This window comes from Dermacentor albipictus, chromosome 7 (genome assembly GCF_038994185.2).
Source record: "Dermacentor albipictus isolate Rhodes 1998 colony chromosome 7, USDA_Dalb.pri_finalv2, whole genome shotgun sequence".
In the NCBI taxonomy this organism is placed as follows: Eukaryota; Metazoa; Arthropoda; class Arachnida; order Ixodida; family Ixodidae; genus Dermacentor; species Dermacentor albipictus.
Window position 1 is genome coordinate 50,573,656 of NC_091827.1, and position 144,179 is coordinate 50,717,834.

The window sequence follows — 144,179 nt, forward strand, 5'->3', positions numbered from 1 at the left end:
CGCGATCTCGGGTTGAGCAGCCCAACATCATAGCCGCTAAACAACACCGACGGGTAACGTTATAAAATCAAGAAGTTCATGAACATCATGCGCTTTTTTTGCTTTATTTGAAATGGCTGCGTTCTTTAGACATAAATATCGGACGGCATTGTATGTAGAAATCTTGTGTTACAATTTATTTAATAATTACGCATAAGCGTCTTCCACTCGATGGCACTATGCCAACATTGTGAAACACGGGCAACGCGGGAGGCAAGTTGTCGAGAAGTTGGCTCCTGCTTTCACCTTGTTCTCGATTTGCCAACATGTTGAGGCTTGTAAGCCGATTTGCTTATTGCCGATGATCGTACTTATCAGGCGTGAAACCGGTGGTAGGTTGGGGACCAGTGCTACCGATGACCAATTCTCAAAACTGGCGGTAGTGGGTAAATAAGGATTCCCCTTAAAGGTTAATCAAAGCTTTGTGTACTATCTGAGCGAGTGGAGTCGATACTGTTGCGAAACAACCTTTTCGTTTTCTTCCGGGGTCACTCCGTCCTCCAGTCGCCCGAAAACATCAGCACGAAAATACTGTATTAACGCGACCGCGTTAAGCTCCCCATGTCGAAGAATTTCCGGTGTCGGCGTCCGGCGCCGGCGTCCACGTAAGTGAAAATTCCGATATATGTTTGGGTACACGCATATGCCATGCCTTGCCATATCACATGCGGTATATGCGGGTTATATCGCCACACTATTCTACCCCTAAAGTCGTCCCGCCGCGGTAGCTTAGCGGCTATGGTGTTGCCCTGCTAAGCACGAGGTCACGGAATCGAATCTCGCGACCTCGATGGGTTGGTGTGCGCAGAGACAGGTAGCTGCACAGCGGCATTCTGCCTACTCTCCTTCGATATGTCGTCCCCTGGCCGCCTGGACCTTGCAGTTTGGTCTGCAACAGTATAAAATGCCGCCGTCACCGAGGCCTTGCGAACATTACGCGCTGATTCCGCATGTAATGTCGTGGGTCTCACGGAAGCAAAGTCATCGTTACAACATTTACGGCATGGCCTGCCTCGACAGCAGTTTACAACGCAATCTCTAGCAGTAATTAAAGTTTGATTGAGCAAGGAATTTATTGCCGAATTTCAATGGATCGCATCCCACGTAGTAATTCAAAGAAACGAAAAGGCTGACGCTTTTCGACGACTAGCACTGACATGTGTCCCAAGAATAAGAGCGCTAAAGGGTTTTCAGAGCCTTAAGGATGCCATGCACATTCACTTTAGCGCGATCCACTAGCCTTCGCTCCAAGCATGTGTGACCCATGCACTTAATTCAGAAGAAACAACGCTGTTGTACTGAATCACAACCGACTCCACGGGCACGTCGGCTTGGTTATTCAAGACTGCGCGATTGCGCTTCCGTGCTTTCTGCTTCCTGTGGTGATATCGGCGACATTCATTCACTCATTTCATTTTGATATGCCAGTAGTCCGACACAGAAAGGAAAGCGATAGTCGACAGCCAGCAAATTAATTGTCTTTGGCAAAGAACATTTGCAGATGTCTTTTCAACCGGAGGGCCCGCGGCATTAAGGAAGGGAGACCAGCGACTGCTTAATGCCTTCATGCTAGACACGAGGCTCTCCGACATCAGGTGAAACACATAGTGACAATCACAGGAGGCTCACAGGGAAACAACTTCCCACTAGGTGTACAAAGCTAAATCCGCCTGCTGCAACACCACCACCACATATCTGTTCAACAAATATAAGCGCAAATGGGGAACGCCGTCGGAAGTTTCTCCACGTCAATGCAGCGGAGGGTCTATGGTGTACGAATGGAGCAGCTCACTGCATCGTGTCCGCCTACCCGTCCCCCTCCTCTTTAATAATCTTTTTGACTTGTTGCCTGGCTGGGAGAGCCGAGTCCGCTATCCGTGCCATCTTTCTTCACGGCGAGTTTACGTGCTGGCGCGCTCTCTTCCATACTCGTTCAAGCTTTCTTGTTTCTACATACTAAAAGAAGAAGAACCACCAGGAAGAAGAAATTAATGAGTTCGTCGCGTGGCATACACTGGAACGGAGCACACAAATCTTTAGGGGGGAAGGGGAGAGTTCAGGGCATACGGATACGCCACAGTGGATCCGCGTTTGGATCGAATATTAACACGCTATATTTTTCATGCCACCTTCGTCATTTCCTCGCCTTTATGACATTGTCATCATACCTTGGATATATCGCAGTCATCCGTTATTTTCTTATTATTCTGCCCTGAACCCATCCACCTGTGCAGAGTACCCAACCGCACTCTTAAACTGCTTAAGCTATACGCCTTTCACCTCTTGTTTTGCCTCCCTCCTCCTTCCTCCTTGGTGATGTGAACGCCATTTTCCCCCCGTTTTCACTCAGTCACTGCCACTGCGTTGTCACATTCTGACCATCACGCCGTCATCTTCAAGTCATCACCATTGCATCGTCGTCGCATAGTCGCCGTCAGGTTGGCGTAGTCGTTTCAGGGGCGTCATATTGTCGTATCGATTTAACTCTCTTCATGCCTTCGTAGTGACACCACCGTCGTTGTCACAGTTTCACACAGGAGACGACGATGGCATGATTACGACGATGTGACAACGACTGCGCAGTATGGCTCAACAACCGTGAAAGTTGACGCCGTGATGTTGCCACGGCTGCTTGTGTAGGAGCCATCACTAACAGTTGGCTCTCAAACGTAATTAATGATTGTCGTAAAATAAAGCAAGGGTACATCAAGCTTACCTTGCGTGTATTCCTCTGTAATATGCAATACATTCATTGCTATGTTTGTTTTTTTCAGAAGTCCGCAAATGTGGCTTCTCGCGTCGCATATTACCGCCTTCACGTCGCAAGTAATCTACTATAAGGCTGCGGAAGTGAAAGCTGAAGGTCTTGTTCAGCAAAGCCGCCTGCATGGCATCTCCGAAGATACCATGTGACCACGGAGTCGGTAAGAACGCGCGGGCGGCGTCAGATGTTCAATCCTTATAAGGAGTGCTAACAGAGGCTTGCTACTTTTGAAGAGCGTGAGATATCGATTATACAGCTTCACTTTGATGTATCAGTTGTTCTCACTGGCATACATCTGCGAAATATTTCTGTATAATCATTTCTGCGTTGGGGGCTTCGCAGTGTTTTAGTTTACCAACTACCGTAGCGCGAACAGGTGCGAATGAAAGAACGGCGGTACAAAATGTTCTTCAGTATATGCGCAGGGTTCCAACATTACATACCGAATAGGGCAAGAAATAGGGAAAGGAAAGGAATATTTGGAAATATTGTGTAGGCAAAACAAGCGCGCAATATGTACTTTAAATGGAGCCAAATCTCTATACTCACTGCCAATCTATCATATCTTAAACAGCCTCGTGACATGATCTGCCAGTTGTTCTAATTTGGCGTACATATCTCACTTGAATTATAAGGAACAGTAATGGAAAAGTTCAAAGCAAATAATTTTCAGTGTTCCTTCATGTCCTTTAAAACAACACCTCCACAGACAAGGTAAATAATCGTGAAACTATATGTCTTGACGCAAACCATCTATCAGTATGGTTAGCATAGGTGGTTGCTTGCTAAAACCGCATGTAGCGAAATCACAATTGCTTAGGTATGTCTTGGCTCCACAATAATCATATTGACACGCATACTATAAGTCTATACAATGAACGCATTTCACCTGCAAATGAATGTTAGAAGTTATCGATCAGCGCAAGACGGGACTTTTGGTACCGGAAGGTTTTCAAATTTTTTCGAGAGACCCACTTGTTGTCTGTGTTGTCGCCGAGTGTCGACCAATAAAATTCCTTGGGCGCCGGAAATATTGGTGCACATTCGAGAATTTTCGCACCGACGATTACGCTGGAAGGTACATTAAGCAATGTATAAATAGCAGGTGCGTGTGATGTCCAGATATGCGGTTCATCACCATCGCTAACACATAGTTTCAATAATAATAACTGGGGCCCTATAACGAAAACTATTCCAATGTTTTTTTTTTATTCCAATCTCCTGACGGCAGTGGCGTAGCCACCGACGCAAGCATAGGGTGGTGACCCACCGTGTTGTCTGAACAGACAACTCAAACTCTCTCCTCATTCATAGGACGTCGCTTTTGCTTGCTTGAAAAACGAATAACATTGCCTACATTAAGCGGCTTGTCTGATCTAATTGGCTTAAGAGGTGAGGAGCCCACTCAAGCGGGGAGGCATTCGATGGGACTGAGCCCCTGCACTGAAAATCGATAACCGGATGAAGAGGTTGGTGCCGGCGTCTACGGTTGGTCCGCTTTCACTTACTTAGCATGCGGTGGCTGGTAGAAAATCGCTGCGGCACGTACCCGGAGCTTAAGAATGGCGCTAAAACGGATCCTCAGTAAAGAAGAGCTGACCTAACGAGGTCGTAAACGTGCCGAAAGTGCCCCAAAGCGTTACACGTCCACGCAAAAACATTTATCATACACAAATAAGCCCATGCTCTCTGGCGGGAGCGAGCTGCCAGTGCCTGAGCGCTCGGCGGCCGCCATCTTTTATTCCTTTCGGAACGGAGCAGCCTGCGGCTATTCAGAAGAAAATTCACTTATGTTGGGCATAGTAATGCACCTTTAACGCGTACACGTCATTTTGACGTGGTGAGTTCGGCGGTTTTGTGACGTCGCGCGGTAGGCAGGTGAAGTGGGTGCGGCCCGAAAACTTTGTACCATTAACCGAGTGCTAATCGCAGAAAGGCGTCGAATCAGAAATAAAAATTTTTGTTTTGTTCGGACAAGTTATGCATAATCAGTGTGTACATGTGATATCAGATCGGGAGCTATCACAGTTTCTGCGACGTCGCGTAACAGACAGGTGAAATTCGGGTGGTCCTAAAAAGCTTTTGTCTTATCGCGGTGGGCTGATTGCATAATTGCAATAGAAAAGTCTGGGAATACTGTTACGTTATAACGCCTCTGGTGTCATGTCGCAGGCGTCCAGACTGGCGCAGTCCTGTGCAAAACGTACTAGAGATGAGGCAATATCGATTCGACGGGAGAAAAAAGCATTGTTGATAATGGGTAACGTATGCGTCGCCGTCTACATTGTCTCTTGAATACGTACATGGCCATAGTGGAAGGACAAAATCTTCTGCTCTGACAGGTTGGGGCGGCGAAATATCAGCGGCATCAGAGAGATAGCTGCCCGCAATATGTATACGCGGTTGACTGCATAAAATGACAGCAGATGCAGCAGAAAAGAAATTCCAGCCTAAGATGATCGGATGGAGCACACGATGGAAGCCCAATACGCTGGATATGATGGGGCAATCCGTGGATGAGGACACGAGCGGTACACTGTCCTGCAGGACAAACCGGACTGTCATTGGCGGTACATAAGACCGGGCAAACATACGCAGTTTGTACTTTGTGGAGACGGAAGCATAGGTCGCGAATAATAACTGAGAGGGCCGCACTAGTATTTGTAAGCGCTTCGAGGGAAACACCTTCCACACAAACAGGCAGTAAATTTGCCATGCGAGCAAGGAGAATTCTGACAGGATATGAACAAGCAGATTGTGCTCCAAAACTGCAGCTTGTGGTTTTCCGAATGGTCGGCGAAAGGACTGAAGGAAGGACGCAGGGGCGATGAAGTACGGCGCACCGGTGACGGAGAGCGACGACGGAGTGAGCCAGAAGACCGAGACATGCCTTGGGACAGTGGAGGTGAGGATGAGCCACGTGACGATGGTCTCCGGGGTTCAGGAACGTAGGCTTGAGGTCTGGGAACGTAGTCTCTCTCATAGATGGAGTAACCACGGCGGTCATCTTGCCGGAGCCGGTGCCAGAAACAAGATATATAACCACGAATGCCACAGTAGAAACATACTGCGCAAGCAGGACTGCCCAGTATATGATGACCAGAGTGGAGCTCCAGGGGGGCACCGGTAGAGCACGAGGACGTGGCAATCAAAGCATGATCCACCACTTGTAAGACGATGCCTGCTACGAAGAGTGAGCACTTTATTTACAACACAACCGCACGAACCAGTCAGTCAGTCACAACCATAAAAAAGGAGGATCATAATTATTAGCTGGGTACATACAGATGAAAACAATAATGAACGAAAATGCTTGCGCTCACAATATATATATTCCAATATGTCAACGTGCTGACGTGTTCCCCCATTGGATGGACATGCCGATAGAGAGTACGACAAAATCTCTTACTCTAAGCGCGTTTCGTGGACCGGCTAGGCTGCAGACACTGAAAATGCCGCGCAGGCACACAGGACTTGAAAGGCCAAACAATATTCATAGTGAGCACCATGTAGTGCCAGTTCACGTGTGTCGTTTGCCTTACATCTGGTCTACTGCAACGTTCAACAGCAGAAGCAGAAGAAAAATGGGAATTTATACTCCACTACCAGATATTTACAGTATTTCTAATGCACAAAACATACACGACCCTTCGAGTGCACAGTACGTCGCAAACATATCACACTTCACCTGTTTTTTTACCACAATCTCAGGCAAAATGAATCAGCACAGAAAAAAAAAACATGCAGATCCCACGTACTGCGGGAATTGATGCAAACGAAGAGTTCTATGCTGGTTGCTTTGACTGACGATAATTACCGCTGATACTGATAGCGAAAGGTCAATTTCTTCAGTGTTTCGTCGGATACCAGATTGGTGAGTTGATGTTAAACTTCATCTTGTGTGCACCACTGCTCTTTGTGTGCGTAGTGCAATGACCCCACAGGGAGAGGTATTTGCTTGAGGCGTTGTTGTGTGCCATATTTCATAACTTCTCACAGGGTTTAGCATCGTCATTGCCTCGCATGACAAATGGCATCGTGGCAGAAGTACTAAACTAGCACTTGATCAGGGGACTGTACTTGACAGAACGATGATCGGATTATGAAGAACGCTGTATTGGGGCACTCCGGATTATCTTGGCACTCATAATCATCATCATCATTAATCGCGATCTCCAATTACCCCTGTCCTGTGCCAACCGATTCCATATAGGTCCCGCAAAGTTCCTAATTTCATCACTCCATCTAGTCTACTGCCCGTCCTCTACTGCGATTCCCTTCTCTTGGTACCCATTCTCTTACCCTAATGGTCCAACAGGTATCTAGTCTGCGCATTACATGACCTGCCCAGCGCCATTTTTTTTCTCCTAATTTCTATTAGAATATCGTCTATGCCCGCTTGCTCTCTGATCCAAACTGCTCTCTTTCTGTCTCTTAAAGTTATGCCTAGTATTCTTCGTTCCATCACTCTTTGTGCGGTCCTTAACTTGTTCTCGAGCTTCTTTGTCAGCCGCCAAGTATCTGCGCTCTATGTCAGCGCCGGTAAAATGCACTGATTGTATACTTTCCTTTTTAATGATAACGGTAAGCTCACATTCAGGAGCTCAAGATGTGTGCCGTACGCGCTGTAACCCATTTTTATTCTTCTGTGAATGCTAGCCATCCACAGCGCCATAGACCTGCAGAGAATTTGCCGATCCGAGCGGGAGTGACCAGGTTTCGCAAAGGTCACTCAGTAGAGTCCATCGAACTGAAACTTGCGCTCAACAGGAGTTGGACAGGTTACAAGTCTGCCTTCCGTTGGAGAAATTTGACACTTGCTCGGATATGGCGCCCTACTCTCGACACGTAAAGGTTCAGATAGGGCTTAAAGCGACGCCGGAAGCAAGGACGAGGAATGCCTGTTCGCGCCCACCACTTTTAACCACCGTGGGTCCACCACGAACAGGGAGCGAGCGCAATTTCAAGATTAGACCGTTGGAGCCCGACAAGCACTCACATGAGCAAAATAGCTCATCTGGCTGAAACGGTAATAAATGTATTTTGTGTATTACTGTGTTACTTCACCCACTTTTCATTGCCTATCTATCTATATAGCTATCTATATGTATACTTCTCTATATCTAGCCTAACCGTGGATCTCCGTAACGCGGGGCCGCGCATTGTGAGTACACGCTCCGCGGAGTGCGGCACATGCTAATGTGTTCCCCCATTGCATGGAAGTGCCCATAGAGCCTACCACAATATATCTTACTCTCAGTACTAATAGCTCTGAGAATGCCACGCAGGCGCTCAGGATATGAAAGGCAAAACTATATTCATCGTGACCACCACGTATTCCCAGCTGTCGTGTGTTGTATATAGACCAGATATTTGCAGTATTTACCACATACAACACTTGCATGACCCTTCAAGTTCACCGAACGTCGCAAATAAATCAAACTTCAGTAGCATTGTTTGCTGGGCCAGTTGGTGCATGGTGAACGAATAAGGGGTTCCAGCAAGTACGGACGCGAGCACAAGTAAGAAGAAACGGACAGGACCACAGGACAGGACAAGTCGTAAGTCCAGCGTTATCCTGTCCGGTCCTTCTTACTTGTGCTCGCGTCCGTGCTTGCTGGAACCCCTCATACGTTCAAATCACACTTCACCTATTTTTACAAAAATATCAAGCAAAAGGGCTCAAATTACAGAATAATAGCGAGAATGTAAAGCGTTGGAGACATTACATTAAATGTAGAGTATTAGTTTTGTGAAACGATGACACATGCTGCCTTATTACTTTCTGTTGCTAAACTGCTGGCTGCAGTCGAGTTTATGCAAATTTCTCGCTTCACTTCTCATTCACCGTCATTCATATATTTTGTTATTTTTTGTCAAAGGCATGAAGTGATGATCGCATAGGACAGGCCTGTGATTCTTTCTAGCCAGGAACTTGGTGGCAGCATGTCTTCGAGGCATACCTACTACAATCTTCTCCATTCAGCGTTTAAAATGCGCAGACTGTTCACCAAGCCATGGAGCGCAGTATTATATATTAAAGAAATTAAACATTCGAACCAAGCGAAACGAAGCAAGTAAATGAACACTGGGCTCCATGCGCTCTTATACAGAGTAGTTCAAAAGGAAGGTTAGGGATGAAGCAGTCTCTCAAGTTTGGTATCTGAGGCCTTGCTGATGCAACTCTTATGGGCTGGGCGACGTCCGCAGCAGTAATGCGCTGCTAAGGCGCCTAAGAGCAAGTACTGGGCCCCCATTTCCATGCGGCGCTGGGCACCGGCCGGTTTCTAAAAATGTAGTGGTATAAACTGAGTCAGCTCGACCTGAAGTAATCTTGTTTGAACGTTACCTGCACCCTCGGTGTACCCCAGCTACCGTCGACAGGCACCCTTTCGACTACCGAAGTAATGTTTCTTGTGCTAAACCACCTGAGCAGAGTTTCAGATCAACCTACAAGTTTACAACGACGGGTTGGCGTGCGCACAAACAGATAGCTGAGCAGCGATATTCTGCATACACTCCTTAGCTGTGGCGTGGTCTGGCAGCCTGGATGGCGCAGTTTCGTCTGCAACAGTGTAAAATGTCGCAATTACCGCGGCCTTACGAAAACTGCCCGTCTATTCTGCACATAACATCATGGTGCTCATGGTCACAAATTCAGCATTGCATCATTTACTCCATGGCCTCGAGAGAAGTTTAGAAGGCAATCTCTGGCACTGATTCATGTTCTAATGAGCAAGGGATTCAACGTCACATTTCAATGGATCCCATACCACGTAGGAATTGAAGGAAACGAAAAAGCTGACGTACTTGCATGCCTAGAACCGACATGTGCCCCAAAAGTACGAATGCCAAAGATTCTTCAGAACCTTAAAGATCCAACCCGCATTCACTTTAGGGCGATGCACCAGACTCAGTACCAAGCCTGTGTGACCAGTGGACTTACTCGCGAACAAGCAACGCCGTTGTACTGCGTCAAAGCCGACTCCACGTACATTTCGTGTGTGTTGCTCAAAACTGGACGATGCGCTGTGTGGGGATCCGCTCTGTGCTTTCTGCGGTGATATCGGCGGCATCCAACATTTCATTTGGATACGCCAGCAGTTCCACACAAATAGAAAAGTGACGGTCGACAACCTGCAGGAGAATGGTCTTTCGCACTGGGCTTTTGAAGACGTCGTTATCCCCGAAGGGCCCGCAGCAAACAGGAAGAGAGAGCAACGATTGTTGTTTGCCTTCATGCGAGACACGGGATTCTTCTACAAAAACGCAAATCGTGAACACCAGTGGAACTTACTCCACGCCAATGCAACAGGAGACACCGCGCATGGACGCAGCAGCTAGCTCCATATTGTGCGCTTCCCCCTCCTCTTTATTAATCTTTTTGACTTGTTGGCTGCCGAGGAGAGCCGAGTCCGGTATCCGTGCCAGCTTTCTTTACGGCGAGTTTACGTGCTAGCCAGTTCTCATCAATACTTGCTCAGCCTTTCTTATTTCTACAGACCAAGAGAACAGGAACAGCCTGAAAAAGGATCTAACGAAATTGTCACGTGCCGTACACTGGAACTGCGCCCACAAATTTTAGGGACGGGGAGTGGTAAGGACATATAGATATCCCGCACTTGATGACTGCTTGGCTCTAATCGTTGGCGTTGGCGTTGGCGACAGGCGATCGTTGTCATGCCATCGTCATCATTTCATCATTGTTTTTAGTATTCCTGTATTTTATCTTTCCTGCCCTTACACCATCCCCCTGTGCAGAGCACCCAACCAGACACATAATCTGGTTAACCCATAAGGATTTCACCTCTTGTTTTCTCTCCCTTCTTCTTGCTTCTTTGTCAAGCAATTATCATTGTTCCATCGTTACCAATCGGTCGCTACCGCTGCGTTGTCATATTGTCACCATCATGCCGCCATCTTCCAGCCGTAATCATTGCGCCGCCATTGCAGAGTCGCTATATTATGGGCGTAGTCGTTACATGGCCATCATATTGTCGTAGCTGTTCAATTCTCGTCATGCCTTAGGCGTCACATCATTGCTGTCATTCCGCAAGTGGGGATGACGATGGCATGACGATGACGTAGTGACAAGGACTGCGCAGTGTTGCTCAACGATTGTGAAACTTGACGCCGCCATGCTGCCGCGACTGCTTATGTGGGAGCCACCACTAAAGTTGGCTTTCAAATGTAATTAATAATTGTTGTAAAATAAAACCACGGTACATAAAGCTTACCTTAAGTATACCTCACTGCAATATCCAATAAATTGTTTGCTATGTTTTTTTTTTTTTTGCCAGCAATCCGCAATTGTGGCTTCTCCCGTCGCATATCACCGCCTTCACGTTGGAAGACCTCTACTGTAAGGCTGCAGCAGCGAAAGATGGTGGCGTTGTTCAGCGAAGCCGCCTGCACAGAATCCCCAAAGAGACCATGTGACCACGGAGTCGGTGAAAAGGTGCAGGCGGCGTCATATGTTCAATCCTCATAAGAAATGCTATCAGAGGCTTAGTACTTGTATAGAGCGCGAAATGGCGCTTATACAGCTTCGCTTTGATGTATTAGTTGTTCTCCTTAGCATGAATCTGCGAAATATTTTGGCTAATGATTACTGCGTTTGGGGGTTCCGCAGTGTCCCAGTTTACCGACAACCGTAGTGCCAACACGTTGAATGAGAGAACGTCCATGAAACACGCTCTTTAGCATATTGATAGCACTTGGCAAAATTTTATACATGCAGAATTAAATGCTGCGGAATGGCACCTTATCTCGACTTCCAATGGAGCCAAATCTCTGCGCTCAATGCCTACCTAGCATATCTTAAAAGCCACAGGACTTGCTCTGACTATTGTCCTAATTATCCATAGACGTCTAATTTGCTTTATAAAGCACACTAATGTAGAAAATTATAGGAAATAATCTTTAATGTGCCTTAATGTCCTTTAAAACAAGAGCACCTCAGATAAGGTAAATACGCGTTAAACTCTATGTCTTCTCGCAAACAGCCCAACATTATGGTCAGCCTAGGTGGTCGTTCGCTAAAACCACATGTAACGAAAATTGAATGCGAAGGGACCCTATACATGCTTGTCTTTGCTCCGTACTAATAATATTGACACGCATACTATATGTTTATAAGGTGAAAGCATTTCATCGGGGAGCAAATGTTAGAGGTTATCGCTCTGCCGAAGACGGGCCCGGTGGTACCGGAAGTTTCTCGAATGTTACTGATGGTCCCATCTGTCGTCTCTGTTGTCGCCGACTCTCGACTGATCATATTCTCTGAGCGACGAGCATACTGGCTTACATTCTAGAACTTACGCGAGCTCCGATGATTACGCTGGAAGGTACCTTTAGCAATATATAAATAGCAGGTGCGTGTGACTCGCAGATCAGATTTCGTCGATCGTCGATTCCGTTTCTGGTATCAGTCTAGTTCAGTTTCGCGTGGTTTTGAGGGCACAGGCACGCAAAAACTTAGTTTCATGATTCACAGATTTGCTACACGGTTCTTCACCGTCACAAACGCGTGGTTTCAATAACAACGCCTGTTTTTACTAAATGCAACGTACGCTGACATGCCGTAACACGTGGTTGTAAAGCATTGGATAAAAGAATATATCGTGCTTTGTACTGTACTTTAAGAGAAAAGCACTCCTTAGGAATCATGAAAGACGAGACGGGGCATTTAAGCCATGCGTTGTATACAGCGCAGGGCATCAAAGCAGTACCGCAGACAGCGCGTCATGCACAATGCATGCAAATCGCGCCGTCTATGAAGGGGAAACATCTCTTAGAATCTTCTTCTGTAGCTGTTTGATGCACTTACAGCAACTTAGAGCTCTTATGTTTTCCTTTTGACTCGATTGGGAGGTTAGAGATCAAGGCGAAAAGATAATGTCTGTGTTTCGTTTTAACAGTATTCCGGCATAGAACATTGACAGATATTATTTGCGGTGCATGCAGTACATGCGGCTTAAATTGCCACACCATCCTGTGCTGCAATGGTGTCGCGCTGCTGAGCACTAGGACACGCTATGAAAGCCCAGTCACGGCGGCCGCATTTCGATTTGTGTGAAATGCAATAACCCCTATCTAATAACCCCCTAACGTGCATAACCCCCTAACGTGCATTGAGGGCACGTTAGGGGGTTATTGGAGTCACCCATCTGGAGTCACCCATTACGTTGTGCGTTATAATCAAATCGCGGTTTTGGCATGCAAAACTCCACAGTTCATTCTCATCACTCAAGCTGCTCCTACCTTGTCTTACATCGTTGGCTTAGGTATTTCTCAGAATTCTGAGTGATCGCTCACAAACACATTTTATGAAATAAAACAACGCCAGCGTGCTTTTGATGTCAAGTTTTCTCAGACTGAAATAACTGCGTGAAAAAGTCTGAAACAATATCAGAAGCCTGATAATGGTGTAACTTTTCTAGCGGGACTGTGCATACAAGCGGCCGCATTTCTACCAGAAAGCTCGCCTTCGTGCATAGTGTTCGCCGCCAGCATTTCCTGTAAACGTTATGGTTGCATAAGCCGCAGTTGACGGTAAACGTAAGCAGCAGTCAGGGATCTACGAATGCTATGCCGCTCTACTGTTAAAGGCGAAGCTTAAGCGTTCTCCATCTTTTTTCCTCAAAAGAAGACCAATAGACGCTTGTATTTACTACGACCTCTTTCCAATCGTAAATGTTCCATGAGGCACTGAGCATCGTGTCGATGTGAAAGGTTAGGCGATCGTAAAAGAAACGTCCAACCAAAAGGGACAGAGTAAAGTTGCGTCGCAATGCGACGCAGCAGATAGTACTCAAAAACGCAGTAGAGGGCTAAAAGGGTTGAATGGCTGCCGGCCGATTGCGTTCTCGTAAGCAACGGAAGGGCAGATCAAACAGGTTCACTTGGTGGTGAGCCGTCACGCTCGCGAACAAGTGAAGCATCCGCAGGCGCCATTCGAAGGCTACATGCAGCATGCCATCTTTACGAACTTGCTCGTCGTAATGCATTACATTACATGCCAAGTCGAGGAACTTTCAGCGGGTTACAGCGTAAATACATATGCAACGACAGCTGCTCGAACAGTTGATGGAAAGCGTTATCTTCTTTCGTTATCTCATACATACGGGCATCGACAACGTCGTGGTTTTTCTTCCGGGAATTTATTTGGTACTTCAAGAAAAATCTGTGCAGGAAAGCGTGCAGAACTGAACGCCAAAGCAAATTTTCGTAAAAGACAAAAAACATTTATGCAGGTCACACACATTGTGCTAATCGATGTTTTAAAAAAGCACTTAGCAGGTAGCTTGCTATCCAGTACCGTTTGAGGTCCTTCGAAGAGTTAACAAACGGGCCAACGTGTTTCTGTAAGGCAAGCAGATGTGCTTCACGCGAGCCTTTTCAGTGACGAGAGAAGGAAGACAACGACCGTATGCTGCAAGGAGTTCACGGCATTTCATTCGTTTTTCTCCGGCAACAGCTGCCACAACCTATTCCGTTATGATATTAGCAGGTCACAAAGGTGTTTCCGTCTAACACCGCATTTCAAGAGATTAGTTACCACGAGGCGATAATTGGAGAAAGTGACACGCTCCATCTCATGCCACGAAGGAAAGACAGTGACAAATCCGAGCCTGCTACGATAATAGTGCCAGTACACGCGTTCGAGCTGGTTCTACGTCACGTGGCTCACGCGTTAGTCATTTTAGAGAACTAGTTTGCGTTCAAGCACAGCTAGTGCAAATGATGAAAGTCCTGTGTTTCTTTTTTTTTTTTCTGAGAGAATGCAAGAGTAAATTTTCTCTAAGTGAGGTGGCACAAGTTTGAAGGGATAGAACTCGCAAACACTTCGCCTCCTTTCAAGACACCTGTCATGCACGACTAAATCGACTGTGTGTCAGTCCATACATTGCGTGTCTGTGTCAGAACTACGATGTTGATGGTGCTTCCTTTACTTATCAATGTTTAGTGACGTTTTATATCTGCCAAAAGCAAAAAAAGAAAACCTAAATCGAATAAGTAGAAATTAAACCCTAATCTCATCAATTATAAAGTGTTCATAAATCAAAATGATCCATGAACACTTTAGCAGCATCCCCAGCAGCTTTGTCGTATCACACTACACAGTGCCGAAGAAAATTCGGTATTGTTTAAACAAAATGTAAAATTTAACTCAATAGAAAGAGGTGGACACACGAAGTATGAAGCTCAAAACCAGGAACAGGGCCTGCGGCAGGAAATGGAAGATTTAGACCCAATCGCTACAGCTAATCCTGGTTTTGGGACGCAAGAACTGCAGGTCCTTAACGAAACTACAAAGCTTTGAGGAAAAAAAATTATGCATATCCGACACAGTGTGGCAATCGACGTAAGCGAAGCTTTCCGTGCCGTATGCTTTGCAATAATTAGCGGTGGTGTTGACGGCTAAAACTTTATTTTTTTCAGAGTTTAGGCTAACACGACAGTGGTGAAATGATGTTAAACGTTACCTTCAGGGCTTCACTGCTGTTTGTCTGCGTAGTACAAAGAACACAGCGGGAGAGGTGTTCACTTGAGGCGTTGTTGTGAGCCATATTTTGTAACGTCTGAAAGGGTTGAGCGTTGTCACTGCCTGACATGGCACATCGCGCTGTGGCGGAAGTATTAAACATGAATTGGATTATGGGGCTGGCACTTGCCATAGCCACAATCGGATTATGGGGGATGCCGTAGTGGCAGGCTCCAGATTAATTTTGACAGCGTGATGTTCTTTGACGTGTTCCAAAATCTAAGTGCACGTGCGTTTTCTATCTCACCCCCGTGTAAATGCAGCTGCCGCGGTTGGGATCAAATCCACGACCTCTAGCAATGGCATAGCATCAAATCTACTGTGCGGGCACTGAACGGTTGATTTGATAGTCGACCGCTTCTGTAGTGTCTCCTGGACCTTCCAGTGTGCTTTCATTATTGCGGCTCTGCTTTTGCAGGACCTGCGTGAGTGGCGCGTTTGGCATATTTGCATGTCGTTTATTTTATAGAAACACCAGTAACCCACTCTCCCATACCTTGAACTTAGGCTTATACAGTTTCCCCGTAACTGCGGTCGTATAGTAGTAGGGTTTCCTAGCCGTCTCACGTCATCCACCCCCCCCCCCCCCCTTCCTTGTATGGGAACTGCCACTTCTCCTCCCTACTCTCTACAGTTAGTTTAGTAGAACTTGTTGTTGGGCGAGTTGGTAGATATTAGCGAACATTGTTTAACTGCGCGAACAAACACAGTTCGTTTGTTTGTTCGCGCAGTTAAACAATGTTCGCTAATCCCTACAGTTATATCTGCGTCTACTCTGGCCTCGCAGGTTAGTATAAAGGGAAGCGCAGCGATTTCTGGAGTGCTTCTGAGGGAAGTCACGGATAATTACTGCTTTCAAGCGGCTAATATGGTTACGGCCATGGTGCTCTAGAGGGCATTGTGCACATTCAACGCGGTGGGGGGAAAACAAGTTTCTCCCATCGGCTTTTCTCTCGGACCCGTGCATGTCATCTATATGCACGCACTTAACCACACACCGACGCAACGCGCGAGACAGCGCAAGCAGCAGCAAGCAGCGGCAGCAAGCAGCAACAGCAAGAAGCAGCAGCAAGCAGCTGCAAGCAGAAGCAGCAAGCAGCAATAGTAAGCAGCAGCAGCAAGCAGCAGCAACAAGCAGTAGCAGCAAGCAGCAGGAACAAGCAGCAGCAGCAAGCACCAGGAGCAAGCAGCAGCAGCAAGCATCAGGAGCAAGCAACAGCAGCAAGGAGCCGCAGCAAGCAACAGGAGCAAGCACCAGCAGCAGCAAGCACCAGGAGCAAGCAGCAGCAGCAAGCAGCAGCACGACGCACCAGCATCAAGCAGCAGCTGCAGCAATCAGGAGCAGCAAGCAGTGGCAGCAAGCTTGCAAATTTTCGAGGCACGGGACATGTCGCTTCCACGGATGCTGGTGATTTATGTGCGGCGAACAAAGACAAATCTACTTTCTTCAGGGCACTAGATTCGTCGAGTGCCGGAGAGCTAGCGCTACACTCTACAGATCTATTTTTTAGCATTGACAACGGCCCAGAACAGCATAGAGCGCGACCTTTTCCCGATCTTCATTAGCACCATCGGATTTCAGTCAGCTGGTCGCCATTTCTGTGCTGTGACACCCTGGGACACATACAGGGAAGAGTTGGATAAATCCCCTTGTCAGCTGTTCGCAGATATGTCCCACAGCAAAAGTGTGACTACTTCAGTGATGAAATTGCCTGGTCATTTTCGTACTCCTGACATGAAACTAAAGAACCTTTGCGCGGTGTGTAGAAGAGCGGAGTGGAAACTAATTAGAAAAGAGGGAGGACCCTCTGCGAAAACTGCATATAATAGTAAAAACGCTCTCATCTCCCTGACATTCCCTGCGTGGGAGACACTCACTGCACGCTGGCGTGCGTCCTGCAGGACGTTTATTAAAATTTGTCCAATCCAATTCAAGATGCTCTCATCAGTCTTCTCACAAAAAGGTTAAAACGAGTTCACTTCCTGCATTTTGTGAGAGCTTATCGGCATTTACTTCCATGAGAACGATACGGGGAGTAAATAATTTCCTATCCGGAACGATTCGCCCACACAGACAATTCGAAACGCTTGCTTTAAAGCAAGCAAAAGATGTGCGAATCCATGCAGAAGAGTTTGCAGGTTTAAACGCCTATGGCAGATCAGCAGGAGCAGCGAAACGTATGTCATTTCAATCATTCCATACCATGGATACGCCATTCACCTTTTTTGAGTTGGATCTGGCGCTTAGCAAATTAAGAAGACGCTGTGCAGTGGGTACCGATTTGATCAGCAAACAGATGCTGACAAATTTGTCATACGAGCGAAGACGAGCTCTTTTGGACTTATTTATTTGAGTCTAGAGCACAAGAGATCCCAGAAGCGGGAAAGGCAGCACGGGTGATGCCAGCGCTCAAGTCGGGAAAGGAGCCTGGGAATCTTGCCGCATATCGGCAAGTATCGTTCACATCATGCGTATAACAGTTGATGGAAAGACTAATAGGTACAAGGTTAACTTGATATATTGAGCAAAGAAGTAGTCTGCCAACGTGTATGATCGGGTTTCGTTCGCGGTCCAGTGCCTAGGACAGTGTCTTGGAATTACTAAGCCACATCGAGCGCCGTCGTGTCTAGGGCCTTTCGACACCGACTTAATGCATTTGTCACCGGACGTACACTGGAACTGCGCCCACAAATCTTAAGGAAGGGAAGGGGAGGGGGAGGGGCTAGGACTTATAGATATCCCGCACTGGATTTTACTAGGCTCCGATACTAACACGCGATCATTGTCGTGCCATCGGCATCATTCCGACATTGTTTTTTAGTAGTCCATTATTTTCTTATCTTTTCTGCCCTTATCCCATCCCCCTGTGTAGAGTACCCAAACGCACACATAATCTCGTTAACCTATAAGCCTTTCACCTATTGCTTCCCCTCCATTCTCCTTCCTTCTTTGTCAAGTCATCATCATTCTTCCGCCGCCTTCGCTCGGTCACTGCCACCGCGCTGTCATACCCTCACCATCATGCCACCATCTTCAAGTCGTCATCATTGCGCCGTCGTCACAGAGTCACCGTCATGTTGGCGTTGTTGTTTCATGGCCGTCATATTGTCGTAGTGATTTGATTCTCTTCACGCCTTCGTCGTCCCACCAACGTCGTCATTCTATCATCGTTATTGGGTTTTCGTCGTCGCAGTTTTGCACAAGTGAGGACGTTGATGGCATGACGATGACAGTGTGGCAACGACTGCGCAGTAGTGCTCAACGATTGCGAAAGTTGACGCCGTGATGCTTCCACGCCTGCTAGTGTGAGAGCCATCACGAACAGTTGGCTTTAAAACGTAATTAAAAATTGTAAAATAAAACCAGTGCACGTAAAGCTTACCTCGCGTATACATCACTGTAATACGTACTACTTTCTTTGCTATGTTTTGTTGCTAGTAATCCGCAATCGTAGCTTCTCCTGTCGCATATCACCGCCTTCGGGTTGGAAGTCATATATTTTAATGCTGCAGCAGTGAAACCTGGTGGCGTTGTTCTGCAAAGCCGCCTGCATGGGACGCCCCCAGGATATGTGACCACGGAGTTGGTAAGAACGGTCGGACGGCGTCAGATGTTCAATCCACATAAGAATTGCTATCAGAGGCTTAGTACTTGTAAATCGCGCGAAACGCTGCTTATACAGCTTCACTTTGATGTATCAGTCGATCTTATTGGCATACATCTGTGAGATGTTCTTCGTCTAATGATTCCTGCGTTCGGGGGCACTGCAGTGTCCTAGTTTAAAAACTACCGTAGCACAAACACCTGTGAACAAGAGAACGTCCGTAAAAAATCTCTCCGGCATATTGACAGAGCTCAAACATAACATAGCAGTGAGCGAAAGGGTACGCTTGTTCCGAAACCTCGTTTACTTCTTCCAATGGAGCCAAATGTACATACTCAATGCCAAGCTAGCATATCCTAAAAAGCCCCAGGACTTGCTCTACCTATTGTTGCAATTGCGCTTAGATGATTAATTTTCTTTATCCAGAACAGTAATGTGAAAAATTGCGGCAAATAATCTTCAATGTTCCTTCATGTCCTTTAAAACAAGATCTCCAGAGACCAGGTAAATGCACAACGATGCGCCTTATGGCACCAGAAGTTTCTCAAATTTTCTCGATGGTCCCGTCTGTTGTCTCTGTTGATGCCCAGTCTCACCTGATCATATTCTTCGTGCAACGGTAATACTGATGTACATTCTAGAATTTGCAATAGCACCAACGATTCCGCTTGAAGGTACATTGAGCAATATATAAACAGCAGGTGGGTGTGATTCGCAGATCAGATTTCGTCGATCGTTAATGTGGTCACCGGCATCATCCTCGTTGAAGTGTCAGTTGCTTTTGTGGGCACAAACACTCCTCATAAAAGGGATAGTTTCGTGATTCACTGATTTGCTACTCGGTACATCACCATCAATAACACTTGTTTTCAATAATAACACCTAGTTTCACAAAGTGCAACGTACGCTGACACGACGTAACATGTAGTTGTTAAATTTTGCCGCGGTTCGCCTGAATATTTCTTGCGGAAATTGCCGTCTGGTTCTATGTCATGAGCAGGCGGAAAAGATATATCGGGTAAAAGAATACTTCGTGCACTCTTCTTGATCTATTTTACAAGAAAAGCACTCCTTAAGAATCGTGAAAGAAGTGGCGGGACATTTAAGCCATGCATTGACTTAAAGCGCAACCATGTTGAATATGGCGCGGAGCATCAAAGCAGCACCGCGGACAGCGCGTCATGAACAATGCATGCGAAAGAACGCCATGTGTGAAGGAAAAACATCTCTACAAAATGCTCTTTTAAAGCTATTTGGTGCGCTTCCAACTACGTAGAACTGTTGCATTTTCGTTTTGACTCCATTTAGGTTAGAGATCAAGGTGAACAGAAAATGTTGTTTTTTCCTTTAACAGTTTTCTGTCGTAGAGCATTCAGATATTTTTTTAAGAGAAAAACTACCGTCGTGCTACTACGTGTGAAATATAGCACGTGCGTAACTCATGCACTTTAGGATATTGGCAAGGAGGTTCATAAATTACATACCACTGACGGGTCCCCACTAAATTTGGTAATCCAGCGGTACGGTTGCCCGGATACACGCACAAGTGTGCAGGCACGGCCAAATATATGCAGATTGCCAACCTACGACATACTGAAAACCTACCGCACATGCGCTGCCTAGTGTACCAATTTCACCTGCATGTTTAATTTCCAATATAAACAACCAGCATGTAAAAATGTACAGAAAATATATTTCCAATTTCCTTCATAACCGTAAAAAAAAACAAGTCCCCAAGCAAGGCAAATATGCCTGAAACTATTTGTTTAGACGCAAATCGTCCCTCAGTACGGTCACAACACTGGGCGCTTTGTGCCCTAATTTGTGGCGCGTTCATGGTCCAGCATATATCTCCAAAAAATAAAATGAAATATTAGACAACAGAAAAGCCCTACCTTCCTGTAACTTCAAGAAATTAAACACTTGTTCACAGTAAGTTATGTTGAGAACTCACGCACGCCTTTCTTTTTCTCGCCGCCACAACAAGAATTGCGAAGACGTGCGATCCTGCCCCACCTGCGGCAAGTTGCTTTTTCATCCACTTTCATTGCCATTAATTTATCATTTCTTTAATGCAATTAATAAGCACAAGTATGTACCTACTAATTTCTGCATGTTGTCGTTGGTGTCTTGGTTTGTTGGCTTCTCATGATAGGATTTCGGCATTTAAAGTAATTTAACACGGACGCATATTAGCTTTGAATCGATTTATATGCTAGACATGAAGATGAACAAAAAACGCCTGTTTCTTCTTTCTTTTTTAATGGTTCCTGTCTTAGAACATTCAGTGCAAGTTTCTTCAAACTGCCTTTAAAGTTATAGCTATATTTTCGCTGTGTAGTATTCTTGAGGTTAGCAATTTCCTGTCAATGTAAAGTACGTTATGAAGCATTGTTTATTAAAAGCAGAAATGAAGCATTAGGTGGAAACAAGTGCTTTGTTCACAAGAGCGGGAGCCCAAAGTAAGCGCGAATGATCGCTGTGTAGACTCTTAAGTATGGACACCTAAACGACGCAGCCTGTTCTACTAGAGAAGTTGACATGTTTTTCCTCTGTGCTATGCCCACGGGGGTGAGAACTTATCGTACTGTTGCTCCAATTCTGCACTTACTTTAGTGTTGTCGACGTGTTGTAATATTCGAAGCGTATCCAAAAGGTATTCGCTTTTGCGAGTAGTCAATATTCAATTCTAATAACGAATTAACGATTCGAAGGCCGAATCAAAAAGGACAATTCTCGAATCGTCGTGCGAAAGATTCGAATATACGCATTGAATATAACCGTGCCATGCACTTTGGAGGTCATGCGCATGCTTCGTGGTGCTGGCTCTAGATGGCGCCGAGTGTTCTTAGGGAAGCGCGACAGAGAAGTCCGGCTGGAGCCCACACCTCGATAGCTAGCTCGTTATGACGGTGGCAGTACGCTGCTTTGCTAAATTGAATGAATGGTGATGTATTACAGTTGACGATCATCATGACATGGGTTCGCCCTCAATTTCAAATCGAGCTTTCTTTTCGAACCATCCTGGACTTTCAGGACCGTGGCTGCCACCTACTGCTCCTGCTCGTGCTTTATCGCCGAATACCTGAAGCTCGGCGGCAGGACTTCGGTGCCATCTTGAAGTGGCGGCTCGCACTACTTCGGCCGAAGGAGTAGAAGGTACGGGGGGGGGGGGCGGAATCAGGCTGCACATACGGTTCTTTGGCCTTTGTTGGAGAGGGACGAAGGAGCAACGACGCGCTGAGCCGCCATGAGACGGTAGGCAAGTTAGCGGAGAAGACGGCCTCACGTTCCGCATGCCTTGCACTGCCTCGCAACATTGTGGACGGCTTCATCTGCGTCTCCAAGGCCAGGTTCAGCACTCGCAACAAGCGGCGCAGAAAGCCAGCTTGCCTCTTTCAATCACTATAACAGCGGTGTCGTACAAGCTGCTTTGCATTGCAGAGCTTCTCGCTCGGTGCATCCTTGATCCAAATAAGAAAGTACGTTTTGAAAATGCCTCGTAAGCTTCGCTGTGTGTATATTCTAAACAGGAGACGTTGGATCTGCTGCCATTTTGCTATTGGAAACAAGCATTCGATAGAGACGCAAGCTTCTTCTCGTGAGTGATTGCCAAAATTTGATGCCTTCAGATTACTGCCTAATGAAACACACCGACATCAACATAACAGTCAGATATCTAAAGGAGCAAGTTCATTGTCTAAAAGGGACAGTGGTGGCTGGCTTATGAAGGCACTTCTGCTTTGTTTTTTATGCACAGTGCCTCCATTAATTCCTTCGCTGTCACATCTTTGTCACGGCAGACTACTGTTCTTTGATAATAACTGCGCTTGGCGCGTGTAGGTCTTACAGAGCGCGGCCAGATGCGAGTGGTTGTCCGATTTCGTGCCTGTCTTTCGTCTTCTTTCTGTGCGCCTTAGTAAAAACGAATTCCTGCCAACTGGCCCATATTACCATTCACCTGAGCATAAGTTGCTTTCGACAAGGGAGCAGCTTATTTTTACACGTTACTTAACAGGCCCCTCTGAAACATCTTTCAGTTTCAATTTTGCTTTCAATTTGTTTTCGTAAGTCTCATATATACGTTTCAACGAAGACGTAAATACAGAAGGAGGAGTCATAGTCAAAAGTCTGGACACCATACCTCCTGTTAATACGTACATCAAAAAATGATGTTCGATGAACAGCATCACGTTATTCAGAACCGCTAAAATCATAAAATGTAGAACGACGCTCAGTGAATACAATAACTCATGACAAACATTATTAATTATGAAAAATGCATAATCTATTTTTTTAAGGTAAACGCTCAATAAACAAGACGTTATGAAAAAATATAGTTACTAATTATTAACTATCTATTCAACAAATGTAAGCGCAAATGGTGATCGCTGTTGGAACTTCCTCCATGCCAATGCAGCAAGGGACATCGAGCATGTATGGTGCACCCAGTTGCATCGTGTCAGCCTCCCCGCCCCTTCACTCCCGCCTATTAAACGTTTTGCCTAGTTGGCTGGCTGGGTGAGCCTGCTTCGGTACCTATGCGAGCTTTCTTTATGATGAGCTTAAGCGCTGGCCGGTGCTCTCCGATACTCGTTCTACCTTCCTTGTCCCCACAGACCGAAAGGACAGGAACAGCCGGGAAGAAGTACTTCGTGAGTTTCTCACGCGCCAAAGTCTGGAACTGCGCACACAAATATTACGGGAGGAAGGGGAGGCTTCAAGACATCGTCATATTTCCGCTATTTAACTCTGTCGCTGCTACTCCATTGTCTTGTCCTAACCATCATGCCACCATCTTCCAGTCGCGATCATTGTGCCATAGTCTCATAGTCGCCATCATTTTGTCGTAGTCGTTCAATAGCCGCCCTTTTGTCGTAGTGATGCAATCGTCGTCATACCTACGTCGTCTCCCCGTCATCGTCATTTCGTCGGGGTCCATGGGTTGTCGTTGCCGCAGTTTCGCACAACTTGGCTCCCCGACGACATCACAATGGCAGAGTAACGCAGAAGTGCTCAACGACGGTGAAAGTTGACGCTGTGACGCTGCCCCGGCAGATTATGCGGGAGCCGTCGCTAAGAGTTGTGTTTGAAACGTAATTGTTAATTGTCGTAAAATAAAATCGAGGCCATAATACTTATCTAGCGTATGCTTCGCTGCTATATACAATGACTTCTTTGCTAGTTTCTTTTCCCCCAGAAACACGTAATTGTGGCTTCTCCCATAACATTTTATCGCGTTCAAGTCAGAGTTAATCTAGGACACTGTAAGGCTGCGGAAGTGAAAGCCGCTGGCGTTGTTCAGCAAAGCCACCTGCGTGGGCTCCTCGAAGCGACCGTATGAGCACTCAGCCGCTAATAAGGGGGTGGGCGGCATCAGATGTTGAATCATCATAGGAAGTGCTGACAGAGGCCTATTACTAGAGAAGAGCGCGAGAAGTCACTTATACAGCTTTGCTTTCCTGCATCAGCTGTTATCATTGGCATACATCTGCGAAGGATGTTTGTCTAATTTCTGCGTTCGGGTGTTCCACAGTATTTAGGTACACCAACTACCGTCGCGCTAACACGTGTCAAAAAGGGCACGTGCGCAACTCATGCAGTTTAGCATACTGACAAGCAGGTTCAAATGTCACACAGAACAGACGGAGAGGGATGCTCATTTCTAAACATTTGGTACCCACTTAAATAGGTGTTGCAGCGGAAACGTTGCCGCGTAGAAGTACACGCACTGATTGCTCGTCATTTGAGCCAACTTGGCTGTGAATGCCAACATGGGATATAATGGAAAACCCCGAGACTTGCTCTGACTAGTAGGCCAATTTCGCCTTCGTATCTAATTTGCAATATAAACAACACTAATGTAAAGATGTGCCGAAAGTAATCTTCAAGCTTTATTCATATCCTCTACATAAAACGCATCCGCAGGGAAAGCAAACAAGCGTGATACTATATGTTTCGACGCTAATGATAGGTGGTTGGTTGCTAAAACAGTACGCAACGAAAACGCCATGCATATAGCGCCTATATATGTACGTCTTGGCTCCATACTAATAATACTACGCGTACTACTTTATTTTTATCCGGTCAGCCTTTTTCATCGGCAAAGAAATGTTAGAGGTTGTCGCTTCAGAGCAAGATGCGCCTTTTTGTAACAGATGTGTCTCGAATTTTATCGATCGTCCCATCTGTTTTGTCTGTAGTCGCCGAGTCTCGAGTCTTTGCGCGACAGGAATACTGGTGTACATTCTGTAACTTACGCGAGCGCCAACAATTGCGCTAGAAGGTACATGGAGCCATTCACAAATAGCAGGTGCGTGTGATTCGCAACTCAGATTTCGACGGTCGTCGACTTTGGTCGCCGCCGTCGTTGTCGTTCAAGAGTCACATTGTTTTCTTTGCACAGGCACTCGTAATGAAAAGTTGGTTTCGTGATTCACAAATTTGCTACTCGTTCTTTCCCATCACTAACACGTGGTTTCAGTCATAATACTTGGTTTCACTAAGTGCAATGTACGCTGTCATGTCGTAACACGTATTTGCTAAATTTTGTCACAGTTCGCCTACATATTGCTTGCGGGTTTTGCCGTCGTCTTTGCCATGAGCGCGCTGAAGATATCGAGTAAAAGAACACATCATGCACTCTTTGTATTATACTTCAAATGAAAGCAAGTCACCTCTTAAGATTGGTGAAAGAAGAGAGGGCGCATTTCAACTATGAGCTGACTCCAAAGGCAACCAACCATGTTGAATATGGCGTGGGGCATCAAAGCAGCGCCGTAGACAGCGCGTCATGCGTGATGCATAGAAAAATGCCCTGTAGAAAAAGAAAGAACCTCTAAAAATGCTGTTTTATAGCTTTTTACACACCTACAATAACTTATAGCTGCTATATTTTAGTTTTCACTCGATTTATGGACTAGAGATCAGGGTGAATAGAAAGTGTCTCCTTTTTCTTTTAACAGTTTCTCTCATATAAGGCATCCACAGAATTTTCTTAGCGGTAGAGAAATATTTCTGTAAATTTTCTATAAATTTGTAACTATCTTTTTATATTGTGCCGTTCGCAGTGCTTCACTTCTGCCAGAATGAACATATCCATTCTTGAAACTTGACCACAAATGACGGCGTACTAAGCAGCCAAGGGATGGGGACATGCAGATATAATAACTTTAAGAAATATATGAGCTCCGACAAATTGAATTTACAAGTACAAAATGTCATTAGGTAGCCGTCACTATGCTGTATCGTTTGTTGTTGTTGGGATACCCAGTAACTCGGGTTGTCAAAGAGGTTCATTGAAAAAGTGGCGCAAAGCCAGTGTCAAATAAACAAAGGAACAGTGCATATTTTTTGACGAGACTACCTTCGGGGTCGGTCGACCTTTCAATGCAAAGCATTCCACGTGAATTGAAGCCAATTTTCTGTGATGACTATATGGTAGGTATTTGGCTGTTTTTGCGGGCTGATCCCGATGACTGTGTAGTGTACATCTGCGCAGTCTCGAAGGCATTGCAGGCTACGTAGCGCTTCGCATTACTCTGTCTGCATTATGCATTCTCACTATCTAGATGTCAACTGTAATTGACTCTACTTATGTTTCCTTCAGAAAAACCACACACGAAAAACCATACACACAAGAAAAGAGACAGCACGGCCGCTTACTTCAACTGTTACACTTCAACTGTTTCAAGTAAGCGCTTGCGTTCTCTCCTTCTTGTGTGCCTGGGGTTTTGGCCCAAAACTCTTTTATTATGTCGGATAACCTACTAGCCCAGCAGTTCACTCTTATAATTTATGGTACCTGCTGGGCAACAAATTCCGTCAACTTCGGTATACTGCCAACCATTGGTCAAACACCTGAGCTGTTCCTCGAAGAAGAAATCTTGCGATTCTCCATAATAAAATATAATACCTAATAAAGTTAAACGCGCTCTTTAAATCAAGAAATATACCATCAGTTGAAATCAGCTAATCTAAGTTACATACAATGATGTATTTTGCCTGCAGGAGCTCTTCTTCTACTCTTTTTCCTTTTTGCAAGCCACACTGCTGGTGGGCAATTACTCCCTGCTTCAGACAAAAATTGATAATCTCGAGTTAACGACGGGCTCTAGGACGTGCTCTAGGAGAATAGGGAAATATATGTTAGTTATCAAGGTCGTTAAAGTCTTTCTTTTTATGAGTTAGTAATAATGATTCGCGCGGTTTTCGTAGCGTCTGTAAAAACGCCCGTTGTCAGTATGCAGTAGAATACGCTTGCTAGAGACACGATAATGAATGCAGCTACAAATTTTATGTAATCACACTGATGTTGTGCAAACCATTCAAGTGATTAGATTTCAGATATGTAATTCTCTTGCCGACTTCAATAAAAGCCGTTTCGTCGAAGCAAATCACAGGTGCCACGCTTTTTGTAAGGTGGACCTAAAAAAATATTACACTTGGTATGGAAAGTGGAGTTGTCAAAAAAAAAAAAGTCACAAGCCGGCGCGGCACAGCCAGCTCTGTCACAGCGCAAACTGCAGGAGGGGCGGCTCCATGGCAGCTCCGTTTTAGGAAGCACGCACTAGGTAGTTTTCGCGGCGAAGTCTTATTTGCGTCCTTTGAAGTGTCCTACCTTCCTACCTGAACTGTCCTTCCTACCTTTGAACTGTCCTACCTGTCCTTTGAACAATTTGAACTGTCCTGCCGGCGTCGATGGCGAGCTGCGGCTTGGGCTGCTCTCTTCGCAGCGGTCTGCTGACCCCTCCGTTGTCTGGTTGTAGCCGTGCGCCAACTCTACGATTTGCTTCCTCGCCTACGCGGCACACGTATCACATCCCTTTACCCTTGGCCTGATACGGTGCTGTTGGTGGTGATTGATTTGCATCTTCTTTGACATGGGGTGGTGACGCGTCGGGAGACCCACTGCAATATAACGCAAATGCAATGCAAAGTGCGCATGTATGGACTCTACGCAGCCCGCATCTCACATCGGGTGACAAGTGGCACGAGTTGATGTTGATGATGCTGTTGCTGCTGGTGATGATGATTTATTGGCATCCCCTTTGAAACGGGGTGATGAAAGGCAGTCATCAAGCCAACATCATCTGGTCGGGTATCGTGTAAATGTTTATCATTCTACGCTTTTGTCTGCGTCTTCTCTACCTTATTTTTCTTCCTCAAGGCAATTCATTCATTTCTTCGCCAGTCCCCCGTAGCTGGTAGGAGCCTGGCGATAGCTGCGGAGGACACCGGTGGCAGTGGTTGTGGCGGACAACATCCCCAGCCAAAACTGTTTATGGAATGGACCCATAACAGCTTATGCTGTAAAAACAGAGCAGAAAGTTCTGAATAAATAAGTTGACCATAGATACATCTCTGTACAATTTCCCGTTCGAGATGAGTTGAGTCAGTGGAGCATATCGGTTAGTTGGTTAAGGCTTCTTAACGTTGTCCAGATTTTTTATTATTTATTTTCTGCATTTTCCAAGTTCGCTGGAAAATATTGCATTTTTGCTTAAAGCATGTCTGAGAGTAAATGATTACGAACTTTTTACATTAAAAAGAATCTTGATGACACTGTTCCTGAAAACTGGGAAGTATCTTTTTTTCCTGGAACCTCTTACATAGCTCTGCCGTTACCCATGGCTTTCTCGCTTTTCTTGGTTGGGTTTGACAAATTTAATTACAGAAAATGCATCGTAGTGTGCCGCCCGAACCTTTGAGTAAAAAATGATGTGAATATGTCAGGGTCCTCGTTTCCGAGCACATCTCCAAAGCTTGTGTTCGCTATTGGTCGCAAAAGAAAGCGAAATGTCGGCATCAATAATACTCTGCGAGATCGAAATATATGCTTCTACGCTTTACATTTCAGTAAGGTTTTCGGGGAAAAAACAAAAGAAACGTACGTCGGCCACTAACGTCGCATGAAACAGAACCTCCCACAAGATCTTCTCTGTAGTAATTTATCGCACATAAGTCTAAAAGGCTGTTCGAAAATTCTGAAAATCTCGTTGGTAGCGCTTTAATGATTTCTCAACGATCTGACAATATGCCTGAAGAGCACCAAGCAACTCTGCAGTGCTTTCAGTGCGGAGGTGCAAGTTAATAATAACCTATTCTTGCTCTCTTCCATATACATACATATATATATATATATATATATATATATATATATATATATATATATATATATATATATATATATATATATATATATATATATATATATATATATATATATATGTATATATATACATATATGCAAGAGAGCAAGAATAGTTTATTATTAACTTGCACCTCCGCACTGAAAGCACTGCAGAGTTGCTTGGTGCTCTTCAGGCATATTGTCAGATCGTTGAGAAATCATTAAAGCGCTACCAACAAGATTTTCAGAATTTTCGAACAGCCTTTTAGACTTATGTGCGATAAATTACTGCAGAGAAGATCTTGTGGGAGGTTCTGTTTCATGCGACGTTAGTATATATATATATATATATATATATATATATATATATATATATATATATATATATATATATATATATATATATATATATATATATAACATTTATTTACACATACTGCTGTCTCCATACAAGACATAGCATGGCATTCAGTAATAAGCTTGTGGATGGATGAAGACCTTCACAGAATGTTATATGACCAAGAAACGAGACAAGCCAAACAAAATGTGCACAACATACAAACAATATTTGCTTTCAATATACCTCCCTATATTTACTCCAATATACTTCGAATACCTTCCGTATTTATTATCCGACGTGAGCCTGCGCCCCAAGTTGCGACTACATCTTCTTGACAGGAGCGTGCATACATGCGGGGTGACCACTTCTAAATTTTACGAAATAATAAAACTCTCCTGTGGCAGATAATTCTTGTCCATGAGCTGGAATATTCGAATAGGTGAACACTACTGGGACCAGAAATTAAATTTTTAATTTAAATATAATTTTAATTAATGAACAGAAATACACTCGTTCACTTCTTATTTATTACATTACGGCACATTGCAATTTATTAATTGTAGCCGGTGAGTCTTCAAGACTTATCCGCTAGAAATAAAACTGCCAGGAGGGCGCCAGTTTCGAGATATTATTGCCGAAATCGTGCGACAAAAGATATGGGCGTTCCAGTTGCTTTTCTGCTTCGATGCATAAGAAAGCGTTTTGTTAACGAAAAGTAAGTGTAACAACAGTGGAATCTTACGGTGACGCTGAGGGCGTATATCTCCAAACTGGTGTTATTCTTAAAATCCGTTCCAAATGGATACGCCTTGAAAGCTTCTTGTCTGGGATTCTTAAGCTGCAATCTGTGCCGGAATGTTATTATTCAAAAAGGTATTTAGTGAATTATTGTTAAAGAGTTCAATATGTGTTTCGATTACTCTTGCAAGTAATGCCCGCCTCTCTAAATAAACCAGCTCAAGGTCTCGAATAATGTCATCTGCAACAGGCAATTTTTTTTTCTTAGTACGTTAACATGGTCCTGCCGTAGATAATTATAAAGCAGGAAACATAGGCACTCATTCATTGCGATAATGTTTGCTTGAACAAAAGCATTACACAATCTCTTTTCCATCTGCGCGCTATGGAAACCTACTTTCAGAAACAATCTGAGAGTACGCAAATTTTGTTGCGCCTCTCCAAGAGCATGTGTTTTGCTAAACGGCTCGGATGGTCTAAATTTGTGTTCTGTTTCTTCTTCTCATCTATGTAACTGTTCGTTATTCCGGCGAGAAAAATTATTAATTCTGTTCCAACTGCAATCGCTGCGTATTTCACACCTTCCTATTGACTCCTGCATGGTCCAAATGGCTCTGCAATATTGTCTAATAAATAAATTTACATAAAATAAACAGTATGGCTACCACTTATTAGGCAATGTATTGTTGTTCCGATTCCATTATATGTTTTCCTCAACCGCAAGACTTCAAGCGCTAAGAAGAAAACAGTTTTCTCATTTCTCCGTCAGGTTTATTAGTTATGGAATACCCACTACAGAGTGCTCTCGAGTCTCGCTTAGGCTGCCCATTTGATATCGTAAACCCCCTTGCTCAATGCACTGAATGGATCTGTAAGGTACAGTAAATAAATAAAGAACACATCCGTTCATTTGGACGCGCCCATCCGAGCGACTACTTCGGCGAACATACTCCGAGGTCTTCTGCGACCCGTCAGCCGGAGTTACCCGGAATTCCCTTAGATGCATTCCCTGAAACAATCGGTGCGTTTTACAGGTATGCAAAGTGTTCTCGCATTGCGAGCGTTCCGAGCCAGGCGCACTACCTCTCGAGCGCTTCGCCGCCCGTTGACTATCTGGGTCCCGATCATTTGGCCACTCGGCGAAGGACCGCTAATGACAGTGCGCGAACTCCGCCTAGCTTTACTCAGGGCTCGATCGCGCACAGTCGTGGGGTAGGGTTCCAATTAGCGATGCTGGACTGACGGCACATATTCGGTTCGATAGGACCGTGTTCACGAATGGTTGCATGCGGAGGCCCTCTTATCTTACGTCCGCGGAATGATTGTTTGGTTGGTTGGGTGGTTGTTTGATTGAATAAATAAATAAATAAATAAATACATAAATATTTGATTGATTGATTGAGTGATTGATTGATTGATTGATTGATTGATTGATTGATTGATTGATTGATTGATTGATTGATTGATTGAGTGAGTGAGTGAGTGAGTGAGTGAGTGAGTGAGTGAGTGAGTGAGTGAGTGAGTGAGTGAGTGAGTGAGTGAGTGAGTGAGTGAGTGAGTGAGTGAGTGAGTGAGTGAGTGAGTGAGTGAGTGAGTGAGTGAGTGAGTGAGTGAGTGAGTGAGTGAGTGAGTGAGTGAGTGAGTGAGTGAGTGAGTGAGTGAGTGAGTGAGTGAGTGAGTGAGTGAGTGAGATTAACGGTTTCTACGTCGTATACTGCCACGCATGCATCATTGTGCCTTCTGCCTGTGACTGTTCTAAACGAAGATTTTTTTGCCTCTTCCTTCGATTTCCCTGCTACTACTACTACTAGTACTACTACCACAACTATATACTAACCATTACCACTACTGTTGTTACTGTGGCTGTTGTTGTTGTTGTTGTTGTTGTTTTTTGGCACTCCGCATCAGGGGGTGGTAGAGACCGTGCTCATACATGGCAGGAGCGCGACGCAGGGGACAAATTACATTGGCAAGGCGTTGCCCCAACAATGCTTCCTCGAGCTCCCTGGGCGTCTTACAATACCCTCTGGAGGGTTGTGAATATGAATGAAGCTCCTGCCGAAACATCACGCCCAAAACTCACGCCCAAAAGCCCAGAAGGGAGGCCAATACTATGGTTGAGAGTATATATAGAGAGGGCAGGCAGACGATTGGTCGACGAGTTTGTCCAGGAGACAACTGACGCAGTGCGTACAGACGCAACGCCACATTGAAGCGCCGCAGCGCCAAGACAGCACTATGCAAGCGGCCGCCCAGCAAAAGAAAAAAAAAACAATTCTTTACCCGCCACCCTATCTTTGTGGCGATGTCCTTGCGTGAGGTCATGGCTTCGATCCCGACGGCGCCTGCTGCGTTTATTTGGGCGTGAAATACATTTAGTGTATTTAGATTTAGGCACCCCTTAAAGAAACACAGGTGATCAAAGTTAACCCAGAGCCGGGTGCTGCTGCGGGCCTCATGATCAGATTATGGTTTCAGCATATAAGACCTCATTATTTATTTAAATTTAAGATTTTTGCAGCGATCTGATGCGCCATGGGAGGCACTGAGAGTGCTAACCGCATCAATGGCCCACTACAACGCCTCAAGGGAACACGTCTCCACTATGTGTTCTTCGTATTACATATAAAAAAACAACAAGGAAGCATGTAAGTTAACGTTTACCATCATACCACGACTGCCGTATGACGTCAACATCCCCACGATTTCTCTAAGGAACGCAAACACAACAGAAAACTTGGCTTAAATTCATTCCCGCAACGCGTGGCATCCGCGTGATTTTTTTTTTCTCACCAGATTATTGTTGTTACAGATATTAGCAATTTTTAGCTTTTTGGCGAATTTATGTCCGTCCATCCGTCAGTCCGTCCTCTCAATGCTGCTCTTCCTAGTGACCAAAGTTGTCGAGTATAGGTTGAACTTGCGCTGGCTGGTGTCCTGTCGAGCCTACAACATGTGCCGCTCGGTATGTACAGTCGACGAAAAAAGTTTACGGACCAAGAGATCTGACACAAAGCTGCAGAATCTCCTCAGTCTCAAAACACAGCCTGGTATTTCCATATTTAGCCTTTTGTGGCATATGCGAACAACATTGTGATGCACAATTTTACTGGCTGCTTTTAAAGGCTGCTCGTATATTTTGAATTTACTGAGATGCCGTGGTCTGTAAGCATTTTTCGGTCGACTGTACATGCCCTAATAGACCATTCGTTGCTGCGTTAGGCCTAGTACACAACGTCAATCACACGGTATGATGCCTCAACTTACAACAGGCAACATCCTTTGGATCAACAGACAACTAACACTGTCATAATTAAGTTACATAAACACAATGAATAATATACCTAAAAATAATGAATTTCTCATCAGCATGTTACACGCGTGCAAGGCAAGTGGAATGTAATACAAAAGGATGGACAGTTGGGCGAGTTGTTATGGTAACATATTCTTGGTTTGTACCGCCAAGTGACACAGACGCAGACTAGAAGCACTCGTACTGCCTTCTTCTAGTCTGCGGCTGTGTCACATCGCGCTACAAAGCAAGAATACAACTGAAATGCTAATCGCAACATAGGTACTGATATCCGAAAGATGCCTTCTGCCTGATTCGTATAACGTATAGGTATAGGCACGCTTACTCCTTTAACTTATGGGGTTTTACGTGTCAAAACCAATTTCTGATTATGAGGCACGCCGTTGTGGAGGACTCCGGAAATTTCGACCACCTGGGGTTCGTTAACGTGCACCTAATTCTAAGCACCACGGTTGTTTTCGCATTTCGCCACCATCGAAATGCGGCCGCCGTGGCCGGGATTCGATCCCGCAACCTCGTGCTCAGCAGCCCAACACCATAGCCATTGAGCAGCGCTTACTCCTTTCGAAAATGTTTAAATGCTGTAGCTTATAGCGAAGGTGTCTTGTAGAACCGGATTTCGAACGCACGTCGAAAGCTCTTGAGCAATCTAGAATGCACGCGACAACGAGCGATTACTCTGGCATGCACCGCCATAAGGTATACCGAACGTACATAATCTACAAGTTCAGATTTCGATGACCGACGACTGTACTCGTCGCTGTAAGGGTTTTTTGAGTGGTACTTTTTTCAGACAGGAGCGAGGGAGGCACAATTTCCCTCTCTAGTATGTTAGGCTCTTAATTCGCACTTTTGGCAGTGTTGAGGGACAACCTCTTTCCTAGTTCACACAGTGGGTACGAGAGGCGCTGTAGTGGACGGCTTCAAGTTATTTTTGACCACGTCTGGTTCCTCAACGTTTACCCAAAGTTCACTCAGTACATGAACTTTTTTTTACTGTTACTGTTCTACCCGAGTACAGCCACTACAACGTCACATCGATCCCGAAACAGTGTGAACGGCAGCAGAAGAGATAACAGTCATTGACCTAGCGAGACAAGGAGTACCGTAGATAGATAACTCGGCGAACATGGATAGTTTTCCAAAGCACAAGGTCAGTTTAACAGCTTCATCAGCTATGCTATTTTGACTGATTTGGATACAGATGAAATCTTCATCGTCTGTAGCAGGCGCAACCGTTGGCAAGAACTTAATTTGCGTGCTCTGTAAGCGTCATTATCGTTTAGCCGCTCCAGAGTGATTCGCCGTTATGCGCTACGCAAGGTGATGCACTATGACAGTAACGTAATGATGTTTCTCTCTCTCTCTCTCTCTCTCTCTCACACACACACACACGCACACACACACACACACGCACACGCACACACGCACACACGCACACACACGCACGCACACACACTATTAGCAGTACGGGGGGAAGTTTAAAGGGCCTTGCGTGGCCTAACTTAATCAGATGATGTCGACTACGAAGACTCTTCAGTCTCTGCCTTTCTACTTGGAGATGTTAGAATCAGTCGACCAATTCGGGAACATCGCTGATGTGCCAAAATAGTGCCTAAAGAATGCCAATATAAGAAACCCGGTTATGCGGACATCTTATTTCACTTTATTTCCTTCGAGGATAAAAAGAGCAATGCGTCGACTTTCGCTTATCGGCGGCGTAAGGCGGGCCACCAAGCGAGTGAAATTCACTGTGGCGTATAGAGTGCGCTATGGTTTCTGCATGCATCAGCCAAACTGCATTATCCTATGCGCTGAAGCTGTCCAAACTGTTTGGCCGTGATGTGTGGCTGAAATATGAATTATGCTCCGTGTTGAAGTGTGGACTCAACACCTCCCCCCTCTCGCTATCCTTTATCAATATAACAAGTGGGGGGGACAGGACATATTTATGCTGAACAAACGCTAGTGCAATCACTTTTGTCCGCTGCATTTGCTTTTTTTTTGTTCCTTCATTCAATCTGCTATTATTACCGTACCACAGATGACAGCATATTGCCTTGCACTACCACGATCATGAAGGATGAAGAAAATAATTTCGGAACAGTGAAATATAATATGCTGCACAAAATGAGCGGCAGTGCACACCTAATGGATAGTGCGACGGAACTACATGTAATGTTGTCCCATGGAAAGGCTATTGCTATTTTACTTGACACGTGACTTTTTTCTTCCAGAAAGGAAAGCAGGTTTTTTTAACACTGGTTTCTGTATGCAAGAAGAGAGCGAATGTTTACGAGATGTACTTTTTCAGCATCTCAGTCTCCACATTAATACAAACCGACAGACAGAAAGAAAGACGGAAGGACTGGTGGAAAGACGGACGAAAAAACGAGCGAACGAACAACCGAAAGGTCGGACGGACAGACGGACGGACGGACCGACAGACAGACAGACAGACAGACAGACAGACAGACAGACAGACAGACAGTCAGACAGACAGACACAGGGATAGACGTATGGGCGAAAGGACGCACATACATACATACATACATACATACATACATACATACATACATACATACATACATACATACATACATACATACATACATACATACATACATACATACATACATACATACATACATACATACATACATACATACATACATACATACATACATACATACATACATACATACATACATACATACATACATACATACATACATACATACATACATACATACATACATACATACATACATACATACATACATACGGACAAGCACAGATGGACGGGCGGACAGACAAGCACTGATGGACGCTCGGCTGCATGAACAGACTGACACAGAGACAGACAGGTGGACGGACGGACGAACAGACAGACAAAGTACGTGCATGTGTACTAACTTGATAATGAGATAACAATGATATTGACGCTGGAGACAGTCACCGTTGGCGCTATTGCCCGTGTGTGCATACTATCATGGTCAGAACCTGCAAGCGCGGCCCACGTGTGAACGGTTGCGAGACGCCCAGTGCGTTTCGCTGCAAACCCAGTTCACGCACTTACACGACGCTTCGCCATGCTCCCTCACGGCTTGCAGAATCAAGCGTCCTTCCTTTCTTTAGATCACTATCATCATTTAAACGCTCCGCTCAATAGACCCCGCCGGAGCCACGGCTTTGACCGGGCTGTGTACACGGAAAACATATCCCCTGGGCGCAAGGGGGGCGAGAGGGAGGGGGGGGTGAGAGCTGCGCGCCTGTTGGCTCTCGCCACTGGCCACTTCCGCTAGCATAGCGGCACCCACGGCCACGGCCTCTGTCGTTGCCTCCGAGATTTCAGTTTGTTTACGCTCGACGCTGGACTGTCGCCGCCGTGAACGCGATGCAGCAATGGGCGCTGACGCCCATTTGGTGACAGGAGCACTGACTACTTGCATTGTGGTGTATCCGAGGCACGTGAAGCAACTTGAAATGCTTCAGGAAACGCCTGTGCAACGTTTCGCAATGGTTGCGTGCAGGCCTTTGACAATACAAAGCCTCCCTGCCGAAAGCCGCGTCGCTCCGTTTTCAACGACGCTGAAAAAGCATTGATGGGGAACGTGGACAAGCGCCCCATTGAAAAGGAAGAAGACGGCGGCGGAGTATCACGCAGTCATGCGTTGAGGCCCCAACAATAACGAAGACCCGGTAAGTTTTTGTTGCAGTTCAAAATCCATGTTTCCTAGAACGCTAGTACGATCAGATAAGACTTAACGCCGCATACGTTACGCGGAGCGCCCACTCGTCCAATATAATTCGACGTCGCACAGAGTGAATGAGTGTACGCCACGCGGAATGAGAAGCGCGCACATATTTGCAGATGTTCCTCCATAAGCCTTCAAAGCATGCTTCAAACCATAAGCACTGCCGGGCGTGCGGCTTAACTCTGAGCCCCCATTCTTCGTGGGATACGATTTTCTTACACCCATTATGCGTGAAGGAAAAGCGTGTGGCCAACGCGTAATTGTCTCGTCTATTTTTGGAATAAAGCGTAGATGAAGAAGGAAACTCTACTAAAACACCGAGCTTGTTACGATTCTTTAATTATGAAGAAAAACAACCGGAATTGCTGATGGCTTCAACGCACGGCATATGGTGATGCGGCGAAGCAAATATTGTATTGCAGTGAAGCGAGCGAGAATTTGCGCGCCTACGCAGTATAAGCAACGCGTATATAACTGTAAACCTCACTAGGCCACGCTTCTGGCATTTCTTATTATCTCAGGTGCTCACCTGAGGTCTTCGCGCTGAAGCATAAAGTGTGCTGCAGTGAAGCGAAGAGAGCATTGCTAAAAGACTAGAAACCCACTGGACCACAATTCTAGTGTTTACTATTATCTCAGGTGCACACCTAAGGCTATGCGTCTGCCGGTATCATTCTTTTCGCTTCCTACACAATGTCGCCTCAGTACATCTAGGTATGATGGAGAATCTTTTTAAAGCACATTCACCATCATGAGTTGCGTTTCTTTTATACGTCTTTTTACACTCTAAATCGTGGAGTAGGCTTGATGGCACAATAACAACATGCAAGTCGACTGTTGCTCAGGAGGACAACGCTCTGCAACGTTATACGTTTCGATGAACGCATTTTACTTTACCGCACTTCTGCAGGCACAAATTACGAACTCAAGCTTCCTTCAGCATGTCTTGAGAATTAAGAGCAAATGAAGAAGTGCTTCCCTGTCACTACACTGTTTCTTCTAGGCTAGTTGAGTGATCTCCGAGTTATAAGACCAAGTGTAGAAATATGCTACTATCCGTTGGATAACCTCTCCGATTGCTTGGTTTTTCTGAGGTGTCTCGTTGGTGTGTCAAATGTGGATCAAGTATTTGCGCTTGCACTCACAACAGCAAGGCAATATAGAATCCTCTACACTTCTTTTCTGAATATATGCCTTGTTTGAATAAGCACTGGTTTCAAAAAAATTGTGTCTATACAGTGCCAACAAAATCAAAACGTGTTCTTATATTTAAATGATGAGGAATGATTTCTGAAGACTAAGCTCCTGGTACTGCTTTCATTTCTTAGACGCGTTTTTTGCATCATTTGTGATCTGGTAGGTATTGTTATTATTTTTTAAGGGCGGAGGCAGGGATGATTATACGCATTTCATGATGAATGTGCTTTAAAAAGCTTCTCCACAATTGTTGTGTGCTTTGCGGCAAAATTATATAGCAAGGGAACAGAAAAAATAATACCGGGAGACGAACAGCCTGAGGTGCGCACCTTATATAACAATAAAGAATACAACCGAGGCCCAGCTAGGTTTCCAGTTTTTATAACAAATTGCTTACACTTAGTACGAGCGCAAATTCTCTCTTGGAATTTGGAACTACTCTATCATTCAACACGGAGGCCTCATATGAGCACTGAGATAATAAAGGCCAGAAGCGTGGCTAACGGAGGTTTACAGTTTTTATAATAACGCGTTGCTTAAACTGCGTAGGCGCGAAAATTTCTCGCTCGCTTCACTGCAATACACTGAATGCTTTGCCGCAATGCAAGAATGCCGTGCGTTGAAGCAATGAGAAATTAACATTTTTTTTTTTCATAACTGAAGAATCATAGAAAGCTCGGTGTTCTAGTAGAGTTTTGCGCCTGGTCTACGCTTTATCCCAATAAGAGACGAGAGAATTACGTGTTGGAAACGCGTTTTTCATTCACCCATAGCCGGAGTAAGAAAATCATATCTCAGGAAAAATGGGCGGTTAGAGTTAAGCTGCAAGCGTGGCAACAGGAAAGTGCTTATGGTTTGCAGCACGCTTTGAAGGCTTATGGAGGCACATCTGCAAAGTATATGCGCGCTTCTCATTCCACGTGGCATACACTCAGTCACTCTGGGTGGCGTCGAATTATTTTGGACAAGTGCGCACTCCGCGTAACGTATGCGGCGTTAAGTCTTACCTGATCATACTAGCGTTCTCGGAAATATGCACTCCAAACGGTAGCAAAAACTTACCGTTGTCGACGTTATTCTTGTGGCCTCAACACACGGGAATGATGATGACAAAGCCTCAAATAATGGCACAAGCTCACTACGGGGGATCAGCCACGAATAGGGTGGTGATATGATTGAAAAATAAAATAAATTAGTTCATCAATAAGTATCACAAAAAGGAAAGTAAATGAATTATCTAAAAGGAGAAATAAACTATTAATAAATGAGATAAAGTAGTGTTTAATGCGATAGTCAGCCTCGCATTGATAGGAATAGTAACAAGAACTTATTAATGAAACACATAAAGTAAAGGATATACTTAAACATGAGCAAGCTAAATTTTGAATAACAGTATTAATAGGTTTGTACCTTAGAATTTGTGTTTTTACATTTCGAATTTTCTCAAATGAAGTGGAAGTAAATCAAGTATGAAAACTGCGAACTATTAATGCGGCGGTCTTCTTGTGTCACATAGGAAATTCAATATGGCTAGGCAAACGTTCCTATGGCTGTATCCTAGTGCCGTTGCCCCAACGGAGAGTCTTAGATTTGGAAGCGGTATGTTTTACACATCGTTTTCGATGAGTAGAAAACCGCTGACACGATAACAAAAAAAAAACTATCGATGGATTCCGACTCATTGCAGAGGTAGCATACAGGGGATACCGCAACACCCCATCTGTGCAAGTAAAAATTAAGTGTGGTAATACGGCAATTGGCAGCCTGGTAAATTATATTTCGAATTGGCGGTTAGGACACCACTGTCGGTTCCAAGAATAATTTAGATGCATGAAATCTGTAGATTTGGCTAATGACAGACCTTTTTTTGTCTTCGGTCAAAGAAAGCTGCCTATATCTGGCTGCAGTGATGTGCGCAGTGGCCGGCAGCACCGATATCCCCGGACTTGTTAAAGAAGCTCACGCTAAGTAATCTGCTGTTTCGTGGCTCCACCATCATGCCGTCGCCGTCTTCTTCCTTGTAGATGTGGCATGTATCCACGTTCCGCATGAATGCTTTTTCAGCGTCGTTCAAAACGGAGCGACGCGTTCTTCGGCAGCGAGGCGTAGCGTTGTCAAAGGCCTGCACACAACCCTTTCGCAACGTCGCAGAAGGCGTTTCTTGAGGCATTTCAAGTTGCTTCACGTGCCTCGGATACACTAGAATGCAACTGATGCGTGCTTTTATCACCAAATGCTGCATGTCACCCACTGATGCATCGCGGTGAACGCGATGCATCAGTGGATGACATGCTGCATTTAACATACCATGCAAATGACATGCAAATCTCGGCAGCCCAGCGTCGGAGCCTACACGAACTTAAATCTCGGAGGCGACGTCGCAGTCTGCAGCCTTGGGTGCCGCCATAATAACGGAAATGGCCTGTGGCGAGAGCCAATAGCCGCGAATCTCTGATCCCCCCCCCCCCCGCCGGCTCTCAGGGGATATGTTTTCCTTAGACGCAACCGGGCTCGCGCTTCTGGGGGTGAGCGTTGCGTGCTCATACCTTCCTTCATACCTTCCTGCTGAGCGGCTGTGTGCAGATCACATGTCGGGATGTATGCGTTAAACATGAAGCCAAACTTGTCGAATCCTTTCATTCGGCGCCGACAAATGACGACGGCCTTGTTTCCATGACATACCGTGCACCATCGATATTCATACGTCTGCACTGGCGCCACACCTCATCACACCACGGGGCTTCTCATCGGTGCAGCGCCATACCTTGCAACTGAGCGCTTTCGATGCGTCGCCTTCGGGTGGAACTGTAAATTTTATTTCCGTTTTAAGTGGCGCAATTGAATACCTTAAACGCGTGAGAGGACCTAATTGGAAGGCTCTGTGATGATTTTACAGCGTAGAGTTCTTTAGCTTGCATATAAATCCACGAGTCTCTTATAATTCCGCCCGTAGAATGAGTCTTTTAGAATTCGAATATACTGCGAATCAAACGCAATATAGACTGGGCGCACTCGAGGTATCCACCACCTGCTTGAAATAAGCGCTCCTGCGACAGCCTCTATTGTCTTGATGTTCGGTTAATGTGTGGTGTTGAGGTGAGACTACGACTTATTATGACTTGAATATACCACACGCATAGTCAAGTCGTGATAAAGTGGACTCAGTGGGGTTCTTGTTTCGTAATGACGCCTTAGAATGTAACCTTGTATTGAGCAAGGTAAATCTTGCCAGTAGTTCAAATACCTGAAACGCATTCGATAAGAAGCTATGAAGAACACATCGTGACAGTTTATTGCTAAGTGCGCGTATACTTACATAATGAACTGCCTTTATACATATAATACGTAAAAAATCTAGCCTGCGTTGTTTAACATATATTTCTCAAATAATAGCCATTTCTTCCACTAGGTTGTTTGCTTGGATAAATAGCTATAGCACTATGCAGAGTCATGTCAATCAGTCAAACTCAATCATCTTTTACTTCAATATCAAATACTTACCGCACAGGTTGCCAACAAAGGACCCTTAAACAGTCCTGACCACGTGTCCTACCCGATTAATATTACGCAGAAACAGAAACATAATGAGGGAAGAGTCAACTATTGCATACTAATTAACAAATGTAACTGCACAGAAGTCCGCTGGGCATTCATATACAGGAAAAACTGCCATCAAAAGAAGTCATCTCAACGATAATCTTGAGAAGTCACGTTTATTGTCCGCGGATTTGCTCAAAGAGAGGATTGCCAGAATTTTCCTAGATTTTATTCCGACTGCCGAGAACAAAGCAACATAATTACAAAATGCGCTTCAACGCAGTAAGCAATGTTACTGTCTTTTGTTACGCTTACTTTACTCAATCCGCTTTTATCACCACCGCTGGTTGCGTAATGATATTTCCTAACGACGTAAAATACTGTTGGTATTTTATCATCCGAAAGAACAGAGAATGAGAAACGGTGTTGTCAGGCGAAATTTCACCTGGCAAAGGATTCATGCCGCTTGAATCCACGAAATGTGCTTGGTTTCTCGCCTCACCCATTTTCCCGGATTGGTTCAGGTGCCGCTGTGTACACCTGCCCACGTGTCCAGGGCGCAACAAATAATCGAATCACCTCGCGCTCGGGACTCCATAACACCAGCAGCTCGTAACGCAATTAGCCGCGCCACAGGGGCCGCCAAAAAATGCTGATGCATCGAGTAACCCACGAGCCGCGGCAGCTTCGTACGCGCCTTGACTGTGATGAGTAATGACGCCTCGAGCATTGCAGGCGCGCCATTTGGCTTTGCTTCTTTTTCCCATTTGTTGAACGCTTATGTAGTCAACAGTTCGCTGCACTTCCACAGGACCGTTATCCTTTGCCGCGGACCGCGGTAACTGGAGTGAAAGAACGGAAGGACAACAGTGATAACGCTTAGCCTGTTCTTGCCGCGTGCTTGCCCCTGTAGTGTTCGCTTGTCAGGGCTTTACCGTCAGCTGCAAGCACTGGCGTAGATAGAACCCGCATCACAGCCGGGACTGCGCCGACAGCTGGTATCGAGATTTCGGTGCGCCCGCTCTAATTGGGTGTGCGAGAGTGAAATATTCCGGGACAGAGTTTGTCGAGGTTTTCGCTCGTAAGCGATTTTTTTTTGCCACTGGCCAGCCGCCTGCCGCTAATATTATGTCAAGCGTCACTACTAGTGGGAATTTTCCCTTACGAACAGTTCTAAGCGTTGGAGGTTCTTGTGAATGCGGGCCCAGTTAGTTTCTTGTTTTTGTTTTAGGCGACAATACTTTCATATGTTTAACTAGTTAACTTATTACCCCCTTATTTAGTCGTTGCACATTTCTGACCCTTAAGTTCAAGTAGAGTGCCATTCCCTGTTTGCAAATTGTCATTTCCGTAAGCATGCATCTACCGATTTGTCTTCTATAGTTAAGGTTCATAACTGTATCGCTAAACCAGAGACGTGAAGAAAAATGCTACATCAGGTTTTATTTTTTTGCTCACCTAACGCACACACAGTGAAACTTGATGAGCCCGCATCGTACATCAAACAATTTTCATCGCGCCCATTAACTCATTGTGATTACAATTTGCTGTTCTGTTACGCGCTCTCCAAAAAGGTTTGTGCGCACGTAATATCCATGCACAGCGACCAGGTAAAATTCTTTAAAGGGGTCCTCAAGACCCTTTTCAAACTAATTGTAGAATGGCCTCACTATTAGTGTACGTCATCTAACGAATCTGAATTCATCCCAAAAATTTTCAAATTCTTCAAGTATAAGTAGAAATTTCGCACCGATACCCGGCTCTCTCTCTGTCTTTTCATCTCCGCAATCGCACTGGAACCGGGGTATTTGGAGAAGTGTGGGAGAGGCCTTTGCCCTGCAGTGGGCGTAACCAGGCTGATAATAATGAAGATGATGATGATGGTGATGGTGATGATGATGAATCGCACTGGAAACTACACAGCCAAGAATCCTTCCTTGATTTTTTTTCCACCAATACTACAAATGCATCTTGCGTATCTCGGCTGGCGACCGGTTGATTCTTCTGTCATCTTAAAATTCGAGTGCTTCTGGAAGGTGTACATTACCTACGGGTCTCACTGGCTGAATGCCTTCGCATTTCATTAGGACGTGCTTTGTAGTCTCTAGATTTTCGCTACAGCAGGGAGATGCTTCATTTTCTTACGGACATTTGCTCCGGCATGTTTTTGTCCTCGCGCAATCAGCCCGAGAACCAAACAGCAAGGCACTCCACTTAGTGTAATGCACACATTTTGTCTTCTAACTTTTTCATATTCTTGTAACTCTCTATGGTCTTTTCTTGCTTCCTTTCTTTACATCCTATTACCCTGTGCTTGGCTGCCAACTTTCTGGACCTCTTCCTCCACGTTGTTTTCACGCTTTTCAGGTACAGATACTTGTGCACGTTAGCCGCCCATTAATTTTCATCCGTGTTTGATAGTCGTTCTTCGAAACTAATTTTGCTCCGCGCTTCTCTGACTTCAAAGAAGCCCAACCCATGTCACCCTGCGCTGCATCATTGTGGTTTTACCGTGGTCTCGCAAGCCAACCAGTCTACCGATCTCTGGTTAACTTCCAACAGCGACAAGATGTCCGATTTTAAGCCCACATTCGCGTTTACGAAAGTTAGAGCTTGCACCGTTGCTCCTGCCCAAATTACGCACCACCATATAGATACCTGTCAATAGGGCTCATCGCTTACACCCCATGGTGGCCGCGGTGGACCATGCTACGCAGCATGGCGCTGCCATTTCTGATTCCACGCGAAGCAGCCGTAGCTACGGGCCGTGCAAAGTTTAAAAGATTTTGCTGTCTTTTTGACATCGCAGACACACACACACACACATCTATATATATATATATATATATATATATATATATATATATATATATATATATATATATATATATATATATATATATATATATATATATATATATATATATATATATATATCGTTTTGAATGTATTTACTTCTCAATAAGCATAACGTGGAACGCAGACTCACGATCAAAAAATCAGTCAGTAGCGTTGGTGGACAAGTTGCTTGCGATGGCGCTCCATGACGGACATTGCGGATGCGAGAGCGAGAGTCTGTTTGCTGTTTCTGAAAGGAGATTGCAGATGCCCTGCTGGATGCAGTTAAGTTATTATTTTGCCCATATGGTCACGGGCACCGCGTTAACAGATCGTACAAGTTTTTGCGGTATGCTTAGAAGGGTGTTTCAGGGATCCGTCAACACCTCGCCTCCTCGCGATGGATTCTACATTCGAACGCACGATTGCTTCAACCTTCAACGTTTCAATTGCATGTGCAAAACTGGCAGTTGTGTCAGTTCATGAGGGTTCAGTTGTTTGAAATGGCACCAAAGAACAAACACCAACAAAGACTGGCACTCGGTGTCATTCCGACACCGAGTGCCAGTTTTGTTCGTAGGTTGATTCCGCGTTCGTGTTTTTCGCTCACGCTGCTTCAAAGAAATCAATTCCACATTTTGCTTATTGCATGGCCTTCATCTTTTTTTTTCTTCTTTTTCAAGCGCATATTTGCTATCGCAGCCTCGACCGTGTGCCAGGTCCATCAGTCGCAGAGGCATTTCGAGCTTGGACAAGATGGTTGCAAGCTGTTCCTTGAAGCTAAACATTTCGACAGAATTGCCTGTCTGGTTGGGAAATTGATTAGAACTTGAGACTGACTCCAACCAAATAACTGAATTTTATTAGCCCGACGTTTCGGAGCCCATTCGGCTCCTTCTTCAGGGGGTTGTTCTTCGGGGGGTGGCGGTGTGCCGCTTTTAAAGCGTCTTTTTTGAAGAAAGGAGGGGGGGGAACACGGGAGGTGGGGGGGAACACCGGAGGTGGGGAGACACTCCACAGACGGAAAGGTGGGGGGGAACAAAAGGAAAGGGGGGTTTGTGTTGTTGACCGCTTCCAAGGTGCTGCGATGACCGGTGCTGGGTGGAGTGCTCACGAGGGTGCCCTTGATGGGCCGCGGGGGGGGGGGGGGGGGGAGGTTACAGGGTCGCGCCGACGTTCTGTGTTGGTGAAACGAGCGGGAGTCTATCTGGCTGTGCGTCCTTTTCTTCTTTTCGTCATGTCGCCAAGGCCATGGACATAGACCGAGGGTAGGTTGCCCTTCACACGGTTTATGTTATTCTCCGTATTCTGAATGTGCCATGACTCCAGTAGTAGTCTCTTTCGCCAGTTCGTTTCTGTTTGAAGGATTTCAGTTTCCTTGAAAGCAATTTTGTGGTCGGCGACTTCAGAGTGTTCAGCGACGGCGCTGCGAATACGGTTGAATGTCCTGACGTCGTTCTCGTGTTGTCTGATCCTTTCTTTTAGATTTTTGGTTTCCCCGATGTACGACGCCGGACAGTCAGCACAACTGATTTTCTAGACGACGCCTTGAGCTTTTTCTTTTGGTGGACGATCTTTTGGTTTAGGGAGGAGGATATTGAAAGTGTTTGTTGGTTTGTGCGCCACTTTGAGGCCTTCTTTTTTTAATATTCGGCTGAGCGCTTCGCTGGTAGCTCTGATGTACGGGATGGACACTCGCTTCTGGGGTTGGGGAGAAGTAAACGGCTGAAGGTCCCGCATTTTGCTTCTTCTTTTTTGTTGTCTGGTTGTCTTTCGAATGAAGTCATCTGTGTAGCCATTCCTCTTAAGTTCGTTGAGAACCGTTCTCTTTTCTTTCTTTAGATCCGATTCCGATGAGGAATGAGTTTCGGCTCGTTTGAATAAAGAAATTACAACAGACGCCTTGTGGTTTGCCGGATGGTCGGATTGGAAATGAAGATAGCGGCCTGTGTGGGTTGGTTTTCGGTAGACTGAAAATTTTAGAATGCCGTCTTTTCGTGTAACTTGTACATCTAAGAATGGGAGTGATCCGTTCTGTTCGCGCTCATATGTGAACTGTATATCCCGGTCTATGGAGTTTAAGTGTTTCTGCAAGTTTTCGACTTGGCTCGTCTTCACGATGCAAAAACAATCATCCACGTACCTGAGGAAGACTTTTGGTTTCGGGAAAAAAGTATTTAAAGCTCTCTCCTCGATGCTCTCCATAGTCAAGTTAGCCATGGCAACGGAAATTGAGGCCCCCATAGGAGTTCCTTTAACCTGTTTGTAGTAGCTGCCTCGGAAGGTGAAATAGGTATTGGACAGGCACAGTTCGAGAAGGCGGCAGATCTCGTCTACACTCAAAGGGGTTCTCTCACTGAGCGTATCGTCACGTTCCAGTGCATCTCTAGTTGCGGAAACAGCCAACTTAATGGGTACTCTTGTGAACAGAGAGATTACATCAAAAGAGACCAGACATTCATCATCTTCGATACGGATTTTTGATGTGAGTTTGATGAAATTCTCGGAGTCGCGCACGTGCGATGCTGTCCTTCCGGTGAGTGGTGATATGATCTGATGCAAGTAAGTGGATAGTGATCGTAGTAGGGAACACGAAAAGTCTACGATTGGTCGTAAGGGGATTCCGGGTTTATGGAGTTTTGGCAAGCCGTAGAAAGCTGGAGCGGATCCGTTCCTACAGATTAATTTTAGGCAGAGATTTCGAGAATTTGGGTGGCTGCGGAATATTTCAATCAGCGTCTTGTTCAGCAACGACTGAGTTCTCGTAGTGGGGTCCTTCTTTAGTCTCTCGTAATCTTGGCTGTCAAGTAGGGCGGATGCCTTATCCTCGTAGTCCTTTATGTTCAAAACAACGGTTGAGTTCCCCTTGTCCGCCGGTAGGATCACAATGTTGGTATCTTTTTTCAGCGTTCTCACTGCTTTTATTTCGTCGGAAGTTAAGTTGCGTTCTCTTCTGCGGTTGTTATTGGACCTTATTATGCCGATTGCTTTCAGTCTGACCTGTTCCCGCACTTTGGGGTCTAGTTGCTGGATGCCGCTCTCAAGGGCGGCGATCATCTTGGGGAGGGGTGGGTTATCTGTCGTAACATTGAATTTTTGACCTTTTGCCAGGATTGAAGTTTCTTCGCTTGTGAGCTTTCTCGATGATAAATTGGTTACTGTGTGCTTGTTTAACACTCCTGTTTTCTCGTTTTCGTTGATTAGGGAAGAGAATTTCTTCTTCTGCGTTTGACTGTGTTTCATTTCCTCTGAGGACGCTACGGCCTTTGCAAACGATTCAATTGATGAAAAGAGATGGGGTACCTTGTGTTCAAGTTGTCTTCTGGCGAAGAACGCGTCGACTTCTTTCTTCCGGATCAACATGTGGCACTCATGTATCCGTGCTGTCACCAATCTTTGCTGGGCCTTGTCGATGATGTCCCGGCCTTCTGGTGTGTTGATTGGTTGGCGTAGCTGGAGACTTCGTGGCACGACGTTCTTGTCTGCATTTCCGGGTGAAGTCTAGGTGTGTCTTGAAGGTAGATATTCCTTTCACTGCTTTTATATAGTTCTTTGCAAGTTGCACTGCCTCTAGCCCGAAGTCTGCACGTAAAGACTTGAAGCTAAACATTTCGACAGAATTGCCTCTCTGGTTGGGAAATTGATTAGAACTTGAGACTGACTCCAACCAAATAACTGAATTTTATTAGCCCGACGTTTCGGAGCCCATTCGGCTCCTTCTTCAGGGGGTTGTTCTTCGGGGGGTGGCGGTGTGCCGCTTTTAAAGCGTCTTTTTTGAAGAAAGGAGGGGGGGGGGGAACACGGGAGGTGTTCTTACATCCTGAAAGTTTACACGGCTGCACCACACGGCAATAACGTACACTTCCGCCACCATCAGCAGCAGCCTACCTTTAAGTTTATGGCAGGACTAAGGCCACACCCTGCGATCTCCAATTACCCCTGTCTTCCGCCAGCTGATTCCTATTTGCACCTGCAAATTTCCTAATTTCATCCCCCCACTGAGTTTGCTGCCGTCCTCGACTGCATTTCCTTTACCTTGTCAAACATTCTGTAACTTCACTGGACCACCAGTTATCCACCCTACGAAATACACGCCCTCTCAGTAGCATGTTTTTGATTTTTTGTTTTAATGTAAACTATAAAATCGTGTGTCCCCGTTTGCTCTCTGAATCACACTGCTTTCTTCCTGTCGCTTAAACATAAGCCGTAACATTTTCTATTCCCTTTTTTGTCTGTGCGGTCCTTAACTTGTGCATCTTATATCCATGTAACTCTACCGGGGGGAGGAGGGAGCCTGGTCTTTTAGACCGCACTGTATCTTTAGTAAACCGACAGAACCAAATGCGGTAGACAAGTTGTGCAGTTTGTTACAGAGACTGTCGCGACCGGTCTGCAAGGCGGTACTGACGGCTTGCAATGGCAAACTTATTTTTCTTGCCAAGCACTAGAAAACCTGATGACAGCACATCAAATCTTTAAATCAGCCGATGCGTGGAAGTATGTCACATTTAATTGTCGCATGACGGCTTACAGGCAGTGACGTGGTTTCGTGTAGCTGCGAAGTACTTAAAACCTATACTTACGACAGGTGTAGTCCCTAAAATGAAGCCTACGGATGCTTCATCCTGATACCGAAATTTACAAACAAGACAAAGAAAGAGAATTTAAATTGTGATGGATGAAGAGGATTTCAGCGCTTCCGCAATTTGAAGTACGACCCAAGCTGAGGCTGTCGGCACTGGTCTTTTCATTAATTCGCAGCACTTCCATCTTGCCAGCTTCTTTTTGTTTTTTCGTTGTTGTTGTTGCCCTGAGTGTTGGGATTCTTGTTTTTCTTGGTGTAATAAATGAGAATGAGGCTGTTCGACAGCCGGCTATCTTAAGTCGCAAATTTGTTACAATAATACATTAACATAAAAATAGAAAAGCAAAAAAAGATATCGACAAACACTATATACACATGAGCACGTAAAAATTAACCCATTGAACCTCAGTGGGTACGAGCGCCGAAAGCTCAGTTCGGTAGGACACACACTCGTCGAAGGAGTGAGTCCAGACAAGTCATTTCATGCGAACATATGCAAAAATAGAGCCTCGACATTGTGAAGTGAAAGCAGAAGCGCAATGTATAAAAGGCAAAAAACGTAATGTCACTTGATTTATTGAGTGATGATGATGACGACCACGATGACGACGACGATGATGATGATGATGATGATGATGATGACGTCGACGACGACGATGATGGCGATGACGACGATGACAACTGTGACAGGTGTATTGTAATGTGGTCCGACTCTTGTGTGACGAGCTAACAGTGCACGCTAAAAAACTCTAGACATTCAAAACGTCTTACGAAGCCCTAACCTATGACTGGTCTCTCAAAGCTTCGGCATCAAACTTTGTGTGTTAAAGTGATTCATGCTATTCTAAGTCGTCCAAGGAGCATCAACCAATATTGCTATGAATAATGGATGCTCAAGTAACACCAACGAATCTGTCAAGATCAGAAACCCCTAATTCACAAAGCCAGCAATGGCTGCTGCGTCGTTCACACCTCGGCCTCATGATTGCTGAAAGTATCTCTATAAGTCCGCAAATGGATGTCTGGGAGCAATGTCCCGGATCTGTCAGAGTCTCGAACATGGCATAAAGGCAAAAAGCGTCTGCGTCGTTTTAGCGAGGTAGTTTTGAAATCCTCGCCGCATGGTGCTACATCGTTAACGAAAATTACCGCCCCTCTTCTCGTTCGATCTACTCAAAGCAAAGTTTTCGTAACCCCCGCCTTTTTTCTTCCTTTTTTGCTTTTTTTTTCAGTCACCCAAGTGCCTTTGCTCAGAAACGCAAAACGCAGCGTTGTTTATCGACTCGATACCACATTGTGGATTCTGCGCACGTGTTGTACAGCCACCCATCAGGATAATGAACGTGGCAGGAAGGAAGCCATCTCGTTAATGGCCACCGCATTTATGGTCCTTAACGAGATGTAAGGGTCTGACAGCTTTATTTCTATATAGTTGTCTTTTAAAATTGCCTTTTCCCCCGGGACAACTGTCGGTGGATGCTCGATGATAAACGAGTTGTTTGGAAACGTGTTGCACAACAGTGTTTGAAGTTACCCCTTTCACTCAGTAAATGAGGGCCAAAAGGGAAAAAAATACGTAAAGGGTCTTTGCACGCTCAAATTTCCACATCTGTGCATCTAACACTAAGCGTTGTTTATGGTTTAGCTTTTACACATTTCAGCTGCCACACATATCCTTTCTTCAGAATGAATCCTTCAGTAAATTGCCGTGCCAATCGCCATATAAGGTGCCTAGAGTCGGGCAGTAAAGTTTACGGAGCACGTAATACAAGACAAATGCGGATTTTTGCTCTTTTAACGAATGTCTTTTTTGCTTTAGTATATCACTCGTTATATCGTCAAGCTTACTACGATCTAAAATGTAATTCCACGTCACGTGTCTAGGTTTCACGAGAACTAGGGCTTTGCCAAAAGTCCCGGGTCCCGTAAACTGTCGTGGCCGACTCTTCACTTCTTCACCATACCCCTGCGCATGGTGGCTAACTAGAGGAATGTACTCCAGGCCGACCTGTGTACATTTCGCACCATTAAACTGTTTTGTTTCCCTCTATAGAAGTTAACTAAAAAACAATTATACATGCAAAGCTAGAAAAATAATATTATGGCAGAATTGATCTCGCAATTGCTTTGGCGGTCATCACGATTGAATGACGACGGCGTAATTACGCAAGACTGAAACGTATGGTAACAACGAAGGCAGTATGACGGCGACAGCATGAAGACGAAAAGAGTCTGATGACGAATCTCAAATGATGACGATGGAATGACCATGTTGATGACATCACAATTAATAAATGGCGAATATATGACTATAATGGCGGCCCCTACGCAATGGCGGCCCCTACGATGACGACGAATGCATTACAGCTACTTTCTGGGGATGACACAATGGCGACAATGACAGAACAACGATGGCATAATTAAGATTGACTGAAGACATCATGATTACTCTATGGTAACGGAGACGGAATGACGTCGATGGAACGAAGTATGACGACAACATGACAACAATAAGATGACGTTTCTGAAGTGATGAAGATGGGAAAACGACCGCGTCACAACGGCATCATGAAAATAATGGCATGATGACGACTGTGTCATGACGATGTCCTGAAGACGATTGTATGACGACGCAGTGAGGATGATGACAACGGTATGAGGACAATGGGATGATAAGAAGTGTGTGACGACAATGGGGTGGCGTCTACCGTATCACGAAGTCTTTGTTAATGGTGGCGTGACAATGACGGCACGATAAGAGCCGGGTGACGAAGCAGGAGTGACTGCGATGGAGTGACTCTGATAACATACATTTCAGGCAACGGCACAACATCGAATACATAGCCACTGTACGGTTGAAATGGTGTGACCACGATGGCATGGCGATGGTCGGATACCAAGTTGGAATGACAACGATGCAACGACCACGACCACTTACCTAGTGGGCTAAGCTTTTAGCAAACTTGGACCACTTTGTCGGCCTATAAGACGTAACAACATGAGGAGGCAGATGCCACAGCTGGAATTACTACGACGAAGCGACCATTACGGCATCATGACGATGAGGACATGACTAGTCGCCTAAGCTTGTTGACAACTTGTGACAATGAACGCTTAAGATACTATAACTTATATTTTATTTATTTTATTTTATAAAACGTTAGGAGAATAGAAATGAAAGTGGAGGAAAAGATAACTTGTCGTGGGCGCGACCCCGACACTCATCTTTTACATTACGCGTGTGCTGCTTTGCCGGTGCGCTACCGCCGACGGCTGTCTTCCACGATATTTTCATGGGTACATTTGTCTATGAGTACTATATAGCTAGCTCTTGGAGTGTTAGTCAGTTCCACTGGCGGCCATGATGGCATGTGTGAAACATCATTATTTTGACCACAGGGGTCACATTTTCCGCAGCTTTTTTTAAGGAACACGAAACTAAAGGCGTTGCACTCTTAGAGGAAACACCCCATGAGAAGTATTGGCCCGCCATATAGATTCCCTCCGACTTTACACGGTTCGATCAGGGCCGACTACCCTTCCCAGGACTTTCACCCATACTTGGTGCAGTCTGGCATGTCGACCTACCGAGCCACATTCCAGGGCCGGGTTGCAAGCTAGAGCTATACGTCCTGTCCCAATTTACGTTGGGTCATCGTCGGACCGAAGTCCTCCCACTGAGCGTGACGCCCCAACCCTGCTACTGCCACCTCGTTGGTCGTGTTGTGGGCAACCCACGTACTCGAGTTGGCGGGGGCGAAAGCTCCTCGAATGCCCCCTATGAAAGGTACCACTGCTGGCCCTGTAGCGTCCTCGAGCTTGGTGATTCCCTTGTACACCAGACCTCTGGCTGGAAATCCATCTCTCCCCTCATATATATATATATATATATAACAGGAAGGGTTGATAACAGGAAGGGTTGACAGCCGGCCCTTTTTCCTGAAGATCTACCGCATCAATGAGAGAAGGCCTGATCCCTGACAACAGGAAACTCCCGGTAGTCACCTTACGTTACTCCTTCCAAACCCTAAGGCTTGGTTTCGCTTCCTCGCCCTCTTTGCCACTTTAAAGTGTTACCCATGGCACCCACGTGGAGGGGGTGCGGGCGAGGTTCGACAGAGGCAGCGCTTCCTTGATCTTGACCACCGGCTTAGATTACACGAGAGCGCCACCTCTCGCAGCGAACCCGTTGACTTAACACAGTCTTAAAGTTTTTTTAAAACTTCTGAAGAAATCTTCGGGGTTTGACATTGAAAGTAGAGCTGATAAGCGTGGCCTGTGTGCGATGTTGAGTAAACGCTGTTAGTTCGTGAAGCCGCGAAAAAAAAGAAAGTTGCCCCACGTGATGCTTGTTAGCGCAAAAAATTGTTATCCTGCGTGAAACATTACGCCTTCAGTAACACCTGAGCGCGTTGCGACCGCTAGTTGTCATCAAAGTTGGCATGTGGGGGTCAGTGGAGGTTGGTCGGTCAACGAAAACATTGTTTGGCTTGCTGAAAGAACACTTTTACATGACAACGCCCTGATAGTTGTTCGGTGTCACATGCAACCTGTTAATCTCTTGGTACTAAGTTTCCTTGTACCCCATGTCACTTGTGTATTTGCGTATTAGTTGAAAGCAGCAATGAGAACCGACAGGTAGTAACACACTGTGGTATAAAAGTAGGATGAAAAGGAGTTAGGTACGTGCCTCAGAGAAGCTGGCCAACGTTTCGATAGAAGGGGCTAGCCACCGTTCGATAATGATTTGTTCATTCGTATTGGTTGGCCTCCACCACATGAATGAGGTTGCCATCGTGCACCTAACAAATACGTGCTTGCTCGCGACAGGCGAGACGACAGGTCCAGCAAGGTAGCCGCCTAATGTGTCTAATAAAGCAATGTGAAAAGGAAGCCTTTAACAGCTTTCAAGGGGTTGTATTGACTTAAAGCACAATCCCCGCGTAAAAGTGTTCATTGCGAACGAAATGGTAAATACAAAAGCTACTTGTTACGTATCTATATGTCAGAGTATCCGGTCAGCCCAATTGGCTAAAAGTAAATTGGATGTTCCTTTTCACATTGTCCACGAGCGAAATGGTTTTGCCATTTCTAGCGAAAACGGTAAGTTCACCCTTTCTGCAAATAAAGAGGAATATTTGCCCAATAAAGTGAACTTATCTTTCCTTTGCGGTGTCCCATCGAACCCCCTTACCACATAAGTTCTATGACTACAGTGTTCTGCAGAGCAAGAGGTCGTCGGTTCGATTGCAAGCTGCGACACGATGCATTCTGATTTGATTGTAATGAAGAGACTTATTGTACCTTAAAAAGAGACCGAAAGTTGAAAGCAAATAAATTGAAGTTGTCTAAATTACTATTCTAGTTGTTTCGGCTTGTCGGTTCGGCATCGTGACAAATGTGGCAGGATTTGTCGTGTTGTCTAAATTAATCCGGTGCCTCTCACTGCAGAGCCTGCTATAGCCATATTGTATAAGTTCGTGAAGTAAATCAAGTGCTCTCATTTTTAATATCATTTTAAGCAAGCTAAACACTTCCGAGAATCTTACTAGGCCTGAAGAAATTCAAAAGGAAGTCACAGATGGACATAGGAAACACCTGGCGTGGTATTTATGGTAACAGCCCCTTTACGAGCTGTCGCGCAATATCACCTTTATGACTGGTCTGCTGCCGAACTTGTTTATCTTCCACTTCACGAGGCGGTGCTGCCGCAATTGGAACGTAAATGAAACCCGGATGCATACGGGACCTGAATCCGTAGTAGCCTGTGCGACAAAGCCGGCGAGGATCTAACTTCCCAGCCATGGCATTAGAGCTGAGTCTAGATCTTACTTGGAACCCCGCGACGCCTCGGGCTATTTTAGGCGAAATTAAGGCGTGCGCTGTTGGAACAATCTGCCTGCAATCTGCCTGCGAGCTGTTTACGCCCTACGCGTAAAAAGCTCCAGCTGTCGTTAGTAAATGATTTACTGCAGGTTAATATCGAATGATTTACAGCCTAAAGCCCAGAACACACATAGGCTTGCCGACGCGCGCAAGCTCGCACCTGTGTGCCTTGCGTTTCCTTCACCTGGCGAGAAGGGGTGGTTTCATCTACAAAAGACCCGGGCCAGGGCGCAACCACTTGGCTCCCTCATAGGTGTTTTGACAGGCATCGTTTCGCACTTTGTCATTGACAATATTTCTAGATGTTGCATACATTTTTATAAGCGCAATTGTTTTATTTATAGAATTGTCAGGTCAGCGCAGAAAGCAAGAAAAAGAAAGCACATCGTCGCTTGAAATTTATTTGCCTCACTGAGTGTTGATTGCGCCACGCCGTAGATGCGTAGCCAGATGCGTGAAAGTGCGAGGCAGCAAGAGCACCACCCGATATCTGTCTGAAGTAGACATCCGAGCTCGTGCCATGCTGGGACTCGTACCGTAAGTCCCGTACCATGTGCGCATGCGTAGACGCAGCGGATCGAGCTTGCGCACGACTACATGCGCAGGTGTGGCTTGGTCTTAATGCAACCCAGCGTATGTAATGAATGGAATTTAAATAATGTTACTAAATGACTGAAAAATGTACGGTACATTTACCCCAGCTTGAGCAAATACAAGTCAATACGGCTGCGTATGTTTAATGCATGGTTTATTGCCAATAAATATAGTGATGACTTTTTTGTGTGTAATGTGGTGCTGTGACACTATGCATCACAGCTATGTGCGATAGTCTATTAAACACTGTAAAGCGTGCAGCACCCTGCTACTAAAAGAGATTTCTTTTGCGAAGCAGCGATATTTGTGATCACAAGGCTGGTACTAACGAGATAACGTTAAGGGCCCCGTCTGGCGCAAAACAAATCTCGTGTCAGCGATTGACGTCCGGAGCCGGTGCCGACCGTCTCGTGAGCGAAAAATCATTTCGAACCCCGCATACCGAACCACCCAGGCCCTCCGCGCGACGCCCAGGCGTTACTGAACTAATTCAATTTCTCAAAGCAAAATGCCTCAGGAAAATCATGAAGTACGACTTACATGCAACGTGCAGACAGGATGGCGTCGTATTGTATTTCGAACATACGAGACAAACATAACTCTCTTACACGGAAACTCTAACACAAACCCCTTTTCCAGCGTTACTACCATTCGTATAGTGGTGCGCCCCGCTCGGTTCCTTGCAACAACACCATCCAGATGGCGCTCGCCTCTGCGCATCCATGGCAACCATGCGCGGAGGCTAAGGTGCAGAAGAAAAAAAGATGCTGCAGTTGGCGGGAAGCGTAACAAGCAGTCCTCACATTTTTCGGGGGATAATAGGAAGACTTTTCGCCGCAATGAATTCAATATTATCATACTTAATAAAGGGAAATGAGACATCCACCCAAAAGTAGCTAATTGCTACAAAGGAAACGCGTATGGGTTTTCTCGATAGAAAAGCCTCGCCGTTGAAGAAAAATTCGTCGCGGTCCAGGACACGAACCCGGGACCATTGCCTTTCCGAGGCAGCCGCTTCCCCATCTCAGCTAACCAGGCGGCTAGCAGATGGCAGGGCGAAGCCGAATTGATGAACTCGAAGCAAACGCAAGAATTTGACGTAATAGTTCGTCGGAACCCGCAAGATGGACAGAAGTAATTAATAAAGGGAAATGAGAAATCCACCCAACCGTGACTAATTGCTACAAAGGATTTGTAGCAGTTACGTCAAATATTATAATACTGATTGGCGATACCTATTATTCGAAGTATCACCTCAAGTTCAGGGCAAGCTCAGTTTTGTTATGACGGCGCGGCGCTTGTAGTTTCTAGAAGTTATAGGAGTTGCGAGAAAAAAAAAAGTTGTTGCTCTATCCATGGCCTTTCCATCACCTTCTCCATTCGGAGGGGATGGGCTTACTGGCGCTCTTCTCTTCTACAACGACATCCCTAAGACAGACATGTTGAGCTTGGCAAATATACGGCACCGTACTAAAAAAAAAGTTCCAAAAGACTGCTTGTAAGTGCATGCGAACTGCGCAACCGTGGCGCATTGTCATGCAAATCTTTTCCTTCCTTTCGGATACGTCAAGGTGACCGGCCACAGAAGAAAAAAAATCTCTTAAAATCAGAAGCCGGGATTGAAATGTCTTTTTCCTGAATAAGGATGACTTGTTTAATTTTCCCGACCATTAAAAAGTGCAACAAAATGGTTCAATTTATTTTTCGGTAGGCAATTTTTTGTCACAGAATGAGTTAAAGGAGATGGTAGCGCCAGCAATAATAAGTGACTAAGTAATTGCTAAATTGAATAAAGGTTTGGTATTTATGTAGCACAGTGTGGGACCTATGCGATCAATTAAGATACATGTAATGTGATAAATGTTAAGCAAGTAATGTGTGAAACAACTAAGCAAAGCGAAAAAATAGCCCATTCGGACCAAATTTATTGGCAAAATGAGTTGCAAATTCAAAAAAAAAATACATCAGTTTTGTTTGTCTTAGTTTTTTGTGCATATCTCTAGGGGAGGAGCCAGTGCGCAAAATTTCATTTCATAGTATACTTTTATAAGAAGTTATCCTAGCTTGCGTAACATGAGGTGCAGCGAAATCTAGGCGTCTGAAAAACGTAAACAAATGTTTCAAACCATGAGAAACCCGTAAAAAACACATATATGTCTAAAATGCATCAGGTTCATAGCGGGGCCCCCATGAGATACACTAGAGCCTCGTTTTGTTCGTGTGGCTACCCGCCGACTTCATGAAAACGAAAAATAGTATTTTGTATAATATTTATGTAAAACAAATAGTGCTAATTTTCGGAACCAATTCAATGTGGCTAAGGTTTCACAATACGTGGGCAAGGGTTGGAAAATTCATTGTGACTCCCAAACTAATGACGAAGGGAAAATAATTTCAGTTGTAACATGTTTCTCAATGCTTGGACATCGTGCAAAAATCAATATCACGCAAGAACATTCACTTTTGAATGGGGCCTCCCTCCCTCCTTAAGAAGATAACACTTTTACCTCTGCGTTACTGGCGAGGGTAATACACTGGGTGGAACGATAAACAGATGAAAGAAGGCATCGGTGCTTTGTTCCCGAGACTCCTTCTTTTTCGGCCGTCCACGAGGTAACGCCCAAGTGACGATAACCCAAGAATAAATATAGATAAGCCAACTAAAGTGGAAGTGGGCAGGGCGCGTTGAATATTTTTGTGTCTCGATACCATTAGCTTAATCCATCAGAGGGTGCCACCAAAGCTTGCGGAGATCCCTAACCTTTGCCTAACTGCGCGTTCTATGCGGCAGCCATATTATTAGTCTCCCTTTCCCCGCCGTGGTCAGTTGGCGCTATGGCGAACGGTTGCTGAGCAACCGCTACGGCAACGCCATTGCAACAGAGTCCTAAGTTACGTCGCACAATGCCTCAGGGTGGCCTGCATCGACCAAATTAATAAGTCTCCAATTGCTGTTCTCAGTAAACGGACGCGTAAACATAAAACCGAACCATTGTGAGATTTGAAATAAAAAAAACTGAAAGAAACAAATTACAGCTATGCTTGTTTACCGCGCGTACAATCCCGATCCAGAACAGACCATACAACGTAAAGTTCCAAGCACGTATTACACTTTCCATTCAGTGGAGCCATGTTAGAAGAAAGAAGGACTGTCGTATACATATTCCGCACAATGACAATTATTCAATGACCGGCGCCCTTCAACATGCTTGGCAGCCCAGACCCAGTAGGTTGCCCTAGACTTGGCCTAGACATTTGTGTAAGTGAGCCTTTAGTGGCTCTCCTAGATAAAGACACCTGGTCTTTAATTAACCAGTGATAGTCGTTATTTGCCCCTTGGCACTTCCCATAGTCATCTAGGGTGCTTTCTGCCACGTGTGTTTCATCTTGTTCATCGGCTTGTGAAGGCACGCTGCGCCCACATGCGACCTCTTGCTGCCATGTGGTTCATGGTAATAAACCTCATTTGCTAGCTACCACTCGCCCTGTCCACTACGTCGTCTCACGTCCCGTCTGAACTCGCGGTTATTTTGCTCTTTAAACATGCCAGAACAACTGGCCCACAGTTCGCCCCTCTTGACATTCCACATCCGCGTGACCCCGTCAAACTCTCCGGTCAGGATGGTGTGTATGTAGAAGAATAGCTCAGGTTGTACGAACGTGTCATCAAAGGGACGCGGCCATAATGCAGGACAATGCCATTTTCTGCGTGTACGGAACTCCGCGTGTTTGATTCCAAACACTTGAAGAGAAACTTACTAGCTGGGAGCTGTTACGTAAAGTGGTACCAAATCGTACGTCTCCTATATTCAACACGTCCTCGCCCTTTCTCGCAAAATCGGCACGTCCGTGGCACAGTCTAACAATGTAGAACATATCCTCAAAGGCATTGCGTATGACGCATTTAATCTCCTGCTTTTTAACAAAGTTGCTACTGTCGACGCCACCATGAAGGAATGCCGCCGCTTCGAGCTAGTAAAACCGCCGGGCAGCCCACCAATTCTCCTGCCTGCCGAATAGTGCCGCGATATCCTTCTGCACTGACCAAGATAGCCCGCCAACCTCACAGGACAACGACAGTCGTGTTGTGCCCGGCGAACTCGGGCCTGTGTTTCCCGTCTCGTCCCAGCTGACACCCAAGGACAACTCTGCCACAACCGTATCCTTAATCCAGTCCCTGGTTCGCCAGGAAGTCGCTACCCGGGGCTTCCCCACCGCCTGCTCTGTTAATCGCCCTGACGCAAGTATGACATCCCCTGTGACCATGACCATCCGCAGCCTGCCCTTTGCTTCCCGCTATCGGCGTCCATTTGATCGGCGCGCACCGGACGACAGGGCGACCTCTTTCTGCTGCGGCCCAATTGGTCCCGTTTCCCGCCACTGCCGCTATAGTTGGATGCCTCTGCTGCGAAATACCTTTTGGTATCCCTTCACTTCGCCCCCGAAGCACTTCACCCCGCCGCTCCCTCGGCGCTTCCCGTGCCTCTGGAGCTGACCGCCGCTACGTTCGCTCGCTCTCACCACAACGTCGCCAGCTACGTGAGCGCCCCAACTTCGCCGCACTGCTTCGCCACGTACTCTGGACCCAATCTATCGGAAGACTAGACGATGCGGAACCTCGAAGTGGCGCTTAACTGGGCGATTTGTCCGAAGCCGCAGTTTCGCCCGCAAGGCGCAGCACCAATTGCCATAGCAAAACAGTAGATAGCTACAAGAAGTGAGGATGGTAGTTTTGTCAGCTGTTTAAACTTTTAAGGATTCGCTTACTAACTAAACAAATACGGTGTCACACGCGCACAGGTAAACATGGGCATATCTCGCCCCAAGACAGCGGAAACTTGCTGTCGAAACGCTGGAGCCAGGAATCGGGGAAACAGCAGCGAGCGAATCGACTTTCGGGCATATCTCGCTTCAACGCGAACGAAACGTCGAAAGCACAGCACATACGAACCTGCCTGCACTACGCGCACCCTGCAAGCATCGCAGTTCACTTGGAAGATGAGGCCCGCGCGGACGCGCCGTAGGAAGCAGCCCGGAGAACAGCGCTCGCTCCCCCCTCCCTCTCCCTCGCATCACCCCTGTGCCTCACGTGCGACAGCAGAGAGCGTGCTATCATAAAGCCCCTTAAACTTCGTAAAGTACTGACACTCTCCTCCTCCGTCTTCACTCCTCCTCGTTTCTGCTCTCTTTCACGCTCCCTCCTCCATCATGGCGCCGCCTACACTGCTCGAGCGTAGCAACGGCGCCAACATGCGCTCCTCGCCACTCCGTAGACGCTTCTCGAGCAAAAATGGCGCTGATGCACGGCGCGGGGGCCCACGTGATGCCATTAGGCCAATAGCGACGCGGCGTCGGCCTCGGCCAGAGTGCGCGAGGAGGAGGCGACATTCTTCAAAGCGTGGCAGTATTTTACGAAGTTTAAGGGGCTTTATGCTACCAGCCCGCCTTCCTCGTTCACGTGAGCGAGATTGAGCCGCGTTCGCCGGCACGCATGCGCACGCTTTCACACGCGCATGCAGCATACGGCGCGCGGCGACAGTTTTATCGCCCTTGGACTTTATATGGAACATCACGGCGACGGCGACGCCAATGGCAGAAATTCGCCTGGAGAATTGATATAATGGCTATAACAGTAAAATTACTGGCAACAGGTGGGATACGAACACACGTCTTCGCATTACTCGTGCGACGCTCTTACCAAATGAGCTACCATGGCGCCGTTCTCACTGTGCAATTTACGGGCTATTTACGTTTATATACTGAGAACTAACCCTGGGAATGTTATTAGCCAGCGCCACCAGTCACATATGTATATAGGTTGTGCCATGTAGCTGAACAGAGCCAAGGTAATGGGCCGTTGCTTCGAGATTGACTGTTTTTGCATTCCGCATAATTGCACTATTCGTCTTAAATAAGTAATCAACCTCTCGTATACTATATTTAGAATAAAAGTGTCAGTCACGAAGTTGTGGAGCATAATGAAAAGCTGTCCACTCGCTTTTTTTGCGTGTTGCAATTCTCGAGAATTATCCCGAATTATTTAGTCAAGCACACAAGACCTGGTTTGACCAACCTTTGGTGTTGAGTACTACAGTATCTACTATCTAGTATTTACTATAGTATCTATAGATGAACATGCAACATAGATAAGCACAGATGTATTCGGAACATCCCAGCGACGGGGACAGTTCGTCAGGAGTGCCCATATGACTGCTATCGCAATATAATGACTAGCCAAGAACACTGGAACACAGTATGATCGTGTCCTTCGCCAGGCAATAACTTCAAAGCTAACTGCCGCACGCATTTCAATGGGGTCGTAATGAGTAAGCGCTCGTGTCATTAAATTTAGGTGCCCGTCAAACAACTCGAGGTTGTCAAAATTTTCCCAAGTCCCTTATTGTGACGTGTCTCATCAGATCATGGCTTGGCACCCCTGAGCATAACCTTTCGCCCACATTTATTTATTTATTTATTTATTTATTTATTCATTCATTCATTCATTCATTCATTCATTCATTCATTCATTCATTCATTCATTTATTTATTTATTTATTTACTTCGAGGTATGTGCAGTAATTTATGCAGGGGAGGATCAAAAACATGTGGGCAGAATACAATGCTTAAGAAAGACACAGTATCGAAAACGGGAATGCAAGGTTAAATGTCTACAACAAAACACAGGCAGCGTGAAGTGTCAGAACGACAGTTTACTCGAGACATAAGTAAGTTTCATTTTAAAAATACCAGTGATTTGTTTGTTTCTGAGAGTGATTTGTTTTTCTCTCTTCCGTTTCAGCCTTCTCTTCTAGCTTTCCACTTCGCTCACACTGTCGCGCATGCCGGCACTTTCGGCAGGCTTCCGAGAGCCGACAGCTGCATTTGTCACGAAAGGAAAAAACAAAAAAAAGCGAGGACATTTGGAAGGGAGCGTATATATATATCCCTGCATCCGGCGCTCCTATAAGGGTGAAGAGGCCCGTCGTTTTCCCGATCTTGATGCGCTTTACTCGCGAAAAACGTCTCGACAAAAAAAAATATTAGAACGACATAAGAAGGAGATGAAGAGGATGGTGGCGGCGCCGTCTAAACAATCCTGTCTTGTGGATGCCGCACAGCGAGCATATACCTCTGAGATGACTGTAATCAGCGGTATACGACCAATGCGCTGCAACAATATCAAGATACTGAAATGAGAGAGAGAGAGAGAGAGAGATGGCGATCCCGCGTTGTGCTAGTCGTTGCTTTGCTGCTTCACTGGAAACTCTGCGATGAGCACGCAAAGCGCTTGTGTATAGCTTCCCTGCGTGGTTGAGGGTAATGCACCTGCCTCGACCTATTGTGCGAGTTCCTTCCGTGCACATTTTTTTAGTTCCCTGTGTCTTTATTTCACTCGACTGCAACGAGTCTCTGCCATTGGGTCACGCACCGCTTTCCCCTTGAAAGACGCCTATAGTGTGTCTGTGGTGAACGGCCGTTTCGAAAGCGAAATGCGTTGCACGTAAATACTGCCCCGAAGGAAAGAAACTGCTTGCGCCTGGAACGTAACCCCCCCCCCCCCCCCATCTACCCTCCAACCAGGAAATCCACCCAGAATAAGAGTTACGCTTTGTGCCCTGTCGAATCCTATCGTAAAGCATTCAATTTTCATTTTTTTTTCTGCTCCGCCGCGTACGCCACAACGGCTTACAAAGCTCTTTGGCGGAGTGATGGGACCGCCTTCTAAACAGATTCTTTCTTTCCTTTCTTGGCCTGAGTCGGCGAGATCTTTCATTTTCTAGTCGTGAATGAAAATGCGAGTACAAAAATAGATTGTCCTTTGTCGGAACTATGCGTCATTTTCTCTGTCGATTTCAGACAGAATCCCTCATCTCAGCTCCACCACCTGCGCCCCACCCCCTCTAAAGTGGCATCAAAAAGAAGCAATGCATTTTTAGACAGGTGACGCATCATTTGAAACAATTTTGTTTGTTATCGTGGAAATATTTTCAATAATAAATAAAAAAGCGAAGCTCAGTGTTCTATTTTCGGATCGTGTGAAGCAGCCCTGGGGCTGGTTGTCCTTCTGACGCCACGGATTTCAAAGTAAGTTTCTCATGTTTAGGCAATAAGTAATACTTCTTAAAACTTCCCAGATTCAGTCCTTGCCTCTTTTAGAATGTAATGAAGTCAATGATTATGATAAAGAAATGTAACTGGGCTGATAAGACGCGGCAAAGCTTGTGACGTCACAAAGGGCTGGTGCGGCAACCTTCAGGTGACATCACTGCCACTCTTTCGTTTTTTTTATCTCTCTCTCTCTCTTTTCGAGCTTACCACTTCTCCTCTCATGGTAAAGGTAACCTTTATGTTATTGTGGAAAGGTAATTTAGTATTACAGCTCAGATTATTTTCCTCTTTAGTGTCCCTTTCAGGAGTAAAAGGAAAAGGAATCACGAAAGGGTGTGTTACGCGGTCGTCCCATCTCGTCTTTTTCACTTCCCGACAGCTCTTTTCAACTCTACTTGAATCATTCCAAGGTAGTTTATCTGGAAACAAGCGATTTCGACTAGGTCTCTGAGCTGCTATCACAAATTAAGGAAAAAGGCGCCTGGTCTTTGAGATGGCCTCCGGGCGTGTCTCCAGGGACCGGCGCCGACGCACTCAACACTGCTTATATTATTTTACACTTCCTTTTTGACGCTCGTGAGAAGCAATTACTCCGGCCCCAGCACCACTTCTTTCTTTTTTCTGCACACTCGCTCGCAGTCATTTTGAAATGAACAACCACGCCCAGCGGGCGTCGTCGTTCAAAACGAGTCGGCCTTGGCTCGGCTTGGCTCGGCTTGGCTGGAGGACGGTTGCGCGGACTAATAGAAGAGAGGACAAGGATTCCAAAAGAGCCGACAGATATTAATTTCGTGGCGCTGACATTCCATATCGAGCGCTGAGAAGGGCCGGATCGTCTTTAACGCGTCTCACGAATAAGCGTGCAGTACAGCTGAGTGTTAGAAGCGGCGGCAGCAGCGGTGGCTAATCAGGGCAGCAGTTCGCCCACTCCGTCTGAGCAGGCGGCAGAGTGCTTCATAATTAGCTGCATTGGTTTCGCTTCTTTTGATTGATTCTTGATCGGTTCACCTTGACGAAAAAATGTTTCGGTACGTTATAAATGTTTTTCCCTTCTTTCATTTTTACTATTCGAACGACCGCTCAATATAGCTCGTTGGTGGGCTAATCGGTTGATACCTTCAGGAGGCCTCGGAACTAAGGTGAAACAGACTTGAAGTACAGAACACAAGACACTATTCAAGCGCTACAACTCGCCCGTGATTTCAAGTCTTCTTGTGTCCGTTTTGTTTATGCTACAAGAGCTGCCGTTTGGTATGGACTGTCGATTTACTGTTTCTTGATCGGTTGAAGTTGTTCAAGGTGGAGTCAGCAAAGTTCTTTACGGGCTATGTCGGCACGATGTTCTATTCATTGGTTCGTAGTCAGTGTGGTTTGGCTAAGTTTCAGTTTTTATTTGTTGACACATTTGAGGTTCCCATGTAGCAGCTGTTGCGTACGGCACAAAAAAAAATTGCTACGAGAACGTACGCGCACTAGAAGTGTGGGATTGCGCACTACCGATAACGAATAGTATAATTGCTATTTAATCAAAGCGCTAAGAAAAGTACCATATTTCCCGCATCAAGTATATGAGATCGTGCATAATCTAACCACCGAGATAAAGCACACCACTGGCAGCGTTACACGACACAATTTACTTGCTGAGAAGTAAAAACTTAATCTTCAAAAGAAGTTTAAAATTTGAATACGCTGTTTCTAAACTTGACCAAAGTGTTGTTTAATTTAATAGTCATTAGCGCAGTTCACAAATGTTATGAAAAAAATATACCACGTACTTTTCGTGTCCTAGCTCGATGACTTCGTATAACGCTTAATGTAATTCACATCAACTGATATTATTTGACATTATTCAAACTCGTCTGCTACGGTTTTATTTTTTCCCTTCTGGAACTGGTGTTTCGTTACCAGGAGCCAAGTACACGACACGATGCTTTTCGTTCCTGAGTGCTATTTGCCGTGGCCTCGTAACATTCGGCAATAATATGTCCAGCATAAGGACTGACTGCAATTGTGTCTTACGAGCCAAAAGCTAGGATTTCTGAATGAATACAAGCCCATGTTTCTAAGACAGTTGAAGCTGCTCCCATGCTAACGGGCTACACCTTTCTTTTGTACAGTTCTAGCACGGCATGATCGTCAAACTAACTTCCAAGTACATACTATCGGAATAATACAAAATCTATTGATGCGATTCCGCGGCTCATTACATTTACGGAGGTGCTATAAAAAGACAAGGCGCGCGAATGTTATCGATCACCGTGAATCGGGGCCCATATTCATAAAAAAAAAAGCTGTTGCGCTATGTTTATTGACAAAAACGAATGTCAGACAATCGTGAAGCTGGAAATATTACTAGGGAAGACGTCTGGCCAATAACGAAAGTCCCTTGAAAACAAAGTAGTTTGTGAATCCGCATATTAAGTTCCAGATTGCAGTGCTCTACATGAGTGTTCACACTTCGTATAGCACGCAATAATAATATCACTTCGCGAACGAGTGTTAGCAAACATTTAGTTCTGTAAGTTAGAGCAAAGAACGTAATGTGTCCTTGATGAAGAAAACTCACACTATTTGACTTCTCAAAACGATGTTTGAAGCACAAAAAGTGGGATGGGTCTGTACTTATAAAAGCAAAAAGAAAACACTATAACAAAAAAGTAAGTGGCAATCCACGTCGCTATTTTTTTTTCGTGGGAGTCACCGCATGTTCCGTACTCGAGTATATTGATCAGGCTTCTCATACTTCCTGATAAAATAAGTGCGTTCACTCTGTTTGTGGTAAAGGACGATAAGCGTGCACCGTGCGTACTTACGGCAGCTTTCTAAAACGAAACTTTAAACCAAAGAGGGAGAGGGGGCAGGTATTCTTACAAAAGGTGTTGCGAGCAATTCTTTTGTTCAGTAAGTGTATGGTCCATATCCCTCATATTATATATAAGCACAGAAGCGCGCAGTATTTATAACTGTTTTTGTCAGCAGCCATAACAAAGCCCATATCAGACATTTATGAGATCTCCTGTGATTACACACAAATTTTTTAACATGGGTCGATGAAATAATTTTCTTGTAGATCCATTACGCGGGTAGGTATAAGAAGAGCTAAACGGCGTCCGTCTGGAGTGGTTAGAGGCAGCACACTTCCCTCTAGTGCATTTAGCTTATCGGAAAAAAACATAATTTGTATTTTAATCATCAAATAAAAGAATATAATTTAACACTACTAATAAAAGTAACGCTTTAGTATCTGCAAGCCCCAATAATAAAAACAGTAAAGAGGCTGCCTTTGACACAATCCTTTTCTTTTAATATCTCGCTTTCAAGTACCTCGGAACTGCGTGCCGTGGTGCGAAGGTACTTGAACCATCGCCCGCTGACTACGACTCCGGCGTCATTGACGATGCACCGTACTAGCGAGACTCGAGGATCGCGTCTGGCGCGCGACTCAACGGGACCGCCAAGACAGCGACGCTGAGAAGGTGGAAGAAGATGGGGAAGGGGGTTGGAGATGGCTTGAGAAGAGGAAGCGAAGAGTAGAACGCCGCGGTAGAAAAGGGGAGTACGGAGCAGGGGGAGGGAGGGGAAATCCGGCCAGCTTTGTTCCGAGTGGGCTCTCAACGGGACCGCAGCTTATAGGTGTGCGCGGTGATGGCCGAGCCGGATCGATATGTAATAAAGGGGATCGATAACCGCTCCGCTTTTGTCCCGCAATATTTATGCACGAGCTCAGCCAAGAGGGACAGCCGGTTCGAGGCAGGAAGTTACGGAGTGAATGATTGAGTCGCCCGAGAGGATAGGTGCGGTTGCGATTCGCTCTGAGGTGTGTGTGAGAGAGAGAGAGAAAAGATCCACAATCGAACCCGAATATAACGAATCCGGATAAAGCCAACTGTTTCCTTTATCCAGCACCTGAAAGGCGCTCAGTGATATTCGATTAAAATGACTCCCTCATAACGAACTGGGCATTGGATATATAAAACTCCAGGGTGGCCGCTGCCAGCACCATCAAGCTGCTGCTTGACTCGACGCTTCCAAGGTCACTTTCTCTGGTGGATATGTTGCAGCGGTACTTGTTCCGATAGACAGCGAAGAAAGTCTCATAAATCAGATTAGCGTGATTACGTGCATCCAGAAAGACTTTCTTAGTAACGTTCATAAACATCTCAATACACACGCATAAAAAAAGAAAAAGAAAATTGGCTGATGGCACGTGGCTTAGGTTTTCAATAAGTAGGTTTCTTCCTGGCTTTGTCATGGTAGGCAACAAATCCGCATATAACGAATACATGCTACGTCTCTCGGCACAGGACGTGGTAGCAACCGATCCATTCATGAAGCGTCGTGTCCGCTGTAAGCTGGCATTAGATAAGTGCCGAATTCTGTGGCGATACAGCTCGAGAAGTCTACAGCTCTAGAAGAATGCGTGAAGTCGTAGAAGGGTACGGGATACATAGAATAGGCCCCTCTTGAGCAAGCGCACCATCAGTAAGTTTGATCGACCAAGAACTAAGTTACCTTAACACTGTGATTGTATGATCGACTGAGATGGCAGTGCGCTCGGGTTGGCCATTTGACATTGACCATTTGTAGTCGCAGTGAACGGACTTTTTGAAAGAACTATTTGTGCAGCGTTTTTAGTCTACATGTCCATCTCAAATAGAAACAAAGTGTTAGTCCACGCCCTTATCCTGTTGCTCCTTGTCTCGTTGTCGAGCGCTCCCCCGAACGAGCATCCCCAAAGTTTGTTTAGGTTCTTCCTAGCCGAGCTTGGCGATATCATTGCACCTGGTATGTCTGACAGTTGTTTGCACATAAGCCTTCGCTGTAACCGGACTCCAATGTATAAAAAGAATTGGGTGGTTAACCAGAGAGGAAAAGCACACGGGTGTGGAAATGAGCAGCTACAAATGAGCAGCTGCATATACAAGATTGAGTCAGTCCGTGTGGGTACGTGAATAGTGTGAGCTGAATAATTTATTTGCATTGAGAGTTTCTCGTGGTTGGCTAGTCAGCGCGCCGTACGTGCAACGGCTTAAAAATTGAGAGCGTGTGGGGACAAGGAAATCATATATCTTTAAGTGCATTTTTGGTATAAACATCTGTGAGTTAAGAACTGTGATTTGTCTATACGTGCTAACATAGCGATCAACGAATAAACAAATCTTACCAGTGGAGATTGACGCAAAATTCAAAGGCGCTATTGAATGATGGATGTACCAATTTAATTAACACTCTTCAGTGTCATGAACTTTCATGGTTGCGCAGTTAGGTTGAGTGTGTAGCGTTGTATCTATCGTGAGCGTCTGTGAATATTATTAATTCGATGAATATTTACTTGTTCAAGGGAAACAGTAAATGCGTCCGTGTACGTACACCCTGCTTTTATTAGGTCGTAGAGATTTTTAAATTCTTTTTTACAGCGAAGCTGTCGATGGCTAGCTCATTGGTCCGTCCATCTTTCGTTCACCTGCACGCCGAAGACTCCGGCACAACCACATGCGCATGCGTGAAAAAGAAAGAGAGAAAGAGAGGCACGCGATTGGCCGACACCACCACCTATTTACTCCGATACATGACGTCACGCTACGTGACCCGAAATTTTCATTGGCAAGGCCGACGTGATGAGGGCGGTGACGTCAAAATTGCTGTTGCCTACTGAAAACATCCCCATTAGATTCTATGGCAGTCGGGCCAGTAACATGACGTCATGGATCGCAATAAAAAGGCCTTGTGCTATCTAGGTGGTTTTGGAATAACTGCGCCAGTAGTGACGTCATGGCTCTCCGTGGCAGCCGAGCGCACGCGCAACAGTTTCTCTCCGGCTCTGAAATGGGTAGGCCACATGTCATACGTGCTCCTGAGGAGCAGGCAGCTTTCGATCAGCAACGCCGCGAGCAGAGCCGGGAATGAGCCCCTCTACGCCATGCCGATGCTGCAGCCCGGACTCAAGAACAGGCTCGTGCAGTCGAGCACCAGCAGCAACTGCGTACCGATTATGCGACAGCCTACCAAGCGATCATTTATTCAGCCGTCGGAATTAACCCAGTGATAAACACCGGGGCTACACGTTCGTCTTTGATGGTTAGCCATCTGTACGGAGTGCTTGGGCGGTGATTTCTTACTCTCCTGACGCGATACCCCAATTGCAGCCTCTGGGGTACGTGTATAAATAAATCATTTTAAAAACACGAAATATACAACGTGCTGCTGTGTGATTTTTTTAGTTCGCCTCTGATAGATGCCGGTGCAATGTTTGCAATATAACTTATGGAAAAGGCGGATGTTGCTTAGTGAAAAATCGGAATAATCACGTACATAACTAAAAAGAAATTCAATAATCAGTATTTTAGTTATTCACTTTAGAGGACACGTTTCAATTCCCAATTTGAAGCCAATCAGTGGAGAAGTCATGCTTGCTCAACGGAAATTGTCATTCTATCACCCCTTTCCAGATGTCCAATCTTACGTTGTGCTACTAATTCATGGGCGTTCTAATAAACGGTTTTCCAGCAAACGTCTGTCAAGCAATTAGAAATGATCCTACCCTTAATGCCAATGAATTTTTAGCATATTTTGTTGAGAGATACATCGGAAGGTTGCGCCAGTTCCAGAATTTCTGCTAAGTAGAAATGGCTTCACAGGTGATCGGCTTCAATTTCCCAATTGCAACATGAGCCCTAAAGTTAATAATGGGCCACTTAGCAAACGAATAATTAAAATGTGGCACCTGGACATTGTGATCTGTCGAGCATGTAAGATCGCCTGCCTCATCAGGTAATCCATACCGAACAGGCCGAATTGCGCTCAGGGTGCGTGACCATATATATATATATATATATATATATACATATATATATATATATATATATATATATATATATATATATATATATATATATATATATATATATATATATGTATATATATATATATATATATATATATATATATACAGTAAAAGCTCGTTAATTCGAACCGCAAGGGGAAGCCGCTTCAGTTCGAATTCACGAAAGTTCGAACTAACGAAAGTGAAGCATAGCAACAGTACACTGCGATTTGGAAGCGGTAGGGCATGTCAGAAACTTGGCGTGTCAGAAAGTGATGGCGTGTGCCGCGGGCACACGCCACCTTCAAGTCGAAACTCTGGTTCTGACTGTGCCACACCACCGATGTCCACCGAAACGAACGTTAGCCGAGGCCTAACACCATCACAATGAATCACGACGGCCGATACCTCCTAAGCTGAAAACAGAGGTGCACAACCAATGAAGACTGCCGAGGCAAAGACGCTGAACATGTGAAGGTGGCGAAGGCCCTGATTCGTTGGTTCTTGATTGCAAGCGCAGCTGCGACGTACTTGATTAGCTGTGTTTTGGCGCTTGCCGTGCCATCTCCACACAACATTAGCAGCTGTACAAGATTTGCAAAGCCTCCGAGATTCGAAACGGGCAAGAAGTCTCGGAGGTTACGTAGAACGGAGAGGCGGCAGCCGCCGCTGCCTTCTGGCTGACCCCGCGTCGGTTAGATTTTTTTCCGATTTTGCCTTCTCTCGCCATTCTCTCCGTTTCGGAGGCGATACAGCCTTGTGTGTAGGCAGTAAGCGCGTTTCTCTGGCAGTGTGCCAGGCGAGCGTAGTTCGAATTATCCGTGAGGGAACGTTCTCGCGTTCGAATTAACGGACTTTTTTATACATATACTTCTATGGAGCTTGGCCGGACCAAATCGTACAGTTCGAATTATCCATAAATTCGAATTATTGAAGTTCGAATTAACGAGCTTGCACTATATATATATATATATATATATATATATATATATATATATATATATATATATATATATATATATATATATATATATATATATATATATATATATATATATATATATATACGAGAAGAAAGGGGGTTAACCGAGGGGCCCGATTTTTATTAGTCCTATCATTAGAAGCCACCAAACACTGAGACCAAGGACAACATAGGGGAAATTACTTGTGCTTAACAAATGAAATAAAGAAACGATAAATTAATGGAAATTAAAGTGCATGAAAAAACAACTTGCCGCAGGTGGGAACAGATTCAATTACCATTAATTTATCGTTTCTTTATTTCATATATTAAGCACAAGTAATTTCCCCTGTGTTGTGCTTGGAGTCTGTGTTTCTTGGCTTCCTATGATATATATATATATATATATATAATTCCCATACCCCGAAGCCTAGAGCATTTAAATATAGCACGCGAATTGGTTGTAGTACACTTTTCCGCCGCTAGATGCCGCCAGCAGTATGCCTTGGTTAAAGCCTCTTGATAGCCATGGATATCACTGCACTGGCAGCCTTGCGCTTGAGAGAAAAGAAGGCTCATAAAGTATAACTATTCGAATCTGTTTTTATTCCAGTCTGACGACTTCAAACTCGGGCACCCACCGAGGTAAGCATCGGCTGGTGACGAGCAGCGTTGTTTAAAGAGCCCAATCAAATGCTCTCCGCGTTTATAGGAGGTCGCCTTTGTTTGATTTCATAGCGATGAGCAATGCATATACATTCAACGGTTTCTTTTATCTGATTGGCTGTCGATAGGCGAGGAGCACGCTGAAGCGGAGAAGGTTTCGGTAGGGCCGAGACAGCGCACTGAAAGTAGATAACTGGATGAGGAGAGTGATGTCGACATCTGTGATTGGTCCGCTTCCCCTTACTTGGCTAGCGCTGGGTGGTCGACAATCGTGGTGGCGTTTGACGGAAGGTTAAAAATGCCGCTAAAACAGATACTCAAGTTAGAAGAGTTGGCAGAGTGATGTCGTATACGTGCCGAAAGACTCGACAATGTTACACTGCTATGCATAATTTTTTCATTGCGCACCAATAAATCTCTCCTCCTTGGTAGCTCCGAATAGCCGGTGTCAGAGCAATCGGCGGGCAGCCATCTTCTATTAGTTTCGGAACAGGGCAGTATCCGGCTACTCAGAGAAAAACTTTCAGTTTTGCTCAGCATATTAATGACGCTTTACCACGTGCATAATCACGTTGACGAGGTGAGTATTTGGAGTTTTGTGACATCGCGTGACAGACAGGTGAAGTGGGAGCAGCCCAGAAGTTTTGTCCAATAGTAGAGTGGTAATATTAGGTGAGAAAGCCGTCCAATGAGAAATAATTAGTTTTTGTTTGGTCTATTCATGCAAATATATTGCGTACAAGTCATATGAGATGGGAAGCTCTCGCAGTTTTCGTGACGCCGCGTGAGAGACAGGCGAAGTGGCGGAAAAAGGGGGGGGGGTGATTGCATAGTTGGAATAGAAACAATTCGGAACAGCTTTACGTTATCGCGCCTGAAGTGTTGGTTTGCTGAGCGGGATATCGGAACGCTATGTTTTATTCATTGGGCGCGTTTGTTTTTCAGCCAACATGACGAACATGAAGGAGCAAAAAATGTGCCGACGTTTTACGTGAAACTGATTAAAACTGCGCCAGAAACCTATTTTATGTTGCAGGTAGCTTTCGGAGCCAATGACATGACGCAAAGCAGAACCATTATGTGGTATAAACGCCTCAAAAGACGTCAAGCAAGGCCAACGAGCACGTTGGACGCTCGTAAACCAGCACGACGTTGGAAACGATGACATAGATTCGCGCGGAAATCCCTGCAAATCGGAGACTAACTATAAAGGATGTCTGCGATACTGCAGGACAGTCATGCGGCAGAGTGCATCGAAATTTTGTTGAACGCTTTGAACATGAAACGCATTTCTACCAAATCTGCGCCAAGAGTGTTCGGCGACGAGCAGAAACTCCGCCATGTTTCTTTCTGTGCAGAACTGCATGACGCAATAGAAGACCGGCGTTTCATCTCCGATGTAATATATGGTGATGAAACATGGGGTTACGGTTATGATCCTAAAAGTAAACGGCCATCGTCAAAGCGGAAGTCGTCCAATTCACCTCGGCTGAAAAAAAAGGAACGTCAAGTCCGTGTCCGCGATGATTGTTTCCTTTGACCTGTGTGCAGCACGTCCTTTAAGGTTTGCAGCTGTCTTTAGTTTTTCTGCGAAGCATATTACGAGGGCTCAACCCAGCTCCTCAGGCGCGGCGGTGTCGCCTTGAAACCACGTGACACCATGACGTCCCGACAGAGGAGAAGTGGCTTTGGCTCAACTCTTGCAAGATGGGCTGGGTGGGAATCGAACCAGGGTCTCCGGAGTGTGAGACGGAGACGCTACCACTGAGCCACGAGTACGATGCTTCAAAGCGGTACAAAAGCGCCTCTAGTGAATGCGGTGTTGCCTTAGAAACGAGCTGTTTCTAAGGCTCAGGCGAGCGTCGCTTGCTCAGGCGCACATTTCGTTGCCGCGCCGAACGCTGCGTTGCTCGACGCTCACCGCGTCCAATGCGGGGCGTCCAAGGCGAAGCAGAATAACGCATGAGTTGTTTCTTCGTCTAGCCGAACCAAATATAGCCAAGCAACAGCAGTTCACCAAGCTAAACAGTGGTTCAACAACTAAAATAAAGGCTAGTATGCTTCGCATCCTGGGCTTAACCTTACCTAAGCCACAGCCATTTTTTAGGAAGCCAATTATAGGGAATTTCGACTTTTCAGCGTTTTTGTAGGTATGAATTTATAATGATAATAACACTTGCATTAATAATAAACAGATTACCATTATATTTCCCTTCAATGAAAGCTTGATTATGGCTGACGACAGATGTCACTGATAAAGTTCACCATGGCTGCTAATAAAGAAAAATAAAATTTAAAGTAACTGGGGCAACGATTAGATCCTTGCGAACACACAAACGCGGTCAATAGAAAAGAGGCAGAGGGCAAAATTTTGTCCTCTATTTCCGCGTTGTACGCTTTTTGTCCTTGGGCTGCTTGCTGCACGCTCGGCTACGTATGTTTTCGGCTTCCACCACGCTCTCCTTAACCCTGGGCTTCGCTATTTTGCATAACAATTCAGCAACATTAGATATGCATGGCACGTTCTTTTACAATAGAACGAGAAAGAAAAGGCAATAAAGGTGTAAACATGTGGCCTTCTATGTCTTCTCATGGACAGCAATGGAGAGAGAATTGTGGTTTGGCTCTCGTACTTCTACCTGTCTTTTACACAAAAGCGCGCGCACTAGGTAATTTGAATGAGCCGACCCTGTTTAAGCAAGAGTTCTGCACCCATTCTGTTTTATCGTCCGTTCGCTCCCAGCGGTATCACATTTTAATTATCTCGCCGAAGGAATCGAGACATTGGCGATGGCAGGGCCCCGCCATTTTCTTTTACCGGTGCAATCTGGCGCGTCCCAGTACGCCCGAATACCGTATTCACTCGGTTCTAGCACGCCGTTGATTGTTACGCGCGCCTTGCATTGACGGCACAAAAATGGAGGAAAAGCTGTCTTTTTTACTGGTAACTTACTTAGTCCAGCATACGCCGACAGCTCGTACGTGATAATTGTTCGTAAAAGACAATTTTAACCAATCCTCACTCATGCTGTACACATTTATAAGCGAAGGCCACTCGACCAATTACAAAGTCTCCTTACGAACAACATGATTACCGATTGTGCCCCACATTTTGAATGCAAGAAAAAAAAGTATGAACTTATTCTCACTGGTAAAGCAAAGTTTATCGTGTGCCAGCCACGGCGAACCTTATCACTACTAGGAGTCCAAAGATTCATGCATCTTCCAAGTCATCGATGGCATTTCAGATGTCAAGTTTTTTCGACGTCTTGGCCACGATGGTAGCTTAATGAGCTCATGCGGTAATCCCGCACTATGTCCCTGCTTCCGCAACTCCTACGCATTCAGAAGTCGCGCAGGCTGGAATAAGTTACAGAACTTTCCAATGCCAATGGCGATAGCTCATCGCTGTTGAAACGTTGCTTTCCTTTTAAAGCAAACCGTTCTTTACACACCCACCTCGACATTCCTGAGCATAGCTTGCTGGCTAGGTGGGTGCAACTGCTGCTGCCTCGCTGAACAGGTTATAGGAAAAAAATATATTACGTTCCCGATGCTGAATGAAGTCTGAATGACGCTCCCACAGCATGCGAGATCAGCAGATTTTTATTTAAATATTGTCAGCAAGAGAAAAGGGGCCCGTTATAATCGAGTCAGTGTGGTACAAATTTATTTGATTTTATTGACCACTAAGCAATCTTAACCTAGACGTGATAGGCTTGCATAATAGGCTCGAGATCAAATGCGGAGTACAAAAAAAGCACGACTTTCATTCATCTGGGCTTCCTCCGCAAACACGATTATGCGGGTGAAAGACCCGCGTTCCTGCGATAGGCGGCAGGGGCACTGAAAAAAAAAATGGGGGATAGCTTCATTTCCTTGATATAAAAAGAAAGCTAAAAACATGCGCTGTCGTCATAAAGAACGCGAAAAAGGACGCAAATTATTTCCACATCGGTGCTAAGCTTTAGAAACGTGTGCTTACTATTTTTTTCTCGTCATCACTGTGTTTTATGGCATGGAATGTAACATATGCTTCGCGCTATATGTACTTCGCTTAAAATCCTAAAGTAAAATAATTTATCGTAAAAAATGACAATTTAGCCGCTCGTTTCAGTGTAAGAGAGGTGATACGGCCGCCAGTTGTCGCATAAAATTTCATACGCGCTGTAGACAAAGGAATTTACGACGCGAATCTAAAAGAAAGGAACACCAAATGGGTTGTAAATGGCGATTGCTCTTATAGAACTACTTGTACTTTTCTAGTCTGCTTGACAAAAAAGTGCATGGTGTCGGAAAGGCGAGTTCTATGGCCAAGCTGTTGCTATTTTTTAGAAGTTAGAATTTCACTTTGATGCTTCTTTTTTTTCACGAAAGAGTAAACCACTGAGTGGCTTCTATTGTCTACTTCATCGAGGGATCTTGGCGCTATAGCATCATGGAGCCGAAGGCGCGCTGTTATTGGCTATTACGTCATCTTCGGCGTAGGCAGCCTTCCTTCGAAGCAGGGAAAGCTTGTCGTCGTCTTTCTTGTGTGTTGTTTTTTGGCGCAATACCTTTTGAGTATGCAAGATCACCAACTAGCCCAGCACTTAACTCTTCTAAAGGGAAAGTTTACTTCCAAATGTGCAAAAGTATAGTCCGAACCGATGTTACCCTTTTTTTTCATATTTCTTCTTCGTTGTACTTCACTGCTTCTCACATATAGCTACGACTTCATGAATCCTTTTGTGGTATCACTACGTATAGGCAGCAGGAAGAACAGTGCGTGATTTAATGTGCCATCTGCTTTCTACTTTTCACAATTACCTTGGCGTATTTATTTGCGCATCAACAAACTACGAAAGCTCTAGTAAAATTTGCGCCTTCTCATAACGGAATTTCAAATCCTACGGCAACACATGACGACATCTGCAGCTCATCCCCTAGTTTGAGTTTTCACACAATCCCGCCAGCATGTCTAATGGGTACCACACATTCACAGAATCTGAAAATATCAAAGAAAAATGTTTTGAAGCACCATGCATTGATATACTGAAGCACTAATTAATTCAGACTGAAACGTAAAAGAAAAAAGAAAAAAAACTGACATGGCGTTCCCATAACATGCGCGCCAAATAAGAAAAATGGAATTCCTCAAGTATTCTTATGTAATTTGAATACAAAATCATTTTTACTTCCCTAATTAATTGGCTACATCCGTGATACATGACGTCATACATTGTCATGCGTTCTCCACAACTCTGCCTTCGCAACCCTTTCTTTGTTGTTTGTTTATATTGTAAAGTACATACACACTTTATTGACTGTATTATTTACCTGTTTATACAGGAGGCACGCAACAGCAAACGGAAGCTAAACGGTAACTTTTTCAACAAGTGCAATGTAGCCAACTTGGCATGCTTCAGCATCTTGTCTGAATGAACTTGCTCGAGCCAAGTGCCCCTCTTTTGTGTGCCACCTCGCGTTGCCACGAGGTGTGCTGCAGGTTATACCACAGTGTTTCTTTAGATAAATTGTCTTGCAACGTTGCGCGCACGTCATTCTAGCACTTTACAAATTTTTCGCCCGCAGAACTTATTATTGTAAAATCCGACTCAACAACCATAAAATCCTAAAACAATTGGAAATTTGTAGAAAAAGAATTCGCGATAATTGTGGGAGAGTTGGCATGTATATGAGCAAATATCACGTGAGCCGCCGAGTCCTTCTTGTCAGTGTGCTGTCACAAGTTCCGTCGTGTACATTTTCGCGCAGTATGGCGCCCTTTATTACGTGTGCTTGCCCGCAGAAGTTGTTGGGTTTCTGTTTCGGTGTCAGGCGGACCTCGCGCGAAAACGCCAAATGGTGTTGCCACTTCTATTTCTTCCTTGCATCCTCTCCGACTTCCTAAGCATTTGCGTACTATAAAATTAACCTATATAGAATTCAATAGGTGTAAGCAGCCAGTCCACATAAATTTACTGCATCTTATTTGAGGGCGGCTTCAGCCCTGCTATGTTACCTGCCGTTGTTGTTTCATATAAGGGCACACATAACATGAGAAATCATCGAGCAGTGTTTAAACAAAAAAACAAAACTGGGTTTTTTTTGCTATAAACGCTCACGCAACGCAAGCACTGTACTGGGAGCACCCAAATGTCATTGGTGTAAACATTGTCTTGTTTGCCTGCAGCGCATCCAGTCCAGCATGCCGAGTACACTTAAAAGGATTCCATATACTTCGGTGACACGCCATATCTGATAATATGTAGTGAACTGAAACACGTCCTTGCAAATTGAAGCTTTATGTTCCTACTTGCATCCTTGCTTAAAACTCGCACACTGTTTGTACATTCAAGGAACCCATTGTTACACAATGGTGATGTAGTTTTGCCTTGTAATGACAAATATATAGTTCGCTTTTAAAGAGATTCTTTCTCCGTAAACCACTAAAAAAATATGGCACGCCATAGTGGTAGTCGTCGGTTGTCTCCGCGAGTAGGAGATGTGCCTACTCTAGCCAGAAGACGGGCTGGCAATGCCACCAATGAGAGTGGAGAGTGCGGTCAACCGAAGCAAAGTCCAGTTGCCGGCAACGCCATCAGATGGTGTCGCCATCCGTCCATCGCGGATGGCAGAGCCCAGTGATTTAGTCCACACTGTCGTCAACAGCCTTGAAGTTTTACCGGGGATGGATTCGGTTCGCCGCTCCTTTCGTGCGCATGCGCTCGGGTCGGAGGCGGTGCGACAGTTCGCCGCGCCGCCGCGTTGTCGCTAGCGATATGCGCGTCATGCGGATCCAGATGACAGCATTTCTGGCGGTGTGTTAGGGTCGCTATCTTTGCAGGCTGCCAGGAACGCTTCCGATCGTGTGCGTAGACGCGCGAAATCTCGCGTGCATCACAGTCATCATCATCATCAACCTATTCATGTCCACTGAAGGACGAAGGTCTCGATACCTGCGGTCTCCAATTACCTCTGTCCTGCGCCAGCCGATTCCAACTAGCACCCGCAAATTTCCTCATTTCGTCGCACCACCTAGTCTTCTGCCCTCCTCTACTGCGCTTCCCTTTTCTTGGTACCCATTCTGTTACCCTAACGGTCCAACGGTTATCTAGTCTGCGCATTACATGACTTGCCCAGCGCCATTTTTTTTCTCTTAATGTCTATTAGAATATCGTCTGTACTCGTTTGCTCTCTGATCCATACTGCTCTCTTTCTGTCTCTTAAGGTTATGCCCAGCCTTCTTCATTCCATCGCTCTTTGTGTGGTCCTTGAATTGTTCTCAAGCTTCTTTGTCAGCCTCCAAGTCTCTGCGCCCTATGTCAGCACCAGTAAAATGCACTGATTGTATACTTTCCTTTTCAATGATAACGGTAAGCTCCCATTCAGAAGCTCATGATGTCTGCCGTATGCGATCCAACCCATTTTTATCCTTCTGTGAATTTTCTTCTCATGGTCCGGGTTTCCTGTGATTAGTTGACCTAGGTAGAGGTACTCCTCCACAGACTCTAGAGGCTTACTTGCGATCTTGAACTCTTGTTCCCTTGCCAGGTTATTTATTATTTCCTTTGTCTTCTGCGTATTAATCCTCAGCCCCATTCTTTCACTCTCCTTGTTAAGGTCGTCAATCATTTGTTGTAACTCGTCTGCATTGTTGCTGAATAGAACAATGTCATCGGCAAACCGAAGGTTGTTGAGGTATTCGCCGTCGATCCTTACTCCTAAGCCTTTCCAGTTTAACAGCTTGAATACTTCATCTAAGCATGCAGTGAATAGCATTGGAGAAATTGTGTCTCCTTGTCTGACCCCTTTCTTTATAGGTATCTTCCTACTTTTCTTGTGTAGAATTAAGGGGGCTTTGGAATCTTTGTAGATATTTTCTAGGGTACTTGTGTAAGTGGTCTGTACTCCTTGCTTACGCCATGCCTCTATGACTGCTGGTATCAATACTGAATCAAATGCTTTTTCGTAATCTGTGAAAGCCATATAGAGAGGTTTATTGTATTCTGCGGATTTCTCGATAACCTGGTTAATGACATGGATGTGATTCATTGTAGAGTAACCTTTCCTGAAGCCAGCCTGCTCCCTTGGTTGACTAAAGTCCATTGTTGTCATTATTCTATTGGAGATTATTTTGTTAAATATTTTATATAATACTCGGAGTAAGCTAATGGGCCTATAATTTTTTTAGTTCTTTAACTTCACCCTTTTTGTGTATTAGTATAATATTTGCATTCTTCCAGTTTTCTGGGACCCTTGCAGCCGATAGACACTTCCATAGTGGTGGTGTGTCATAGTATCAACCATCATCGTATCACCGGTATAGTTCACGATCAAAAAATATTCTCCTCGCATAAAGCTTACCTTTGCTCTGCTATGCAAGCCACCGCGGCTGAAGACCCTTACGGGTAGCTTACGGGACGCGTTTGCCACTTGGAAATTTTATTGCCTAGATGGTTATATCGACTTGTCGGCTCATAGAAGCTTGCCTAACACCAATTGATCCTCTTCGCGGATTCTGCATTTTTTTCGCTTCAACATTATCTTGGTAGAGGCACTGCGTAATGCAACTAACACAACTCTTCCCGAAAGTTAATTTTGCAGATTTGCCCATTTGCGGACATTAAGCGAGTGCTGTTAGACATTATTGAAATCACAGAAAATCTTTCGCACACTTCGTCAACGTAAATCGACAGCACTTACCTAGTACGACGGCTTTGGAATGAACACTTACATTTGATTTGCACATTTAAGTGGTGCCAAAGTGCCAGACTGGGCATGATTGATGTTACCGTGGCGTTATGATGAAATTTGCTATCGTCTGGTAGCACTGGTGATATGTGCGATGATGTTACTGGTAAAAACTGTTCGAATAGATTAATTTCCTTGAAATCTTATGGCAAGTTAATTCTGTCACATACAAGTGAATGTCTTCAGATGTCATAGATTTTCTTAGTGTGGGTTTCAATTATAACCTATCGCAAATTGTTCTTCAACAAACCAGCACGACGGGACTTAATTCAAATTCTTTTGACCTCATTCTTACTAATGGACCCACCCTGGTTTCATCTCAGGCCTTATTTCAAGGTGTAAGTGGCTACAATCCTGCGCATTTTTACATTAAATGTCGAATATCAAATAAAAAGACCAAATTAATCACTTGTAATTGGAATAAAGCAAACGCAACCGCCATTATAGCCGAAATACAACATTTCATTTTTTACTATATGGCCGATTTTGAACAAAGATTAGTTGATTAAAACTGGATAATTTACAAAAGTATTATATACTTGGTCGTATTAAACCGATGATAAAGGTAGTGCCTAATGACCGTGCTGCTTTGTACAAAACATACTTAATCGGACGACAAGTGAAACTAAAAATAATGGCCTATTTCGTCGTTTTAAGGTATTAACAGGGGCGACAACTGGTCTCATTGCTACCACTAACACCAAGCACATTCGTGCTGTCGCCGACACAGACAGCGATTTCTTCAATGCTGATTCACCAAAGTTGTTGCGCTCACATCCTGGTACATTCTGGAAGATCGTGAATGGTTCTACTGGTAATTTCGCACAACTAACTCTTACAGACTGCACTAATGTCCCTCCTGATCAGTGCCGCACAATTGAAGGTAACCTGTTTTCTTCAACATTTAAAAAAGCACCGCTCCTAACAGCATTGCCACTTGTAGCCGGTTACAATGTTGAACTAATGGATCCGACTTATAGTGACCTGGTTGTTGTTAACAAACTAGCGGAAAAATTTTAATCTTTCTTCGCTAGGTCCGGTCAAAAATTCAAAACTGTGCAATTGTGCATTCATCCATAATATACTCCAAGATTTCTTGCCCTACCTTGCAATGCTCAATCCTGCCCAGGGATTGGAAATTATAGCAGGTGATTCCAATCCAGAAATCCGGTAATCTTCAATTCCTCGATAACTCTTGTCCAATCACTCATACAATCATTAAAGTATACATCATATTTTTCACACATTGTTAATTTTTTTTGTAATGGAACTGATTTTTTTAACTTCTGTCAACATCGTTTTAGAATTATTTTTTTTGCGAAACTCAGCTGGTAATTGTTACTTACAACTTATTTGCTAATTCCGATTCTGGCTTAGATACTCACTGCATTTTTCATTTTTCTCCACTTTGCTAAAGCTTTTCACACTTTTTCTCACGACGTACTTTCTCTAAAGCTTAGTAAACCATGCCTTGACTAAAGTGTTCGTCCTTGGATTAAGAGCTTCCTACAAGGCCGTTCAAAGTATGTAGTCACGAACAATTATTCTTCCTCTTGTGCACCTGCAATCCATAGGGTTCCACAAGGCTATGTCCTTGAGCCTCTGCACTTCCTTGCTTTTGTTACTTAATTACCAGGCAGTGTTCAGTTTTCTTCTATTAAACTACTTGCAGACAATTGTGTAATCTGCCGCAAAGTTATTAGCCCTGATAACACTCGTGATCTACTTAGTGATCTTGAACAAATTTTATCGTGGCGTAATTTCTGGCGCAAGACTTTGACTGTTAACAATTGTAAATCTATGCATGTATCCCGTGGTATAAACGTCAATACTAACGCACTTCCTTAGTTCATCAATGGGGCCATAATAGATGTTGGTGGTGGTGGTGGTGGTGGTGGTGCTGCTGGTGGTGGTGGTGGTGGTAGTGGTGGTGGTGTTGAAGCAGGCGGGGTTAGCCTGGCGTACATAGACGGCAACTGTTCCGCCTGATCCTCCTTCGAGTTGAGATCAAGGGTGCGTCACCAGAATAGACTCTGTTGACTCTTACAAGTATCTCGGGCTTTATATCGCCAATTAGCTCATGCATGAAATCTACACATTTAGTACATGAAGAACAATTTCAATCGTGCACAAGGTCACCTACGCCGTAACTTTAAAACTGCGTAAACTTTCTGCTGACTCTCTACGAGACACTTGTTCACACTAAACTGGAGAATGCTTCAGCAATCGGGGACCCTTCTCGAAGTACTCTAACACAATTCAATGAAAGCGTTCAAAATCTTATTTTCATCATGTATTGTTTAATTATTCTTGTTACACCAGTATTACGTCTATGAAACTTACCCTTAGTCTACATCAGCTCTGTTCCCGTCGCATATGTGCATGATTGTGTCTTTTTCATAAGAACAATAATTTGAACTCCACTCTAAAGGAACAACTCATGACGCGTACGTCACACGTGTCATCCCGTTTTGATCACAGCCTTAAAGATGGCGTACCATCTTGTAATGGCCAGGTTTCCTTTACTCCAAGAACAAGTCTGGATTGGAACAAGTCTGCGTGGTTCCATCGCCCCTATTCCGGACAATGCAAGCTCTAAACAGCCGTATACAACACGTTGTGTGTTATAGCTTTGTTGCTGCACATGTATGTCCTTGTTGTTTATGTATCCCACTCCTTTCTGTCATTCCTCGCGTTGGTACAACCACGGCACAACCATAACTGCATGACGTAGTCGATCCATCGGTATAGATGTGCACGCGGTTGCTGTACTTTTCCCGCAAAAGAAGTAAGCTCAGCTGTTTCACAGCATGGGCCGGTAGATTTGTCTTCTTCTGTAGTCCGGGAATCCTTTTATGTACTTGTGGACGGCGCAGACTCTACGGAGGAAACGCTGGCTTGGCCGCAGGTGCGTTGTAGGGTAGCCAACCCGACGTTATTCTGGTTAACCTCTCTGCCGTCTACTTATCTCTTTCCCTCCCTTCTCCTCCATTCCTTTCTGTAACGCCTTCAGGCCTGGAAATTATTTTAATGAGTAAACAAATAAAAAGCAAGAGTGCTGCCCGCATATTCTGTAGGTGCGAGCGTGTGGTAGATGTACCGTTCACACAAAGAGAGCGAGTCACTGTCTCATGACGTCATGAGACACCCATCTGCCGGGCACTGAAATCAAAACCGAGCGAGTATTCTAGTGAAATACGAATGCATTGGTCCATGCTAGTCAAATAATTACGGCATTTCAGCACTTTGCATCAATTTTTGGAATAATTCAGAACGTTTGAACCACCAATAAAGGCAAATAAAATGAGCAGTCATAAATGTGACGTCTGTGGTTGTTTTACTGAAATGCTGCAAAACAAAGCTGCAAGTCACTTTGCTATAATCACTAATTTTCTTGCAGCACTATCGTACATGAAAATAAGATATGCAATGAACGAGCAGATATTAATGTAGCGAAAGGGGCTGTCGTGAAATAGCACAGTAAAAATGCGCCGAACCAGTCTTGCCACCGCACCATTCCTTCCGGGTTTAAGGAACGAATTGTTCGCCTCGTGGATCTTGGTTTTTCAGCCCAGTGGCGGAATCGATATTCATAAACTTAAGGACTACTCGCTCAGTTCTCAGTAATGTTACTGAAGGTCGAAGGAAGCCGAAAAAAGATTGCCGTGGTGCCATGCATGCCTGGCAATGAGCACACACACACACACAAAAAGATAGCGAGGTTTATGTAACGTGAAGGACGTTCGCTTTTCAGTCCCGCAGAAACTGTCGCACATATGTATGTAGTGGCAAGATCTGGGTGCGACGGGTAAAGCTGCTTGTTACAAGAAGCATCGCAAAATCTTTGTTTCCTGCACAGAAGATGTTAAGTACAACTTGCCACTTTCTTGAGGGAATATACACTCGGGACAAACGGGACGGTGCGTGAATGATCAGGTAAGGGAACACGATTACGCATGTATTTAATGCTGTTATTCGATATTTTAGTGTACATTGTCGCGATTGTCTTTCTGTCCCGATGTTCTCACCATATCCCGTCATTAGCAGGAACAATTGCCATTTGAGGAGAAAGAAAATAGTTTAAGGCATTGGAATAGCGGGCGCTGGTGGGGCCTTGTCCATCAGCATGCCCTAACGTTCTTTTTTTTCTCGCGTCAAAAAGAAGCTGATTTCGTCACCGCACAAATATTATTATCCTCTTTCCTTGCGTCACACTGTCAACCATTTTTTGTACCTGCTGTGCTGTTTTTATACATATCGTGCTGCTTGTTAGAACGCAAAGCAATTGGAATGTAGTAACAAGCATTAGTAATTTTCATTTCTCTTTGCATAGGTTGTCTCCCCTCGAATTTTTATCGTTGAGGTGTTAACTAACACGACTTGTTAATTACTGCTGACTGTAGTAATTTTCATGTGGCTTCCTTTGCTCATTCTTTTTTTAAGGCAAAGGTTTCATTGTCTCTTTTACGGGGTTTGGTCACTGGGTATGTGCAGACTACTGTTCTGCGGAGTACACAACTTTGGGCAGTGGTCACATGCCACTAGGTATGTGTATGTGCCCCAACAGACAACCTCGACATTGGATACGTGTGACTTGGCCACTCCCCCCCTCCCTCCTAGAATGAATGAGACACTGCCACAAAAAGCGCTATGCAACCTTAAATGTATTTGGATATCTGCCGTCCTACTCTGTGCATACACCACTCATTATTATTATTCTTTCAACAACCGTCGGGCCACGCCTTTTGTCCACGTGACGCAGTCGGCTAACAGCCACAGGTGACAAGGCTGCGCACGTTGCCATCAGGTACCCCTGCTACCTCGCTGACTCAATCGGACGACCGCGATGCTGCTGTACTGCTGACTTGCCTCTATACCTCTGAGCATCGTCCTCATAAATATCTCGTAAGATATGAACTAGCAACCATCTTCCAGTCAAGGCATGCCGCACTTTTCCCTGCACCACAAGCAAAGAAACTGTCATCATGCCACAACAAACCTGATTCACGGTGGTATTAGCGATGCACTTGCGATTCTCCCCACATCATCGCGAGTGCTTGGTTTTATATAGCAGCTTCCACAAAACCCATTTTACGGCAGAGCAAACGCCATCGAAACTGCCGCTTCGAAACTTTCCGCGAGAGACAAGTCTCGTTGCTATTATTGTACTAGACGCGCTTTCGCTAAGCTGTTCCCCCGCACCAACCTGTCATGCTAACACTGAAGTGCTTTTCCTTGTTTCAGAGTTAAATTCAGTGCTTGTTCACGGGAAACTGGCAAACAGCCGGAGCAGTGTCGTCGACGAGACGCGCCTACCAATGGCGGTTGTACTTTCTCGGCTGGCCCCCTCCAACCCGCGCGTTTGGATGTCCCGTTTTCACCGAAACGTTAAAACTCATCTCGTTCTCACAGCTTTACGAGCACAGAACTTTATAGCTGTGTTCTTTGCTTGTGGGTTCGAATTTCTTTTCGTACGCATGCCGACACTGGTATTCGTCGTTTTGGGTAAGTGTTGTAGTCTTGCTTAACCAGACGCGATCGCTAGGTTTCAGACTGACGTCGCTCAAAAAAAAAATAGAAAAGGAAACACGCGCTCATAAAACATTTGTTTTCCAGGAGCTTTCGGTCCGCCTTTGGAACCAGCCATCGTCAGCGGGAAGCGTTTTTTTTTTCTTTTTCGAGGTACAAAAGGTAATAACCATATTGATGTTCTTTTTTGCTTTTTTTTCTTTCTCGTTCAACTATACTCTCCGTAATTTCGCGCCGTATATGGGCGGCACTTTACGCATATTACTTTAAAGAAAGCTGTTAAGAGGCTACACGTGTGCGCTATCACGTCCGCGAGGTCATCGCCTCGTTCACCCGAAACACAATCAGCGAAGAGGTTGGAATGTCACGATGCGCGGAAACTGGAATGACTCCCCTTTACTATACTTCGAAAATTTCAATACACTTACATTGGGGTGAGGTGGACGTTGACAATTTCCATTTTATCATTGAGTGAGAGCAGGTGGGAGCTGTGAAGGGAAGGACTGGTGATGTGAAGATTATTTATTTGTTTATTTATTGTACCTGTTTATTCATGCATTCATTCGTCAATTCATTCATTTATCTATTTATTAAGAGTTCACTATGTTGGAAATGCTGCATATAAGCAGGAAATGTAGCCACAACTATAACTAGTTCCCATGGGCTCTCCCGTGCATTCGAATGTAATAATAATAATATTTGGGGTTTTACGTGCGAAAACCACTTTCTGATTATGAGGCACGCCGTAGTGGAGGGCTCCGGAAATTTCGACCACCTGGGGTTCTTTAACGTGCACCTAAATCTAAGCACACGGGTGTTTCCGCATTTCGCCCCCATCGAAATGCGGCCGCCGTGGCCGGGATTCGATCCCGCGACCTCGTGCTCAGCAGCCCAACACCATAGCCACTGAGCAACCACGACGGGTATTCGAATGTCGCCAGCAAGCTGTCTGTCCGACGCCGCGCATATCGCTCTTTATCACTTCAGAAACGAAAGTTGTTGTTGCACAGAGCAGTACGTTTTTCAGCTCACTCGAGTCTGTCAGGGGCCGTTGCGCGGTTACCGCTCGGGGCCTATAAGAGTGCCCACATTCGTTCAACGCATCGCGTGCGTCTGGTTGATTGCGGCATAATTGCGGCTACTCTCACCAGGTCATATTATCAAGCACTCCACGTTGCTGGCCCTACAGGTCGAGTTCTTGTACAGTTCTTCATTTTGCAAAACCTTGATGCCCGGGCACCGGGTTGAACAATGCTTAGGAAATGGTACTGTGAGAATGTTAGGAGCAGCAAAGCTAGCAAAACGCGTTTCCTCTGACCTTCCCAGTTGCCTATTATGGGACGTACGCTGGTGCGGTTGTGCGTCGCATTGTACACTTAGAAACCTCTGTTGATTCTCACCTGAGTGATGCCGTAATGGAGTTCAAGCTTAGACATAAAATATTAACACGTTACACGTATCGACCGTGTTGAGACTTGACTTGCCTCCTATGTCGATTACGAGCGGAGCTATATGGCAGCGCCTCTAGGCCTGTCACCGTTCGTAATTAAGGCTGTATCGAAGTTTAGAGTTCAGTAACGATACGCTGAGAGGTTTCCCGATCCCCGAAACTTGTTCACACCACTTGGAGAAACGCGAAAGCTTGTCGCTAGTCGTCAACAGCCCGTTCGCCGTTCACCCTCTAAAGCGATTCCACATGGCAGCATGGCGCCGGACGATAGACGGCGCTGTGATCGCAAAGGGCTGGCACCTTCAATAAATCGGTCTGTAGTTCGTTACCGCAGGTTCTAGGTGTTCGAATGGCTTTTTTTTCTATAACAGGAAGGCTCGTGTTTTTAAATATTTGATAGATATTCTTTCTTTTTGTTCTGCGACAATAATGATGCAGGAAACCGTACGTGTTTGAGCATTTGAAACGCCACGCCGCAATGTAGTTATCAAAGTTGTAGCTGTCGAATTCAAATCATTCTTATGGGTAATCTGAAAATAAATGCTCAGGAGGAGCAGATAAAGTTTCTATACTTCCAAGTTCAAGCGTTCGTTAATTATGAACTAAGTGAGGGCTAAGTGAGAAACGGCAGCTCGGAGAGGCCAGGAGCTGTTTCACTTTGCCTGGAGTTCAGTCATTTTAGGAATTTATTATCGCTATGCTAATTACAAGAACTACCTTAAATTTTAGCAACACCATATTGTTTAATATTGAATAAAGCAATGGGAAGTAATCATTCTTAGATACTATTTTGCAGGAAATTACCTAAAGACAGTGCAGTTAAGGCAGCGCATTTTGTTTCTTTGCCTTTCGTGCCCTCAAATTGCCCGCCATACTGTATTGGGACTTGTACTATACGCACGATTTTACACTACTGCCCTACACTTTCCAAGAAGCAGCAGAAAGGCTCGCGTATGAGTTGCAAAGTTGTTTACTTTCGATACAACGCACACGTTACGTTGTTCGCGTTGTTCTCTCCTTCATGCGGTCCTCCTGAAGTTGTGTGGTTTTACGTGCCAAAATCATGAACTGAATATGTGGCAAGCCAGAATGGGAGACTACCAATTATTCTTGATGATCTGGTGTTCATTACCATGCATGCAATGTACGACGCACGGGTTTCTTTCTTTCTTTGTTCATTTGTTTGTTTGTTTGTTTTGCATTGCGGCTTTGTGCGAATGTGGACGCCATGGTCGTGCTTCAACCGGGGAACTTGTACACAGCAGTTTAACATCACAGCCACCGAGCCATCGCGGCGCGTTAATAAGGTCCTACGCGACTGCTGTGGAAGTGTGTGCGCAATTAAGTAGAATAAATCATTACCGCAGCTGTACCCGCAATAGCGACTTACCGTTCACACAATCCATTATGCTATGCACGCAGATAAACGTAAGTACACAAACGGGCTTTGGAACCAAAAAGTGTGATTCAGAATTAATAAAAGATGGTCATAAAAGCAAAGTAAGTTTCACTTGTACTGATTTGAACCTCACTGGGCTTATTTTTTTAATTTTGTCCTGCTTTGTTTCCTTGTCTCGGTGAAACGTCCTGGTATTTTTGTTTTCTTGTTTCCACTGCGGCTTTTTTTTTTTTTGCTGCTCGACGCAGTCCAACGCAGCCATCATGAGAGTGAGACGTGGGCATGTGCGAAAACTTTTGTGGTGCGCACCTCACGTGCACCTCATCTCCTCCCTTTCACCTTCTCCACATTTCTCCTATTCCTATTCTACCCTCTGCCACAGCTGAATCGCGGCAGCGTCGAAACCCGTCCGACCACACAAAGAAAGATTCCTTTTTAAAAGCAACAGACTCGCAGCAACCGCGCGTCAAGCACTACAAAAAAAAAAAGTCCGGCGTATTCGTGCCGCCCATTTCATAGGGATTGCCGCTCTACCGCGAAACCACCCATAAGGAGCCCCAGAGTCATTTGGCATTGACGTCACCACAGGTGTGCACGCGAACATTTGTTCACGTGCGCTTCAATTGTAGGGTTTGGGTGTCGCTAGGGGGTCTGGCGTCACATCGGGGCTCGCTCTCTAGCCTACGCCGCCGGTGGGTGTTGAAACCGGTAGCTGGCCCACAAATCAAGAAAAATTGCACGCTTAAAGGGAGATGCTACTCGAAAAGAAAACTTTATTACTTGTGCTAGAAATTCCAACGTACTGCCATTCATAAAGTCTGTTTGTGTAGGTCTCAATTATGTCAGTAGTTTTTGAGTAATTACTACATTTTGTTTGGTTGTGCACTACAAAATCACAAAATATAGTGACCTTTGAAAGCACTTCTTTGTTTATGAAATTTTCACAAAACCAATCATGCTGTAGCTTATCTAGCTCGTGGAAGAACGCAGCATGCTGATATCTGTCCTAACAGCATGTACAGTTATAGGAAATATGCAAAAGAATTAGGACACTCTAAGTAATTTTTTCACCATCCCATGTCATATAACCTTGCATTTTCACTGCTGCTGCTGCTGAGAGATATTGCAATTTCAAGTATGTATCAGCATTCTAGATATCTCGAGGCGTATGTATGCCAAAAGGGCACAACGTTATTGTCATGGAATTGCGCAAAAGATTGGTTGAAGTTTACTGTTCTTTTCTCGCCTAGTTCCACTAATTAGGCGTGCACTTTGGATATAGATATGGGCACTCTGCAGTCTCCAAAGAGCTCAATAAGATAATGCACGATGCTTTTCATCAAAATTTATAACACATGAAACTGCCTCCAAAGATCCGTACATGTTGCACTTGTGTTGGACATAACTAAAGAAATATAGTAGCTACACAATGCATAGTGACATATTTGATATCTACGTAAGAATCTCTATAAATCGCAGTATTTTCAACTCTCTAGTACAAATACTTTTTTTTTCAAGTAGCATAACCCCTTAAGTGTGTTTTCTCGTGTGTCTAACACACTCCCTTACCCTCAAAGAAAACGGTGTATTTTTGGAATGACAACCTTTCCCTCAATGTCTTTTGCCGAAGTGCACACTGCGTTTGGTTTTTACAGCAATATCTCTTAAGCCAGACCATACCCAAGCCTTTCGGACGCCCAATGCACTCATCCCAAAGTGTTTTCCGAGACATCCATAAAAAAATAACAGAAAGGAATGCATAGCCTTGCAGCATGGTTCGAATTGGGGTGGACCCAGTGGTTTCCAGTCCGATGTGTTACCTCTCGACCACTCCGGAAACACAAGCGCGTGCGGGGAGCGGGGGGGGGGGAGGAGGTAATCATACAGCATCCTGAGAGGGCAGTGCCACCTGTAGCTGCTCTGATAGGCTGATGCCACGCCCTCTTCAGTACTTCAGTTTATATATTGTCACGAGAGGAAAAGCCAGTCAGTCAGTTCTAAGCGAACGGCCGTTTACAGTTCGTATTTGCAGCAGCTACCACGCACACTTCTTCTTCCTCGACATCTAGCGTAACTAGCGCGTGCCATTACCCCTCCCCCCCCAAAAAAAATAAATAAATAAAGTTGGGGAGATGTTAAATGCCACAAGGAAAAAATAAAAGGAATTAGAAAGACAACGGACGAGACGACAGGGGCCGCATCACAAAGTTTGTGGATGAGAGTCAGCGCGAATGGTAGGGCTTCATCCTGGTAACGTGAACAATGTCAGAGGAACGTGGTCTACGGGAGTGGTGCGAACTGTCGGCTGGAATAACTTCGTAGTTGACAGGACTTAGACGACGCAAAACTATGTAGGGTCCAAAGTATCGGCGCAATAATTTTTCTGACCGGCCTCTTTGACATATAGGGGTCCAAACCCATACATGATCTCCCGGGCTGTATGTGACGTCTCGATGGCATATGTTGTATCGACGAGCATCTTGACTCTGTCGGGATAGAATTCGTTGCCGCGCAAGGTGCCGCGCTGCTTCGGCACGCTGAACAAAGGCGTCTGTATCTGGTGCGGTAGGTTGCGACGAAGTTGGTAGGAGCATCATGTCGAGCATAGTGGTGACGTCACGTCCGTACACCAGACGAAAAGGAGGAAACCCGGTGGTTTCTTGTAGGGCAGTGTTGTACGCGAATGTAACATACGGGAGCAGTTCGTCCCAATTTTTATGGTCCATGGCAACATACATGGAAAGCATATCCGCAATCGTTTTGTTGAGACGCTCAGTTAAACCGTTAGTCTGCGGGTGATACGCAGTTGCCGTACGGTGCGTTGTCCCGCTCAGCTGCAGGATATCTCGGACCAACTGGGCAGTGAAGGCCGTACCAGGGTCTGTGATGACGACAGCGGGAGCACCATGTCGAAGGACGATATTTTTGATGAAGAAGTTAGCAACATCTGAAGCAGTAGCTCGCTGAACGGCTTGTGTTTCGCAGTATCGAGTGAGGTAATCGGTGGCGACGACGATCCAGCGGTTATCAGCCGAAGACTTGGGAAATGGGCCGAGTAAATCCATCCCGACTTGTTCAAAAGGTGAGCAAGGAGGTCGGACAGGCTGAAGCAGACCGGCTGGTTTCAGTGGTGGAACTTTGCGACGCTGGCAATCTCGACAACTTCTGACGTACTGCTTCACGGTTTTGGTGAGTTTTTGCCAATAGTACTTCTGCTTGATCCGCGCGAGAGTACGCGTGAAACCAAGATGCCCGGACGTTGGTTCGTCGTGGCATGCACGTATAACATCGTCGCGGAGAGTAGCGGGAACAACGAGCAGGAAAGGGGTTGCCGTAGGGTGAAAGTTCCGCTTGTATAGGATGCCGCCACGTAGGCAGAAAGATGACAAGTGACGCGCGAACTGCCGTGGGGCTTGTGGGCGGCTTCCTTCAAGGTATTCTATCAAGGGCTGGAGCTCGGAATCTTGGCGTTGCTGTTGAGCAAGGTTCAAAGACGGAAGAGTACAAAGAAAACACGAATCGTCGTCAGTATCTAGTGGTGCGGGTTCGACGGGGGCGCGGGAGAGACAGTCGGCGTCAGTGTGTTGCTGGCCAGACTTATAGACGATGGTCACATCAAATTCCTGCAACCGAAGGCTCCATCTTGCGAGACGGCCTGAAGGATCTTTGAGATTCGCCAGCCAGCAGAGAGAGTGGTGGTCGCTGACGACACGGAAGGGGCGTCCGTACAGGTATGGGCGGAACTTCTTTATAGCCCATATGACTGCCAGACATTCTTTTTCAGTTGCTGAGTAGTTTTTTTCAGCAGCAGACAAGGTTCGGCTGGCATACGCAATAACGCGCTCAACACCAGCTTGGAACTGTACGAGTGTCGCTCCGAGACCAACGTTACTAGCATCAGTATGCACTTCTATGTCAGCCTCGGTGTCAAAGTGACCAAGGATCGGTGGTGTCTGTAGACGTTGCTGAAGGTCATGGAAGGCGTCGGATTGTGCCGGGCCCCAAACAAATGTGGCGTTGTTCTTGATGAGTCGTTGCAAAGGTTCGGCAATTTCACAAAAATTGGGTACAAAACGGCGGTACAACGCGCAAAGCCCTAAAAATCGGCGGACATCGTGTTTTGTCTTCGGTATTGGGAACAGAGCGACTGCCATGGCTTTGTCAGGGTCAGGGCGCACACCGGTGCTGCTGACAATATGACCTAGAAATTTGAGCTCCTCGTAGCCAAAGTGACATTTTTCGGGCTTCAGGGAGAGGCCGGCGGTGCGGATAGCTTGAAGAACCGCCTCAAGCCGCTGGATGTGTTGCTCAAACGTGGTGGAAAAAACAACTACATCGTCTAAGTAGACTAAACACGAGTTCCACTTGAGGTCAGATAAAACTGTGTCCATCATGCGTTGAAATGTGGCCGGAGCGGAACACAATCCAAAAGGGAGGACCTTAAATTGATAGAGACCGTCGGGTGTTATAAACGCCGTTTTTTCCTGGTCCCGTTCGTCAACTTCAATTTGCCAGTACCCACTACGCAGATCCATTGAAGAAAAGTAACGGGCATGTCGCAGGCGATCCAAGGAGTCGTCAATTCGAGGAAGTGGGTAAACGTCTTTTTTCGTGACCTTGTTCAGTTTGCGGTAATCGACACAGAATCGTAGTGAACCGTCTTTCTTTTTAACTAATACAACAGGTGAAGACCAAGGACTTGTCGATGGTTGAATGACATCATCGTCGAGCATTTGTTTAACTTGATGACAAATAGCATCCTGTTCTCTTTGCGACACGCGATGAGCGTGTTGGCGAACAGGTTGGACGGTCGGTTCAGTGACGATTCTGTGTTTGATTAAAGGAGTCTGTTTGACCTTCGACGTGGTGGCGAAACAGTCGCTAAATGACGATAGCAGAGTGAGGAGCCTCTGCTTCTCATTTTGGTCTAGCTGTGGGTTGACGTTGATGTGACTGGTCAAGTCCACATCGCTGGGTTCCGGAATCGAGATTGTCGTTACCGAAGCACAGGCGTTGGAATCGGCCACAGTTTCAAAGTAGGCCATGGTGGTATGCCTCGCAAAGTGCTTGTATTCGCCACTGAAGTTGGTAACTAGAATAGTGGTTTGCCTATGTTGGAGCTCTACGAGACCTCGTGCGACGCCGACTTCGCGATCCAGCAATATGGTGAGGTTACCTTCGGCAATGCCTATTCCTAGTTGTTCTTGGGGGCATTCAACGAGGACGAAGATGCTACTTCGAGGCGGTAACGTCACGCAGTCATCGACCACGCGTAAAGCCGCGCGGTGATGTTCATCCTCCACACTCGAATCCGAAGAAACGTAGTTAGAAAAAGTCACGAACAAGTCACGAAGGTTAATGATCACCCCATACTCCTGGAGAAAATCCATGCCCAGTATAACTAGCCGAGAACACTTGGGCAGCACAAGGAAAGACGCTACGAAAGTCGAAGTAGAAATTGCAAGTCTGGCGGTGCATCGTCCAATGGGTGACACGAGGTGTCCTCCGGCCGTAATCAGATGTGGGCCGTCCCACGCTGTCAGCACCTTGCGTAGCCGAGTGGCCAGTGAGGCACTCATAACCGAGTAGTCAGCTCCCGTATCGACAAGTGCAGTTACCGGATAACCGTCGATTAAAGCAGTAATAGCAGCAGAAGTTCTTTTTGCAGTTTAGAATGAAGGCGTCAGCGGTACGTCGCGAGGGGATGGCGTCAACAGAGGATATTTGACGGTTCGCATGACAGCGGCCTCACCCCCGGAGGTCGCCGTTTTCAGTTTCCCCGGCGCGGGCTTCCACCGTTGACTCCAGCGGAATCAAAGGCGGGTCGAGCACGGTTTGGTGACGTGTACCGATGAGGTGAAGGCGACCGTGACTGTCTTCGCTGTCGGGCAGGAGGAAGCCGGTTACTTTCTAAGTATTGCTCGATGTCGTGCGGGCGTTCGCCGTAGCGCGGGCAACGGGCGTCCGGATGGTATCCCCGCAGACCAATCCGTCGGTACTGGCAGTCGCGATACATGTGACCAGCCTCCCCGCAGTGATAGCACAACGGACTGTTGTCGGGGGCGCGCCATACTGTAGATTTGCGCGGACCAGGATGAAAAGGTGCTTGCGGATTCGTGCGGTGGATCGGACTTGGGGAGCGTCGAGAAATCCCAGCAGGCGGCTGTGAAAAACGGCCCGTCGACGGCGCGGAAGCCCGAAGAGCATCCGCGTACGAGAACGTGGGAGGTTCGGGTCGTGTTGGTGGCGAGGGATGAACCACTTTGCCGATTTCCTCCCGAATGACATCCGTAAGAACCGCGGCACTGGGAGGTGCCGGAGCTGATGCATAGGACTTCTGCAGTTCTTCTCGAACGATTTGTCGTATTAACTCGGTAAGGGACTCCCTGTCATCATTTGCAGGTACGAAAGAGCATGCAGCAGTCATGGTGGTCTGGCGTTCATACTGCGAGAGCCGCTGCCGAAGCATACGTTCCATGACTGTTGCCTCACGAACGAACTGAGAGACCGCTGTAGGAGGATTGCGCACGAGGCCCGCAAAAAGCTGTTCTTTTACGCCTCGCATTAACAGACGCACCTTCTTGTCTTCTGGCATTAGTGGATCGGCCCGACGGAACAATCGCGTCATGTCTTCGACGAACATGGCGACGGTTTCGTTTGGCATTTGGAACCTCGAAGACAGTGCCTGTTCGGCTCTTTCTTTCCTTTCGGGAGTGCAGAAGGCTTCGCAAAGCAGTCGGTAAAACTCCTGCCAGCTTGTAAATGAGGCTTCGTGGTTCTCGTACCATACTCTCGCCGCGTCTAAAAGGGAAAAGTAGACGTTCTTCAACTTACGGCGATCGTCCCAGTCGTTAAAGGCGGCGACCCGGTTGAAGTGGTCCAACCAGTCTTCAACGTCCTCAAAGGCGTCGCCATGGAATGGGTTAGGCGTGCGAGGGGCGTTGAGAATGCATGGTACGGCAGCATTTGGGATCCCCTCGGTTTGGCTTGCGGTAGTTGTTGACATCTTCCTCACGGAGCTTGCCAGGGGGCTGTATTGCGGTGGAAGACCTTGGAGGCCACGGCTGCTTCGATAGATTTCTGCCGTCCCCGAGGTACTGGCGTCGGTAGCTTCTGGTTGAGGACCCGTAGGCATACGATGGATGCGTACCCAGCACGTCCACCAGTTTGTCACGAGAGGAAAAGCCAGTCAGTCAGTTCTAAGCGAACGGCCGTCTACAGTTCGTTTTTGCAGCAGCTACCACGCACACTTCTTCTTCCTCGACATCTAGCGTAACTAGCGTGTGCCAATATAAATCAGCACCCAGCTAATACAACTTAGGCGAACATAGTAGTAAAATATGAAAGGCAGGACGGAGCGAAGAAGCTAAGTGCAGGCGTCCTTCCCCTTTTCGACCGCGGCGAGCCACTTCTACAATAGATGCTCTGTTCTTATCTGTGTTATGTTTATTACAAGCAATACAGCATGAAACAGCGGAATGCTTAACGTGTACCACAGTGCGCCGGCCCCGATGCTGACACAGTTTGCCACAGTTATACTAGAGGGAGGCCTGGCACCGCAATCGTTCAGCCACCATCGGAATTATGTATAGTACATGGACTTGTCTGATCATCGTGCTTGGGGCTTCAGACGTCCGTGCGGCTTAGTTTATTACGCTATATGTGTGTGCCATCTTACGCTATCTTGTCCTAAAACTTCGTGCAACACACACACACAACACATATAAACAAATAAATATATATATATATATATATATATATATATATATATATATATATATATATATATATATATATATTTATATATATGTGTATATATATATATATATATATATATATATATATATATATATATATATATATATATATATATATATATATATATATATATATATATATATATATATATATATATATTATGCAGGAGGAAATAGACTGTGCAAGCACGCATTGCAATTTCCAGTGGTTTCGCCTGTCCGTGCGTCCGTGGTGTAATGCTTTCAATATCGGGCTTCTGCGCTTGAGGTCCTGCGTTCGAATTCTGCCGTCGAACAGATTAAATAATGTTTGTTTAACTATTTATTCCGCAGTATTTTCCGAAAAATAAGTATCACTTTGCAATGTTACGAAGCCATCGTTCCCATGCAAGCGGAACTGCCCTTCTTGCAGCGGCCGTAGACACTAGCGTCACAGTTCCTTCTAGTGATTGTATAAAACTCTGGGCCGATGCTACATAAGACGGAAGATGCGCATGAACAAGTACGATTGGCGGACCCTCTATGATTCACTGACAAGCGGCAGCTGATATAAAAACAACAGCGAGCTGAATCAACTTAAACAAAGCCAGTGGTAAACATCAAAAGGCAGGGTAGGAAATAAAATATGTGGCGGTATACCTCTCCATTTCGCTACAGGGGATGTCATGTTCATGAAGTAGCAGGTTGACATCCATAGCTTATTTCGATCATATGACCTCCTGGAACGACGAATTGGCGCCAACCGCTGAGAAATAGATGCCTATGGGTTTTTACATGCTTAAAACGCTGGAGTGCCCGGCGCTTCCTACATTCTGCAAGGTGTATGTGTCGCAAAAAACACCCTTTAAGCACCCTGAAACTTAAATTGAACATTAAATTATGGCGTTTTACGGGACAAAACCACGACCTCATTATGAGGCACGCCGTGGTGAGGTACTCCGGTATAATTGGTATAATAAAATGAAAGTGCACACTGAGGCTGTTCTGCTAATGAATGCGCCCGCTTTTAAAATTTTCCAGAAAAGGTGGGTAGCAACAAGAGCGCTTTCAAATTGAATCCGCCTCCAAGGGCACCCCGCTCAGTGTGTACTCAGCGGGGTGCCACACGGAGGCTATGCGGGCCGACGTCATCGTCGGTGCCTTCATCACGACAGTTGCTTGCTTGGTGATTAGTTGCGTCTACGAGATGTTGAAGGAATGAACAGCAAGGTTAGTTCACATGGGGAAATTTTAAGGTATACTTGTTTACAAACGGAGGCATAATTGTACAGCCCCAATTGCATACACGATGTTTCATGTGAACATCGTAGTCCGCGGCTACGTCAATCTATCTGAGCTTGCTAAATGATTCTGGAGGAGCACACTTGCTAGCACGCAAGGCGGCTCCTTATATGATATCCACCTTACCTATCTCACTTGCTAGGGAAACGAATAATGTCGTCATCGGCCGATCGGATAGCTGGCCTCCGTCGCAAAAACACCACTTCCGAAGATCTGGTCTGCCCACGTACGCGCGCCATCCCTGAAATTACCATTCTAAAGGGGAGGGCGTGTACACCAGACACGCTGTTCCACTGACGACCGAGTGGAGCGGTCCATGACACATGCTCGCGAGAAGGCGAAACCACTACTTGTACAGGCATCTTTCGCTGAAGTTCTGGGAAACCACCAGTCGTCTCGTTGTCATGACGACGAACTCCGCCAAAGAGCGTCACAATGATGATGCGCCACTCCGTGGAAACGCTGAAGTCCTTAGCAGTCCCGTGACCCCAGCGTTTCGTATTCGGCTAATACGCCAAACGTAACACCACCCATCTGCTTTTTTCTTTTCAGAACAACCTCTGACAGTAACGAATTCACTGATTCGCGGAAACTGTGGCTCAATTTCTGCCTAACACGACTGAGCAAGAAGTGAGTCTCTTCTCGCTCTTCGATGTGCTGCATTAGTTCAGGCCTTCATAAGAAAGCATTTTAATCACACATTTTTTTTTGTTAGGCTTTAAGGAGAATAATTTTTTTTTTCGCTCAGTGCACTTGCTGTTATGAGGGTATGTGCTGGCGGAAATACGGGGTGTTTCAGCGAACACCTTTAAAAATTTTTAGAAATTCCCTGTGGAACATAGCATAATTCTAGTTATTCAGTGGTCTACTCGAAGAGGTGCGCATTATTTGCACAAAAAAAAAATGAAATGCATAATCTGCAAGACTGCAAAGTATGTCCACTTTCAAATAATTGCATAGGATGACACCTTTCACGAGATATATATGCGCAGTCAAACTTGCGGTAAAAAAATGCACTGCCGTTGCACTTACTTTCCTAACAAAAAGTCGCTTTATGCATGGAAGCACAAAGTTAATTGGAAAGGCAATGCATTTCTCCGCAAAGTTCGAGGATTAGTACCTGAAAACTGGTGTCATCCCGACAATTTGCTCAGGCCCAGAGTGAATAAGCTTTCTGACAACAAAAGCCATGCAGTGGTCGAAAAACCCTTTCTTCTTTATTCAGAGTACCTCAACCAGCACTCCAACATTTCCTCTCATGTTCCTCCATACCAAGCGCCGAAACTTGAAGATTATAAGGACGATGGGTGGAAGCTCATTAACCGACTACTCGACGCGCTCGAAGATTCTTATAGACGAATCATTTCTTGACAGCCGCTCATCAGAACGCTTTTGTCATGACGCGCAAGATTGTTTACGCGTCCTGTCTTATAGATGCGCCAATATTGTTGACAGGCCCTTCCGCTCACATCACTTCCAACTCAGCCGCTAAATATTGTCCTCTTAATGTCACTTGTCAATTGCTTTAAGTATTAATATTTATGACGTAATAGCTCTGCGGGAACCAATAGAAATATTACAAACTAATAATTACGTAAAAACTCTTGGCGTTGCGTCGAGTTGTTGATAAGTTCGACTTCGCCCTGCCATCTGCTAGCCGCCTGGTTAGCTCAGACGGTAGAGCGGCTGCACCGGAAAGGGCGGTGGTTCCGGGCTCGAATCCCGGACCAGGACGAACTTTTCTTTCGAGGAAGTCGCATGGTTTTCCTTTGTAGCAATTGCTGCGATTGGGCATATATCTCATTTTCCCCTTATTAATTTTTTTCAGCAAGCATATAAGTGTGGAAAATGTAGGTGGTTCAGTTTAGAATGATACATCCAAATAGTTCGAACGACAGGTTGTGCAGCACACTGTAGGCTAGTTTTTTTTTTATTTTATGAGTCACTATTTGCTCTGGTACCCTGCCCTGAATTGTTGCAGCAAATGTTAATTGCATATCACACGAACGTGATTTGCGACTTTGTTTTTGTCAATGGCGGCAGGACTAACGGCATTGCATCGAGCATTGGAATTGATTGATTATGAAAGACCTAGAAAATGGGCTGTGTTCTGTGATTCAAAACCGGCATTACAGCACACGCAGTCATTTCTCCGACACGGATGTCATGACCAATTTACCATGACCATGACCATGACCAAACTTTACCATGACGTCCAACAAAAAGGTCACGAGGTCGTTTTTCAATGGGTACCTGGCCATTGTGGAATCAGTGGCAATGATTCCGCCCATAACGCTGCTCGCACAGCACATCAAAAAAACACAGCGTTCCAATTGCGCTTTCGAGATCAGACGCTGCAAGGCAGCTTCGACACCTGGCACGCAGTCTCACAGTGACCGCGTGGAACTCGCCAAACTTACGACTTACACGGCTGCATCAACTAGACCCCTCCCTGCAACTCCGACCTCCACTCGGACTTCCTCGATGTGAAGCTACGCTTCTCTGTCGCATTTGGTTAGGAGTTGCTTTCACAAAGGCATACTCTACATTCATTGGAGTGACTGACAGAGCAGCATGCGAAGTCTGTGGCACCGAAGGAAACATCGACCATCTGCCGTGCCACTTTCCACGATGTGCCCCAGAGAGACCAGAGCTTGCCAAAGCTTTCCAAAAGCTGGAAAATCGGCTGCTTTCTGTGCAGGTGCTGCTGGAACACCGCCCCCATCACCCGTCAACCCATAAAGCTGTGAAGGCGCTTTTGTGCTTCTTAAGGACGACGGGTTTGTGCGACCATCTGTGACTATCAATGCAATTTCTGTAAGACCACACGTGTCAGCGAATTCACCTTAACTTCCTTCTTTCCTTCCCTCCTCTCTCTCTCTGTGATCATTGTTTTCCCCTTTCCCATTCCCCCGGTGTAGGGTGGCCAACCGGACGTTATTCTGCTTAATCTCCTTGCCTTCTACTTTTCTCTTTCTTCCTTCTGGTTCCTTGTTTCTTTCTTATTATTCATTCAATACCCACTCCGGTTATGTCTCTTTTCTGAGACAGCCGCATCTGCAAAGTAGCAAGCAAATAAATGAACTGAAGGAACCCAATCCGGGTCCTCGGAAGGGAATGGTTTCCTGTTGACGAAAAATACATCTTCGATTGAAGATCGAACCTGGTACGACCCACTTTCCAGTGCGTCCTCCCGACAGCATTGAGGCCGAATTTTCTCTTCTTGACATAGACATGGGAGAAAAAAACCCAGATCTTGTGGAAAGCAAAACGAAACCTCGAGGCAATGGTAAGAGATAATGCAACACGCCCCAAACTTCTCACGCCATCCGCACCGGCGGTGAGGCACGGACGTGCACCTGCCGTACTCGGTCGACGCGGCGCTGCAGGAATCTCGCTTCCAGCTTCGATCGTAGAATGTGGAGAGATAGAAACGAGAGAGAGACAGAAAGATGAGCAAGGATGGTCGGGATGGGAAGGGAGGGCGTCGTGGTGAAACGGGAACGACAGCGACGCCCGGGAAACTGCGAGGATCTCACGCTCCCCCGCAGCACACTCACCCTCTTTTACTCCCTTCCCCCTCTCCCCAATTCTAGCGTGCGGTCCGCTCGGCGTCGCTTTACGCTTCCCCAAAAGTGGACGGCGCTGTTCCCTCGCTCGTTCAGCTCGGCTCGGCTCGAAGCGCGCACGCCTTGAGATCGCCTCGTGCGCCGTCAGTCTGCGCTCGGTCGCCGTCCGGACTCCGAGGAATTTCGCTCGAGGAGCACACCGACATCTGTTGATCCGAGCAAGCTCCGTCCTCTGAGAAGGTGCGACAACTCGCCAAAAGGAAAGTCGGCCTAACGATTCCCAAGTTCATTTGCCGGGAAGGTTCAAGGAGGAGAAACTGTAGATCCCGTGTAATCTTCTACAGTGCCTGGTGAAGGTGACAACTCGGGTTGACTGTGACGAAACAAGAAAGGCTAGAGTATTAGTGCCGGAGAAGCTGTTGCGGTGAGTTGGGCAAAGAGTGTATCAACTTCGCTCACTTGGCGCTACTGCGAAGGAAAGGATACAAAGCAGACATTTGTCCCGTAATCCTACTTTAACTGTATTGATAAATTTTATCAACGAAAGAAAAGGAGTGCAGGACGACAGCAAGATACGTTTCGTCTAGGCCGAACTTTTTAGAAGAACTTGGTCAAAGGAAGACTGCAAAGTTTCTGTCCGGACAAAAGTCGTTCAAGCACACCGGCACCGACAACTGAGAGCTTTTCAGAAAGGAAAAAGAAGAAGTGCATAAAATGAGCAGCTCGCGACCTCGCCCGAAAGTTTGAAAAAAAAAAGTTTCGGCCCAATAGTTCCTACTTCCGCATCCCAACTAACCTATCCCGAAACTACTGTTGTGAGTGCTATTGTGGTTGCTCTCGTGCTGCTGCTTCGGGAAGACGTCGAAGGGCCGCCTGTGTGGCAGTGACTTTCACTTTCCATTTGCTTTCGAAACTACAGCCTGCAGGGTAAGCAACCACAAACCAGGCCTCAACGAATGCGACTGCCACGAGGAGTCGCTTCGCTTCGCTGAGGATTACCAAACCACAGGACGAGGTGAGAATCTACTTTCATTAAATAGGAAAACGTACTGATTTTGCTTTTCGAGTGAGCGTGCGATACATCAGCCCCTCACACATATGCATTTTCACGTTCCGAATTCCACGCGTAAAACCTAAGTGACGTCAAAGACGCATTGAATTAAATTAAACTTTTGGGCTTAAGTTCTGTAAACTGTTCAACCTGTTTTGGGGGGACACCGTAGTGGAAGAAACCGGTTAAATTTTGACCATCAATTGTTCCTTTAAGCTCACGAGCACTGCTTGCATTTAGTCCCGAATTGAATGGGAACGCTGCTGATATGAAGTGAACGCGAGACTTCGTGCTTAACACTAGAATGCCGCAGTTGTTGAGCCACCCGGGCGAATCACATGCAACTTCATGGAGAGGTAATCTATACTGAGAAAAATGCGAAATTTATGTGCATGAAGCAGCACCGTGCTCAAGGGGGTATTTGGATCGGATGGTATTGTTTGAAGTGCCACAAAACACCACGGAAAAGAGTGATTACATTGCGACACAACTGGAATATGGCCCTACCTTGGCTGGGAACCGAATCAATGGCCTGGTTAGCGAAGTAATCGAATGACGAGAAATTTAAACGAGACAATCATGTTGAACACTTTACAGTAAGAGAGGGGGAGCGAGATTGTAAAGATGATAAGGATGCAATTGTCTGAACAAACGTGCACGCATGAAAAATGTCCCGTGTTCTGTAGACATTATCGCACTTTATGTCGACTAATATCAAAAGACTTGCGGTAAACAACCGATTCGACAGTGCATAGGCAACATTCCGCTAAAAAAAACGCTTTTTATAGGCTTTTGTCTAGACAGTATGTAGATTTCATATGCGTTCTTGAAATCGCGTTTTACCAAGATATCTTGAGCAATTTAGGATCACTCGGAATGGAGCCCCATCCAGGTGAACATACTTTCAATTTCCTTAGGTTGGTTTTCTTGAATATAAACTGCAGATGTCAATACAACTCATTAGCACTTACTAAGTACAAGAACCACTTAGCGAATCAGACGCCATGAATTTTTGTGGTTTACTAGCAAATATTTTATTCTTTAGTTTTGTAGTTTAATAACTCCTTGATGTTCTGGCATTTCTGACTAAAACTTGACAAATTTATGTATGACTGCTCATTTTCACGCCAAGTTTGTGCATCGGGCCACAGGTACACTCAAGCTACAACACTTTAAATAGCTTTTCACCTGCCGTCTCCTTCTTCTTAGTTAAGAGTGCAATGAGCATCATTCATTCATTCATTCATTCATTCATTCATTCATTCATTCATTCATTCATTCATTCATTCATTCATTCATATAGCGAAAAACGATAAGTTCGTAAGAAAGCAAAGCGATCCACTCGTCTATCAACAGCCTATTGATCGTAAACTTGACACCAAGGTCTAGCGATGAGCCGGATTACGGTGCATAGGGACATACCTCCAAGCCATAGGCATTGAAAATTCGAGTGCAATTTTTTTAGGGACAGTGACAGCGACATGTAACTGCGTGAGCTCCAAAAAAAACATTATTAAAGCTCTTCATGCCACGCATTCGTGGGCAAGGTATACGCTGCATAAACTGGTGACAATCTACGAATTTCGCTGGCTAATGTCTTAACATTTATGAATAGTGTTAATGCCGTTGGTGTTCCTTCAGTATATAAATGACAGTGTTGATGTATATGATGTTAAAACCAAAGTTTATGCGGACAATTCTGTATATTATATTTTGTCATTAACTCAAATGAGGACCAGTTTCAACTCAGCACAGAACTTCGACTGTTTCAGTGGTACCACACATGGTAACGTTAGTAAACTGCAAGAAATGTGTCTTCATGTCTGTAACAAATAGGGCGCGTTTTTTTTTTGTTTGACTACAAACTGGATGGAAACACGCGTCGAGCATTGAAAATATCTAGGCCTTCATATTTGCAATAATCTTTGTTCAAACAATCAGATAACCCAAATCACTAATGAGGCAATGTCAAAGCTACATTGCTGGAAACATTTTCTTCGCAATTTTTCATGGAAAACAAAGCTTACAGCATACAAGATCAGCATTGAAGACCCATTCTTGAGTATGCTGCAATATTTGGCACCCTTTTACTCAGGTTAATACCGACAGATTAGAAAGAGTTCGAATAAAGCGGGGCAATTTATTTTTCATCTATTAAGCAGGGTATGAGTTTCGGTACTGGTGGCAAGAACTGGTCTAAAACACACTTCGGAAAGGAATAAAATTGCACGATTACGGTTTATATTTAAAATCTCTAAAGGTCACCTAAAGAGTGACAAATCTAACGACGTGCATTTTTTCAGTGTATGCTACTAGAAGGGGCCATAGTGTTCCAATACCATTTTAGCCAAGCATTAATGTGCTTCAGTATTCTTTCATCACACGAACCATAATAGAATGGAATGACTTACACTCGTACGCAGTTGAAACGGAAGACATCGAAAATTTTGAGAAATTCATTCTCGGGTAATCACCCATTGTAGGCGTTCTATCTCTTCTTTTTCATTTATGCATAATTTTAAATACGTAATCGTGATTCGGTTCCTTTTTTTCAATCTTGTTTGTCGTTTTTACTGCTCTCTCTTTGAGAGACTTGTCACGGTGTAATCATCATTTGCTGCCCACTCTGCAGGGACAGCCACTAGAGTGGGCAGTATTGTAATGTCTCTATTTTTTGTTGAGGCTTGCTAAATGGCAAAACTAATTTACCCCCCCACTTTCCTACAGACGCTTAAACAGAAGAAAACAAAATGTAGGCTAAATGCTGCCTGATTCTTCTTTTATCAAGCGAATAACTTGAAATGTATGCCACAGAATGAATGGTGGCAAGTTTCATCGTTATTTCACCCCAGCTTTTGATTTGTTCGAATGGGAGGCTGTTGCGAAATCAAAGGACACACGAGTGTCCCGCCAAGGCGATGTTGGGTATACTGGGTATACGTTCCCAGGGATATATACCCAATACACCTGGGTACCCAGTATACTCAGTATCCCAGTATCCCTGGGCATGCGTTCCACAGGCTATGGTCCGATGAGTGAATGTTCTTGGCCAATCTGACGGAAAGCTTATATTCCACTGGATAGGCGCTGAAGAAACAAGTAGAACGATTGGCAAGAAGTCAAGAAACCGGCAACAGAAAGTTGAAGAAGTCAGTTACAGAGAATCGACAAAAAAGCTGTTGTGCTCTGTTAAGGAGTTGTTGCTGTGATTGAATAAGTCAGCGTCAAGATCAGCTGAGTGTGGACAGCGAGGTTGAAGGGAACAGAATCGGACGAGTGGGTACGTGCTTTGTGCCAATGATTCTATGGGTCTACGTCTACATATGCATTGAGACAGGAGTGTTTAGCTACATAGAAGGGAAGAAAGAGAAGTGCAGTCAGCTCATATCAGTAAGCATCAGAGGGAGCTTCGCTTATAGTTCGATTGGGGACACGTATTCGTGACTTCTCTCGGCTTCTTTTCTTCTGCGCTTCGAATAAAACGCGCGAAAAAGTAAATGTACAGCGCGTAGCAGCCGGCTGCTGTGACATTATAGATATGGCGCTCGAATGCGTCATGAAAACAAATCAATTCATGCAAATGCCTCAGTAGTCTCACGCATGCTCACCTAATGCAGTCTTTTTTTGTTTTATATTGAAAAGCTTCGCGCCTGACAAGTGCGACGCTGCGCACTCCTAATTTTGACAGAGATTTTTAAAGCGCAAACGAGGGACACGGCACAAAAGAAAGCGACTGTCCTGTTTATGACCTTCCTTGGGTGCCGTGTCTCTTGTTTGTGCTTTAAAACTATTTGACAAGTATTCACCAACTAGGCCCAGAGAAAGTTCTTTCACACCTAATCTCCTTTCACGTAAGTTCAATTGAGGAAGTAGAACATGTTTGCGAAAACGTTCCATTTATTTTATGTGCAAACTGTGTGGAACGAATGGCCTTGAGTGTCGGGTCTTCCATCGCTCGCGCTTCTTCTCATAGGTGCTGTATACCGCCCTTAATCTAGCCCCAAAACAACTTCACTATATCACTAAAGCATTTTGATCCCTTACCACCTAGGTTTTTCCAGCTACGTAGAACAGATTAGGAAAAGAATGGCCGGCTTACTTGGCGTAACTTCTGTGGAACTATAATAAGAGTGCGTGGGTTCTGCGTCAGCTAGCCAACCGAACATAATGACGCAAAGGCCTCTGTGTTCTTGTTGTGTTCTGGCTATATAAAGCCCTGAATGGCATTTATTGCTGCCTTACCAAGCAATCAACTGTTTCTTCCCATCACCTCGTTATAGTGCTCACCTTTTCAGTTCCTAGAGAGAGAGAGAGAGAGAGAGAGAACGAAAGAATAGAGGCAAGGAGATGAGCCGGAAAAGAAAGTCCAGTTTTCCATGCTACACTTAAGGACGGGCATCCAAGAGGACTGCGCTAAAGAGAGCCATTAATAATAAAGCTAGTGCTTCTTGAATGCGAGAAAGAATCGCAGGCACCATGAGGGCAGTCTCTCTGTCCTCATTTAGTGCAAGCGCAGTTTTGTTCTGTGCAGCTTTCCGGCTTGTCACGTGCATCGATCGAGTAATACATTGACGACAACCACACACATTTCATTAAGACTGCAGTCTTTCCGACGTAGCAGGATGCACTCAAGGTGCACGTAATACCTAGACGACTGACGATGCAACGATGGGGATCATGGTAATAATTAACTAAGCGGCAGAGGAAATGATCTTTTCAGGATCTTGTGAGCTGGCAGCTTAGAACACTGACAGGAAATGCTTGTTATGCTAAGCAATGAACAAGATTTTACTTCAAGATATCGCGCGAGGGTTCCCGTATTTTTTTCCCTTTTCAATAACTGCTTTCTCGCAATATTTTGCATACAACTGCAACATGCATATATACGTTTTACACAGCATGACAACTTTGCCATAACCACAAGTATATGTATTTCAATCCTCGCTTAATACAGCCGCCTAGATGGAAGTTTGATGTGCTTCCGGAGAGCTTATTCGTATGGCGAAATTTTATGTCATCCACAGTGAACATAACGCGGTTACTAAAGATATGATATTCTACATAGATAAAATTTTGAAACAGTGTATACCGCGAAAAGAAAAAAATAACCAGCCGATTACGAGGCAGCTCTCTGTGCCAAATACCTTGGCTAATCAAACTTGCTTTTAAATGCAGAGGTTTCTATCTGCGTAGGTGTGCCAAGGAGCAAGATGACTGCAAGCGTCAGCGGGTTAACGGTTCATCGCGGCTGTATTTGTGGCGCTTGGAAACCCTCTACATTTTGAAGGATTATTCAAATTCTTTTTCCCGTGAAGAATTTTATCGTAGCAACAAGAAAATTAGCGAAGTGCTTTACCGAACACCTGATTACTGGTTTTCACACACAGTGGACCCTCTAAGGCTTGCAGGAATGAAATTCGCTGAAGCGTCTTAAAAAGCGTAATTTGAGCAATAAGAATACACGAAGAGAAGACTGCTTCCAATAACGAAGGAAACCGACATCTCGTGCGACGTCTTTAACGCCGCTTCTTTAATTAAGGAAGCGCGAAATTATACCAGCGCTTAATTACGCAAATAGCCGGAGAATGTCTGCAGGTGCTCCCGTTACAAGAAATAAAGTATATACAGCATTTATCCGCTGATAGTCAAGATCTCGAAGAATGTGAGCTCAGAAAAAAAGGCGTTCTCGCTTTCAGCTTCTACTGGTTTGTTTTATTTTTAGAGCTTCGAATTTTCAAATGCATATATAAAGGCAGTACAGGAACGTTTCCCTTCTCATTCGCTTTATTCACGCCTAAATATCTAAGGGCTTAGCCGAAACGAAAGTAGAGCGAAATTCTTTATACGGCGAAGTAGTAAATTATACGTCTGATATTTTGAAGAAATGCCATCCTGCTCTGAGAACCAATATTTTCTACCTAATTGGCCAAATGTGATGCCATTTCATTAGAAGAGTTTAATTCCCTCGACATCTCCACTTTTGCACGTGAACATAAGCGCAGTACAAATTTTTGTTATGTCTATTTAAAGTAAAATAAATTATGTGGTCTTACGTACTAAAACCACCTTCTGATTATGAGGGACGCCGTAGTGGGGGACTCCCGATATTTCGACCAAATGGGGTTCTCTAAAGTGCACCTAAATCTAGTACACAAGTGTTTTTCCCAAACTCGGCCGCCTTGGCCGGGTTTCGATCCCCCGACTTCGTGCTTTGCAGCCCAATACCGTAGCCACCAAGCAACTGCGGCGTGTGCTTACATCTGTTGCAGCGGACGCCCCAAATATTCATTCAACTTTATTTGCAACACATATAGCAACCGACAAACAAGAGTCAGAATAAACGATTCGAACTGCTATAAAAGGGCTATTGCCATTCAGATATATCAATCCTGTTCCCCTAGATAGAGTGGGCATGCTCAACCCAATAATAGCTAGGCTCTTGTGATTCTTACTCTTTTAGCTTAATGAATGCGAATGGCGTTATGACTCGTAACAATTTCATAGACTTGTGGTGTCTGAATCGATATTGAGAAGTACTTAAGTAAAGCAGCCTTAAATAAGCACTCATCTCAGCACACTAAATACCCTATTGATACATCACCAGTACGCAGGTATTATTTCGCTTGTCCGCATAAGTACACAGGGACTACCAGATATGCTTCTCAGTACAGACATCGATTTTGAATCAACGATAACCAGCTTCGAGGTTCAACATATTCTACATAATTTGCGAAATGCAGTGCCGTGCCCTTATGCACCTGTATTAACAACATATGACTGGAGTGGTTCCAGTATTATTGTGCCTTTAGTAAAATCGCCGAGCTCCATTGCTACCTACCTCATTAGTCATGATTTTGTTATTTCAATTTTTTAATGTATATATTGGCACTCGTTATATTGCTATAGTGTATTATTTTTCTATGCGTGACCTGTGCATGAAGAAATACCATTATGTCATTTTCAAAATAACTTTATTCGTAACCATTTTTTTAAATATATCATACCGTGTGGACATGATGCACGACTCTAAGTAAGCTATATATTTACACACCTACCATACGCATTTTCGACTTCCCTCACCCTGATAATATGCACAGATACGCGCTCTAGTGCTTACGTATAAAGAAATCATACTGAACGGTTTCCATATGGGCAGCGTAGACCAGCGACTATGGAGTTGTGCCGCTGTACACAAGGTCAAGGTTTCGGCTGCCAGCCGCAGTTGTTGCATTTCCATAAGGGCGAAATGTGATATTGGTCATGTACCTAGATTTAGCTGCCCGTTAAGCGAACTTCTAGCTGGTCAAAATTAAACTGGAGTCCCTCCCTATACGGCATGCGTCGTAAACCTATCGCGGTTTTGGACGCTTAAGACACCCCCAATTTAAGCATTTTCTACACCGGTAGCCGAGTAATATTTCATCATGTCAGTACTATATGATAGCATCATAAGGAATCAAGGCCATCCGCCCGATATTTTTTCTATCTACCGAAACCCTTAATGATAAAAAGCATTGTATGGTACGATCATATCAAATATTCGATACTACACAACGTATATCATATTCAACGCGGTCACTTGGATCATTCGACGGGGGAGATATGTGGCATAGGACGTTTCTCGTTGATACGGTACTTTGTTTCGTTTCAAACTCCTAGATTGTACAATACCGCTTCTTCTTCTTATTCCTATTCTTTCCGCCAGTTTGTTCGCCTTGCTCTCTCCGCGGGAAGTTTTTCTTCCTCAAAGCCAAGACATGTTAGATTTTTGAAGCGCGTTTTCTATTCCATGCTTTATTCATCCCTAGCCATTTCAATTTCGTGGAACACATATTCTTTCTAATGCTGCGTGTATCGACAAAAGCAAGCGGTGTTATTTCTGCCGAGTCGTTCTTGAACGTCAGAGTTGTTTTTTTTTTCCACTGCGTAGTGCGTGCTCCTAACCGATAACTCGAATGTTTTTGTTCCGGTGTGTCAGCTACTTGTGCACCACTGTGGCCCGAATTCGATCGCACTTATTGTACCGGAGGGCAAAGTCTCCCGTTGTTCCGTGGTTGAAGCGGGTGGCTTGCATTGAGTTGTCTTATTTTTTTTTTTGTCCGGTTGAGTTTTGTGGACTTCGTGTTGCCCTTCTATTACCTCTCACATTTGGACGAAAAAGCAATTCGTGCTTCTTAGGTGTGTTTTCGCTTCAAGAGTGAGCCTGTCCTTGCGGTTTCTGGCATCATCGCGATTATAGCACGTCATATATCACGTCACGATTATAGCACGTCACAGTCTTTATTGCCGAAACAAAACAAAAATATATTTCGGAATGTGCCCTAAATATTACAGTATTTCACTGTTTACTGCAACTACTGCCACTATTACTACGGCTATAGTGCCACCTGCACTACTACTACTACTATTACTGCTATTACTATACTACCACTACTACGTACTAATACTATTACTACTTCTAACTGCTACATTTTACTACTACTGTTTCCATCCCTAATAAACGTGCAAGAGACGACAAACAATGTGCAAAAGTGTTGTACAGCGTCCTGCCGTTTCCTCATGTGCATCGTATCTTTCATACCATAACCAAATACCGACCAACTCAGCAACTAACAGCAATATGTCACCATCCTCACAGGTACTGCTACTGCTACCGCTACTACCATATCGGCTGCTAACTGCAGTTACTCGCTAATTTTTTAGTCACTCGTTTTGTGCGAGTTATATAGCCAGCTTTTCAGTCATTAACTTTGCCAGTAATTTCATCGTCTAATAACAACGAGTGAACTTTGATTTCCGTCGAGTATAGATGGAATCCCAAGGTTCTCTCTCACGTCGAAACACCACAGGTACCGTTTAGTTCGGCGAAATTTTCTATGTAAGCACTTTCGAGCGCCTTAGCGTTGTCACCGGCAATCACTCCGAACACCACCGGCAATCAGTGATGTAATCTTAGGAACCAAGCTTTCAATTTTTATTGTTTCCCAGACCAAGAACCTTGAGGTTAAACTTTTAACACACTGCTCAGTGCGTGCATTGTGTAGATATCAGTGCAGTTGCTAGCAAGCCCCTTAGTCATTTCTCTGGCAAACACACTAACACGCACAATATATTTGCCTAATCGACGTAAACGACATAAGAACATTGTCTTTCCGCAGATCATCTATAGACCGTAACTAGACTAAACGAAATAAACAACTTGACTACATGCAGACAGAAGAGCAAATGTCTATAGAAGCAAAGCAGTGCACGGGGAGTAAGCACAACTTACGGCCTGTAAATTCATTTCTGCAGGGCATTTGTAAACACAAGAAGGAGAACGTAGTACCACGGCACAACTTTAAATATTTTATTAAATTATGGGGCCTTATGTGCGAAAACCATGATCTGATTATGGGCACGCCGTAGTGGGGGACTCCGAAAGTCGGGACCACCTGGGATTCTTTAACGTGCATCTAAAGCTGAGTACACTGGTGTTTTCGGATTTCGCCCCCATCGAAATGCGGTCGCCGTGGCTGGGATTCAATCCCGCGACCTCGTGCTTAGCAGCCCAACACCATTGTCACTAAGCAATCACGGCGGGTGGGGCACAACTTCAAACCCAGCTGATGAAATGAAAATGTGCGTGTACCCGGGACCCGGGCTAACACTTGGCAGACGTAATGCTGGTGTATGTTCCATTTTTCTTAGACTGTGCTTCTTCAGTTTGTGCATAGCCCTGAATTTTTTTTAAAAAAAGGTCAATTTTTTTGTTGTTGTAGTATACGGAAATTGGCGTTCTTCTGGCATTTCCAATACGTGGTCTAAAATTCACTTCTAAACACGTCCTGCTAATAAGCGTGTACAATGTTTCATACAATACCGCCTTTCCTTCTACAACGAAATACTGAGGAATTACTGATTAATACATGTAACCCGAGCGTATAACAGACAAATAATAATCCTCTTATGAACAATGTAGAGGAGACTAACGCCAGAAATTTCGAGAAGTGCTCGTAACAACTACCGTCGTCATCATTAAGGATTTCAAGAAAAGAACCTGCGGCATCATTACACACTGAATGAGCACAAATCAGAAAATATGTAAACCTGAATTACTTTAGCCTTTGTTCTTAAATTAGACTCCCAACCACTGGGTCGATGACACTCTGCCTAAAATAGATGGAAAACCGGGAGTTCTTTAACTTCAATTATTCGCTTCCTTTCTACTCATGTTAGTCCGTAGTTAAGGCTTCACAGAGGGCAGCACAAATCAGACAATGTCTAAACCCGAATTACGTTCGCCTTTGTTCCTAAAGGCGATTCTCAAATACTGGGCCTACAAAACTCTATCTGGAGCGGATGGAAAAGCGGTAGTTGTTTCACTTCAATTATTCGCTTCCTTTCTACTCATATTAGTCTCCACTTAAAAATTTACGAAGGGCAGCACAAATTGGACACTGTGTAAACCTAATTTACGTTCGCCTGTGTTCTTAAATGCGATTCCCAAATACTGAGAAGAACTGGGGTTAACCAAGGGCCCCGATTTTTATCAGCCATATCATAAGAAGCACACAAATACTGACGTTCCCACCTGCGGCAAGCTGTTTCTTTATCCCCTTTCATTTCTATTAAGATATCGTTTCTTTATTTCATTCATTAAGCACAAGTAGTTTTCCCCATGTTTTCCTTGGGGTCAGTGTTTGTTGGCTTCTTGTGATATTCCAAAATACTGGGCAGACGAAACTCTATTTGTAACGGATGGAAAACTGAGAGTTCCTTCACTTCAATTATTCACTTCCTTTCTACTCACGTTGGCCTCTGCTTAAGGATTTACCAAGGTCTAATTGGAAACAACTTCACCAAGTTCCGCTCGGCCACTACATATATTAAAATAACGATGTTCTAACGCAACGTCCCCCTTTTTTCGACGCAGTGTGCAGCCGACGTTGCACGTGCCCAAATTCTACCGGCTATTGAGAGCGCATTTTCATTTGACCTGAAACTCCTAATTGCGATCTATTCCCGGCGCAGCGGCAGGCATCGTCCGCAAAACGTAATCCCCTCCGGGTGCTCCTTTCGGCGAGTGGGCTTGCAACTTCGCAATCTCGCTCGCCATACGTCAGCGCATCTTTGAGGCCTCGCATTTCAAGCGGGCAAGTCGTTGCCGAGACGGTCGGCGAGGCATTCGAATGCACCATGTGCAATTACCGAGCGCCATTCCTGCTATGTGTTCTCTCTCTCTCTCTCTCTCTCTCTCTCTCTCTATCTATCTATCTATCTATCTATCTATCTATCTATCTATCTATCTATCTATCTATCTATCTCTCCTCGCCATCTTTCATCTTCCCCATCCCGCTCCCATGAATAGGGTGGCAAACCGGTTGAACTAAACTGGCTAACCTCCCTGCCTTTCCTTCTCCACCGTTTGCTTCCTTCCTGGGCCACGCGCATATACGGCTCACTTGCACGCACGCTCGGCTGGTGTCGCGCGACCCACGTGACTGCGACGAGACTCGCTACCTGTGCGGAGACGGTGCGCGGTGCGGCCATTCTCGCTCCAGCCTCGTCTGCGCTGATCGCTATCAAAGATTGAATCGCCGTCGTAAGATCTAACAGTGATCGACAAATGACTCGATTAATTGATTAACTGCTTTCTTTAACTTCTCGACGCATTACTGCGGCTAAGAAATAAATGCGATGCTGGAGATGGAGGAGGAGAAGGAAAGAACTTTATTGTGTGCCCTGCGAGTTGGTGGGGAGGGCCAAAGGCCCCGCCTAGGTGACGGCCAGGAGTTCTTGGGTCCTGGCGGCATCCTCGGCCCGCTGGACGGCCCATAATTGATCTTCGAGGGCGGCGCTGAGCAGCGGAGATGCTCCGGAATAATTTTGACCACTTCGGGGTTCTTAAAACGGGCAACTAACTACAAGTGCGCGAGGTGTGGTTGCGTTTTACCCCCGTACAAAACGTGGCCGCAGCGGGTGGGAGTCGAACCCGCGAGGACGGGCTCAGCGGCAGAACGCCATAGCCCCTGCGCCACCGCGACTTACCAATCGCGGTGGCGACTGATAATAAAAACCGATGAATAAAAAGAAGACACCACCATAGACACCACCGCTTTTCGGTGAACAAAATCTACAACTACAACAACGGGTGTAAAAAAGGTAGCAATTGCTCTTTTTCTAGGCATCGCCCAACCGGATGCCAATGGACAATAAGGAGAAACTGCCTATTGCCGTTGCCGTAGCTGCATGTTTCACTTAGTACTCACTGATGCCAACGTGGTGATCACTGTTGCCAGCATTCTTGAGATGGTTTGGTTGCGCGTTTCGTGTGTGTGTGTGTGTGTGGGGGGGGGGGGGGTGCGTGTGCGTGTGCGTGTGTGCGTGTGCGTGCGCGCGTGTGTGCGTGCGTGTGTGTGTTACGTGGATGTGTCTCATTTTTCTTTCTTCTACTCTCACTCTCATCATCTAATAAACTAGAAGCGGCATGCCGCAACTGGTCCCCGACTTATCTCGCCAGCTCCCATTAGAATTCGTGCTCTTCCCGCGCGCGCGTTTTGAGGCATAAATATATGTATACAGTTTCATTATATACGTTCTCGGTTTTCAATTTCCATTGCTTTTTGTCCTTATGCACCCTTAAAGCGGGCTGCGTGATGTCTATTCTTTTATAACCATTAAACGCACGTCCACGCATAGACATTGCAGATGTTATTCACACGTTGATCACTGTAAAACGTGCGTTAACATTCCTACTGCCCTGATGACTGGTTAAAAACCGCGAGCCTCTATTTCAGCGAGCTTATCTATATTACTTTTCAAATTTCTTTAACTGAAGCTTTTGCTCTCGACCACCTATCTGAATACATGGGAATGAAGAAACCGTCTTTTTCAACGACCTTTGCACCAAATTTGATGAGGTATGTTGCATTAAAAAAGGAAGATATAGTGAATGCAGCAAGTACATATTTATTGATGACATCAGTCTTTTGGAAAAACTTCCTAAATTTGCTAAATAAAGAATCATAACTATCAAGCTTAGAACTCCAACTGAGAAATAATAAAAGCGTTATCGCGATTCTATAATGTGCACCGAATAGTACATCTAAAGCACTAAAAGTAAGTGAATTATACACTGTTCTGATATTCTCCACCAAGTCTTGAGTAGGACATTTGTAAAACACTTGTACATACGGTAGCAATTTGACGGAAGCGACAAATTTGTATGTCAAGTTTGTGCCCGTTAGATGTTGTAACGGACGTAGCTTACAGAACTACGCTATATGTGTGCTTTTGGCGCATTGTTACGGATTCGTTAACAGCATAAGCTTCACCTTTACTGGAATTTACCAATTTTCGGGAATTTTTTCAAAGAGCTTCCTCGATCTAAATCACAATTCTGCTTTTTAGAGTCACTGACTAGCAATAAACATTAGTCTCAGAATCAACAAATTTCGACCAAATTCATCAAGGGTTTCTCTTATAAAGGTGTTTTTACGTTTTGCATGTCTTTGAATACGGGAGTCGGATCTTAGCTAAGCCTTTATCTAAATTTTTTTCAGTGAGGGTGATATCTGAAAGTGACTGGGAGGAATTTCGATTCTAAACAGCACCCGAAGCAAGAGACACTTATTTGCAACTCGACGTAGCACTTGCAAATGTCGCGACGCCGCATGGCATGATTAGATTCAAGCGCATGCAGCACTAGCATTGATCTTCACGCAATGATTTAGACAGGAAATATTTGCGCTCTATTGAGCAGATCCGGAAAGAAACATCCGCTTGATAAGCACGGTTACTATAATTCAGTCGAGTCCCACTCATCCTCTTTAAAGCAAGCGCGCTCGGGTAATGAAAAACATCGCCGTTCAGTCAGCAGCTCGGTGTCGCTACGTGATAGCTTCATCTAGAACGAAAGCAGACTCGGTGAAGCGCATAGAACAAATATTGATCCGCTCACCTTTGCAAAGTAAGTTCTTTATTTCTGAATCTTTCTCTTTGCCGTCATCGAAAGCACTGTGCTCTTGCAAAAGATGATAAAAGAGTGTGACGAGTTCTCCTAAATTGCTGAACTCGATACACAGGGTACAGATATCAGACCCCCATTGCTCAGAGATCACACAAAAGTATAGGTCAAGAGAGAGCTGTGGTTCGCTTAGGCGGCATCCCTTTAGGTTTCTCATAGTATTTAAGGTAATATTGGGCTCCTGATGTTAAAAATAATAAAGGACAACAGAAGGTAGTCAAAATCACAGCAATTATGTAGATCAAACGCGCACTTTATCATCTATGTAAAGCGGGTAGTATACCTGGGCCGGGTGGGGGGGGGGGGGGCGGAACAAAAAGCGCTTAGCTTTTATAATAAAACGACTATTCACAGTGCTACCAAACTACAACATGTTTTTGCCAGTGATAGCTGCTTCATGCGAGCAACGACAAAGGGCAAGTGGAATTAAAACGCGAAATAATTCCTACAGTACAAGGCCCCATATGAAAATTCAAAGACTCGGTGTCTCAAGAAACTCGAGAGAATATTTAAATTTCTCTGTACTTAACGAGCAGGTTCCAACCAGTACCTCTTTGCCGGAAATTTAAATGCGCTGTTTAAAATTAGGCAGACGGCGAAAAGCGCGACTGAACGCAACACGCCTGTTACCATGGTTTCATCGTAGGCAGGGATGCCTTTTTCACAATTGATCTGACCGATAACCCTGTCGGGCGTATTCTTTTTCTTTTTTCGTCTGCTAAGTTTAGTCTGCTGCGGGATTGACGAAGCGGCTTCCCGAACTCGGCAGGTCACACGCGTACCGCTTGGAAATGTCAATGCAACATGTATTCCTGTCGCAGGGCGTGAATTTTCTTTTGCTTCCCGGTTTAGTCACGCTACCTCGCGTGCCCGAGTCACCAGCGCTTGTCGTCGACAAACAAGAGCGCTCCTGGCACGGGTTACGCCCTTACGCCAATAATCTGTGCTCGCTCACGTTCGCAGTCGCATTGTAAAGAGCAAGTTGGGTCGATGCATGGTTTGGTCGCTTGCAATACGCGAAATGGATACGGTTTCCGCTATTGCTCCTTTTGCTCGTCGTCTGGGAGACAAGACCCGGTGGTGCGTATCTGAAGTAAACAGTTGGTCGCTCACCGCTGTCGCACATATTTTTTTCCCAGGACAAAGTCGCAGTTTCGCACGAAATCCGAAGCAACGATTGCGACAGCAAATTAGCACACATCTATACGGACTAAGCATAGTAGTTTTATTGTATAAACTTGCATGACTGAATAAACTTGTAAACATTCCCTTGCTAACTAAATTAAAAAGCATGGCGTCATGCGTGCACGAGCAAAGATGAACACAACTCGCTCGATGACCTCGAAAACCTCGCTGTCGAAACGCTGGAGTGAGGGAGCCCGGTAGCAGGCCTTTGACGAAGATAGGTCCTTCTATCGAAACGTTGCCCAGCCTTTCTGAGGCACCTTATCCCTGTTTACAAACTTTATGTGTCATTCCATCTGTCAGCCCCTTTCTTGATTTTGGACTTTCATTAGTGTTGTTGTTTCACCTGTTGCAATACTAACAAACCGAAGGGGTCGTTTGGAACCTTCATATACTCAAGTAGCGCGCAAAGAAAACGAAACATTATTTTTATATGTGATATTTTTTCAGTTTACAGAAAAATAGGAGATAATGAATCCACAGTGGCATTTGTGCGAATACATTTTCAAAGTGAAGGTCAACTGTATAGCGAGACATTTGGAAAAAAATATCGCGCCTCGATGTGAGGGTATCGCTCTGTGATTAGCACGACGACCCAACAAAAAGAACGGCAGGGTGGAAAACGAGGTCCTCAGAGATATGAAAGAACATTGCCTAGCGTAGACGGAACAAGCTATGTTTGCTGTTCCTAATGAACATGGTGCGAGAACCACAGAAAAAAGAAAGATGCTTCGGCAGTGAATGGCAGTACCTTACGTAGAAATGAAGCTACGAGTTACTTCATCAAATACTCTGGCGCTATGACGCCAGCATAAAAAAAGCACTCCTACATAAACGCGCGTCTCTACAAGCTTTTCACGTTTGAATCTGCATTGGATGTTTCGTTATCGCGCAAGAACACTAATATGAATAATGCATAACCAATGAAACGCTACACGTGCCAGGTGAGTCATACCGACTCACCTGGCACGTCAGCGTTTATCACGCCTATCTTAAAACGTTACCTTTCTGATTTTGTAATGAGTAAAAAATGAAGAACATTTGTATAAAAAACACCATTAGTGGAAGCGAAGGACAGCTTCAAAGCCATGGAATTTCTTGAGCCTAAAGAACACTTGCAAACCATCTGCAAACTTAAACACGGAGTGGAACTTTTGTCGGGAAGAAGCAGCCATTTGCATTCAAATCGGCAGTAGCAGAGTTTGAACTGATTGTCTCTAAACGACGGAAGGCATGGAACACAGGATAATACTCACAAAGAGACAAGCACTTTTTTCTTCTTTCTTTCACATATTCACGCCGAGTTTGTCTTTTGTCCTGAGCATAATACATCGTCAAAGCGCCCTACTGAAAGCACTGTTGGCAGTCGGTCCCCGGTGCTTAATCTCCCCAAGTGGCACTCAGGAAAAGAAGGAGAAAAAATGGGACCGTCGCGAAGACTCGCTAAAACGGATGGTCTTTTCTTTTTTTCCGGCATGTAGTATGTAGTTTTTGCTCCATCTTCTTTTTCGTCCTAGTTCGAAAATATGGTACTCCCAACTTGCGCATGAAACACGATGCAAGAATTCCTTAATGGTGAAGTAGAAGAAAAGAACCGGGAGGTTTGCAAGATGATACAGCCTTGCTCCGCCTTTTATTTTTTCAGGTCTCTGATACATTAACAAACACATAGAACAACAAAGTCCCCAATGGCACTGTCTCGTGTGTTTCTTTTTTTTTAGTACTTACGTTCACTCTTATGCGGACATTTGCACGTGCGCATATTGGTGTCCTTCGCCTCTCTGTGATGTTCAACACTAGAGTCGGTGACAACCTCAGAATCACAAACAAGCTCTACCCACAAAACGCCATGCACCTGCCTTTCACCCCTAAAAAACCGCCGAGCCAGCTGGAGTCTGCTCAAATCCTAAGGACCTTGCTCTCCTAATGTAAGTGCTGGGCTGATTGGAAAATACAAACTCGCTGTTCAAAGCAAAACAGTACCTTTGACTGACATGATATCCATACATAAAGTTTTTCCCTAGACATTCCTATTTCATCCTGGAACCAGTCACACAAAGGCATACCTGTACAGGGAGGAACAGCTGTTTAAAACACGCGGTACCACTTGACCTTTGGGAAATCAGCAAACCGTGTTGGTTGGATATGATTTGCACCTAAGGGGTGAGTGGCCTACAGGCGGCTCGGCTCTTTTTTAGAGGTGAAGGATAGCTACACCGCGCTTTTCAGTGAAGCTGTATATAGCTAGATTCTCGTGATTTCTTCGTCTCCGCACCCACAGACTCAACCAATCACAGCGGGAGGCGTGCGCCACGTGCACCGCTTGGTTCCTTGCAGCACTCTCAGATGGCGCTCACCTAAGCACATCTGCGACAGCGGCGGCGCCGGCTGCGCGAGGGCAAGAAAAAGAAAGAACCAGAAAGCTCGTTTTCGCGCATAGCATTCACCGCAAATGTTTCCCGGTAAAGGTAAAGGTTGCGTAAGATGCTGTTACCGGGAAGCGGCAACTGTAATATATGAAGTAGGGAATGACGCAACTATGCTTTCATGTGTAACAAAAGAACCAGCCTAGCAACTGATTTCGTTCGTGTTCTCATAGCGTTATGGAAAGGCCACGTCGAGGCGAGTGCCATCTGGCGGTGCTGCAAGAAACCAAGCGTCCTCCGGAAGAGCAGCGGGAGCACAATGAGCGGCAACGGGAACAGCAACGTCATAATGCAGAACGGCGTCGTGCTCAGGCTAGGCAGTATTCAGCGGTTCCGGCCGAAAGCAGGTCACGCACAGTTAGGACGCCTGAAGAGCAGCGTGAATACGATGAGCGATGAAAAGAGCAGCCACGCCAGTATGCACAGCCGGGTCGTGCTCAGGCTTGGCAGGACTCAGTTGCCGGCTACATTCCATTGGTGTATCGGATCAGGTTATACCATAGATTCGCTGGTCAGGCACCTTCACAGCTTGAACGAAAGCCCATTGTTTATTTCTTTATTTTTTTTGTGGAGCTTGGCTGTCATTCTCAGGTTGTACACGACTATCTGTCGTGGGCTCTATTACCAGCCTCGACGGCAGTATGATATGGTGGGTGAATGTGAAAAAGATCGTGTATCTAACTTTCGTCATACGCGAAAAATGCCCAGGTGGTCAGGATATCCAAAGCCCTTCAATACAGCATCCCGCAGGACCACACTGTGAGCTATCCGAAAGTGAAGCCCTGTTTGCATCTTTTTTACCATTTACAATAATTTTCTGGGCTCACTGTGCATTTCAGTTTATCTTTTCTTATGTTATCAGTGGCGCAGGCAAAAGGTTTTGCCGAAGGTGAGGTTGGGGATGGGGGAGGGGAGGAGCCTGGGCAGGACGCATACTAACGCCAGATTTTAGGTGGGTGTCACGGGAACCGTGCGACCCTCCCTAACGCCGTCTGTCCCCCCTCCACCCCCCCCCCCCCCCCCGCCGCCCCCAAACCTCTCTGGCTACGCCGTTAGTTGTGGTTGTTACTGCGTTACAAAGGTCGAACGGAGAAGGCTGCGCCCCCGAAAGGCATCAAATTGCCCATTTTATTGCTACCTTTGTTTTCAGCGGTTTCAGCTTCCAAGCAGCTCTCAGACGAGAACTGTGGACGAGAGAGAAAGGACCCTATAACGTAAAGCTATTCCAATTTTTTTTTATCGCAATGTCCTGACGTCAAATTTACGTAACCGCCGACGCAAGCGTCGGGCGGTGACCCATCGTGTATCCTGAACAGCCCAATAAAACGCTGTGCTGGCTTATAGAATGTCACTCTTTTTGCTTTGAAAGAGAATAGCATTGCCTACATTGAGCGGTTTTTGTCATATAATTGGCTCACAAGAGGCGAGGAGCACGCTCAAGCGGAGATGGTTTGGATGGGGTCGAGCCAGCGCGCTGAAAACCGATAACCGCATGAAAAGGGAGAAGCCGGCACCTGCGATATGTCCGCTTTGCCTTACTTAGCTTGCAGTGGCTTCTCTAAAATCGCGGCGGCGTGCAACGGACCGTTCAAAATGCCGCTAAAACGGATTCTCAGCAAAGAATAGTTGGCATAGCCATGTCGTATACATGCCGAAAGAGCTTGATAATGTTATACGGCCACCAAAAAATTTTCTTATGCGGAAATAAATCCATGCTCTCCGGTAGGTGCGAGTAACCAATGCCTGATCGATCGGCGGCAGCCACCTTCTATTCCTTTCGAAACGGCGCAGACTTCGGCTATTCTGAAAAAAAAAATATCCAGTTTTGTTCGACACATTCATTCATCTTTAATGCGTATACGACACTTTGACGAAATGAGTTTTAGCGGTTTTGTGACGTCGAGTGACAGGTAGGTAAAGAAGGTGCAGCCTGAAACGTGTTGACCAATAGTAAATGGATAATGGCGAAATGCGTCGAATGAGAAGGAATTTTCTTTTGTTCGGTCGAATCATGCATAATCAGTGTGTACACGTCATGTCAGATTGGGAGCTATGGCAGTTTTCTTCGTATGACAGAAAGGCGAAGGGGGGGGGCGATCCAAAGACCTTTTTGACCAAATGCAGAGGGTGCATTTCAGAACTGGAATAGAAAAGTTTGGAATAACTTTACGTTACAGCTCCCAAAAACGACGTGGTAAGAGGATCGAACGGAAACCGCGATTGGATTTTTTTTTTTTTGTATCGCTGCATGATATTGTCAGTACTGCAGCTCCAGCCATGCCACCGACGTTCAGCAAGTCTCCAATTTCAGCGTCGGATGAGATGCGCAGTCGGATCAACAGCAGCAGCAGTCAAATCCAAATGCGTGTATTTGTGTTAGCTTCTTTTCGTTAATGGGGGAGGGAAGCATGGTGACTTTCTGCAGAATGGTGAGGGTGTATCTAAAAAAAATATGAGTTAATAACTTGAAGCCTAGAAAGCAATATCACTAGGTCGTTTTGTAAATAGAACATTTCGTCAAGCCTTATTCGGGATGACCATGTTTGTTGAATAAAAGAGTATCAGTAAATGCAGATGTCAATTTTACCATTTATAAATGTCACACAGGCGGCTGTAATAACTGTAAAAAACAAGTGTGTTTCAACTCGCACAGACTGGTCTGTCTTCAGTGATAAGGGACAAACAAAACGGAGGAGGTGGAAATCTTGGGTGTCTACTCGACAGCACACACTTTAGTGCGTAGAATGGATGAAAGCAGTTTAACTCCCTGGTAGTTCCACCTGGATAAACGTTTTTTGTACATGTGTCTTAAAAGGAAGCACCGCGAGCACAGAATACTTGTTCGCCGGCTTTCCTTACAGTAGTCGTAACCATCGATGTGCTGAGTTTTCTTGGGCACATTACCATCTTCTAAAACGACGTATTGCTGTAAAAAGACGACAACGATCGAGTGATTTCGTGATCCACGGCTAAGCTTGCTCTTTATTTTAGGACAACTCATTGACTCGAAACTAGCCTTATTCAATATATGTATACGTCCGTTACTCTCATATCCGATAGTCGCACAGGAAGCGTATGGAATCCCATATAAGAACTTGTTTTTCCCATGTAATTATTGGATCCGGCTGTCAAGATGCACACCGGGTTTTCTCAGTAGGTTGTCCTCTCCCAACGAAAAGAATACTGGTGACTCTTCCATGCTGCAGTCTTCCGGTCTCATAATGAATTCCACTTTCAAGACACAAAGACAGATAGGTATATGGGAAAGGCAGTGTAGGTAACCAGACTGAGACCGGCTGTCTACGGCTGTACTGGGGGAACGGAAAAAATATCAGGAGATGCGTTCGCAGCACGAGCACACACACGCTCAAGCGTTCGTCTTTGGGTCAGTCACAAGTGCTCATACCTACAGGCTGGTACATCTCAACAAACGCAGCAGTGCTTTTGTGTACTTGTGCATCGCAGTCGCACAAAACTATGGTCTCAAGACTTTCGCGTGTGTAAAAGCCTGTCATCTGCATAGAGAGAAAGGAAATGCCAAAAGCATGGAGATTAATAGGAAGACAAAAACCTGGTTTGCTACCCTACAAAGGAAGATGGGTGAGGGGAGACAGAAAGGTGGAGAGGAAAAAGGAGAAGGGGAAGCACACGTATAGGGAAGAAAGGAGAGAAAGTACAAACACATAGAACAAGACACGGGAGTGTCATAGCGGAGAAATTAAGCTTGCTTTGATTCGAAGGAGAAGCCTCTGATCTTCGTACGTACGATTGGCAGTCACACAAGAGGTGCCTTCGGGTCTCATTCTGTGTGACATGAGTTTCGACAGACACAGTCTGCCGTTCGATTTAGGAATTATAGGTGTTCGCAAAATAAACGTCGATTTTGGAAACCCGCCGCAGTAGCACAGTGACTTTGTGTAACTGCGTTGCCAGGCTCGCAGTCGCAGGTTCCCGAAGGCGCTGCTTCGACTTTTTTTTTTGTGCCTTACGTTCATTCTTGCGAAGATATTTGCATGTATATCCTTTTTGTTCATCCATTTTCGATGCTGAACGTAAGGCCGTCGGCTCCATTGAATGCATTCCGAAGGGTGCAAAATGAAAAAAAAAAGCACAAGTGTACCTCATGGAGTGCAAATTAAAGAACATTAAGTGGTCGAAATTATTACGGAGCCACTTGCTACGGCGTGCCTCATAATCATATTGTGGCTCTGCCACATGAAAAAAGAAAACCGGGTATAAGTTCTTTTTTAAGAGTGTTATCATGCCCGTAAGGGATCCATACTCAATGGTTGAGCACAATGGGCAGAGTAAATCTACTCCGTCATCAGCCTATCTTTACGACCACTGCAGAACAAAGGCCTCGCCCAGCGATATCCAATTTCTCCTACATTTATCTTCTTGATTCCCAGTTGCGCCTTCAAATTTCATAATTTCATCACACCACCCAATTGTCTGCCATTCTCGACTGCACTTCCCTTCTCTTGGCGCCGATAATGTAACTCTAAGCGTCCACCGGTTATCTGTTCTACGCATTACATGACCTAGCCTGGCTCACATTTTCTTTTTTCTTTTAACGTCAGCTAGAATTTTAATTACCACCGCTCGCTCACTGATCTAATAAGCTCTGTTCCTCTCTCCTAACGTTACGCCTAACATATTTCGCTCCATCGCTTTTTGCGGGTTCCTTAACTTGTATTCTAGCTTATTGCTACTTCATTCGGGCTTGCAAATACTGCAGTATACGGAGCATACATGTAGTTACATTTACGCAGAATAATTTTCATCACTGTATTGTTTTCATACAATTTGAGTATTTATTAGTGACAGCAGCCGTCTCCAACGCATGCAAATATACCGAGACTTAGAGCTTTGGCAATTCGTTTAAGTTTTACGCAGAGTAAAAGCTGCAATAACTACGGAGCCAATTCACCCGCTTTCTCTTCTTTTACATGTTCCACCCTCTTCATTGTACCACGTCGCCTTTCGAAACAAGGCCCGATGCCCATCAGCAATTTCCCGTTCCGTCATGGACTACGGCGCCTGCATCACCCTAGGCTCGACCAGTCTATCGACGCCATCATCTACGTCACGGTGAGCCATGCCTGGACCGACGCTATTCCGTAGGCTGAGCAGTGCCGTTCGCGGTTTGTTTTATGGAAGGTCATAAAATCTCAGTTAAGCTGCCCACTTATAAAGGAAATGGTTGAAAATAATAGATAGCTTTAGAATAGGGGCCCCAAGCGTTTTGGGGCCCCAAAGAAATAGCGTCGAAGCCACTGCGCATGCACGAGACCTAAATTGCGTTTGGGTTTTGCGTTGGGAACGCTATTTCACCCATTTAGCCGGAGGCCAAATAGCGGCCCCAAAAGCTTTGCGTCAGCAAACATGGCGGCACCCATCGAAGCGATGGCTCTAACCTAGCACCAAACTGGGTTCGATTCGTGCTAACGCGTGAAGTTCCCAAGCTAGGAGAAAACACTGTGGCTATGGCTTTCTCTCAGCTAGCGTGTGTTATGAAGATTGATTTATTAGATGCTGCTAATTCCGAATTCGATTGTGGATTTTATGGCTCATAGGCCTGACACGGCTAGGCTTGGCTGGTGACGGAGTGCAAAGTTGGTTTGCTCAAAACTAAGCGCAACTAATTGCTTGCTGCTTACAGAATAACCTCTAAATTGTAATTAAACGCTAATACATGCAAGTCAATATTACTATTCTTATCATAAAAATGGTATATTGTATTTAATTATTTCTAATAGCTTTTCTTTGACGCCGTAGTGGCGCTGTCAGCGCAAGACCCTATCCGCAAACGCAAAGCCCTATTCTAAAACTCTTCACCCCTGCGTGCCCCAACGCTAACACCCGCAAACCTCTTTGGAGCCCCAAATTATTGGGGCCTCTATTCTAAAACTCTCTAATAGCTAAAATGCCACGTTTTAAATAATGTACTTGCTTTTCGAGCGAGAACTATCATTCGCCACCCTGGACAAGTCGCCTCGAAATTCCGGCACACTACTTAGCATTGCTTATTTATTCTCCCTTAGTTCTCCGAATGTCCTTTGTTCAGTCGGTGTAACAAGCTTTTCGGTAAGCCCAATATATTCACGAAAAAAATACGTTCTTTAACGAATATTAAAGCTGTTTGCCAGATTATGCGCCTAGCGTGCTCGTTCAGAGAGAACTCGGGAGGCAGAAAACCTTGCTTTCGTACACAGCAAACGCATATGCCACGTGCAAACGCACACAGAATAACCGGCTTGTAGAGAAAGGTTGGTAGCCGATAGCTTGTAGGAGTCATAGAATAGGCACCAGAGAAGGAAAGCACTGAAGACCGAAGACGGCAGAGAGCTAAGTGGCGTGATAAAACTAGGAAATTTGAAGGCGCAAGATGAGGTCAGCTACCAGAAGACAAGCGTAATTGAAGATCCATCAGATAGCGCTCCGTCCTGCAGTGTACGTAAAATGAGCTCCACATATAATAATGAAACTGTCTAATTCAGATCAGTGTCTCAACAAAAAGACAAAAGTGTTTCATGGTGCGGAAACCAGTGCTGTACTGAGATCCAGAGATATTGTGTAACTTAAAGGAGTTACCATGTGAACTTCAACGAGATTTAAGAGTAGATCCTGAGGCTGACGGAGACGTATAGAGGAGCTTAAAAAGTTGCTTAGAACCTCGCACGCGTTGTACCTATTGCACATTAGCCGTCTCATCGACTGCACCTTGAAGAATTAGTAGTCCACGGTTTCTTCCCAGTTAGGCCATACGTGTTACAAATACGCGGTAGATTAGTGTTGGGCGCCCACGTAACGTTGCTGGCGGCCGCGGGAAACAAGCTTAAGGTTTCGCGTACACACCGCTTGTGTCACATGTATTCCGTGCTCCAAAACTTTTTAAAGCCGATAGTATATGTTCCTGAGCTATGCGTTTCAATTAGAGAATGGAAAAAAATATATAATTATAGCAACGAAATAAAGCGAGTGGTAATGCATGAGACATTGAGATTACGAAAGCCTTCAATACCACGTGCAGCAAGCTGCCTCTTACGAAAGTACCAAAGTATGAACATTGACGTGGACGCACGGGCTAGTAGCCATAACCACTTAACTAACTCAAGTTACACGATGGCCATGCAACTTCTTCAATATTTTTACACGTTGCGTAGAATTCTAAATGGTAAAGGAAGATTCCCGTAAGGAATGTAAGCTATCCACCCGAATCTGGCCGAATGCCACAAATGAAACGATTTCTGTATTTGTTCTTTTTTACGAAAATCAAACACTGCAGTCAAGAATCCCTCTAAGCCCGAGTATCGAACCACGGGCCAACGTCGTTCGAATTGTGTCCAGGTGGAGGTCGACATTTGGCTCGCTCCAGTACTGAAGTCAGCAATCAAAACATTTTCGTCGGCAACTGACGAAGACTAAACAGCGTCATCCAACTCGCCGAGCGAAAGATATACCTTTTCTTGAGTGGGATGCGAGGCAGGTTTGCTTCAAAACGCGTGTACTATTATCTTTGTATTGCCTTCGTATATTTCCCTTTCGCTCTATTATCCGCCTGTACATTTACGTTATTTTCTCTCGTGCGAAGTTAGTTACACGATAGTTGCGCCATCTCCCAGCTATGTTTGGACAATAATAGACTGTGCCCTTTATGTACCTAATCTTATTTTCGTCTAATCTTATACTACAAGCCTATTTCGGAAACTGCCTGTACCATTTACATTTCATTGGTCAAAACGTCTAAAGAGTCATTTTTGGGACGTCAGCTACGCAGCGTAGAATACTGGGTCATTAGGGAAAGTCAAAAAGTGGGCGCAATTGTTTCTGCATAATAATTTAAAACAACAACAGGACAAAAAACGAGAAAGAAACCGAAGAAGCACAGATCAAGACAAGCGTAGCTGACCATGAGCGTTTGTCTATGTGTGTGTTCTTTGGTGTGGTCCTCGTTCAACATATTGCGCTATTCTAATTTAGGATATTCGGATGTTTTTTCTCTTAATAAGACAAAACTTAACAAGCAAAAAGAACTGTAGGGCGGCTTAGCATGCATGCGGTCTACCTTATTTGTTTGTTTCTGTTTGCAAAGACTCCGTGGTGATTCCTTCTGTGATCTTTAGTTGCCATATTTTAGAAGATTACGAATAGGACGACTGCCATTGTTTTTCCTTCCATTCTGTCGTGCGCATTATGTTCCAGGTGGTGTTCGTGCTATTCGCCGCCATCATCCTGCTGCTGGTCAGCACAAACTGCCGCCGGCTGCAGGCGACAGCGATGCCGGAGCCAACGCAGAGCCCCGCCAAAGTGCAGCAGACGATAGTGCGCTTCAAGGAGAGCAAGGCGCGCGTCTGCACCGAGATGTTGCCAAGTGACGTAGTCTGAGGGAGGCACGCGAAAGAAGAGAAACGACATAGATGGCGTGGTAGGTTTATCTTCGTCGCATAAGCCACAGCTTGATTAACCGTGGTCGAAGTGGACTAACCTGAGCGCGGAGCCAAGGTCTTGACAAGATTATTTGTCTTTGTCGGGGACTTGACGAGGACAAGTTCCATAGAAAGAACGGTCGCTTAAGTTTGAGGCATCGCGTGACCACTGCTTATCGTATTAGGCACCGCTTGTTCTGCATTGACCAAACTGAGGAAGAAAATTCTAATCCCGAAGTTACCTTGACGAAGATACTTGTCTTCTTCGGGGCCCTGACGACGGCAAGTTCTGTTGGCAGCACTTTCTCTCAAAGTTCAGACTTGGCCACGTTTTATCGCATTAGGCGCCGTATTTTCACCAACCGAAAAAGAGAAGCCTCAGCTTTGAGGCAATGTCTAAAGAAGATAATTTGTCTTCATAGAGGCCTGATGAAGACATACCTCCTGGTTGGAACATTCGCAGCGGGTTGAGGCTTACCTACTGATGTTTATAGCAATTAGTGGCACATCCTCAACAGTGACTGAGCTGAACTCAGCATCGAGCCAACGTCTTGGCAAAAAGACTGGTCTTCCTCAGCCCCCTGGCGAAGACGATTAAATTGCCACCAATGAAACTTTGCTTGCGAGCAGATGCTGTTGTTCTGTCACTGTTGACTACTTAGAGCCTTGTAGGAAATATTAAAGTAGAGTGAAAATGGGCGTTGTACTGCTGCTGCATGACATCCGGTGACTTAAAAAGAGTGTGTTATAGAAAGAATTAATCATTTTACACAGACACATCATTCTTTCAAAGCTTTATACTACTACGTGATTCTACGAGCCACGGTTTCTTGCATTCGCGCCCTACAACAGCCTTACTATGACAGGAACATTACAGATTTTGAAGTTGTCGTCTCGTATTTCGACCACCTTATTACAGCAACATAGTCTGGAAAAGTTCTAGACTGCGTAATTTGTTCATGCATAATATAATGCAATGCTTACTTTTTACATTAGCAATTTACAAGGCAGGAGGGGACGTTGTGAAAGTTCATAAAGCCGCGGGAGCCTGGTGCTGCACATACATAAGGTGTCGCCCCAAATATCCTCGTTGCGTATCTTCTACCTTACGAAACCTCTCTGTACAGTGATAGTGAGCAGTCCGGGATTAGAGTAACGCAATTTACTGATTGAAGCAAGCATCGTATTTCTCTTTGGCGTCACTATAAACGTGGCTTTGTTGGCGAAATCATAATCCTTGAAACAGACACCTGCGCCGTGCGGGCGCACATACAGCCTTCATATGCGTAAACGAACTTCTTGCTGAGCAAGTTGGTATTGGTTCATTATATCTATTTTGTTTGTGTGTGTGTTGTGTTTTTGCGCCTTAAATATAGGTATAATTAATTCCTATGCGTATAGTGTAGGTGACATGCTAAATGTAGCAAAGTAGCGCTATAGATATCGTTTTACTAAAGTTAGACATTTCTTTTTCATTCACGTATGTATTTGAAGAAATTCGTCAACCAAAGAGTATCATGCAAATCAATTGTGTGCGAGGAGTAATCTGCAATTTCAATAATTGGGCAGCAAGCACGCTGCGACAAGGCCACCGGATCCTTCTATACGCAGTGGACACTTCGTCTAAACGACTTCCTTTCGTTAGAGTTGACATGCGTCTTCTTATCACGAAAATTCTGAGCCGCGCAAATCATCGCACTACAAGCTTCCCGACCTTTCCATTTTCTTCAGTGTAGCGAAGGCGCAAACCACTTCTCCTAATTACACCCACCCACAGTCACTAACTCCTAAGAACTAACTACTTGCTCAACGCTTGCCTCAATCCCGCGCATGCGTCGACGCATTTGAACGTTTGGTGCGAAAGTTCAGAGTTCGCGACCGACGACAAATGCGCTACCACGCCTACCGAATCCGAAGCTGCGAGGAGCACTAATTAGTTTCCAGAAAGAAAAATAAAGACAAGACTGGCGCTAAGCCTTACGCAGTGTTCAGAATCGTAGAGGCCCGGCAGTGGCACCCGTGCGTGCAATGGTCAGGACTCGAGTCTAACGCGTTTTCACGGCTACTGGCGCCTTGCTTAAGCGCTTTCAGCGCGCTTCTCCCAAGAAAACGGTGCAGCGTTGTTGGAGCTAAGCCTGGCATTAGCTGATAAGAAGGCCTATTAAACGGAGTTGTCGCCCTGCGCGTAATGAGGCAGTCGTTATCCAGGGTATTAATTGTAAATGAAATTGATTTCACCACCGTTGAAGAGACAATGGGTATCTTAATTTTTTTTTGGCGTGAAAGAAAATTACTGTCTGTGCACAAAAGCGCTGAACTTAAGACAAGCTGTTCTGTCAATCTATGGACAAGCGGTCCGTGCACAATCAAAGTCTGCACGCAATCCCTATAGATACCTCAATGTCGTTGTCTAGCTCTTTAGTGTAGCCGGCTTCAAAGATGAGAGAAACGCTGGTTTCGCAAAATATGACGACATTGACGGTAATTATCGTAATCGAAGCTTCTTAATTACTGAAACGTGGCGCTGGCAGCGTGTATTGCTTCAAAGTAAAGCGTTCAGTTCCAAGCTATATGCTCGGGCTATGCGGATAGTCCTTTCTTTATTTTAGTTATATATTTTGACCCGAATTTTGTGTCCCGGCCGGCATTTAACGCCGATAGCAGAGTGCACTCGAATACTCCTAACAAAAGCCAAATTTTGCAACGAGCAAAAGCAGAATAAGTTATAGACAACAACATAAAGAAACCATTCAGAGATAGTAGCATATTTATATGCATTTGTATACCGCTGTGCACAGACCAACCTTTAGTCGTTCCGTGCACAATCGTAGAATAAACAAAGATAGCTGCACACGCATGATAAATTATGGCGACGGCCGGCTTCTGCGCGGAACGGCAAGATTTCTCTTTCGAAACAACTTAGCGCCGTCAAAACAACCGCTACGGCTCAGTCGTTCGTTGCCTAATTCGCAGCGCTTTCGGAACGTCGGAACCTTGTTATCGTCATGCGACATTCGCGTTCTGGCAAGTTGAGATAGCCAGTGTTGCGACAGCGCCGGCTCTTTTAGACTGTCATGCCGAATTTCGCACAAAGAGCGAAACAGCGGCTTTGCTCAGACCGTGCACAGAAGCATTCAGCCACGCGCGCGCGATCTGCCACCCTCTGCCACCCTCTGTCTCTTCCTCCCTCCCTCCCTCTCTCTCTCTCTCTCTCTCTCTCTCTCTATATATATATATATATATATATATATATATATATATATATATATATATATATATATAAACGAGAAGAAAGGCGGTTAACCGAGGGACCCGATATATCTACTATATATATATATATATATATAAACGAGAAGAAAGGGGGTTAACTGAGGGACCCGATCTTTTATTAGTCATATAATGAGAAGCCAACAAACACTGACACCAAGTACAACATAGGGGAAATTGCATGTGCTTAAGAAATGAAATAAAGTGATGATAAATTAATGGAAATTAAAGTGGATGAAAAAACAACTTGCCGCAGGTGGGAACCGAACCCACAACCTTCGCATGTCGCGTGCGATGCTCTACCAATTGAGCTACCGCGGCGGCGTTTCCCCATCCACTTTCTTGGGTATTTATGTGTACTAGTAGAACCCTGGGAGTGTTAGCCAGCGCCCCCACTCACAGACCTTGGCGGCGGACGTGGAACGTCTTTTTTGCCGCAGGCGTCACGAGAACGTGATCTTTTCGGGTGAAGGCAACTGGTCAATAAACCCACATATGCTACCTGAAGGCATCAATGTTGCCGGATTCGAGACCCTCGTTATGTAATAAACGAGAAGAAAGGGGGTTAACCGAGGGACCCGATCTTTTATTAGTCATATAATGAGAAGCCAACAAACACTGACACCAAGTACAACATAGGGGAAATTGCATGTGCTTAAGAAATAAAATAAAAATAATGTTGTACTTGGTGTCAGTGTTTGTTGGCTTCTCATTATATGACTAATATATATATATATATATATATATATATATATATATATATATATATATATATATATATATATATATAGTTCTTTCGCTCATTTTTTGTGTGCGTTGAACACCCCTAACACCGCGGGCCAGGCTCGCAACTTCTTTCCAACTGCTCGTCCAGTATTTAAATTGAATTGCGGCATCTTCACATCACCTCGCTAGGATCTAACCTCCAACCCAAGTGGAAATGCAGTATAGGAAATCGTCGTTGTGATGACATCGTTTTATACAAAATATCGCATTATTGGTTGTAGATTCCTTCGGGGAGGGGGGGGGGGGGGGGTTGAATTGAAGTACAGGCAATTAAACTAGACTAATAATGTCCGGCACACGAAGCGGGCGTGGAGAAAGCACTTTCGCCAGTAAGTCATGCCCAGCTGTGAGGAGAGGTTATACAACTGATGGGCGGTCTGCAAAAAAGATCGTCGCCCTGGACTAGGTGATCCGGACTTTCTTTCACTGGTTGTATAGACCTTGCTCCTAGCATCGCGCCTTCAGCTTCCGACAGGCTTTTTTACCCTTTTCCTTACTCACATCGGGCAAACGAGCCATGCTTTAAGTAAAACATCTATTCAATCAATCAGTTCGAAGCCTGAGAGCACCGGACTCTGCTAAGTACGTCAAGTGCGAAAACGGCCAGAACCACACGGCGCAACATATGTATTTGCCCTCTCCTTTTCTTCGTATCAGCCTGGTGAGGCAAAGAGCTAGTGCTGCGAAAATCACTCCAACACCTGGCGGCAGCCCCTTATGCCTTACTGTATCGCGTGCCGACCGTCCATGCAGCTATTCACGGGCGTCAACGGAATTTCGCCACTGTGATGTCCGCACTACACAGCGCGGTTGTGCTTCAGTACACGCTTCGCAGACTCCACCTTTCTTCGAGCGTACGTCCCGCACTACTATGGCTCGTACGAGTACATAGCAACTTCGCTATTACCAAAAATAACCCTAATAACGGCTTATATTTTTTCATCCCTCTGCTTTCGTTGTACTGAGGGTTTAGCGTACTCCCTAGGGCAATAAAATCGCTACACTTGTTTCTTCTTCAGTAAGGAACTTCCGTTAACCTCGCGTTAAGCAATCCTTCGGTTAATGGTTTCTTTCTATTATTTCAGCGAACACACTCGAAAAGATCCGGCTTTACCCAAAAAATGTAGTATATAATAGTCCATATCACATTCAAGCCGTACTCAGTCACTGTGGGTGGACGTAAGTATTGTCAAAGTACACTTGATTAGCCCGAGCTCAAGAGCGATCTTTACTGCGTAATGAGAAGTTACAGATGTTAGCCTGGTGGATCGTCTGGAATGGTGCGCCAGGTGTTGGATTATAATTATGACATGTGCAGAAGGAACCCAAACACTCAAAGAAGTCATACATCCCCAGACAGGCTCAAATACAACTAAATACAGACGAAAGCTTAATACAAACGAAAGCTCATCTCAGGTTTTCAATGAGGCCTCTGGATCTTAGACCTTATGGTGACTGCGAGCTCCCTCAGGCAAAAAAGGGAGAAAGACATTTATTGGTTTGAAAAAGGAATAGGAAAAGATTCCTCAGGGAAGAAGTTAACCCTGCAGAGACGAAACACCATTCCACAACAAGGAGTCCAAGGGGAAATCATGAATTTTATTTCTGGCCCTGTGGAGCACATTCGTGCCCAACGAACAACAGTGAAATGCCATTTAAATAAGTAATGTAATTAGTATAGCAATAAATATTTACTACATGGTCTGCAGAACCAGCCATAACTTAAAACAAGCTCAATTCATCATATAAGCAACGCCACTATGGACTCTTGGTCATCTTTCCCACGATCGATTCGGAATTCTCAGTTATCAAACTCAGTGGAGCGAAAATTACACATTCGGCTTTCTGAGTTTAACGATGGAAGAAGGTATTACTTCCTGCGAAAAGAAGTAGCCCAAGACTTCGTCATTACCAAGTTGCAAGCTTAATAATAATAATATTTGGGGTTTTACGTGCAAAAACCACTTTCTGATTATGAAGCACGCCGTAGTGGAGGACTCCGGAAATTTTGACCACCTGGGGTTCTTTAACGTGCACCTAAATCTAAGCACACGGGTGTTTTCGCATTTCGCCCCCATCGAAATGCGGCCGCCGTGGCCGGGATTTGATCCCGCGACCTCGTGCTCAGCAGCCCAACACCATAGCCACTGAGCAACCACGGCGGGTAAGTTGCAAGCTTGCCTATACCAGACACATTGTAACTGCTAACAAATTGTATTCGTTCCCCCTCCGGCGATCGCAGACCAGCTTCAGCTCCTGAAACACTGCACGCCTTTAGTCAGAGAGACCACGCGGGCGCGGGTGTTCTCCTTTGCATAAACTAGTTTCCGCCTTGTTGGCCAGCGGTTCTAAGGAGGATCTGGGGTAGCGCCGGCAGGTCATGGTTCACGAAGCAACTTCCACCTCCCCCTAAAACATCTCGAGCTTTCTCAACTTTGCATGCGCCCTTTGTAGTTGATTTTCGTTCCCTTTTCTAAACGCAGGCAAACGAAGAATAACGAGCTGGGCCAGCCGACGAGCAGCGGCAGGTGGTACTGAATGTTTGATGAACTTCAAACCAGCGAGAAGAGGAGTGCCCAGCCGCTGAAGCGCGAGCTCTTGGCCTGTGAGGATCGGAGCTTCTGGACGTGGATGTACAACCGAGAATTCTTCGGCACGTCCGCGTCTGCATGCGCGTAACATGTGTATTCACTCCTTGATGGGCGAGCTAATGTTTGTCACCACGTTGATCACGTGTGAATGCGTGCGGATTCGTTATTTGTTACAAGGGTGAGCTGCCAGTTTGCGTGTCTGTGTCTTGTTGAAGACGTCGCGATGGTGTGTGTGACGTCGTGCGAAAGTGAGTAAGCGAATGGATAAAAAAAAAGTTACGAAGGAAACTAAAGTTCATCCAGACGACGATTTGTTTGACAGTGTTCGTTTCTTTTTATGACAGAAAAACAAATATTCGTTGAAGGTGTACGCTTCTGCTTCTTAAACGCGATACCTGTGCGCATGCGCTGCAGAATGTCAGGGTTCGGTACGCTAGATCCAAGTGCGCCGATAGCATCGAGTCAAATTGTGCAGCATGTAATGCTTCCCCTGGCTTTTTTATTTTTATTTTATGGTCCCATGCGTGGCTTTTCTTAAGTGCGCAGAAATGCAGCATGCATGCGCTTATAGATTTACAGACAACAACCGTCTACCTCTTCTTTGTTTACGTCTATAAAGCACGCTTCCAACATTAATTATTACTATTTGGGTAAGCCAATACGACAATTGTTTTAGGAGAAAACATCGCAAAATAGATTTGCAGCGTGAATTCCGAACAAGATGGTAGCCATGAGTTTCACAGTCATACGTTTGCCAAAGGTAAATGACCTTGGAAGAAATGACCACTCGTGCGAAAGTTGCGTCTTCAGCACTGGTGTATACACCATTGTTTAAAGGGACACTAAAGGGAAACAATAAATCAGTTTAGACTAATAAAGCATTGTTTGAGAACCCTGCAGGCAGTCATTTCAAGAAAATAGTTTGAATATTAGATGAGAAAATGAAGGTCCAAGTATCAGTATTTGAATTTCGCGCAAAAACGCCAGCGCCGGTACGTCAGCGTGACGTCAGGGATTCCAAAGTTTGTTTTCGCATTTGGGCCGCGTTGGCTGAATAAAGGTTCCCGAAACTTGGCATGTTTAATATTTGGTTCCTTTAGAACACAATGTAGTCAATCTGTACCATTATATATAATTAGTAGGCTCTAGAAGATGCCATCAAAATCCATGACGTCACAGCCCCCAGGAGCGGGAACTTAAGTAGGCGTCGCCACCCGTATTTCGTTCTTGCGCTTTTTCTGGCTTACCAAACGTCTTATCGTTGTAAGAGTGGTGTTTTTGGTGCTGTAGAACGGTGATTTACTGATGCAGAAGAAATCGCTTTTCACTTTAGTGTCCCTTTAAGTACAGAAATCACGAAATTAACACGATTTGGCACTAATTTGTATTCCTTTGTTGAAAAACAAACTGCCAGGAAACGTGTAGTTCGAATACTTCTCAAGGAAGCCGCCGCTCCTACAGATCTTCGCGACGTGCGATTGCCAGTGCGACCTATTGTAGCCTTCGGTGAATTTCCTCGCGAATAAATAAGCATAGTGGACAACACAAAAAATTGGAAAAGTGGCATCAACAGGGCGGTGCAACGGTCACTTACATTTCCCGCTACGGTTAAGGTAGACCTACTGAAGCAGCTTAGAGCCCTGGCACGAATAAAGAAACTTAGCCAAGGGACAGTAAGTTGCCCCAGAAGAAAGCTCGTAAAAACAAACTTAAGCCATAGTTATCCTGCTAGGTTGAGCGATAACGTACCGAAAGTTTCAGCAAACCGTTTGCGTAGGATGAAGAAAACATAAACGGACTGCTCAGCTTGTTCAGTGAGATGAGCCAACGTTAACATCGGCCTAAGCACTCTTGAAACCACGGGAGTGACAATCATAAACGAGCGAATCGCACATCAATGGTTCACAGAAGCAGTGCAAAACAAATGAGGCAACACTCAAATGGTACCAGGTTGACCACGCTGTGCGCGTTTCATTGCGCCTACAAAAGGGAGAAAAGGGACACTAAGAAAATTTGCATGCACATTATTGTAACAAAGGGGTGCCAAGTTTTTAAGCGTCGTTCAGGAAGCACATATATCAGTCCCGTACTATTCGTCCCAATGATGTTATTAAAGCAGTGGTTTCTGAAGTAAGATACCTGGTTGCGAACGCTGACGGCTGCACAAATGAACAGCCACGGAAGAAACACTTCCGTGGGAAAATAGGAATGAAATGAATCACAGAAAAACCTTCGCAGGCTATGCTTTTCGTTCAGCGCACCAGACTTGAAATGGTTAACCGCGCCGATTAAGCTAATTTTTGCACCACTGCTTTAGGTTCCAGACTTCAGCTACTACTTCGAGGTCGTGAAACGCTCATAAGCTTCTTATTTTATTTAAGCATTCCAAGTGGCCAGAAAGCGCTGTACATCAAATTAAGAGCCAGCTAGTTGATTAGATGCAACTCTGTCTTAACTTTTTCGTGATTCTTGATGTGCTGAAATTCATTTTGCCATAACAGATGATTACATATACTAGACTGATGGGTACTGCAAGCTTCGCTGGATCTTTTGGGGAGGGCATCATAAAGTGAAGTCTACGAACGTTACTTCTGGTGGGAGATGAGGTAAGCTATTATTAGCTGTTATCGGTGTCTAGAAACATAGCTGTTCAACATGTCGGACACCGCTAGCGTAAACATGTAAAGCAAAAATGGACGATGTCCTACAGGACGTAGACAGCTAGAAAACTAGCAGAACTAAGCCGACGTTTTCTTTTAGGAAGTTGTTGCATTGTGTTCTAAGACTGCTGCTTAAGGGTTGTTAGATTAGCATGTTGTTTCGAATATGTGTACATTACGCTAGAGACGAAGCAATGCTGCCCAGCGTGTGAAGTTTTATTCTTGAGCTTTTTTTTAGATTTGCGCAAGTGTGTACAATACGGTTGACAAGGCACAGACACTTCGATGCAGAAAATATGTTTGACTGGTTGGTATGACATTTATAATTGAACGTAAAAGAACCTGTGGTAGAATAAAGATGTTGAAAGTTCTCATGAGCTATGGGCATCACACGTCCTCCGCCCCCTACTCCGCTCTCTTTCATTTAGTTTGTAAAAATATTCGCTCGTATCGCTAATTTGACCTGCTACGTTAACTACATTGGTGCAAGTTGAATCGGTAAAGGTGATTTCTTTGGTTGAGGGCATTCTCCACGCCCGACCTCGGCAATTAAAATCAGGGCACAAATTATTTCTAAGACGTATGCGCTGAAATGAGCAGATAGTTGTCTTCTGTTTCATATTCAAAATACGTGCGAACTTCTGAAAGTGATATCCCCTGGCACGTGTTTCTTTTAAAGACGACGTGAAATCACCGTCGCTGAAATGAGTGTCAGCATATCAAGTGTGAGTTTCTGAATAAAGGTTTATGTGTTTTCGAACGCTTTGGTCTACTTTGATTCTTAAGATATTCAGCTTGTCCTTGAACTATTCCTGTTTACGTAATACCAAAGACACGGAGCACACTGGTTGAGCGCACATTCGGAACTAAGTTACACTACAGCAGTGAAACAAATTATAAAGACTGTGTTTGACATAGCTGCTGTTTTGAAGACGCCAGTAGCAACAGCGATTGACGCATACCGACATTTTCTCTCTTTTTTTTTCTCTCTATCTCTTTTATGTCTTTTGGCGAGAGTGCCTACGCAGTCTACGAGCTTTCCTCACATGTTGTGGTTGGTCAAAGATACCCGCAGCGTGGCCACACCCGTCACTGGCACGAAGAGTGATTCGTGCACTAGTACAATACATAAAGTACAAGGGTTTAAGAGACCGTTTATAGTGTCCCTGTGCACCCTCCCACACGCACTCAGCGTCTACTCTCTCCCTTTTTCTCTTTCTATTCCCCTTTCCCCCACAATAAGTGTAGGGTAGCAAACCGGGTACTCGTCTGGTTGACCTCCCTGCCTCTCCTGTCCTTGCTCTCTCTCTCTCTCTCTCTCTCTCTCTCTCATGTGGTTGAACAAATGAACAAGGAATGGCGTTAATCATTTCGGCCCTGGTGGTGTCAAGGGAGGTTACAGAAATGGTCGCATGCAATTCAGCAAGCGAAGTATACAGAAGTAGTTAAGCTTTCGACGCCAAGCCAGCATAGTATTGAGGCAATTTCCAGATGTTTATGTCGAATTAGACAAGCTGACCATTGTTTTGCTCAAAAAAAATATAATAATCATATCAATAGCACTAGCAACACTATTTCTTCCGCCATAAGTCAGTGCCAAACAACATGAACCCGTTGCTTCAAAATTTCATTGTCTAATGAAAATGTGTTGAACTGCAGCTTAAGAAAAATATGAGCAAAATACTTTCGTGGCTTGTATAATAGTTCATTTTGTAGTGTACGCATTTCATGTCACTATGGAGCTCAGCGGTTGTAAAACCGAAATTGATAGTATTGGCTTAGTGTTCTTCCGTAGGTTTCCAGAAGCGTTTTCTACGAGCATAGTGCTCATTTTTATTGTTTTTCGGCATAAATGCTTGTTTGAGAGTTATTTAGCTGGACATTCGATAAAACCCCATAGGACAATCAGGTGGGTGTATATAATTCATCGAGAAAAATACCAACGGGGTGAACTCATGTGCGCAACCTATTCGTTAGGCGAAAACGAATCAAGAAACTCCACCGGAGTTGTCTATGTATGCGTAACATACCCCCAAATTTCAGTTGGCCCCCGCTCAAATTTCAAGTTTGCCCACCACCCGAATTTCAAATGGCCCACTCCTGCTATAAGCTTTGCCACGCATTTTCTATGGAGGCATATGTATCCCTGTGGGTATGCTCTGCGATAATTTTTTCGGTCGGTGCAAATTGTTCTTTGTCGTTTATAAAGCTACCAATCACTTACATTTGTACTATTACAACGATTAAACGTATTCGCAAATTGCACATTCTTGTGGAGATACAAGGGACCACACTTTTCGCGCGACGGACCTGGGGCGCTAGCCAAAGAATGCTTACGCATTAAAAGAAGTTGCAGAACACTTCGAGGAGCATGTCCAAGAAGTGCTCAACGTACACAGTGACTGAGAACATGAGGTCTCGGCCCCTGTCATAGCCGTTGTTTGCGAAAGCATTACATGTCCCGTGAGGAAGAAAAGCCGACGTTGTAGGCAGCGAGTGGTACCAAAGGTCACCATCATCAGTGACGCCATGAGCGTGTTCTATGACGCCAGTAGGGGTGCAGAATTAAAGTTAGAACGAGTTAGAGTGAAAGTGACTTAAGGTGGAGTTATGTGAATGAAGGCGAATTAAAGTGAATTAGGTGGATTTAGGTCAATTAAAGTGGATAAAGTACACTGAGGCGGGTTAAGGTGAATAAATCTTGTTACGAACTACAGCAAGGTGGATTGAGGTAGATTAAGTTGAATTAAGGTTGGTACAATTTGAGTAAGATAGATTAAAGTCGAATAAACAGAATTAGGTACACTAAGGTTGCTAAAATTTAGAGCCAGGTGGATTAAGGTGGATAAGGTAAAGATGTGAAGTACACGTGACAATGTATGACGTCACGTATTGTAGACGCAACCAATTATAGAAGTAAATAATTAAGGATACTTAAATACTGCGCACGTTGAATACTTTATTCTGGGCAGATTCAAGACAATGGGCATGAACTGTGGGTGTTTTTGTACATGACAGTTGTTTGTGGGCTGTCATTCTTAAAATGCCGAGGACTAACTTTCTGAAGAATGTAAGACAAGGTATGGGCCATTTTAGCAATAGAATAGTCTGACAGTATAACCCGCATATACCGCATGTCGTGTCATATACATATGCCTAAACATATACTGGAATTTTCACTCATGGGGACGCGGGCGCCGGACGCCGAAGCCGCATTTTCTGCGACATGGCGTATTTAACTCGATCTCGTTAAAAAAGCAGGCTTTACGTTAGCAACTTAATACCGCTCGTTTTGTTTCGTGTAATAGACTGACGGGGCACGTAGCCAAAGGTTTCTTGAGGCCGCACGTCGCATGCTGTTATCGAGAGCATGAAACCGTCTTATAAACAAGTGTTACTGCAAATTGCTTAAAGTGTTCAGCAGTGGACGAACAATGGGTGTATGGGGAGTCAATGTTTGTATAGGGGGGCTTGTCTTCAAGCAACAACTGCAAAGCAGCTCTTTCTGGAAGTTGTCAGGTGGGCACCACCTGTCAGGTGGTATCAGGCGACACCAGCTGTCTTATCAGACAGGACCCCACTTGAACAAGTGGGGTCCAAGGTAGAAGACAAGTGTCCCCTTGTCGAAACGTTGCATCAAGAGACATCCATTTTTCTACAATTGCTTATGTCTTGAAGTATTCATCTTGCTGTGTATACCACGGTTTTCTTTGGGGTGGTATATTTAGGGCCATTTGGCGTTCCCCTGTATTTCTTGTAGGGTTCAGACGTTTGGATCTTCATTTCCCGTAAAATTAGGCCAGAAAACATCCACATCCACTCTTTCTGTCATTGGCTAGAGTAGGCAACAATGGCAGCATAGGCTGTCACTTCTAGACTCCTTAGCCGGGATGTAAGAAGTCTTTCGCTTCGTGCGTAATTCGGTGCTTTTCATTTTCTATCGTCAGTAAGTCACCCTTTTGCAGGAAATATCAAGGGTCCGTCGGCTCGGGTTAACAAGCGAGAATAAAGCGCTTATTTTTAAAGAATAATGAATACGTGCCATGTGTCTTAGCCCATATGTCATGCACAGGAACCTCATGCTGCCGGCTTTTATTAATCGTGCCGTGAGGTCCTACAAGTAGAATGAAAAAAAAAGGCGTATAGGGCACATTTGAGTTATATAACAGGAAGCAGACTGGGTTTACTTTTCGGAGAACGAATAAACGAACTCAACTTCGCGCTCTCTAATATGTGTTGGGCACCGGCCACGATGACAATAACTTGGACATAAGCACGCTTTCCAACCGACTCCGCAGCATCTGGCGCATCGTGGCTCCAGGAATTGGTTGAGAGCTTTTATGATCTCCTCGCAGTAATCTAGGCGCTTCCACACCCCGGCAATCGCCCGCCGCGGTTTCTCCACACTGACAGCTTCCGGATGTATGCGGACAAATTTTTCATTTGACGCCAAACATTTTCACTTATGGTGATGATGGTGAATTTTTACTGCGCAAGGGCATCTGCGGATGAAGAGCGCCATGGCACAAGGTATTTTCGTTTACTCGAAGTGGGCCACACACCCATTTCCCACGCATTGCACCCCGCTTAAGCCGAGCACCAGGCCAGGGGAAAGCTTGTATCTATCTTGTCACCGGTGGGCACCCGGAGGCACTGGGGATCGAACCCCGGAGCTCCCGCATGCGAGGCGGATGCTCATACCATTTTCACTTCGCGACTTTCGGTGGCCGCATAGGAAGGCGGGCACCACGTTCCAGCCGGAGCTAATGTACATCCCTCGCGGTGTGCACAGGGCAACGGTCGCGCTGGAATAAAAAGCACCCATCTTTAAACAGTCCGTCCAGACCGTATGAGAATTGTTGGCTTCGACGATGTTGCAGTAGGCATCAGAAGTGAAGGATGGAGCAGCCGTATACCAGCGGTCTCAGGCTCTCCTACGTCATACTGCCGGAACGTTCACAGCACAGCGGCCGAGCGCCGGATTACATAGTCGTGCTTGAGGCCAAAACTAAAGCACAATGATTCCTTACCGCTTTGCACGTGTAGTTATGCGAAACAATTGGTGAATACATTAAGGTACGTAACAGTGACTAGCATTGGCAAAGCTCCGCGTTGTTCCCTCATCCAGCAATGAGCGCATCGAAGGCCCGATTGATAACGAAGTATGAAGAGATAAAAACCACAGGACGGTAACGGAAAGCTGCCCATTTCTGATCGAGACCGAATGCCGAAAAGGGGGCCCATCCATGTACGGCGCACAATAATTAAGTGGTCAATGCAAAGTATACCTCAGCATGAGATATGTCGCCTCACAGAGAGGTCTATAAATGCCGTGAAAAGAATTACTCAGGCATATAGGGATGAAGACGGCCGACTGGGAGATGCGCCTAGAACTGGAAGACTCGATGTACGTCGGAGGAGTCTGACCTTCTCATCGTTGCTGCATTGGTCACCGACCCTTTCCAAAGCGCCCGTGAAATTAAGGACGCTCTTCACCTGAATGTGAGTGAGGAGACAATTAGAGGGCGCATGAGAGATGCTTGTCTTCGCAGATTTGCGGCAGCTCAAAAACCACACCTTACGGAGCGACAAAAACGTCAGCACCTTCACTTTGCCAGGATGC

At 45.2% G+C, this 144,179-nt stretch overlaps 1 protein-coding gene across 1 annotated transcript; it reads left to right on the forward strand.

Annotated features, from left to right (window-relative positions):
* The first annotated feature begins 5,630 nt into the window (after positions 1–5,630).
* Positions 5,631–83,157, forward strand: LOC139047835 (uncharacterized). The gene is made up of 4 exons (XM_070521970.1): positions 5,631–5,708; positions 15,769–15,775; positions 16,369–16,758; positions 83,039–83,157. Exons 1-4 carry the CDS (start codon positions 5,631–5,633, stop codon positions 83,155–83,157), a joined length of 594 nt encoding a protein of 197 aa, XP_070378071.1.
* Positions 83,158–144,179: the final 61,022 nt, after the last annotated feature.

What these genes read in the sequence shown, in the direction of transcription:
- LOC139047835 (XM_070521970.1), top strand. Translation starts at nt 5,631, where the DNA reads ATGAAGTACGGCGCACCGGTGACGGAGAGCGACGACGGAGTGAGCCAG. An exon ending in TGTCGCTTCCACGGATGCTG is followed by an intron (nt 16,759 to 83,038) that starts GTGATTTATGTG and finishes GGGCCATAATAG; the next exon opens with ATGTTGGTGGTGGTGGTGGT.